The sequence below is a fragment of the Catharus ustulatus genome, chromosome 3 (genome assembly GCF_009819885.2).
Source record: "Catharus ustulatus isolate bCatUst1 chromosome 3, bCatUst1.pri.v2, whole genome shotgun sequence".
Lineage (NCBI taxonomy): Eukaryota > Metazoa > Chordata > Aves > Passeriformes > Turdidae > Catharus > Catharus ustulatus.
In genome coordinates this window covers 8,504,205-8,611,577 of record NC_046223.1, presented here as the reverse complement: position 1 = coordinate 8,611,577, position 107,373 = coordinate 8,504,205, and the positions used below count along the sequence as shown (strand labels likewise).

At 51.2% G+C, this 107,373-nt stretch overlaps 8 protein-coding genes across 8 annotated transcripts; 6 read left to right on the top strand and 2 right to left on the bottom strand.

Moving 5' to 3' along the window:
* Window positions 1-1,951: 1,951 nt before the first annotated feature.
* Window positions 1,952-16,998, top strand: SLC22A7 (solute carrier family 22 member 7). The gene is made up of 10 exons (XM_033055833.2): window positions 1,952-2,392; window positions 4,789-4,892; window positions 8,880-9,034; window positions 11,357-11,525; window positions 13,229-13,346; window positions 14,230-14,339; window positions 14,429-14,643; window positions 15,104-15,212; window positions 16,519-16,725; window positions 16,902-16,998. Exons 1-10 carry the CDS (start codon window positions 2,015-2,017, stop codon window positions 16,963-16,965), a joined length of 1,629 nt encoding a protein of 542 aa, XP_032911724.1. The 5' UTR covers window positions 1,952-2,014; the 3' UTR covers window positions 16,966-16,998.
* A 2,966-nt stretch (window positions 16,999-19,964) lies between these two features.
* TTL (tubulin tyrosine ligase) lies at window positions 19,965-35,544 on the top strand. The gene is made up of 7 exons (XM_033055688.2): window positions 19,965-20,363; window positions 23,757-23,835; window positions 25,517-25,749; window positions 28,775-28,910; window positions 29,003-29,272; window positions 30,152-30,295; window positions 32,527-35,544. Exons 1-7 carry the CDS (start codon window positions 20,207-20,209, stop codon window positions 32,642-32,644), a joined length of 1,137 nt encoding a protein of 378 aa, XP_032911579.1. The 5' UTR covers window positions 19,965-20,206; the 3' UTR covers window positions 32,645-35,544.
* Window positions 35,545-36,015: 471 nt separating this feature from the next.
* POLR1B (RNA polymerase I subunit B) lies at window positions 36,016-51,574 on the top strand. The gene is made up of 16 exons (XM_033056423.1): window positions 36,016-36,120; window positions 36,191-36,358; window positions 38,290-38,436; window positions 39,267-39,399; window positions 40,297-40,433; window positions 40,886-40,893; window positions 42,600-42,815; window positions 43,536-43,707; window positions 44,570-44,741; window positions 45,505-45,786; window positions 46,322-46,455; window positions 46,892-47,062; window positions 47,642-47,798; window positions 48,415-48,611; window positions 49,003-49,256; window positions 50,069-51,574. Exons 3-16 carry the CDS (start codon window positions 38,317-38,319, stop codon window positions 50,943-50,945), a joined length of 3,030 nt encoding a protein of 1,009 aa, XP_032912314.1. The 5' UTR covers window positions 36,016-36,120; window positions 36,191-36,358; window positions 38,290-38,316; the 3' UTR covers window positions 50,946-51,574.
* A 465-nt stretch (window positions 51,575-52,039) lies between these two features.
* On the top strand, window positions 52,040-53,194 carry PTCRA (pre T cell antigen receptor alpha). Its single transcript, XM_033056678.1, has 4 exons — window positions 52,040-52,091; window positions 52,237-52,548; window positions 52,779-52,814; window positions 53,085-53,194. Exons 1-4 carry the CDS (start codon window positions 52,040-52,042, stop codon window positions 53,192-53,194), a joined length of 510 nt encoding a protein of 169 aa, XP_032912569.1.
* A 547-nt stretch (window positions 53,195-53,741) lies between these two features.
* CNPY3 (canopy FGF signaling regulator 3) lies at window positions 53,742-57,313 on the top strand. Its single transcript, XM_033055099.1, has 6 exons — window positions 53,742-53,871; window positions 55,574-55,697; window positions 55,830-55,926; window positions 56,291-56,413; window positions 56,598-56,715; window positions 56,850-57,313. The coding sequence occupies exons 1-6, from the start codon at window positions 53,769-53,771 to the stop codon at window positions 57,053-57,055; spliced, it is 771 nt and encodes a 256-aa protein (XP_032910990.1). The 5' UTR covers window positions 53,742-53,768; the 3' UTR covers window positions 57,056-57,313.
* Window positions 57,314-57,596: 283 nt separating this feature from the next.
* On the top strand, window positions 57,597-59,863 carry GNMT (glycine N-methyltransferase). Its single transcript, XM_033055097.1, has 6 exons — window positions 57,597-57,900; window positions 58,043-58,170; window positions 58,466-58,579; window positions 59,071-59,213; window positions 59,339-59,460; window positions 59,555-59,863. The coding sequence occupies exons 1-6, from the start codon at window positions 57,695-57,697 to the stop codon at window positions 59,724-59,726; spliced, it is 885 nt and encodes a 294-aa protein (XP_032910988.1). The 5' UTR covers window positions 57,597-57,694; the 3' UTR covers window positions 59,727-59,863.
* A 1,328-nt stretch (window positions 59,864-61,191) lies between these two features.
* Window positions 61,192-76,102, bottom strand: PEX6 (peroxisomal biogenesis factor 6). The gene is made up of 17 exons (XM_033055096.1): window positions 75,245-76,102; window positions 75,008-75,168; window positions 74,160-74,243; window positions 73,387-73,489; window positions 73,097-73,233; window positions 72,908-73,019; window positions 70,102-70,310; window positions 69,755-69,947; window positions 69,321-69,397; window positions 69,100-69,232; window positions 66,755-66,960; window positions 66,594-66,655; window positions 66,044-66,152; window positions 65,210-65,326; window positions 64,554-64,631; window positions 62,146-62,285; window positions 61,192-61,824 (listed from the first exon to the last, which is right to left on the bottom strand). The coding sequence occupies exons 1-17, from the start codon at window positions 76,100-76,102 to the stop codon at window positions 61,688-61,690; spliced, it is 2,916 nt and encodes a 971-aa protein (XP_032910987.1). The 3' UTR covers window positions 61,192-61,687.
* A 2,852-nt stretch (window positions 76,103-78,954) lies between these two features.
* Window positions 78,955-83,038, bottom strand: VSX1 (visual system homeobox 1). The gene is made up of 5 exons (XM_033055540.1): window positions 82,672-83,038; window positions 82,253-82,331; window positions 81,868-81,991; window positions 80,773-80,953; window positions 78,955-80,170 (listed from the first exon to the last, which is right to left on the bottom strand). The coding sequence occupies exons 1-5, from the start codon at window positions 83,036-83,038 to the stop codon at window positions 79,905-79,907; spliced, it is 1,017 nt and encodes a 338-aa protein (XP_032911431.1). The 3' UTR covers window positions 78,955-79,904.
* Window positions 83,039-107,373: the final 24,335 nt, after the last annotated feature.

The following is a 107,373-nucleotide window of genomic DNA, read 5'->3' as shown; positions in this document are numbered from 1 at the left end:
GTAAAGGAGCACATTTGGCTTAAAGAAATAGAGCAATGTAGATTTTAAGCAATGCAGTACGAGTAGCAGAGTCCCAGGAGTTGCAGAACAGTGATCTGTAATGTCATTTTGTGATGGGGAGGCTGGATCTGTTTGCAGTTTAAATATTCAGCACCACATCAGATGGAGTTTCTCTCCCTTGCTCTTAGAAGACTGGTGATGAAAAAAATAATTTGTCCTTAAGTTCAACTTCAGCTTAAACTGTAACCCTGGAGGCAAAGCTTTGTCAGGTGTCCCTACTTCACTCCTGTGTGCTTCCTTTGTGCCTGTCCCGGGATGAGCACTGAAATGGCTCATACCAGGCACTGGGGCAGCACATTAGTGAAACATGGGTGGGCAGGTATGCTGCTGGAAAGGGAAAAGGTCTCTTAAGGTCACAGGTCATTGTTTTATTCTGCTCTGTGCCCTAGCAACACTTAAAGTCTGGGCAACACCCGGTCTGGGCCATCAGCCGCAGCAGGAGCCCTGTGAAAAGCTTTTTTGGATCTCCTCATCACTACCTGCTGCTCTACAGCTCCTTGTCACCAGCCCTTGGCTGCAGGGCAAGGCAGTGCAGACAGGCAGGTCCCAGCAGCACCTGGCAGCCAGCACCACTTCCAACATTCCCTGAGCCCAGACTCTTGCTGTGCCTGCACCCCAGCACCAAAGAACCTTGTTTTCATGGTGAATGAAACTGGAGCTGCTTTAAAGAAGAGTATGTGTCAGGGCAGCAGCTTGGAGAAAGGCTGGAGATGACTCATCAGCACCTACCAGCACTCAGGAGTGCAGGGCTGGTGGAGGAGGAAGGGCACAGATGGTGAGGAGAGAGGTAAAAATGCAGTGGGAGATAACTTAGAGCAAGCTCTCAGCAGCTCCACTGCTCTACTCCTTCAGCTGTAGCTTTGCAGGGTGCTTCCCTGCTTGATGTGATGCTCTGCCCCTTGAATTAGGACACAACCTTCTGGGATGTTTTGTCCCCAGGTGTGAGGAGGGTGTGAAGGGACTTGCAGGAGAAGGTCCTGGCAGAGCCAGCCCCTTCTCACACTGCTTTGTATTTACTGCCCCAATCTAATCACCAGCCTGTGCAGCCAAGGCACCAGCACCTGTGGCCCTGCCAGTTGTTGCACATTCACTCCTTTGGCTGTCACATCGGTCCCCAGAGCACAGCAGGGACAGGACCACACCAGGCTGGACCCAGCAGAGGATGTCATGGTCCCCAGCATGAGAGCTGCAACCTCTCTGCGTGCCAGGACTGCAGCTCCCATCAACTCCTTGCCCTTGTCCTGGGAAAACACCGTTCCAGGTGGAGAACAGGACTTTGTGGAGAAACATTTTCACTTTTTCCATTTCTTTGCAGGGCACAGGTGAGCAGGTGGCTCTCACTCACCTTTTCTCCCCAAAGCACACACTTCTCTGCTTGTATCCATCCTGAGACACATCTCCCTTCCAGGCAGCTTCTCTGCACTCCCTGCTCCAAGGGTTTGACAAAAACCACACCACAACACACTTATCTGGTGCTCAGCAGCCAAGTTTGGTGTCCTTGGATGCCCTGACACAGTGGCACCCCTGCTCTTCCAAAGGCGTCTGTCATGGTCCAGTGGGTCTGGCTGGTGACCAGCTCACAGCAGGCAGAGTTTGCTGCAGGACCTTCACATGGGAAATGAGAGTGCTCTCACAGTGCTCTCCCCACAGCCTGCCTTCCTGATGGAGGTGTCCCTCTCCAAAGCCACAGCAGGAGGGAAGGACTCCAAAAAGAGCAGATGCCCTGTGCTGGGTCTGTTTGAAAAGGGCACACAGAATAATTTCTTTGGCTATACCCTAAGTGGAGAGTTCCACTGTGACTTTTGACACCTTTCAGCAAGGTCTCAAAGTCCAAAGAGGTGGCTGTATGAAAAGCCATGGGAAGTTGAGCTCCAAGATCAGAGGCTGCTTTTCAAGCTCATGTTGCTGCTCCTTGGTACATAGCTGCTCTGAATGAGCAAACTCCACAGAAAAGATGAAATTTGAAGATCTCTTGCTGGAAATTGGGGGCTTTGGCAGATTCCAGATTTTGATTCTGGCTCTGCTCTGCCTCCCAAGAATCAACCTTCCCATGCATTTCCTGCTGCACAATTTTCTTGCTGCTACCCCCTCTCATCACTGTGCAATTCCACACCAAGAGGAATTTGTGAATCTCACCATGGAGGAAGTTCTGCTTGTCAGCATCCCTCGGAAACCTGATGGCACGTTCAGCTCCTGTGAGATGTTCTCACAACCTCAGTTTCACCTGCTGCTTAACTCCTCTCTGCAACCAGAAAACAAATCCATCATCCAGCACTGCCAGCACGGATGGGTCTATGACCACTCACAGTTCACCTCCACCATCTCCACCCAGGTAATTCCTGGCCTGTGATACAGCCAAAATTGAAATTAGCTCTGTGCTACGTGGAGAAGGTGGAGAGATGTTTGCTGAGTGCACAGAATGAGAGGGGAATCTGTGCATTGTAACCAGTGAACATGACCTGTTCAGAGAAGATGTCCTGGGAGGGGGAAGCTCTCTGAAGATCAGTATCAGGGGCTAACATTTACTAATATTATTTTTGTGAGCATCTCATCTTGCTTAGAGTGATGCTGACATTTCTCATTATAATCATCTTAATTTCTCCAGATAATTGAGAGATTTGGGAGGGGGTGAGATGGCAGAGGAAAGACACAGATATAGAATTTTCTCTGTGTGGGCCACATGGAATTTGCACCAGATTGCATCCTGTCAGGGTTTCATATGAGCTCTTGATTTCCTTTCTTGGTTTTCCAAACACTTTATAACTTCTATTCCCCTGGCCACCCCTCCTCAATGATCTTTACCTTCCTCCTCTTCTCCTCAGAGTTGTGCTGCCTCTCTTCTCTTACCACCAATATCTCTTGATGCCAAATCAAATGTTCCCTCTGAGGGTCTTCCACTGAGATGGAGCTCATAACCAGCCATAACCTTGAGCCTGCAAAATATTAACCACCTGCCTTCTGAAACACTTTTCCAGGGCTAGCAGTGGTACCTCTGGGTGTTAATGCTTTACCTTCCTTGGAAAACAGTCCGAATCACACAAGGTCTCAAGGAAGGGAAAATTTGGTCAGGCAAAAAGGACACAGCTGGGTTAGAAAGATAGTGCTGAGTGTCCCAGTGGGAGCAGGGACAAGTCTTAGCCTAGAGCTGGTGCTTCCTCCCCACCATCCAACCACTCCTGCTTCCATCAGGCACAGAAATGAGGGTCATGTGTACATGGGGTCTGCACCTCATTTCTGCAGTGGATCAGGGAGAGAGATGTGAAGCAGTCCTTAGGGAAAGGGTAGAAGAAGGGTAGTCTGCAGCGTGGAGCCTGTGATGCTGCTCCCATGGGCCAGTGGCCTCAGGACTTGTTCAAGGGACCGGGGCTTTCTCTGGAATTCTGTTTCTCTAGCAGGAAAGGTTGCTCAAGGTCTGGCTGGCCTTGTCAGAGAGTCTGCAAGTCTGGGTTGATGATTAAATTTTGTCCCATTTGCACACAGAGAAAATTAACTCTGCGGCTTTGCCACAGCGTTCTGTAGAGATTAGTGACATTTGCGCTTCCAAGAAAATAAAAATATGTTCATTAACTTAATTAGGATGAATGCCCAAACCAACTCCTTGGTAAGAAATCAATAGGTTAATATTAAGAGCAAGTATTTGACCTTACTTCCCCTTTTCCTTCCTTTTTCCCTGCACAGACAACTTCCGAGGAAACTGGTCAGGGCAAGAGAAACCAGTTATCAACACAACATTCTCCAGTGCTCGCTGAGGGGTGGGGCAGCTCATTGCAGTGGGACTCCCTGCCAATGCCCAGCTCACCAGGGTCACCTCAGGGGCACAACAGAGGGAGCTGGGGGAGACTTGCACCTGGGCAGGTCTTGCAGAGGTCAGGAGAAGGAAATGGGGAACTCTCCATGAAAGTTTTCTGATGCCCAACCATGTCCTGAGATGCATCAAGCACAGCATCACCAACCAATGAAAGGAAGGGATTGTCCCCTCTGCTCTGCTCTGTTCTGCACTGGGCCAGCCTCACCTCGAGTCCTGGGGACAGTTTTGGGTACCACAACATAAAAGAGACATTCAGCTACTGAAGAGCATTCAAAGGAGAGCCACAAGGATGTGAAGGGTCTGGAGTGGCTGAGGGTACTTGGTCTGTCCAGCCTGGAGGAGACTGAGGGGAGAACTCAGTGGGGAAGAGGAAGGGCAGACACTGATCTTTTCTCTGTGGTGACCAGTGACAGGATCCATGGGAATGGCCTGAAGTTGAGTCAGAGGTAGTTTAGGTTGGATATCAGGAAAAGGTTTTTCACCCTGAGGGTGGTTGGGCACTGCAACAGGCTCCCCAGGGCAGTGGTCACAGCACCAAGCCTGACAAAGTTCAAGAAGCATTAGGACAACACTCTCAGGCACAAGCTGTGACCCTTGGGGTGTTCTGTGCAAGGCCAGGAGCTGGACTCGATGACCCTGATGAGCCCCTTCCAACTCAGCATCTTCTATGATTCTGTCATTCTGTGAGATGTTCACAGAGAAGCTGTCACAGTGAGGGATGGATAACTGGGACTTTTGTAAGATGCAGCTTTCCATTTTCCATGACTCTGGCACTGTCTGATGTGCAGTTTAGTGCAGGATTCCACCCCTCCATCAAACAAACTTCAAGGTGCAATGGTCTGACCAGCAGATTGAAGGAATGTGAGAAGGCAGCAGAGACTGAGCTGGGCACTGAGTGTCGTTTTGGCCTTGTGTTTCAGTGGGATCTCGTGTGTGAGCAGCGTGGGCTGAACCAGGCAACAGCAACCTTCTTCTTCATCGGCGTCACGATGGGGGCCATGGTGTTCGGGTACCTCTCCGACAGGTCTGACCCTCCCAGCTGCTCCTCTGGGGCTTCAGCTGTACAAGAGAGAATTCCACAAATGTGACCTTCAGTGGGCAATCAGAGAGGCGGGGAAGGGAGAAAATTGCAAAGGGAGAATGCAGTCTCTCGCTCGGAAATGGGATTCAAGCCCTACTGGAAGCAGTGGAGGGAGGGAATGTTTCCCGGATCAGTGAGCCAGTAAATGCTTCCTGGATCAGAGGAGCAGCTCTGGCCTTGGTTAGGAGTCAGATGCACTGCTGGCTGTGGTCAGAATTGCTGCAGGAGCAATAATAAACGAACAAAAAAAAATCCAGTCCACAAGACCAGTTTCAAAAAATAAAACTCTCTGAAAACTGAGAAATCTGATTGATACAAAGCTGAACAAAAAGGCTAAAAGTGTTAACTCCTTGCAAATTATACACAGATTGGCTAATGACACCCAAGTGAGGGGCTCAAAGGAAATGCTTGCCATAGCTCGAGAGCCTCCAGCAAGCAAAATCTGTCATTCCTAGAGAATTGGGGTAAAGCAGATTCTTTACAAGTAGGAAGGTATTTATTCCTCAAGGAAGAGCTGAAGCGATGAATAAAACAGGAACAAATTTGCTCTCTCTAGTTAAATGTTGGGATGTGACAATATAAACCTGCAAAAAAAAAAATCCAAGTAATAACCTAGAAAGGGCATCAGTTAAGAAACTAAATATTTTTGCAAACAGCAAAACAGGAAACCCCATCAGAGGACAGAGAGTCCAGGCACGCAGTTGGAATGTACTATTCCTTATACACTATTCATTATTGGGGAACTGCTTCCTGATTTCCTTCCTCTGGGAGGAGAGTACTGCAAAATCACTACAGGGAGAACCTGAAGTGTGAAGGACCCAGGGACTTTAGTGCTGCAGATGGGAATTTTTACATCCGTATCTTTACCCAAGGGTGTATGGGTACACTTCCACAAGTATACTTTTACAAGGTTCCAAGACACTTGGCTGATTTTCAAACTGTGTGCCTTGGCTTTGTATCTACAATAGTTTTATAGCACAGCTGGAGGGGGAGAAAATCAGAATCAAGAAAAGGAGCAGGACAAAATACGGCAGAAAATAAGGTCTCACAAGGTAGAACAAAATGAAAAGTGATTTGTTTCACAAACTGATTGTGATGGGGAAGAGCCAGCAGAGCACCAAGGCATTAAAGGAGCACCTGGAAGTAAAAAGACTGTGGTGTGAGACATAAATGAGTGTGTGCTTACAGCAGGAGAATGTGTAGAGGCAGGTGTTGGAGCTGGAGCTTTGAATCAAGCTGACAGAAGAAGGCAGAGAGAAATACACCAGTGGAATGCCAGTTAAATGCCAGGAGCAGGGAGATGTTGTCCTGAGGATAGAAAAGCTTTAAAGTGGTCTCCAAGTAAGATCTCAGGAGTGCCGGGCAGCCTGACCTCTGTCTGCACCAGGCAAATTGGCAGAAGCTCCTCTGAAAGGTGGAACCAGACACCCAGGGGGAGGTGGAACACACAGTGAAGAATCAGCTGGGTTTTGATAAAAGCTCCAAACCATACAAATGTACAGGATTTCTTTGTGTCAATCAACAGGCATGTCAGCAGAAGAGGCACCATCTCAGTCTCCTTACCAAACTCTCCTTCACAGAATCTTAGAATTTCAAGGAGAATAACAGAATAAGCTGCCCTAGGGCAAGAAGGAAGGTCTCAGCATGACTGAATAATTAAAAACCAGGAAGAAGAGAGGAGATGCAAGTGTTCCATTATGACAAGGGAAGGGCCTGTGCTTGGATTTTTGTGCTTTTCAGCACATTTATAAATAATCTGGGAAGGGAGCAAGTGGGGACGTGATGCTGAGTCTGGCAGAGATGAGGTCTGAGTGTGGACACCTTGCAGAAGGAGATAAAGGACTCCTGACTGGATGAGAGAATCAGAAGACAAAATTTCTGGGCAGGTTAATCTAAAATAGAGAAATAACTTAAACTTCTCATTTAAAATGGAGGCTCTGAGCTGACTACAGCTGCTCAATAGGAAGATTTTGGCATTATGAGAGATAAAAACAGTTTTACTCTAGGCAAACATCCACACAGCAATGAGCAGTGGCTAGGGAAACAAGAGGAAAATGAAGAATCATTAGGTTAAACCTCAGATGTCACCCCCCCAACCCATGTTCCCTAACATCTCTTTGAAGTTGACCTCCCATTAGCAGCCTTCCTCTTCTCTGAGATGAGATCACACTTCTTTTTGCTAACAGTGAGACAGAGATTTCATCACTGGTGCCCCAGGGGGAAAATAATCTGGCCTTTTCCTACTGTTAAGGTTCAGTTTTTTCCTAAGCCATTACAGATATTTGATTTGAGAACTACTCCACTGACAAATTTTACCCAGGTATACCCTCCAAAAACCTTCACTGTGAACAAATGTATGCGAAAATACATATATATTGTTTCTGTTATTGTCTGCTCTTCTCCAAAGACTCCTTTCGTACCTTGTCCTTGTACTGAATTGGTTCAATGATGCTTTGGCAGACTTCCAGGTTGGGGTTTTTTTTATGAAAATTGCTTTTTTATTAATTTTCATGTTTGTGCAGTCTGCTCCTTTTATTGTATTTTCTACACTCTTTCAGAGGTTGTGCTTTCCTACCACTCTCTTTGAAGACAATTTAATGGTATTATTTCTAGCAGCCTCCCTGTATCCTGAAGTTCAATCCTGCCAGCTCACTCCTGATTTTCCTAGCAGGTAGTGTGCACTTGCTGGGAGTCTAGTAATGGATCCTTAAAGAGCTCCCTTGAGTCCTGCAGGGAATATTATGGTTTTATATCCTTCTTACTGTATTTTCAAGGAAAATCTTCGTTTTAAAAATGTATCTTTTTTCTTGGGCAGTTGCCCATTGGAAACAGGATCCAGTTCTGGTTGATTTCTGTGTGTTTCCTGTTCTCATCCAGGAGCATCACGATGTCTTTTGTCTCAACTTAAATTTCAAAGAAGATCCAGCAAACTCCCTGTACCAAAGCCACAAGTTGGGGGTGGGGGGGTGGTTTGCTAATAGATTCATTTATCAGCTGCTGAATTTAGTATTTTTTTATTATTTTTGGGAATGTTACTGTGGCATCATGCCACTTTTCCCCTGGAGCAATAGTTCCTGCCACCCTCCTTCTCAGGTGGCCACTGGGAGAGCCCTAATTCCAGGATCAGAGCAGGATTTTGGTCCTTGTGCACTGAACATCACCTGCTGGCAATTCAATCTACTATTGCAGCTTGAACCTAATCTTTCCTAACATGCAGTGCTGATGTTCATCAGGAGACCAACACCTTGTGCTCCATTCTGGTTTTTAGATTTTCAGAGGTTGTTTAGGAACATGTGCAGACATATTTCTCTATCTGTGAGACAGAGTGTGTGTGTTTATATACACAGTGCATTTGGGTGCATTTGATCTTGTGTATTTCTCCGCACTCTCCACACAGGACTCTGGACAATGGAATAAGGAAACCCCAGGGGAGCAACATCCTGGCAGATTCCTCAGAAACCCCTTAGGATTTCAGGGCTATTTGCACATATGGGCTGACAATTGGATTCCTGCGTTTTCCTTCCAAGGAGCAGGGTGAAAGTGTCGTGGCTCTGTCTCCTCCTTGAGAGGGGTGGCAGTGGCCAGTCCTGAACAAATCATGGAGAAGGACACTGACACTGGAGGGAGCAGGGTGTGACAGCAACATGGGATTTCAAGCTGGCATCACTGATCTTGATGGTGGTGATGGCCAGGAGAGCTGCATTAGTTGTTCTGAGCAGTGCTGGTCTTTCCACTGGAGATTCCCAATGTTTATGGGGTGGGCTCTGCATGGGATTGCACCACTGTGGCACCAGCTTGATCCAGAGCCACTTCCTCCTCTCCAGCATGCTGCATCCTTTAATTTTCCTCTAAAATCTCTGGTTTGCCCATTTCAAACCCTGCTCCTGTGACAGGTTTCCAGCCACTGTAACCCAGCCTGTGCTCACACAGGTTCGGACGGAAGACCATGCTCCAGCTGTCCCTGGTGTGCTCTGTGGTTTTTGGGATGCTGAGTGCTGCCTCCGTGTCCTACACGATGCTGGCCATCACACGGACCCTCACTGGGGTGGCCCTGAGTGGCCTGTCCCTGATTGTCCTGCCTTTGGGTGAGTGTGGGGGTCTGTAGCTGTCAGGGGGGGTCCTGGCAGGCAGTGGGTGGGAAGGGACTTGGATACCAGGCTTGGTAGGAACAGGGGTCTGGAAATCGCTGCCTGTGCAATTTCCCTCCTGCAAGGATCCCAGAATTACAGTTTGCTGTCAGCCTAATTAATATTTAACAGTCTACTCAAAATACAACAACCACTTGTTAGTACTTCCGTTGCAACAAGCCTACCAAATTCCTGTCAAGTATCATCAGTAGCCCAATAAAAGCCGTATTCCAAAGATTCTGCCCCTTTCCTCTGATACAAAGTTCTCACCTTTCTAGCACACACTGTTAGGATAATTCAGCAGCATTGCCCTGTCCTCAGCACGAGAGGATGGTGTGTCATTTACAGGGTGTTTCTACTTCCCCAGTTTCAAGTTTGCTCACAGTTTTCCTAAGCTGCCAGTCTGCATTTTACAATGAGAAGAACTACCAAAATTTTTTTTTTTTTTTTTTTTTTTAATCACACAGAGCTAGGCAAAACTGAAGCTGAATAATTTAGGTAATTATATTAAAAAAAACAAGCTCGAAATTTCAGGATATCCAGTAAACCACTGGAAGATTTTGTAGGTACAGATGGGACATACTGGGCAAAAAGTGTTGTACCCAAGAACAAATTACAGTTGCAGCAGAAATTCCCAAGATTTTTGCAGATCTAGCCAAAATCAAGCTAAAACAGTTTCAGTGCTGGAAAAGCCGACAAAAAAGCTGAAAAATCCCGAGGTCTGCTGTGTTTGTTTGTTGTTATAAAGGTTGATTCCTGCAAGCCATAGTAGAGCTGGGGAGGGACATTTCTGGTTGTTAGAGGCTGTAGAAAGATGTCCAAACCTTTGGAGGAAAACCGGCTTTTAGTTCACACACTCAAACAAGGAGACCCCGCTCTGGCTTTACATGCATTCTGCTGTCTGCTCTGGGTGGATTCCATGTGAACAACAATCCTTCTCAATATATTTCTTTACAGTAATTTCACGATTATAAGCCGCACTGACTATAAGCCGCACTTCTGGGTTTCAGCAACTTTTCATTCTTTGTCCATATATAAGCCGCACCTGATTATAAGCCGCATGTTACAATACAGAGTGTGATAAAAGGTATCTGTTCTATCACCATCTGTTGAGGTTGGGGACAGTGATCCTTATCTCAATGGCAGATAATCTGCTAATGGGTCATCCATCGAAACCAGGTAGGGCATTGTTCTTTATCTTTTCACAACCCATCCTTCCTCCAGCCAGTCATTGTCTGCTAATGGCCCATTGAGTCCCACTGTGTGACTGATAAAGTTATTGCATCCCATTGAAAGTTGCTCCAGCCAGGGGGAAGAGCCCAACATTTCTTACCAAGATAAAAACAGAGGCTTTGGGACACTAAGGTAGCCCCTTTCTCCACTGGACTCCAGTGGAAAGCCGGATTTCTCCACATCATCACTGGACCTCTAGAGGGAAACTGCACCTTGTACAGGAGCACTGCTCCAACTGAATCACATCTGTCACTGCAGGAGGATGCAACCACCATTTAATGGGACTGCTACCAACACCCTGCCTGACGGGGTGTCAGGTTGTGCTCTGACTTTGTCAGGGTTTGGAGTTTGTTTCTTTGTAGTACTGTATTTCTATTTTAATTTCCCTAGAAAAGAACTGTTATTCCTAATTCCCACATTTTTGCCTGAAAGCCCCTTGATTTCCAAATTATAATAATTTGGATGGAGAGGGTTTACATTCTCCGCTTCAAAGAGAAGTTCCTGCCTTTCTCAGCAGACACCTGTCCTCCAAACTAAAACAGCAACTTTTTGTTCTTTGTCCGTATATAAGCCGCACCTGATTATAAGCCGTACTTTGGGTTCGGATCAAAATTTTAGTCAAAATGGTGCGGCTTATAATCGTGAAATTACTGTAATCTGAAATAATGAATGGGCAGAGAAATGGGAAACTGCAGGCAAGATGGTTAGGGGAAAAGAAAATCTGGTTGATGAAGAACAACTGAATGCTATTGAATGGGATATAAAAAAATCTCCGCCACCAAGAGTGGTTTTAGCACTGTTTCTTAACACATGTCCAGCATTTCCTTTCTTAAAGTTTTATTTTAGTGTCTTACAGATTTGCAAGAGTTTAAGAGCTGCGGCTGAACACTTAAATTTTCCAAATGTTGGAAATGTTCCAAATATTTCCGACAGTGGAACTTTGTGAAGGAGAAGACCGGGCACACTGTTTTGCTTTGCCCTTGTCAAAAAGCCCTGCAGGGGCTGGAGAAGTCCTGCATGTCCCTGAATTCTGCCTCCCTCTTCCAGGGCTGGAGTGGGTGGACATCCAGCACCGCACCTTCACCGGGATCCTGAGCAGCATCTTCTGGAGCATTGGGAACATGGTGCTGGCCCTGGTGGCGTACCTGGTGCGGGAATGGCACTGGCTGCTGGTGGCTGTGACGGGACCTTGTGTCCTGAGCATCATCTGCGTGTGGTGAGTGCAGCCAAAAGAAAGGAAATGCGCTGGGATTTGCCTCCTCTGTGGATCCTAGGATTCGCTCAGCAACCTCAGGACTCATCTGTGTCCTGTACCTGGATTCCCCAAGCATGGCAGCTCTGGAAAACTGGAGTGGCTCCTGGGTTTTGTCTCACCAGCAAGGCCAGGAGCCAAGGTTAGATCACAGTGTTGGTGACAAGGATGTGGCAGGACTGGGGCTGAGGCATTTGGATGACAGGTGGAAGTGGGATTTGGTGCTGCCAGCTCTGTCAGACTCAGAGTAAAGAAAAGGGATTCCATCCAGGCTTTAATCCTTAGTAAACCCAAGATAAAAAATGTATCCATTCTCTGTCCCCACCTCACTGGGAAGGGATACTTTTGGCACCACATTTTCCATGAAAGCCACTGATGCCTTCAGGCTAGTTCAGGTTCATTTATCTCTCCACTTCCCAAGGTTTTTCTCAGGTGTGTAACCATCCTGATGGGCCAAATACACCTGCTTTCCACGGGCAATTCCCTCCCTGCAGCCTTATTTAAGAAATACCTGACATCTCCTAAGCCTTAAAATAGGAGATGGTTCATTTAATCAAAGAAACTTTAATTTTTCCTTCTTCTTTTTTTTCCCCTCCATGTAGTAATGCAAACTAGAATACAGAGTTGATTCACTGACTGTGTAAAGAGTGACTTCTGGTATTTCACTGATAAAGTCCAACACAACTAAAATACGGGTTCTGCTGACTTTTTTAGTTCAAGTTGTTTTGCTCTCTTTCTAGGACAACAGCCATAAAAAAACTGAGTCCTTGGAAGTGCTGAAATTCACAGATGCATTTAGACCCACCCTTTTCATCATAACTGTTTGATTTTTCTTCTTATGTTACCATCTTTTAAGGAGATTAATTCTCCGACAAATTACACTCTAGTGTTCAAGCACCCATAAGGTCGGAGATTGCAGAAAATTGAAAGTCTCTGAAGTATGGAATTAAAATCTAATTTAGCACTCTGTAGATATTATTGACACAATGTCAGAACTCAATGAAGACATTAGGCAACCAAAAGACATCATTTTACTCTCTAGAGACAGTGGCAATGAGTGCAAAATGCCATCTTTCCTTCTTTATGTTTGCCAAGGTTGTAAGCTTGTGGGTAGGAGATGGAAACTTTCAGCAAGACCAATTCTCCAAACATCTTTGCTCTACACATAATTTTCAATTCCTGCTTGAATAGTGACACCAGTTGTTCATTAGTTTTACTGTCATCTGATTTAGGGCACATGAATCACAAACATTGGATTGTAGGAATCTGGTCTCAGACCATTCCAGTGGAAAACTCTGGTGTGCAGAAGGCTTTGATTATTGCGAAAACCAAATCATTTTAGCAACTAACAAAGTATGTATAGACCTCACTGAATCCTTTCTATATTGTAGTTTTGATATCTGACAATTTCAAATTTTAAAGAGTCCCAGAAAGCACAAATGTATAGATAAAAGCTCCCCAGGGCCAGTGTTAATTGATAAGAGTTTGAAACTTCAACTTAGGGGTAGAAAAGCATGTACATGTCAAAAGGGTGCCTCACTACTCTTCCCATGCACCACAATTGTTATATTGAGCTGAAATCTCATGGAGAAGATGCCAGAGCCATGTATATGGGGTGGAAAACAGGCAGCTCCAACAGGAACAGTCTCCTCTCCTTGCACCTGCAGGTGGGTCCCGGAGTCTGCCCGGTGGCTCATAGCCAAGGGCAAAGTGAAGCAAGCCCACAGGCACCTGCTCAGATGTGCAAGAATAAATGGAAGGAAAGACTTTGCTGTCTCACCAGAGGTAAGGAACTGCAGATCCAGACACATGTTCTTCTTTCCCCACTTTATCTCTCTATATTTTACCTCTGTCTGATACCTGGAGCAATGTTTAGCCTGCAGTGTGGAATGTAGGGCACTGTGGGCATTTTACTCTAGAAAGCAGAAATTCACTCCTTAAGATAAAGCCCCAGCTCAGCTCTCACAAGGCCAGAAATCTCATCCATTAGGTGAAGTGTCTTTCCACTCATTTTTGCCATGGCAAGATGCCTCAGCGGACTGGATACTGGAGTAAATACACAGGGAGTAGAAGTTAACTCTGCTGGTACTTACCCCTCAATCCATTGCCAAAAGGCTTTGTGGACAAGTACTTCCTTCTTTTTCCTCTTCTTCTTCTTTCTTCTTTCTTCTTGTCCTTCTCCTTCTCCTCCTCTTTCTCCTTCTCCTCCTTCTCCTCTTTCTTCTTCTTCTTCACAGGCAGGGCTCACTTCTCAGTGCCTGACTTTTTAGGTATTCTGTATTTAAATAAGTAGATGGATAAATAATTATGCTTCAAATGAATGTAAAACATGAAGTTCACTGTTAGCTCTTCATATAACAGCAGGCAGCCACTGACTTTTCCATCTGCCGTTTCTCTACAGACCTCTCTGCTACACCGGGCATGGAGGTGAGAGGGAAGAAAATGACATGAGAAGAAAAAGAGGTCTAAAATAGCAGGCAATGTGTAAAGTTGTAGGAAAACATGCCTCTGACACTATACTCAGAGAATGGCTCTGCAAAGGGAATGTTTGGAAATTCCAAGGTGGATCTGAAGCTGAGAAGGGCAAAGTCCCCAGCCTGTCTAGGGTTTCATGTCTGTATCTTAAAGTACAGCAGCTGAGCTATTTCCTTCTTTCCATCTCTGCCAGGCCCTCACAAGGATGTCAGCAGACAAAAACATGGGAGGGAATTACTCCTACATCAGCTTGTTCAGGACCCCAGTCCTGAGGAGGATCTCTCTGTGTTCTGGCGTGGTGTGGTAAGCAGGGGGGAATTCACAGGGGGGGAATTCATCCTGCAGCTCCCAGAGGGATTTCCCTCGGTCCCATCTCCACCCGCTCCTTGCAGGTTTGGTGTTGCCTTCTCTTACTATGGCATGAGCCTGAACCTGACCGGCTTTGGGCTCAGCATCTACCTCTCCCAGTTTGTCTTTGGCATCATTGAGATCCCAGCCAAGATGGTCATGTACGTGCTGGTGAACCGAGTTGGGCGGCGGCCGAGCCAGGCATGGACACTCATCCTGACCGGAGTCTGCATAGGAGCCAACATCATCATCCCCAAGCGTGAGATGCTCTTCTGCTCTACACAGAGCTTGCTAAAGGGGCAGGGAATCCATTTCATGCAATGCTGGAGAAGGACAGCCATGGATTTGTCCACAGGCAATTCCATGTAGAGAAGTCCCCCACCTGAAGGGTGTCTGTAAGACAGGGTCACTAATCTGGGCCAACCCTAAAATCTGGCTTCCAGTCACTGTCAAGTGACTACTAAAGGGTCCAGCAATGGCAAGTGCTATCTTGATTATAGCCCTTGTCCCGTGGGAACTGTCAGGACCTTTTCTATCATCAGTTCAGCTCCCATTTGGGTGAATGCTAAACCTACAGATCCAGCCTTTGGAGACAGCAGCTCCAGGGCTATGAAGCTCCCTGTTTGGCATGTGGGAGCACTGAACCTTCTGCCTTCTTATACCTGGAAGTTTCTTCCTAGAAGCAGCTCATTGTCATGAATGCCTTTACTTTCCCACAGCCTTCACCTCCCTGCGTTCAGTAGTGGCCGTTATGGGCAAGGGTTTCTCAGAAGCTGCTTTCACCACTGTCTTCTTGTACACCTCGGAGCTCTACCCCACCATTGTGAGGTAAGACATGCCACCCACCTGAGCACATCCCCAGGGCCTGGCTGCCCTCAGGCCATGCCATGAGCACAGCAGCAAGTGCTGATGACTAGACTGCAGCACAGGAGCTAGCAGATCCTAGGGATTTCATACACTCACCAGAGAGAAGCAGAAAGCCACCCTTGTTTTCACCTGGGTTGTGGGTGGTTAGGTTGTGCTGACAGGAAGGTGAATGGGAAGGTGAGGAGTATTCTGTGTGGGAAGATCTTTGCACTCCATAAACCACGTGTGCTTCGTAGTCTTCATTCCCTGTGATAATCTGTCAGGAACTGTTAAAAGAACCTGAAAATAATAACTTGAAATAACAGGTTTTACAAGGGACACATGGTACCACATTTGAAAATGTTGATATTAAAGCAAGGATTAACCAGGAAGCCTTTCAGGAAATAAAACAGAGCTTATTTGACATATCTGAGTAATGGTAATATAGCACCAGATTTAGTATTTAGGTTGGGGTATGGCTGAGTCTGGTGGAGGGAATCACCTCACTGATTTCTTTGTGCAAGTCTGAAAAAACCCTCACAAATCACAGCAGACCTTGCGGCTTACTTCACTTCTGTCCCCTCCTGCCCAGAGTACCCTTCTCCGACATTTAGTCCTTCAGCTTTCCAAAGTCTGTTGCATATGGGGAATGATTCACATTTAAACCAAAGCGATCACAGTGATCTGCTACTTTTTATCCCAGATCTTTCATACTCAAAGACATTGACAAAGACAAAATTGTTGGTTCCTTCTGCAGTGCTTATTCTGTATATGCACAAGCAAGTGCAGGGATCCTTGTCCTTGGTGTGAAATGCCACCCATCCCCTTTAAAATTAGGTCTTATTTCTGGTCTGCTCTCCTTCCTTGAACCAAAAACTGTCACAGGTATCTCTAGTCTATGCCACATGCCTAGAAGTACCTGGGAGAAGGAGGAACCTGGATTTGTTCTAAGCAGGTTGGAAGACTCACTAGTCTTACTATGAGAAAATGCTCTCAGGGTTTTAGACATTTAAAGTGGAAACAGCTTCAGAGCAGGTATTCTTAGTGTGGAACTGCAGCTTCTTTCTCATAATAGACATAAATCTATTTTTCTCAGCAGCTACAGTTGATGTGTGGGAAATATGATGATTTTAGGAAGATACGAAGAAAGAAATGGGAAAAAATGGCAGAGGAAGAAGCCGGGGGGGAAAAAAGCCCCAGCACTTAGAGAAAATTGCGGGGGAAAGGGCAGAGGTCTGACATGACACAAGTAGCCCTCTCTTTCCCGTGGTGGTCTGCACCTTTCCAGGCAGAATGGGATGGGGTACACCTCGTTCCTGGCCCGCCTTGGAGGGGCCCTGGCCCCGCTGGTGTTCCTGCTGGACGAGGTGTGGCGGTCCCTGCCCGAGGTGACATACTGCGGGGTCGCCGTGTGCAGCGGGGCCATGGCCTTCCTGCTGCCAGAGACGCTCAACATGCGCCTTCCCGAAGGCATCGAGGACATCGAGAAGCCACAGTGAGTCACCCCCATGTCACCTCCATCCTGCCCTGCACCTGGATTCTGACCAGAAGAGGGGACATCCCTCTCTGCTCCCTGTAATTCCCCCATCAGGGAAGAAGGGACAACCCAGTGGAGTGTTGGCCTTCCCGCTTTTCTGTCCATCAGCCCAAACGTGACTTTTTTTCTTCCAGAGTAAAAGTGCCACCAGAAATCAGCGCTCCCCAGCATGTACCACTGCAGGCTCTCCTGAAGTGAGGGACCCTGTGGGACAGCCACCGTGTAGGACTGAGCCATGCTCTGATCTGCCAGGGAAAGAGCCTTTACTGCCCATGGATCTCACGCCCAAGGGAAGTGGAACAGAGGATGCTGGAGGAAGGAGGCAGATTAGGACACGTGCTGGCAGGAGCTAACCCACTCTGTAGTGTGGCCAGCAGCAATGATGCAGAGGTCTGAGAGGGTGTGGAAATAAAGGCACCTTGTGCTAAGCTCTTCCAGTCTTTGGCCTTGTTGGACTTTGACCTTCAGATCCATGCACAGCTTTCCAGAAACTACAGTGCACTGGTTCATACACCATGCAGCAAGAAAAATGAACATGCAAACCCAAATACGCGCTAATAAATCCAGCTGGGTGGTGATTTATGGTTTATTTTAAAACATAAACTGTAGCTACAACTATTTCTTGTATTTAGAAAAGGTCTGGATGGTTTTCACACAGAGGCTCAAAGCCAGCAAAAAGCACACGCAGGAGTCCCACTGAGAATGGGGTAACTGCAAACATCTTTCCTACATACACAGAGAAGAAAAAAGCTTTTGCATTTAAATCAAGTGTGTATCCAAGAATTATACTTTAAGATATAGGAGGGGAAAAAAACCGAAACAACACCAAACCAAACCCAAATCCCAAGCACAAAATCCACGTTGCTACAGGAAACTTTGTATGGAATATTGAGTAGTTCATTATTGGACTTCATTCTGCCTATTGGTCTAACACATTGATCTTAACTTTATGGAATATCTTTGCCTCTTGCACTTAATTATGCAAACAACAGAGGTGAGACACCAAACTATCTATCAGTTGGAATTACCCATATATTTGGAATCCTGATAAACAGCACGTACCCAAACTGGGAAGAGGGAATGGCTCAGATTCACCTGAGTCCCAGGTGCTCTGTGATTCCCTAGGCTGGGAGGTGTTTTAAGCTAAACCACACACAACACTGTGAAGAGAACACACACTGAGGATGCATGTGAAAATAGATGCAGAAGCACATCCAATCCCAGGTCCAAGAGCACCTCCTAGGAGAAATGAGCTGCCTAGAAAATTTGTTTTAGCTGCTATAAGACAGCAGCTATTTTGTGAATTACAGTAATTTCACGAATACAAGCCGCAGCAAGAAGACTAAAATTTTGGTGGAAACCCGGAAATGCGGCCAATATTCCGGTGCGGCTAATCTATGGACAAAAATGTGATGTCTGCCCTTACCTAGTATCATGCTGGTCCAGTCCCGAGCCAAAACAGTCTGAAATCCATGGTTTCCCGTTGTTCCGACGATGAACCAATCAGAGAACAGCTTATTGCCTGCCTGTGGATGGTGGCGTTACTGAGGGGCGGGGGTTGTTATCGGGGTGAGTTACCTCGGCAGTTCGATAAAAGCGTGTGATATTTCTCTGTACTTTTTAAAGTGTTTTCAGTCTTGTGCGGCTACGGGGCTGGCTGGGCTCGCAGGGAGAGGGCTGGGGGAGCCTCTCTCCCCGCAGGGAGAGGGTTGAAGCGGGCAATCGGCTCGCAGGGAGAGGGCTGGGGGAGCTGCTCAGCCCGCAGGGAGAGGGCTACAACGGCCGCTCCCCCCGCAGTCGCAACGGCTACAACGGGGCCGCTCCCCCCGCGGGCTGCGAGGGCCAGAGCGGCGCTCCCCCCGCGGGCCGCGAGGGCTAAAATGGGGCCGCTAGCCCCCGCGGGGCTGCGAGGGCCAGAGTGGCGCTCGCCCCGCAGGCCGCGAGTGCTAAAACGGGGCCGCTCCCCCCGCGGGCCGCAAGGGCTACAACGGCCGCTCCTGTGCCAGCACGGAGCACGGAGATGTGGCTCCGCTCGGAGCTCAGATGCCTGCCCGCGCGGTTGAGCAGCTGTTTAAAGGCAACGCGGATCCATTGGGAATGCTCGCAAAACGACCACACTATTGTTCCTGTCTTTTTCGGCTTGTAAATAAAGGGTGTGTCTTTTTTCACTTGGAAACAATGTTTCCGAGGTCGGCAGTAAGCCAGTAAGCCCCGGCGATCCCGCGATTGTGTTACTAAATGACGATTTTGTGAAAGTTCGCTGCGAACTAAAGTGCAGCTAATATTCCGGGTGTGGCTTATCTATTAACAAAGGCAACAATGTTGCCAACACACCAGCAGTGCGGCTTATATTCCGTGCGGCTTGTATTCGTGAATTTACTGTAATTTTTTCCATCCATAAATCACTCAACATCTTACCTTGTGCTGTCAAAAAAAAGGAAAGGTAATGTATGGGTCATGACCAATCTGTGTTTCGTTCAACAAAACGTTCTTTATTTCTTGGAAGTATACTGTGATTCACAGCAAGTAGCTGGAGTATGCAATGCTGAGGCCATTACTCATCCAGTGTCTGGAGGAAAAACAGGACATCAACTAACTCCAAAGCTCAGAATTTTCGTTATTGATAGGTTTGTTAAGATTATTGATAGGTTTTGTGGCGGGGAGGAAATCTGACTTTCAGGTTTTGAATTTCTGAGTTATCTTTGGTCTGCTGTAGGTTTGTGAGGAAGACAGAAGTGATGGTTACAAACAAGAATACCTTTCCATAACCAGAAAGACAAAATTAGGTAGCAAGGTAGAAGATAAGAAGTGATTTGGACCCAGAGACAGGGCAGGTGAGCATCCCCCAGGTGAGCACCAGAGGGGAGGGGGGCTTGCAGGCACCAAGCTTGTGCTGGGTGACAGGGGACACCCTGCCCGGAGGGACACCGGGAAGTGACAGGGCTTGTCACAGATCCCGGCCGGTGACAAATCCTGGCCGGTGACCAGTGGGTGACAGAGCCCAGCCGGTGTCAGATCCCGGCCACTGACAGATCCCGGCCACTGACAGATGCCAGCCCCTGACAGATCCCGGCCGGTGATAGATCCCAGCCGGTGTCAGATCCTGCTGGTGACAGATGCCGGCCCGTGTCACACCCGGGAGCGGCTGGCCCGGCCCTCAGTGAGCTCATGGCTCCGCCCCGGTGGCTGCACGGCCTAACGGGGCGGGGAGGAGCAGGAGCAGGAGCGGGATCAGTATCGGGATCAGGCTCAGGAGGGCGGTTCTGGTTCCGGGTCAGTCCCCGCCGGGGAGGCTCTCGGGCGGTGGGCGGGGGCGGCGGCCCCGGCCATGCGGAGCCGGGCCGGGCGGCGGCGGCCGCGCAGGGCCCTGCCTGGGCTGCGGCGGGGCCCCATGAGCCGCCGGGGGTAGGGCGGGGAGCCCCTTCCCCCGCCCGCCGCCATGTACACCTTCGTGGTGCGGGACGAGGGCAGCAGCGTGTACGCCGAGGTGAGCCGGCTGCTGCTGGCCAGCGGGCAGTGGCGGCGCCTCCGCAGGGACAATCCCCGCTTCAACCTGATGCTGGGCGAGAGGAACCGGCTCCCCTTCGGCAGGCTGGGTAAGGCTCCTCCCCGCCGGCAGCAGGGCCCGGCCGCTCCCTGGTCCCTTCCCCTCCCCGGTGTCTCCCGCCTCAGGGCAGCGTCCCCGCGGGTGGCCGCAGCCTCCCGGCACCGCTGCGGGCACGGGCGGGGCCCCGGCAGAGCCCCCGCGGTTCGTGAGGCGGTGCCCGCCGGCCCCGCTCCCCTCCCTGGCCCCGTCCCCGGGGCTCGGCGGCCGCCCCGAACAAAGCTCGGGCACCGCGGGGTGTCCGTGCAGTCGCCACCCGGCCCCCGGCAGGGCTCTCTGCAGGCCCTGCTGAGGCCAGCCAGGACTCGCAGGATCCCCTTCCCGAGCTCCCGGAGAGCGATTTCAGCGGTGCTCCCCGCAGACACCCCCGCGCAGCTCGAGTCCTGTGCTGTGGTGGAGCGGTGGGAAGGGCGGGGAGGACACGACACGAGGGTCACCCGGAGACCACCCTGTCACATGTGGCAGGCCTCAGGGTCCCGGCCCCTCCTCTGCTCCCCTCTGCCTGCAGCAGTGCCCTGGGCTCTCTGCACCGCTGTGGGGTCCCGGTGCTGCCCGGGCTGGGCAGGGACGCTGCGGTGCTGAGCTATGCCTTATGGGGGTGTTTCTGCTGTTTGGCACGGGAGGCAGAACAGGTGTAAGCCAGGCACGTTCAAAGCTTCACTCTGGAGCTGCGGCTGGTGGGGATGTGCTTCTGCAGAGCTTGCTGAGGGTGACGGCACTGGTCCCTGCCTGGAGCGGAGTGTGGGTGATTAATTCCAGAGGCCCTGTGTGTGTAGGGCCCCCTACACCCCCTGTCCCACTGCTGCCTGACCCCCGCTGCCACCCTGCCAACATGCAGGGCTCTGGGAGCTGCCCTGAGCAGTCTTGTGCCCTGCCTGCCATGCATGCTGCTGTCCCATGGCACAGCCACCCTGGCCCTCTGCCCTGCTGGATGGTGCAGAGCCCAGGAGCAGGGAGGGAGAGTGCCCACAAGCAGAGAGAGCCAAGCCAGGCACTGGCAGTGTTGCAGGGCGTGGCAGGGAGCAGGGATGCACTGTCATCTTGGCCCTGGTTTCTTTCTTTCTGGGGTCATTTTGCAGCACTAATTCTGGCTGCAGGAACATCAGAACAGGCAGAGCCCCCTCACTCCAGCAACTCTGGTGCAGGATGGCTTTGCAGCCTCTTTCTTGCAGCAGAGACCCATGCCTGACTGCTCTTTCCAATTTGCAAGTCACCAGCTCCAGCACCTCTCCCTTGTCTCCTCCACATTTGTGAGTGGAAAGTCCCCATCACATGGCAATGCCATCTGGTCACCTCCTGGTGTCAGGGTGTCTGCAGCTGGCAGGGAGCACCAGGAGAGGCACAGGCAGTGAGGATGTGAGGATGCTCACACATGCTGGCAGTAGGCAGACCTGTGCTTTAGCTTGTGCAGTGTGGAGGACCCGTGGGCATCAGGCCTCATTGCAGAATGAGTGCAGCTTTTTGATGAGAGTGGGCATGCACAGCACATCCAGCTATGGTGGGCTTGTGGCCATCTCTAACTAACCCCTCTCCATCCTCCAAAAGTGTCCTGGGGTGATGGAAGGGCTTCCCTGAGCCCATCAGCGTATGTTGCCATGGGATGCCCAAAAACTCAAACCATTTCTCACAGCCAAGACATGTCTATAATCCATGGAGAAGGGGCCCTGCTTTGGCACTGCCTTCTTTAAACCATCCTCCTATAGCAGGAACTGGTTGCCTGAAATCAGTAGAGTCAGACCAAAAATAACATGGTTATTTTGGTGCATTTTCCAAAAAGCTCTGTCTTCTCTGGTTCCTCTTCCTGAGCAACTGTTGCATCAAAGCTGGCTTGGTTTCCCTAAGGGCTCTACTCAGTGGAAGCAGGCATTAATTCTGGGAGCTGTAGGGATTTGCATTACTCAGGGCCTAAGCTGGATCATGGAGAGCAGTGAGGACTCTCAGCATGCACCACTGCTTCTGCCTAGCTGCAAGGACCTCTGCAGCTCTCTCTGATAACCTAATTCCTGGGGGATTGTGCCCTTAAGCTGTCTCCACATCTCGCAGGAAAGCATTTATGTTGAGAGGATGGAAAGGGGGAAGAGGCTGCAGAGGCCTTGTGTGGCAGGGGATGCTGGGCTCTATGCCCTGCTGGGCAGGAGAGGATTGCCACTTTGGTCACTGCCTTGGCAGCTTTTTAATCCCACTGGAAACAAGAAAATTGGAGGGGTTTTATTATTTTTGGTAAAAAAACCTGGCTGCACATTGAAGTGCTTGAAGTTAAAGATCTTTCCTGCAGCAGGGTTTTCAGCTGTCTTGTATTTAAAGATTTGTGAATAAAAGTGACCCAGGTCGGAGAAATTACTTTCAGGCTGAAAATAGATACTCACTCTCTGTGAACTTCCAGCTGCCTGGTGTTTAAGGTAATGTTTGCTCCAGGCCTTTTTTCCCAGGCAAACACCAAGGAGGGTAAATGAAACTCTGAATCCTTTTTCAGGGTTCTAGTCCCTCCCAGAGAGCTTCCAGCTGAGCACAAGTGTTTCTGTAGTGTGAAAAGGTGAAGGCAAGCAGGCTGTGATGTGGAGTCTGGCATTGGTAAGGAGGTACCCATCTGTTTAGCACTCTGTCACTGCTGAGGCCACAGCTGGATCCTGGGGCTAGTTTGGGACTTTCCAGTGCAAGAAAGGCTTAAACATCCTGGAGTTATTATAGAAGGGACCACCACTGTAGTCAAGGGGACCCAGGTTGGTGGCCAAGGACTTACAGAAGTAGGTATCTATCTTTAGAGATACTCAGACTTTGAACAAGAGGTTGGAGCAGAGACTCCCAGAGGTTCCTTCTCACCCCAGGTATCCAACGGGTCTGGTTGCAAAGTGCTGCAAAGAAGCAAGGCTCCAAATCTTTCAAATGTTTCCCAGTGTTTGGTGGTATCAGGCCCAAGAGGGAATCACACTGTACAAGACCAAGAAAAAAGACCCTTTGCTAAGCTGTGATCTTGGTGTCATGGTGTCCCTGCATCCTCCACCTGTATTTAAAAGTAACTGAAATCTTGATTCTTAAAAGCTTGCACCAGCAGATGGAGAACACTTTTAAGTAGTGCTGCCAGTGTGAATTAGGAAAAAAATCTTTTCCTTTGCAAAATGGATGTGTCAGATTAAAAACAAGTGGGTAACTGAATGGATATTTTGTAACCGAATGAAAGAAACCACAGTAACCAATACCGGTTTACAACCTGTTTCTGTAATAGAGGGCAAGGAAACAGCCTCTTTTTTTTTTTTTTTTTTTTTTTTTTTTTTTTTTTTTTTCTTTTCTTTTTTTTTTTTCTCCTCTACTGCACAGGTCGTTTGCACCAAGCAGTTTTGCCTTTATTCATTGAGGAGTTTGTCTGACCTCTGTTTCCCCTTCTTAGGCCATGAACCTGGACTTGTGCAGCTGGTGAATTACTACAGGGGAGCAGACAAGCTGTGCCGCAAAGCATCTCTGGTGAAGTAAGCAATTCACTGAAGTGTCAGATGGGCTTGGCAGAAGCTTCTCTTCTAGCCCTTGTTGAGTGCTGAACCTGTTTGGAGGGTATTTCACAGAACAGCTGCCCTGGGAGTGCCTTAGCATGTGCTGTCTTCAGATTCCTGGGCTGGTCTCTGGAGCTGTTTGTGTGCACAAAGGCCCCTCTGTAACCTCGGGGGAAATGCCATTTCCACTGAGTTGTATCTACTTGAAACCATAGAGTGTATTGAATCAGATTAGAGCCACATCAAAAGGAAAAAGAAACTCAAATATATCTGCTCTTTTTCCTTGTAGACATTTAATTAAAACCTTCTCCTTTTATTCTCTGTTTCATACAGAGAAGAGACACTAATGTGCCTTTAGCTAATCAGATTTGCTGGTCAAACAAATGCTTGGAGACATCTCCAGGAAGAGCTCTGGGAGTTATTTCTGCATGACCTGCCATGCCAAGGTCTCCTGGGGAAATGTGGATGAACTTTCATTGTAGATAACCCTCGTCCCTGTGCAATCTCTGCTCCCATTAGAGTATCTTTATGTCAGAGCTCTTGGTCTCCTTCAGCAATTTGATTGCCCATTACAGTCTGTGCTGCCTCTCACTGATGCAGTTCTGCAGACTGCTTGTGCTGATCCAAGACCTCTCCTTCCTCTGCAAAGAGCCTCTTCCCAGTTACTTTCCTGGCAGTGGTGATGGTGTTTGTCAGAAAGTGGCAGAGTATCTTTAAACAAGCATTTACCTCCCTCCTCAGATAGATTTCTCTCTAGCCTATTACCTAGAGTGCTAAAAGCACTTGCACACCTGTTTTTATATCCTTCAGTTTGGCTGACCTTTTTAACTGTAGGATCAACCATGCATCAAGCTACTTAGGAGCCCACAGGACAACAAATGACACTCCAGGACTCCCAAGGTGCCACTGACTCACTGCCATCTCAACAGAGAGGCACAAATGCACAGAGTCAGTACCTCATGTACTCTACTGTTGGCCTTAAGCAAAGCACAGGCATTTGGAGAGGTAGGCAGCTCCCTTGACTTTGAAAGAAAACAGGCCTGAGCTCTGCTAACAGGAATTTGCTGCTGTCTCCAGACATTACTGGTAGGAGAGATGTGCCAGAGGGATGCCAGACACCTTGGGATGTGAAACATGTAAGTGTGCCCTTGCTTTCTGTGGATTCCCAATGGTCTTCATACACAGCTGGGACACCTGGTCTGATCTCAGTGGGGATGGGATCAAGGGCTAAGCACAGAAAGCATTACTGCTCTGGCCTCCCTTTTTTCATTTGTGATCACAGCATCCTTCCTGCCCTGAGCTGTGTCAGCAAAAATACCTCCCCAGTTCCCTTGTGCAGAGATGATGCAGGGAATGCACCACAAGACTTAATTACATGGGAACTTCTCAGCTGTTAGTTTCATGATACCCATGCTGTCAGTAAAATGTTAAATGAAAGCATGCAGGTTCTGGTTCAAAGAGCAGTGCTTTGCTGTTGGCTGGGGTTGCTATGGTATCTTTAGGAAAACTCTAATTTCAAGGGTCTAAGGAACAGACTATCTGTAAGCTGACATTCATCATCAAGTAAAAAAGCCCAGTTACTGATAATTTTTCCTTATTAAATTATCTCCATGGAGAAGGGGACTCTCCAGAGATTAACAGCCTGTCTCTCTTCACCCAGGCTAATCAAGACAAGCCCTGAGCTAGCAGAGTCCTGCACGTGGTTCCCTGAGTCCTATGTGATTTACCCAACAAACCTGAAGACCCCCGTGGCTCCAGCACAGAATGGACTCCAGCATCTCATAAACAACTCGAGGACAGATGAGCGGGAAGTGTTCCTGGCAGCTTACAACCGGCGGCGGGAGGGCAAAGAAGGCAACGTGTGGATCGCCAAGTCCTCAGCTGGTGCCAAAGGTTCATTCTCCAGCTCTTTTTCATTATTCCTCACTCTTGATGTGATCTGTAGAGTCACAGGGTTTGGCTGAGCCGAGCTGATATGTGGTCTGTCCATGAAGGGCTTCACTCACCATGCCAGTCAAGGAATGTGGTGTGCACGTGGTACCCAGGGCATGCACAGCAGTGAAGGAGCCTCCACTTCTCTACACATGCACCTTAAAATGAGGGAAAGTGCTGCATGGGGAAGGCAGCAGGGACCAGCAATTGAGGAGAATATGGAGAGCAGGTTAGAGGGAACAGAACAGGATACAGGGAGGCGGTCAGCAGGCAGGACAGCAACCTTCAAGGGCAAGGAGCCCAACTCCCCATGCTGCCCCTTAATTTACCTTTTTCTGGGTGGAATCCTACTTGTCTTTCAACCAAACTCGGATACCTGGCACCAGTGGCCTGCCCATGGTCACACTGAGAAACTGGCTGAACAGTCACAAGTTCAGTGCATCACGATTGCACCCAAACCTCAGGGGAGGGTAGCAGAGCAAAGACAAGCAATGCAGTGTCTGCCTGTCCATTTAATCTGAACAGGACAATAGATACTCAAGTGATAATGTGTCCTGCCTTCTTCCAGGGTCATTCCATCACTCTGCAGAAACAGGGAGCTGTGAGATAGCTGGACACAGCTGTAAATGCAGTGCTTTGATAACTGTGTGCTCTCTGTCATGTTATGGTGTTATCATGGGCATAGTATTAGGATGGCTGTGTTTAAAAACTTACCTTGCCGTGTGTGCAGCAGAGCCCAGCCTGAGTAAGGTCTTTTCAGAGAGAACAAACCCACATGTATTACTCATATTTGCAGAGTTAATTTGGATGCAGCCTTACAAAAAGAGAATATGAAAGCCAGAGCTGGCTGCAGGGAGGCTTCATGATACAACTGTCCTTCACACTGGCTTCCCTCTCTGTTCTGCTCTCTTGGCTGTGTCACCAAGAAGCATTGGAAGAATATCCTTATTTTCATCAGGAACAAAGGGGAGACAAGTCCTTTTGTTAGGTCAGAATGTGTTTCTTTGTGGTAAACTGGCAAAAAAAATCCATCTGGGCATTTGAAAATGCAGTTGCTGTGGTTTACTGCAGGCTGAGCAGGTTCAGACTCTTGAGATACTTCATGCAAGTATGATCACGTCTTTTCTGCACTAAAGCAGAGTAGCCTTTTGTATTCATCACTGTGCTGCCACAAATTAAAGTGGAAAGCAGAGTCTCATAGTAATCTTCTAGAGGGAAGTTTTATAGGTGTGGGGATTACTTCTGATAAAGAAGAAAATTTATTCATGCTAATTACCAAGAAAGATACAGTTCAGGCACAGCCCCTGTCTTGGGACAGGTCTAACAGAAGCTTGGTCATCCATCAGTAACAGGAAAATTCAAGGTTTAGGATGCCCTGACTCAAGCATTTTAAGGGTTTGTGACTGTGGCTGGAGATTTTGGTGTTTGAGAGCAGGGATAGCTGCCCCATATAATCTGCTTTGCTGTCTCACTGGGTTGCTGCCTGGGTGCCAGTTAAACTGCCCCTCCCCTTGGTTTGCCATCTGTCCAGTGTGGAACGAGTGCCTGCTGATCTCCCCACTGCAGCAGCTTTGCTGGCTTAGGGATGTTGTTTCCCTCCTTCCCCCAGTGCACAGCCTGAAGTTGTGCCAGGGCAGGGTTCTGCCTTGCTCTGCTGTGATCAGGAGACTAAAAAATCTTGCCCCTGCATAAAGCATGGGTGAGAAAGATACTTTGATGAGAGACTTCCTTTCAGTGGAGGGTGCTGGGATGAATGGGAGGTCGGTAGGGCTGGAAAGCTGAGCAGAGGATGGAGCAGTGGGAATGCCTGCAGGTGTATGCTGACAGAAATCACAGCTAGGAGCATTTTTCATTGGATGATCCTGTCAAATCCTGCCTCTGCTCCAGATCTCTATTACCCCTTTGATGCACCCTTGAAGAGTGGGGTTTTTTGCACAGTATTTCCTCAGAAACGCTCAGCACAAAATTAAGACCAAGTCATCAGGTTTAGTCCAGAAAGTTAACTAATGCCTCAGGAACAAGCATAGCGCCAGGGGAGTGTTTGATAACTTTACCTGATCTGGCTTATCCCTCATGGCACCATGCCACTCCCTTATGAAATCCCAGAAGGAAAATGGTCTCCAGTGCTCTGCAACAGAGGTTTCCTATTTGGACTCTTGCAAGAAATGAACAGTGACAGCTTCAGCCCAAATGTGGGAGTGTTTAAATGGCACAGTTCATTTTTTTAATGAAGAGCTTCCACAGTAGGAACACTGAGTACATGGATGAACAATTCAAAATAGTGCTTTTCCTTATTGAGCAATTATTTTAATAATAACTTAAGTGAACTCAGTGAGCAGGGCAGCACTGCACAAGTGTGCATGTGTGACTGCCTCTGGCAGCCAGAGAAGCTAGACAGGGAAAGAAAGTCTTGAGTGTGAGATAAATAAACCACAAACCTCTCTCCCCAAATAAAAAAGAAAGGCCAAAATCTTTTCAGAAAATGTGCAAAACCCCCTGTTCTCTCTAAACTGCTGAAAACCAAAACAAAACCAAATTTGTCAAGTGCCAAATACAAGCACCACCACACCCTCCTGCTCTTGCCAAGCGTAGACAGGAAACAAAAACAAAGAATAAAAGAAAACAAAATGCCCCCAAGCCAAGCAGCTGCCTCCCTGCTTGCCCAGGTCCCTGTCTGCATCTCTCATACCTCAATAGCCACCCTTCCACAGATGTGCCTTGGGGAGGCCATGCTGTGTCAGATTCCCTTAGTTCCCATTTGCATTAGCCCTCGTTTCTGGGAAGCCAGAGGCCCGTGGCAGGGCAAGAAAGAGATCCCTCCAGAGATTCATTCCCCTGGAGTGACTGTGACATTGCTTGGGCACTGCCTGACCCTGGGGCCATCGGTTCTTGCATGTTGCTTTTTGGGCTAATGAGCCATGGTCCACTTGGAGCCAAAAGGTAGAAGGATCCTCTACTTAATTTGGTCTTGTACTTTCTATGCCAGGGGAAGGGATCCTGATTTCTTCAGAGGCTGCAGAGCTCCTGGACTTCATTGATGAGCAGGGACAAGTGCACGTGATTCAGAAATACCTGGAGAATCCTCTACTTTTAGAGCCAGGGCACCGCAAGTTTGACATCAGGTAACCTTTTCTGCCTTTGTAATACCAGTTTTCTTTTTCATGCTGTTTCTTTCTGAGCCACTGAGACTAGAGCTTGTTCTCCTGTCCCCCAGGAGCTGGGTTCTCGTGGATCATCAATATAATATCTACCTCTACAGAGAGGGTGTCCTGCGGACCTCTTCCGAACCATATAACAGTGCTAATTTCCAGGACAAAACCTGCCACTTGACCAATCACTGCATTCAGAAGGAATATTCCAAAAACTACGGGCGGTATGAGGAAGGGAATGAAATGTTCTTCGAGGAGTTCAACCAGTATCTGATGGATGCCCTGAACACAACGCTTGAGAATAGCATCTTACTGCAAATCAAACACATAATAAGGTAGCCAGCTGCCTGCTGCTGAGGAGAGCATAACCCTTCAGGGACAGGGAGTGTGTATGGACACAGCTGGGGAAGCAGACAGAGCAAGAAGGGAAGGGATTCAATTACGTAAATTTAAGTTAAGGCCATAAATACCCTTATGTCTCTGCTCAATGAAAAGGCACCTCCATGGGGGCTGTTGATTCAATGGTAAGTGGCCATGTCTCTGCCTTTTGCCAGCTGTGGCTGGAGAAGGATAGAGTGAAAAGGGAAGAGAGCAGCTGAAATGACAGAGCTGGAAGAGGCTGAGATTAAAAAAGGCATAAAGGTGATAGAGGAGAAGTGAAGCTGGACTCAAGTGTGCAGACTCTGGATGCTTCCCCCACCAGCACATGGCTTTCTCCTCGACCATCTTAGTCCATGAGAGAGAGCCAGTTCCTTCCTGGACATAGAAAGTGCCTGGAGAGAGATCTCAGTGCTGCAGAGAATCCAGAGCAGTCCTTCATGAAGGAATTTGCTTTGCCAGTACCCCATTGCTGTTAATTGCACTAAAAAGATGTGGCATAATCTTTGAAGGACTTGAAGGCAAATGAGCATCCAGTGGCAGTTTCCTGGGGACCTGCTGCAGCCCTGTGTGGCATTGCATATCATGTTTTTCAGCTTGCCTGACCCAGGGTGAGGGAGGATGCTGTTCTCCAGCTCTTTGTCAGTTAACTCAGAGGTGTCCCTACATGGATTTTCATGGTCACAGGATCTCACTTGCAGGTACCTGGTTACCATGGCACGTGTTGGACATAACTTGTAATTTGGGGCAGTTTCAGGGCAACCCCTCTCATTTAACTGTGTAAGGCACGTGTCCACAGAAGCCTTAACCCTGAGTTTCTGTTTTTCCCTTCACAGAAGCTGCCTTATGTGTATAGAGCCTGCAATCAGCACAAAGCATCTTCACTACCAGAGCTTCCAGCTCTTTGGCTTTGACTTCATGGTGGATGAGGAGCTGAAGGTCTGGCTAATAGAAGTCAATGGGGCCCCAGCATGTGCCCAGTGAGTAAATCAGTTTGTCATACCCTTGTGATGCCACCATTCACATGCCTCACCCAAAACATGGCTTACGTCCCAGCTCCAAGTGAAAAAGGTGAAAGGATGTGAATGTCAAGGGAGTTTTTCAGGCTAACACTGGTTACTGCTTGAAGTGCCAGTCAGTTTGGGTTCATTACTCTTGTCTCTGTGTTTTGTATCCCCCCAGCTTCTTGCCCGTGTGAGGTGAGGCACTAACTTGAGGTTTTGGAAAAATGGGTTTGAATATAACTTGGGTCATTTTTATTACTCTTGAGTCAAAGTTATGTTTGCAGATTTAACACTTTGGGAGTCAAATTGTTTCTCAGTCTCTCTTGTGCAGCCACTGGCCGCTGCTCTTTATATGAGCACATGTTAAATGAGTAGCATTAAGGGCAGCAGCTGGAAGTGAGTAAATTTGTAGGCAGCAGGACCCCAGAGCACACTGTCGATGCTGCAGATGTTACCAAATCTCTGAAAACCAGAATAAAGACTCCTTAACAAATGAGTGTTAAGAAGGGCATCGTTTATTCAGGTCACATGGGGGATAACTCCTGACTTTATGTGCCCATGTGATTTTACAGTCACTATGTGCATGTTACAATTTGCCCACTACCAGAAAACCCTCCCCAGGTTCCCAGATTAAGTCCTTGTTTTGGCTGTGCCTGCATTCCTGAGCCAGATGTGTTCTTACCTTCCAGCCATCCTTGCTGGGAAAGCAGATTTTGCATGCCTTGTTTCTCTGCTAAGAGTTCACAGGCATAGTAAAAATTGAATTAACCCTTTTGGTATCACAGAGATTGGATTATAGCTTCTTCCAGCAGCCCCAGGGAGGCTGGAACAGCCAAACAGCCCTGGCCATGAACAGCTCTGTGTAGGCACAGCAGGAGGTGCTGTATTACGTGACTGAGACAGCTGCAGGAGACCAGAAATTTTTGCTAAGAGAGCATCTGTATCATATTAAAAAACAAACAGCAGAACAGGGTGTACATCACTGCATTACAACTTGATCAGATTAGATGTTGATTAAATTAGGTTAGATCATCACTAACAGTGGACAAAAAATGTAGGTCAAACCTACCAGACAGTCTGTTCAGCAGCTTTTCCAGGGCTAGAGCTCGGGGAACTTTCTGTGTCCAAGATGCCCTGTTCACAGTGTGCATCATGGTGCAATTACTGTCTTGCACCTCCTTGTCTTGTTGTATGGGTAAAATTTGGGTGTTGCTGGGTGGATTTGGATTGCAGCAGTGCCCTGTTTGTTTTGTGCCTCTTGGAAGAGCAAGGGCTTTGTTGGGCACTTGGAAGATTGAAAGCAGCTGAGGTAGGTTTTGGCTATTTGTGATTTTTCCTGTTCAGGGTTGTTTTTATTTATAGCACTCCTATCGCACAGCTCTCATCTAAAGAGGAAAAAAAATTGGCTGCTGTAAGCAATAACGTTCCCAGGAGCTGAAAGAACATCTTACAGTCACATAGCCCCAGTGGCCTCAAATAAAATACATGAAATAAAAGACTGGAAAAAGCTTTGGTATGAAATAGGCCCCGGATGCCAGCACATTCCAGGAGGTTACATATGCATTTCCTCCAGCAGAAAATGAGGCTGTTGTTAACTCATCTCAAACACCTTGTCTCTCTTCTCCCTAATCCTGCTGTGCATGAGCTGTGCCGTGTGAAACACATCCCACAGGTCTGAGGTCCTGTGAAGCCCCTGTGCCTGGTCACAAGCTGATGTGTGCAGCTGCACCCCAGCAGAGCTTTTCATTAAACCAGGAATGCATCAGTGCAGCCCCTCTGGATCACATTCCTGTATGAACAGGGTCTGGTGCAATAAATCCCAACTCCCTGAGTTGAAAGGCTGGTAAAGGGAGCCCTGAGATGTTTTCTGCCCCTTTGCATTTTATGGAGACTCAAGACTAAAGGGACCAAAGGTCCAGAGCCTCTGCTCAGAAGCCTGACCTGACTGTAAACATAGATACTGGGGTTTGTGTTCCTTTGTGAAAGGGAGTGATACTGGCAATTACCACCATGGAAAAAGAAGATATTTGTTGGTGTGAACAGGGAGGAGGTAGAAGAGATACTGCTCTCCTCCTGTTTGCCACCCTGAAACTCCTTGTAATGGGAATAGGATCTTGTAGATCTTACTGGGAAAACACATTTCTACATAAAAATTAGGGTCTGCTGGTTTGTTCTGCCTGGGTATCTGATTCTCTCTCATCTCTTAGGAAGCTATATGCAGAGCTCTGCCAAGGAATTGTGGATGTAGCCATCTCCAGCGTTTTCCCCCTCAACGACACTGGGCAGAAGATGAACCAGTCATCATCGATCTTCATCAAGCTGTGATGACAACACAACTGCCACTGCTGTGAACAGGGAGAGACTGCACCCCTCGGGTCAGCACAGTTCGGTGGCTTATCTCAGTAACATGCCAAAAAGTCATAGAGACAGGCTTCATATTTTCTGGGAGACCACAGGGAAAAACAACAAAACAGGCATCCTCACAGAGCTGTGATGAGCCAGAGCTGCTCAGATAACTCTGCCTGCATTCACCAAAATCCACTTTAGAAACAGCTCCTGTGACTTTGATACCTGAAACAAATCTGTCTGGGAGTATAGCAAAACAACCTTAAAATGAAACCCCAGCAGGAATACTGTAATGCTGTATTAGCTCCTCCTTTTCTATAGAGATAACACTGGGGTTTTTTTTAAGGGAATTGAGTGAAGAGAACGATGGAGTTGTCCTCCTCCCGCTGTGTTTATTCTTTCCTCACCTACTGCATCATTAGTGCCTTAGCTCAGCTCCAAATAGGTGACTCCTTTCCTTTGTTCCTGCTCTGTTACATAGAAAGGTGCAAGCTCTCCTGGAGCCTAAAACCAGGAACACCGAGAAGTCAGTTTCCTTGGGTCATTTTCCAAGCTGGTTGGCTGAACACCCAGGCAATAGCTGGCAAAAGGGTGCTGAACTGCAGGCGGTGAATTAACCCAAGCAAGGAAAGCGATTTTCTTTATTTATAGCTATCCCTTTTTCTATTGAGATTTGAATCAGTGTCTGTCCCAGTCTGAGGCAGTTGGATTCTGCTTAAAAGGGGTAGAGAGACTCCCTTGGAGCTCACTGGCAGGCTGTAGGATTTCTAGCATCACTTCTGTGCTGAGTGTTTCAGGTAGCAGAAACCCGATCCCAGTTTCTTCTGAGGCATTGCAGTGAATTTAGGCTCTTCTCTCGTATTTCACCTTCATGATTTACTTGAGGCTTGAACCTAAAATCTTTCTACCCAAATTCCATTTGATCCAGCCGATTTTATTCTCCTGGAATCTTCTTCCCTGAAAACAGTCCACAATTAGATTTTAGCTAGGGGGAAACTGGGTGAGATTTTGTATACCAGGAGAGAGATTCGTTTTTGCCACACATCTGGGAAATCAGGTGCTTTGGGGGAAAGGAGAGGTTAAATTCCTTGAGGTCTCTGGAATTTCAGAGCTAACATCTGCTTCAAGTGTAACCTAAATCCTGTCATATTTCCCACCTTGTGAAGTGTACCTGAATTTGCAGTGTGAGCCCAGCACATCCCTCTGGCAAGGGAGAGATAGTCATGGAAAGAAACTGGTTCCTGTTCCCAAACAAATAAGAAGACATTGTGGAGATTACAAACTGCCTGTGTGTAATGGGAAGAGGATCAAGCAATGGAATTTCTACCTTCCTCAGAAGAACGCAGCATTTTGGTGTGCTCATCTCTGCTTGTGATGGAGATTTCAGAGTTCTTCATGCAGCAGCCAATCCTGATGGGAAGAGGCTGGGTGATAAGCAGGGAGAAGGGTGTGGGGGAAGGATTGGCTGGGTTTTCTAACCTTAGGGTCGCACAGAGGTGTCAGAATTTCACTGCAGTCCAGATGAAGTGTAATGGTAACTCACCACAGTAAAACATAGGCTGTTAAGGACTGTTACTCAACTTGTTCATTACATCTCCGTTGACATTTCCATGTCAGCTCAGCTGAGCTTAAAAACTGTCCATTTTTTTGCCCAGCAGTGGGAAGACCTCACAGCAATTCCTCTCATCCAGGATGTGCCTGAGGCAACAGCTGAGCTCTCATAAACTCTAGGGCAGACAAGAACAGAAAATTTTCCCAAAACAACGAACCAAGAAATGCTCATTTTCTGGGGTGCTAGACCCATCCTTCTCCTCAGAAGGGAAATTCAGATAATGCTTGGTGATAGAGCCACAACTACAGACGATGCAGCTATTCCTACCCTGCCTTTCCAGCTGGGCTTGGGGGAGGTAGTGTTTCAGGGACACTTGAATCCTCTCTTTGCTGAATTTTTCAGGAATAAGCAACACCTTCTAGAGGAAAACGTGTATTTTCCACCTTCTCTCAAAGTGCCCCCCGAAGTAAAGCACAGAAGGTAAATGATAAAGGACAGAGAGCACAGTGCCTAAAGTTTTGCCCAAAATACTAGCTACGAGGTGGAGTAGAGAATGTGTATGGCTGAGGCCTGGGCTTTTTAGCCATGGGTGCACCTTGCAAGTGATGCTCACAAGCCCCTGTGAGACTTTCATTTGTTTCTTTTTTTTAGGAATATACAACAATAAATGTTTTCTAGTTTATTTCAGCTAAAAGGTCAATAGAAAAGGTCTTACTCTCTTTCCTGAGCTTTCACCCAGGATACTGCTGGGTTTCCAGAAGACACCTACCATATTGCAGAATGTCTCTAGTCTTAGTTGTATCCCTTCACATCATCCATGAAGAATTTCTGGCCCAGGTGTTCTGGCTGTGTTGTCCAGCAGGGTCTGGTCCCACTGAACTCTGGGTTTCAGGTAACTCCCATGTGGCTTGTTCCATATGAGTTGGTCATGTTGTGCTTCTGCTGAAATCTGGTGGCTGCCCACAGTCCATGGAGAATGCCGGAGAAGTCCAAGAAGGGCTCAAACGCTGATTTCATCCGGGTGACTGTGACCAGTGCCCCTCAGGACTACTTGCATGTCCCTGCTCCCAGCATTTCTTGTTCTCCACACACAGCAACGCTGTGCTGTTCATAATCATGCTCCATGACAGTGTCTGCTGTGGCAGCCCTTGGGAAACCCTGGTGCTGAGAGGATGTGGGGTACACCTCAGGCTCAGGATCGTGTGCCCAGCTGCTCTCCCGCCAGCATGTGCATGTGGGGCTGGCGAATGCCTGAGCTCCCGGCTCTCCGGTGAGCTCACATCTATCCACATCTCTCCTAATCCATCATTAAAACATGCAAACCCCACAGCCTGTGGTGTTTCCTTGGGGCAGCGGCTCCCTGGGCTGTCAAGTCCCCAGGACCCCGGGAACTGGCCTCACTCCCTGGGCTGTCCCGGTAGCGGTGGGAGCTGGGGAATAGCGGGCTTGTTCGTGATTCCGGCGTGCGGAAGGGGAAGGGAGTGCTGGGGAAGCGTGGATGTGCAGGCTCGCGTTCCTGGAGCGCACGTGGCTGGGCGGGGAGAGAGACACGGATGCACTGGGCGACCGGGAAGTGAGAGTGCGCGTCGGGAGGGGCGGAGCTGCAGGGCGGGGTTTGGGGACGGGAGTGGCCGCAGGGATCCAGGACGCGCCCCGGGAAGCGGCGCGCGCGCGCGGGGCGGGGCGGGAGGCGGCGCGAGCCGCGCACGCGGCGGTCCCGGTCCTCGCGCGCCGCTTCCCGTGAGGAGGAGCGCGCGGCATGGCGGGCACCGGCGCGGAGCCGCGCCCGGACCCGCACCGCCTGCGGCCCCCACGGCGCGGCACGACCCAGCGCGACCTCACCAGCGCCCACATCGAGTCCTTCAACTACGCCGTCAGCGAGGGCGTCTATCGCGCTGTGCAGGTGTGCGGGGCGGCGGGCGCGGGGCCGGGCCCGCTCCCGCCGCCGGCGCGCTGACCCGGTGCCATTGCAGGATGTGCCCCCGGTGGAGTTCGCGCTGAAGGACAAGCGGCTGGCGCTGACCCTGGTCGGGGTGTCCATCTCCCCTCCCGCCGTGCCGGCCGGGACGGTTTGCCAGGAGAGGAGGGTGTTCCCGGCGGAGTGCCGCGGGCTGCGCAGCACCTACCGCGGCAGGATCACGGTGAGTGCCCGCCCGCTCAGCGTGTCCGTGTTCCGGCCGAGCTCCCACACGCGTGTGTTCCCATCCCGGCCGAGCTCTCCACCCGCGTGTGTCCGTGTCCCGGCCGAGCTCTCCACCCGCGTGTGTCCGTGTCCCGGCCGAGCTCTCCACCCGCGTGTGTCCGTGTCCCGGCCGAGCTCCCACCCGCGTGTGTCCGTGTCCCGGCCGAGCTCCCACACGCGTGTGTCCGTGTCCCGGCCGAGCTCCCACACGCGTGTTCCCATCCCGGCCGAGCCCCGTGCTATGGTCAAAGCCCTTTCCCGGCTCCCCGCTCTCACGGAGCTGCCCCGCAGCTCTGCGGTGTTCATCATGTGTGGCCTCGCTGTTTTTCCCCGCACGTCAACCTTGTCGTGGTCCCCGCTCCGCTCGCCTTCTTTCCTGTCTTACGTTTCTCCCTGCGAGCAGCCAGCCAGCTTGGAAGACCTTGGATGGAGCCCCGTGTCGTCCCAGAGAGCAGCAGCATCCAAATCTTGTTTCTGCAGGAATTCAGGTTTCAGATGCAGCGTTGCTCCTACACAGAAGTCCAGAGCTATAAACCTCTCCTGTTTTCATAAGTGCTTTAAAATTTGCATAGAGAGAAAGCATCCCCAGCAAATATTTATCTTCACAGTGTGAAAGGATTGCGTATTGCTGTTTTCCATTAAAATGGTGTAGTTGTGTCTGAGCTGATTGCTTATGTGAGGCACCTGGTGCAAGGGAATGCTTGCTTGGAATTTCAGGTTTTTGCTTGTTTTCTTATTTGTGGTTTTTTATTTCTCTGAAGCTGTGCACCTTATTGTGATAAGAGCCGCTCTAAGTGCAGTGCCTTATCTGAAAATGAAAGTGAGGAAGTGCAGATTGTTCACAGCTGTATTCTCAGTGGATCTTAAGATTTTCCTGAGCTAGAGCTGATTTTATTTGTTTTACCTAATTTATTTCCCATCTCTTTTTTTTCCCTCCTCCAATTGTCTGCTGTTTAATTATTTTTGGAATGTTTGGAGCAGTTAGAACAGCTTGCTGTGCCTTGTGTGAGAAGGTGGTTCTTTGAGCTGGAACAGGTTAACCTCTCCCATTCCCTGCCCATGCACAGCAGAAAACAGTCAGTAATCATTCCCTATTTCCGCCTTGCTGCTTTAGCTCCATATCCCTCCCTCAGTTCCCACGCCCCAGGGTAAGATGTGAGCCCCAGTCTACTGAGCAGCTGTAGACTGCAGCAGTCCCTGTGGATTTAAAGGGGCACAGTAACATTTCCCTTCACTTGCCCAGTAATTTCTGGGACTCAGTTTACTCATTTTGGCTGCTACCAGGTGTTGAACCCGTGTTCCTGTATTGTAGTGCCAATGTCTCTTTCCTGCAGGACAGCAGCTCTTTCAAAGCCCATCATTCTGCCTGTAAAGTTGCAATTCTTTGCTCCCACAATCTTCCTGCAGACCCATTGCCAGAACTTGATAATAAATTTTCTTTCCTGCCTGCTTTTCTTTCTTGCTTTTCAGATCACTCATGAAAATGCTAAATGAAGAAAGATTTCATCAGGCCTGTGGTGTGAATCAGTGGACTCTTGCTCTCTTCTTCTATTTGTAACTGCTACCTTCTGAGGTTTCCTTTCCTGTCCTTTTTTCGTTTAGGTTGTTCTGTTGAAGGATCTGAAAGGCAAAGGAGTCCAAACCAACCTTGTTCACTCACCCAGCAGCTTCTTTACCTGACTCTAGACTTGCATGATTTTTTTTTCTGTAAACCTATGTTGACTGTTCCCCAGAGTGTAATTTTTATGCATGTATCTACTGGTTCTTTTTTATTATTATTACTGCCATTTTACAGTGATACAAATCTGTTGGACTGCATGTGGTTAATGTAACTGGAAACACTAAAAGAACAGCTTTAACTTACTTACTGTTGGTGTTGTATCATTTTAGGCTGACATCAGCTGGTCAGTGAATGACATGCCACAAGGAACTATCAAACAGCCCTTAGGCCACATTCCAATCATGGTGAAGTCCAAACTGTGCAACCTCTGTGGTTTTTCTCCACGAGACCTTTTGCAGCACCATGAGGAGGAAGAGGTAACAGGGATTTTGAGGGTCAGGAGAGTCTGTGTTTTACCTGAGCAGTCTGTCAGCTCACCTTCTCTTTGCAGGGCTTGGATATTTATATTTTGTTTCAAGTTTGACTTCCCGTTTTCTCTTGAAAACAGATTTATGTTTATGGGGCTTGATGAGGCAGCTTGAGATGCAGCCATGGCTGCTCTTGAACAGAGGGATCTGTTTAAATTCAGTACCTACAGTTTTGGTATAGAACCTCACAGCAACTGAGAGTGCTGTGAACGGAACTCTGCAGAGAGGAAGATTTGGAGAACAACCATTGAAAGAGGCATTTCCATTCCCAGTTGTCTCGTGCAGCTTTTTCCCTGTCTCCCCAGTAGCATGTTAGCTCTCCATAATTGAATACAGAATTACTTAGCACTGCATTTTGAACTCACCAAAAAGGAGAGAGAAAACTACAAAAGAAAATCAGAAAAGTAAGCTTGTATGTGACCAGACAGAGATCTTTCGCTCTGAAAATCCCTCTAGTTTATAAACTCAAAATGAGAACTTCAGAGCACTTACTTTAAAAAGTTAATGTCAGCTCTTCAGAGATGTTCAATTGATCACAAAGGTTCTTTCTTCCTCTAAATTGTGGAACATGCAATCCTTTTCCTTGAACTCTGCTACATTTAGACTCCATAAATCCCTACTAAGAGTGCAGCCTTTTCCAAAAGGAGTACTGAATCATGTCTTGCTATTTCCCATTAAATGTTTGGTTTTCAGGTATAATAGAGGCGTTTTTCTCTTCTACTCACAGTGCTGGTTCTGAGTTTCTAAGTATATTAAAATTATTTTTCTTCTCCTGCCAGGAAATGGGAGGCTACTTTATAATCAATGGCTTAGAAAAAGTAATCAGGATGCTGATTATGCCCAGGCGAAACTTCCCTCTTGCAATGACAAGACACAAGTGGAAAAACAGAGGCCCTGGTTTCACAGAGTATGGTAAGCTCAGCAGCTTCCTGCAGCATCCTAGTAACAACTGCTTGAGGACAAACAGGAGTAGCTGAATTTTGGTAGTTTTTGTTACAGTTCTTGTGTAATGTTAATATTTTCACTGCACGTAAGAATAAAGGGTAAACGCAACCATAATGGTACAAGCAAGAAGCAGGAACTTGCCTTGTGGGAGCTGTCTGAGCTACCCATGGGGAGTGAGGAGGTTTTATTCCAGGCTTTGCAGTACTTGTCAGCTTTCATATCTATGAAGCAGAGTAAACTAGGTTCATGGCTGCACCTTCCCCTTGTCATGTTTCCCTCAGCAAAACCAGTTTAAAATTGAATTAAGCCAGAAAATGTTAAAATGCAATTTAAACTCAGGTGTTGCTAGTGGACTGTGGTGCTTGAGCACACATTGTAGTTCCACACTAGTTTATTTCAAGGCAGTGCCAGATTAGATGGTCCTTTTCTGTTTTATTTTTCTTTGTCCTGCAGTGGATACTGTGGGACAGGACTGGGAAACACTGCTGCAGCACTGCCACCCAAACACAGAGACAGGAATGCAATTAGGAACAATACTTGTGTGTTACTCTGTCCTACAACCAAAGGTTACAAACAGGATAATTGAGGCCTGGGTCTTTCTTTAAAAACTTTCTGCATCTTCCAAGCCTCTCAGCATATGTGCTGGCTGTCCTGAGACACAGCCCTCTTTAGCTAAGAGCTGAGTTGAGCTGGTGTCTTTATTTGAGGTGGCACAGTGACACTGAAGTGAGCAACCTGCCTCATGTTCCCTGCCATCAAGTACCAGAGTTTCTCTCATGAATTGTCTCACACCTCCTTGGACATGACACAGCAATGCAGCCACTTGGTTTTGTGCAGCTCATGCTGATGTTGTGATTTTTGCAGGGGTGACGATGCACTGTGTCAAAGATGAGCACACTGCAATAAATATGAACCTTCACTACTTGGAAAACGGCTGTGTCATGGTGAATTTTATTTTTCACAAAGAGTTGTTCTTCCTCCCCTTGGGATTTGCTCTGAAGGTAAGCAATGAATGCTTGTGCTTTCTATAGTGAATAAATAGAGAAGTTTTGCAAAGCATTTTTATTTTAAGTAATAAGAAGCTAATTCCACTTGGATTATTTTCAGTCAGCCTTCCTATTCTGGTTGGAGAAAGGTCATCCAAACTGTAACACTGTAATCACTCAGTCTGCAGCAGAGGAAGTGTCTGCAGGGACAAGAGATGTGGGGAGAGTCACACTCATAGTTTTTCTAGTGAATGGTCTGGGTGGAGATCATTACCTGTGTAAGAATATCCCCTGCATTACTCTCTAAGCATCTCAACCCCACAGCATTTTGCAGTTTTCATTGTGGAAGGGCATTTCTAGAGCACTGCAAACCTAAATTGTGGGGTGCCTTGGTTCTTTAGCTGTGTTTTGTAGACAGACGTTGTTATGACCTTATTTTTCTGATCTGATAAACTTCTGTCTCTCAGGCATTAGTTACAGTAATTTCACGAATACAAGCCGCACCAATTTGACCAAAATTTTGGTGGAAACCCGGAAGTGCGGCTAATATTCCGGGGCGGCTAATCTATTAACAAAATTCTAAAAGCTGCCAACACGGAAGTGAGAGCCCGCGGCAGCCCCAAGCCAAGCTGGAGCCCGGCCGGCCCCGGCAGAGGTGGGAAAGCCTGGCAGAGGCGGGGCCAGCAGTGTGGGGGCGGGCGGCAGAGCCTGAGCCAGCAGGGCGGGGCAGGGAGGGCGGCAGAGCTTGAGCCAGCATGGCGGGGGAGCCCGGGAGAACTGGGGCTAGCAGTGCAGGGGAGCATGGCAGAAGCAGGAAGGCCGGCGGGTGGGGCTGCCTGGCAGCGGGGGAAGCCCAGCAGAATCGGGGCCAGCAGCGTGGGGGAGCCCGGCGGTGCGGGGGCCTGCAGTGCCGGCCAGGGCGAGGAAACGCGGCGGCGGTGCAGACGGGAGGGGGCGGCCGGCGAGCCTGGTGGCGGCGGCGGCAGCCCTGCCGGCGGGGCGAGCGAAAGCGGCGCTCGCGAAGCGCCGCCGCCGCTCGCGGAAGCGCCGCCGCCGCGAGCGAATCGCCGCCGCCGCTCGCGAAGCGCCGCCGCCGCTCGCGGAAGCGCCGCCGCCGCTGGCGAAGCGCCGCCGCCGCGAGCGAATCGCCGCCGCCGCGAGCGGAAGCGCCGCCGCCGCGAGCGAAGCGCCGCCGCCGCTCGCGGAAGCGCCGCCGCCGCGAGCGAAGCGCCGTTGCCGCTGGCGAAGCGCCGCCGCCGCGAGCGAATCGCCGCCGCCGCGAGCGAAGCGCCGCCGCCGCTCGCGAAGCGCCGCCGCCGCGAGCGAATCGCCGCCGCCGCGAGCGGAAGCGCCGCCGCCGCGAGCGAAGCGCCGCCGCCGCTCGCGGAAGCGCCGCCGCCGCTCGCGAAAGCGCCGTTGCCGCTGGCGAAGCGCCGCCGCCGCGAGCGAATCGCCGCCGCCGCGAGCGAAGCGCCGCCGCCGCTCGCGAAGCGCCGCCGCCGCTCGCGAAGCGCCGCCGCCGCTCGCGGAAGCGCCGCCGCCGCTCGCGAAAGCGCCGCTGCCGCTCGCGAAGCGCCGCCGCCGCGAGCGAATCGCCGCCGCCGCGAGCGGAAGCGCCGCCGCCGCGAGCGAAGCGCCGTTGCCGCTGGCGAAGCGCCGCCGCCGCGAGCGAATCGCCGCCGCCGTGAGCGAAGCGCCGCCGCCGCTCGCGAAGCGCCGCCGCCGCGAGCGGAAGCGCCGCCGCCGCGAGCGAAGCGCCGCCGCCGCTCGCGGAAGCGCCGCGGGGCGGGCGCGGCGCTCGCGAGGCGCGGCGCTCGCGAGGCGCGGCGCAGGGCGAGCGAACGCGGCAGCGGTGCGGTGCTGACGGGAGAGGGGGGCCAGCGAGCCCGGCGGCGGCGGCAGCACCAGCCGGCCAGCCCCGCCGAGCCGTGGCGCTGAGCTGGGCTACCCAGCCCCGTCGGCAACCATGAGCGGGCCGAGCCTTCCTGGCCCCGCCCCGAGCCAGTAAAGCCCGCTATGCCGCGATCCTGTTACTAATTGGCCAATTTGTGAAAGCTGCGCACGAACGAAAGTGCGGCTAATATTCGGGGTGCGGCTTATCTATTGACAAAGACAGCAACATTGTCGAGGCACCGGGGGTGCGGCTTATAATCCGTGCGGCTTGTATTCGTGAAACTACTGTAATTTCCCAGACTACCAGATTTTTGAAGAGCTGGTGAAAGGAAGGGAAGATGACACCTTTTTTGGGAACTGTGTTACCGAGATGCTGAGAGCGGTGGTAGATGCTGGCTGTTTGACACAGCAAAACGTCCTGGATTACCTGGGAAAGAGCTTCAGAGTGAAACTCAACCTGCCTGAGTGGTACAGCAATGAACAGGCTGCAGATTTCATTCTGAGGTCTGTACCTGGGTGTGACCTAGTGTCACTGTGTTGAATTTATAGGAATATGTGGGAGTATTATGATATGTATTTAAATGGATAGACACAAGTATTCCCTAAATGGTTTCACAAGAGAGTGACAGTTTTTATTTAGATGGGATTTTTGTGATGTCTTTGATGTAAAACACAAAGGCTGTGGAAGAGAAGGTTAAAGCTAGCTCTATGACTGCTTGAGGATCCATTTGTTGAACAGAAATACCGCAGTTTATTCTCAGTTTCACACAATCTCTGTCAACTCTGAATAATCTTTATCTTTTAAAATGGCAGAAAAAAGATGCTTTAAAATCTTCTTTCATTATATGAGTTAGAAATCAGTAGAAGAATTGGCTTTGAGACTGTCAGTATGGCAGGCATGCAACTAAAAAATTTATTTTTCTGATAAAGTAGGTGTTTGCTCTTCCTCCAGCTTTAGGAATTAGGCGTGGTTTTCCTTTTTGTTTGTGCTAGATTGTTGCTCATCCTACAGTTTTCCATATATGGCTTGATAGCAGTGGATATTTGTAGTTTCTGCAACAGGACACTGATAGTGCTAAGAGAAATATTTTGTAGTTTACTCCTACTTGCCTTGTTAGGCTTTTTATTTTAAAAAAATGGTTTACAATTATTTAGGAGAAACCTGAAGAACATGAAACTAGCATGAAGAGATCATGGTGGTTGCTCTTCTTTTTCTTTCTTCAGCAATTGCATCTGCATTCACCTGACCAATAGAACTGAAAAGTTCTACCTGCTCTGTATGATGACCCAGAAGCTCTATGCTTTTGCCAAAGGGGAGTGCATGGAGGATAATCCAGACAGTCTCATGAATCATGAGGTGCTTACCCCAGGACAGCTTTTCCTTATGTTCTTAAAGGTAAGGTCATGGCTTCCACATCTTCAGATTTCTTTACAAATCAGAAAGTTGGTAACATGCTTCTGGCTTAGCAACGTACTACTAATCTATTTCAGTTCAATTTATAGTGATACCTCATTTTAGGATGCTGGGAGTAGAGTAGTCGTGCTCAGAAGCTTGACTGTCCCATAGAATTCACTATGGAATAGTAGTTCTCATCCCCAAATGAGATAATTCCCTGAGTTATTACATAATTCTTTAATCTTTCTTTTCCCCTTTAGCCAGAATTTTCTTTATCATTGTTTTATTGAAAGACTGTAAAAAACTGTACAGCTTGAGTGGTTTGAGAGTGAACTTGGGGAAGCATTTTAGTGCTATATAGAGCAGCTACCAGGAACCAGAAAAAGTTCTTTCCTGCCTAGCCCTTGCTGTCAGATCTGCAGGAGTGTGAGTTAGCAACCCCTGTTTTTGAATCCTAAGATCCTAAATACAGTAGACAGAGTGTCCACTGTATACAGAGTTACCCTTGTGGTCAGATTATAGGTAGAGTTTTTTTGGGGTTTTGTCTGTGCATTATCAAATTCTGTTATTGTACCTTGTTTGGCAGACTCATCACCAGTATGGGTGGAAGTGATTGCCAAGCTGTTGGGTGGGTGTTCTCCTTTTAGTTCTGTGTTGACATACACAATCGGCATCTTGATAGAATGAAGTCAGTGTTGGAAATAAGTCTGGAAAACTGTCAGTTCCTTAGAAGTTGTCCATCATGCTAGTTTCAGAGGAGTTCTGTAGCATGTGCAGCTGATGTGCTAGATTATAAATGATATTCTAATTCGAGTTTTTCCTGTCCTGTTTTAATTTTAAATCTCTCACTTTTAAACCATAGGAGAGGCTTGAAACCTGGCTGCAATCTGTTAGGTTTGTTCTGGAGAAAAAAGCACAAAAGGCAGAAATCAACCTGAATACAGACAGCCTGATGAAGGCATTCAGCCTGGCGCCAGACTTCAGCAAGCCATTTGAGTATCTGCTTGCAACTGGTAATCTGCGGTCTAAAACAGGTAAATCTGCAGCCTTAAGATCGCCTTTTTATTTTTCCTATAAAACAGAATGAGGAACAACCTAAAATAGAGCTCTTAACTGAAAACAGCTGCTCGTAGGCAGACATTGTACACTGTATTCCTAAAAGGGGTTTGAAGAAGGGGATAGCTGAGGAAAAAGGCAAGATTTACGCACAAGCATAGGCATTGTGCATGGTATAGAACAGGTTAGTTATGAAAGCAAAGCCTCTACCCAAGTGAATAGTTGAAATTAAATTTAGCATTGTCCAAAAGAGTGACCATAGTTGGATTTGCTTTCCCAAAGATTATTTCTTCTTAGAAGGTGCAGTGTAAGACAGAGAAGAGGCATTTTTTTATCAGAACTGCCCCATTTGCCATGTGAGCTAAAGTGGAGAGAAGTTGATTTGCAGATTCAGATTTATCAGTATGACAGTGTTGTAGTGGAGTGGCTACCAGAAAATGAAATCAGATTTAAAACCTGCAGAATTTTGGTAAAACATACCAACCGCAAATTCCTAGTCACTTCACTGGTAATTACTTCCACGTGTTTGTAAAAGGAATTTAATTTTAAGGAATGGCTTGAAATGAAAAGTCTCTAAGTCTCTTACAGGTCACAGTTGTTTGTGCACGTGCACCTCCCTTGTTGGGATCCAGTGTGAGCCTCTTTAGGGGCTGTCAGTGAAAAATAAGAAACTGTCTTGTAACATCAGCCTGTGTGAAAGCTGGATGAGGCCCTGACACAAATGTCACCTTTGTTCCCTAGGGCTGGGCATGTTGCAGGCCAGTGGTCTGTGTGTGGTGGGGGACAAGCTGAATTTCATCCGCTATCTCTCCCACTTCCGCTGCATACACAGAGGGGCAGCGTTTTCCCAGATGAGAACCACGACTGTCCGCAAGCTGCTGCCCGAATCCTGGGGCTTCCTGTGCCCTGTAGACACCCCGGACGGAGAGCCCTGTGGGCTGATGAACCACATGACAGCTCTGTGTGAAATTGTCACTGAGATGGTGCCTGTGATGGACATCCCACCTTTGTTATGTTCCCTGGGTACGTCTCACTGACCTGATGGTTTAATATTCTCCTTTCTTACCTCCCTGCCCTGCAGCCCTGTGCCTGGGAAAGGTTCTCCGCACAGCTCAGCTGAGAAGGTGAAATCAAGTTTGACCTGTACTCACTGGGCTGCTTCTTAGTGGTAAATAACACATTGCTTGTACATGCACATCAGTCTGCAAAATTCAGTGTCAGCATCTCAGCTGTGTGCTATAGTGTGAGGATGTTCCCTGAAGCACAAGGAATTTCTCGCAGCTCTGAGAAACTGGACTAAGCAGTAACTTTGTAACTGCAGTTCACTTGTGATTACCACAATAATGAGAATCTTCATTTCAGTCTGAAAAATGGAAAGGGGAACAACATTATAGGCTGTAAATGTTTTGGATTTTTTTTATTCTTCATTGAACCTTGGCTTTGCCAAGAAATTTTTAGGTCTCAGTTTCTTGATGTGAACTGAGAAGCGCAGAAACAACTTGTGTGTTTTGTTTGCTTTTTTTGGGCCGTTCCTTCCATCAACCCCCTCTTCCCACAGGTGTCACCCCCATTGATGCAGCTCCAAGCCAGCCTTACTCAGAGTGCTACAGAGTTGTGCTGGATGGCTCCGTGGTGGGCTGGGTAGAGCGGGAGCTGGCTCCCGAGATTGCACAAACCCTCCGCCGTTTCAAGGTTTGTTGTCTTGTTTGGAATGTTTCTTAGCTAAACAACTTCAGCTTGCAGTGGTCAAAAATAGGAATGTTTGGAACTTCTTAGGCTTCTAGTTTTTTATTTGCTTTTTTTTTTTTTTTAAATCTGGCCCAGTAAGTTATCTTTGGCTGTATATTAGTATTGGAGTGTGCTTTTGTGTTACCTTTTTTAATCCATATATTTAATCTGTTGGTTTATGAAGTTACAGTTTTTGTTACATTTTCTTGTAAAAGGCAGCATAAGACATATTCTGTCTTTTTTGGTGGAGGTTTTTCTAAAAGTATTTCTAAGAACTCTTCTCTGTAGCTTTTTATTAGTGGCTACACCTGTGGTTGACATTTTCATTGCGTGACCAGGTGGATGCAGTTTAATTAAACTTGGTTTGTGTTTCTAGACTGTTATTTCTTTGCACCAACAGATAACACAAGAGAAGAGGTTTCCTGCACGGGCAGAAGTGGTTCTTATCCCAATGACAGGAAAACCCAGCCTGTACCCTGGGCTGTTTATTTTCACTAACCCTTGCCGGATGGTGCGGCCTGTCAGGAACCTGTCCTATGGAAGGAATGAATGGATTGGGACTCTGGAACAGGTGGGGTTTGCATATTCCCATGTTACAGAGGTACCTGGCATCAAAAATTAGTTTTGAAAATACAGAAGGAGCTGAGGATGAGGCTTTTGTTGAAGAGCTAGAATAGGTGACAAAAGGGGGTTTTCACTCCTGGGAGCTGATTTCTGGTAAATGTCGTCGCTGGACTGTAGAGATCTTTCTGAGATCTTCAAGTTTGCTGTTAGTATTAACTTTGTGAGGATTTGAGGTGAAGGATTGCTGTGCTGTGTGTACCATGTCATCTTGTGTTACATCATGTTCACCAAATGGCTCCTGGGCAGCCAAGCAGTGCATTGCTGGGGAGCTCATCCACTTGGAACTACTAAAGTGGGAGACAGAAAGGAGGACATATTGCTACAGTTTTGTATTTCAGGCTTTCTTCCCTTGCAGCTAATCTGTGGTTTACCAGCTGTCTGATTTGTCTTGCTAATACACTACAGTGCAGACAACAACCACAGCTAAAACTGAAATGGATAGAAAACCATTGGACGCAGCTTTGCTTTGTTTCCTTCCCTTTAAAAGAAAGAAGTGAACAAGCATTATCCAATTTGATGTTTGCAGATCTTCATGAATGTGGCCACAATGGAGTCAGAGGTGGTGCCTGGAGTGACCACTCACCAGGAACTCTTCCCTCACAGCATTTTGAGCGTGGTGGCCAATCTCATTCCCTTCTCCGACCACAACCAAAGTCCACGGAACATGTACCAGTGCCAGATGGGTGAGTGCTGTAGTTCCCAACACTGCAGACCCTGGGCAAGGGGATTAACACCTCCAGTATATTAAATTTCTGGCAGTATTATCAGAAAGGTGTCCCTGAAACAGTACCTCTTTCTCATACTTTTCTGCAAGTGGAAATATGTTCAAAACTCGACTCCCTTGCCAGGATGTTGAGCTGGAAAAATAAGAAGAAGAAGCAAATGCTCTTTGGCCTAGAAATGCATAACATGCGCCTCACTCTGGGAAACACTGGGGAGAATACACACATACATCCCCTCCCAGAACCACAAAACAAAACAACACACAAAAAAAAATCTCAAAGTAAGCAAAACAAGAAACACCACACCAGCCTTAGTGGGGATTTTTAAATTGCAGGAAAGAAAACAAATCTGCAGAAAAGAAACCAAAATTGGATGTAGCTCTTATGAAATGCTGTGAAAGGAATTGAGTGTTCTGGTTCATAGAAAAATTATAGCTGGGCTTAAGGCAATTACTGAATTCCAAGGGGTTGGATAATTATAATAATTGATAATCCTTCTAAATTTGTAAGTATTTCCAGCTTTTTTCTTAATAAAGTACACGGAGAAATAAATCCAAGCTTCCCTCTTTCCCTCCAGGAAAGCAGACCATGGGGTTTCCTGTTTACAACTACAAGGATCGCTCTGATAACAAGCTATACCACCTGCACACCCCACAGAGCCCTCTGGTGAGGCCCAGCATGTATGACTATTATGGGATGGACAGCTATCCTGTTGGCACCAATGCCATTGTGGCTGTCATCTCCTACAGCGGCTATGACATGGAAGATGCAATGGTAAGCCAGCATAAGGAAAAAATCCTGCTGTGCTGTGGAGGAATTTGATGTGGGGCACTGGGAGTAGGGGTGATACTCAGCTGAAAAGACCCCGCTTGTCTCTGCTGGTTCTCACACTTTTGGGCAGATTCAGCAGCACGGTGGTTGTGTTGTTACAGCAGGCAGTGCTGGAGGTGCTGGGAGTGGAGCAGAGCTTGCTTTGTCTGAGGCAGGGGCCTTCCAGCTTTGAAAAATACTGGGGTTAAGCAAGGCTTGAGCTTTTTGGAATAGTGACTTACTGGAAGGCTTTAAAAGGACAATTCCCATTTTGACCTGATGCTTACCTTTGTAAATGTTTTCTTTTTCAAAGTTATCAGCAAGTCTTTAACAGGCTTTTGTTTCTCCTTTTTAGATCGTAAATAAATCTTCCTGGCAGAGAGGATTTGCTTATGGAAGTGTTATCAAGGTGGAGAGCATTGACCTTTCCCTTAAAGCCAGCAGGGCAGGTGACAATTTAGTATTTGGTATCAGGCCTGGTGATCCCAACGTTGGGGAGAAGCTGGATGCTGATGGACTGCCTTTTGTTGGGTCTATCCTGCAGCCTGGGGACCCCTTCTACAGCTTCATGAACCTCAGCACAGGGGAGACCTTCACTGTGTACTACCCGTAAGTACAGCTTGTCACTCCGGGCTCTACTCGCCTGTGGGGAGAGCAGTTGGCCCTTTCCCTACAGGTGTTCCCTTTTCTCCTCACATGGCAGTGTCCATGGTGTGACAGCATGAAGTTCATGCTGTAGGTGACTCCTAGGCATGTCACACATGTTTTCTCTAAGCCAGCGTGTGCTGCAGAGCTGGCTTATCCCAGGATACTTTTGTTGGTGATTTGCCTGTGCTGGTTGTATGTGAACATGACAGCAGTTAAGCCTACAGCAGATCCCTGGCACATGGAATATCAGGCTGAGGGGTTATTTGGAGAAGGAGCACATCCCTGAACAAGGCACTTGTAAAAGTTCACACTTTGCCTTCCCTTTCTGCTCTGAACTTCCCTCTCTAATGAAGAGCTGAATCAGGTTCTTTATTTTGGGATCCCATCATTCACACCCATATGGTGTGAATTTATCAGTGGTAGGGAGAGGGGCTGCTGCCTTAACACAATGGAAATGGCAGTGGGATGCAATTTATCAAAGTGTGATACAGATGAACCAGGTTGAAATCCTTATTTAAAGTCGTGTGGCACATTACCTGATCACCTGAAAGTGATACCTGAATGGCACTTGGAAGATGCCATTGCATTGCTTCCTTGCCCTAATAGTCTGAGTTCCCTCACTATTGAGTAGTACCTTGAAGAATGGTGGTGTTTCTCAGCTGTCCCAAGGCGTTTTGTAGGTGGTTTAGGTTTATTGCTTCATTTTCCTTTTGAAACTAAAAATTACTAGCAAACCTGACACCTTGGTTATGATTGTTCATCCACCTACACAGGAGTAAGGAAGTGGGCATTGTGGACAACGTCAGGTTGTGCAGCAACGACCGTGGCACTGGGAAGTTCAAGAAGGCTTGCATCACTGTGAGGGTTCCCCGAAATCCCACTATTGGAGACAAATTTGCCAGCCGTCATGGACAGAAAGGTATCCTGAGCCAGCTCTGGCCTGTGGAGGACATGCCCTTCACGGAGAACGGGATGGTTCCAGACATCCTCTTCAACCCTCATGGCTTCCCCTCCCGCATGACCATTGGGATGTTAATTGAGAGCATGGCAGGGAAGTCAGCAGCCCTGCACGGCGTCTCCTATGACGCCACTCCCTTCACCTTCACTGAGAAGAAGTCTGCTCTGAAATACTTTGGTGAGACTTTAGCGAGTGCGGGTTACAACTTCTTTGGGACGGAGAAAATGTACAGTGGCATCAGTGGGGTGGAGCTGGAGGCAGACATCTTCGTGGGGGTGGTGTACTACCAGCGCCTGCGCCACATGGTCTCCGACAAGTTCCAGGTGAGGACCACGGGGCCCCGGGACGCTGTCACCAACCAGCCTGTCAAGGGGAGGAATGTGGAAGGCGGGATCCGCTTTGGCGAGATGGAGCGGGATGCTCTGCTGGCCCATGGCACATCCTTCCTGCTGCAGGACCGCCTGTTCAACTGCTCCGACGGCTCCGTGGCCTACGTGTGCACCAGCTGCGGCAGCATGACATCCCCTGTGCTGGAGAAACTGTCCCACTCTGTCACCAGCAGCAGGAGGTATTCCTGCTCCGTCTGCAGCAAGGTGGATGCCATCGAGGTGGTCCCTGTGCCACATGTCTTCCACTACTTTGTGGCCGAGCTGGCAGCCATGAACATAAAAACAAAGCTCAATGTGGAGTAGCTTGGTCCTTGGCGTGGTGATAGTTGGAGGGAGGAAGCACCTGTCAAGTCTTGTCCCTGAGTTTCAGGTGTTAAGTCAGTTCTCAGGTTCTTCAAAAGAATTCAAGATTAATTTGAGGTTTGTATTGCGACATGGTGGTTGCCCAGCTGTAGAGCAAGGAACGATGGCTCTATTGGTTTGTTTGGACTTACTAAGGAATCACCAGTTACTGAGATGTGTATGAAAATCAGGCAGTATTGCTGCTCTGCCCAAGCTCCTGGGTTGAGAGTGATGGCTGAGTGTGGGCTGAAACTGCGGGTATGAAGAGGTCATAAAACAGCATGAAGTGAATGATGGAAATCACAAAAAAAAATTTTTGTTCTCTTTTTCAAGAAAAAATATTTGAAACACATATGCCTTAATGATGGATTTGTGTTAAAGTTTTTGTACGACTTTTGTTTTTCTGTATTTCAATACATGTGCCTTGAGTCATAAAGAGTCACAAAGTTCTGCTGCGTGAAGCCACAGCCTTGACTGCAAGTAACCAAGGTTGCCCTGCCAGCTGTGTCCTGGAAGTGTTCAGTGTCACCAAGCCGAGCTGTGCTGGGCTTTGGGGTTTGTTTTGGTGCATTTGGCTGAAGAAGAATAAAGCAGAGGTATTTCCAGCCTGGCTCGTGCATGGATATTGTAGGACTGGGTTTGGGTTAGGGTTTGGTGCCCCTGGGTGCACAGCAGCTGCCACCCCGCCCTGTTCCAGGCGTCCTCCGTTCCCCTCTGCCCGCCCCGGGACCGCGCGCTCAGAGTTCTTGTGTGGTTTCTTCTTGTGCAGTTTCTTCTTCACCTGCGGGCAGCGCGGTGCTGGATCGGGGATGCTCGCGGGGTTTGGCGGGCGGGGGGCAATGGGAGTGTCCCGGGGCCGGGGCGCGGAGGTGCCGCACCCCCAGCAGCCCCCCCGGGACCGGGCAGGAGCAGCGGCCCCAGCGGGGCGGAGCGGGGCCGTACCAGCGGCGGGGGAGCGCCGCGCCAGCCCCGGCCCCGCAGCCCCGGCGGTGGGCGGTGCAGCTGGAGCTGCGGTGGGGGCTGAGCCCTCGGCAGCCCCGTGCGCTGCAGCTGCCATGGAGCCGCTCCGGGTGCTGCTGGCTGCCGCTCTGCTCCCGCTCCTGCCCCGTGAGTACCCCCGGGAGGGGCTCAGGAGGCGGAAAGGCCGGCTGCCGTCCAGGCTGGATGCGAAGGCTGAGCTCTGCCCAGCTGGCAGCCGTGCTGGGTGGGATTGTGAGGGAAGCAGTGCCCCTAAATCTTGTCTCTCCCTCAGTTGGCAGGGCAGCTGTGCCACTGCCTACACTGACCCAGCCACTGAGCATGGTGCTGGCCGGGCAGCGCCGGCAGCTGGTGGTGTGCGTGGTGAGCGACCTGACCCCCAGCTCTGGCCATGCTGTCTGGATCTCCGGTGGGAGTGGTAGCATCCTGCAGTCCTTTGCCTACGGGGCTTCCCAGGAAGATGGTGGCACCGTCTGCTCCGTCTCCCTCCTTTCCAGTGACCCCCCGCGCGAGAGGGAACTTGCCTGCCATGTGGGGGCCAACAGGACCTCCCCGTCCCACAGCTCCAGCCCCATCCGCCTCACCGGTATGACCCTGCTGCCACCCCCTCTGCCTGCCTCGGCCATGCTGCCCAGCCTGCACTGGTGGCCCCCGAGGAGGGAGGCCGGCAGTGCCTCTGGGGCCAGCAGGGCACAGGTGTGAGGTCCTAGGGGCAAACGTGTCTGTCGCGATCACAGGAAGGGGTTTGTGGCCAGCCCTGCCCTGCACCTGGTGCTGGGCTGCCAGCACCTCCCCAGCTGCTCTTTCATCCCACAGGAAACGAGGAGGTGGCGGAGCTGTGTAGCACAGCTGGTGAGTCTCTGTCCCTGCCGGGGAGAAAGCCCTGGCAGTGGCTTGGCTGGGGCTAGGTGGTGATTGGGATGGGTTTTCCTACAGTGTTGTGGGAATGAGGAATAGGGAGGAAAGCTTCACCTTGGTGGGAAGAATGGGGAAACTGGGTCAGGGACAGCATGAGGGTGACATGAGGTGTCTGTGATCCCAAGTCTGCCCATGGCCGGCCTGGAGAGGACGTGGGGGCAGTGGGGTGTCTGTGGCAGGCATCACCTCACCCTTCCATTGCAGTGTCACCAGCCCCTGCCTTGGCAGCCCTGCTTATGGCTGTCCGTGTGGTGTTGCTGAAGGTCTTGCTCTCCGATGCTGTCCTCACCTCCATCCTCCTCGCCCAGAGCTGAGGCACGGGCAATTGCCTGTGCCCGAAGGGTAAGTCCCCCCAGTTTGGTGTAGGGGTGTGGAAAACGCTGGAAATATTCTGGAGACTGGAGAGAGGATCCCCAAATGGAGGCCGGAGGAGACCCTGTTGGTTGGGGAAGGTACAGGATGGGAATCTTGGATTGGGTGGACAAGAGAGAGGGGCTGACTGATTACTGTGGGTGGCCAGGCCCCACATCCCTCCAGGAATTACCTGAGGATGGGAAGGGACCCCAAATTACCCAGAGGTAGGGAAAGGGCCCCAGGGTACCTCGGGGGGGGGAAGTCTCCAGAATTCCAGAGGCAGGGAGGGGCCCCGGAGGTTCTCTGGGTACCTGAGGGGCGGCCGCGGCCACGTGCGCGCCCCTTCCCACGTGGGCGCCCGGCGGGACCGCCTGGGGGCGGTGCCACGGGGGCCGCGCTGCGCTGCGATTGGCTGGCGGCGGCCGGCGGGGATTGGTCACGCGGGTCACGCGCGCTCCCGCCATTGGCCGGCGCGGCGGGGCCGCCATGGTAACCGGGCGTGGCGGGGCGGGAGCGCGCCCCGGAAACGGAGTCATGGCGGCGGCGGCGGGGGCAGCCTTGCTGATGCTGCTGATGGCGGCGGCGCTGGCGGAGGGCGACGACTCGGACTGGGTGCGACTGCCCAGCAAGTGCGAGGGTAAGTGGAACCTCGGGGGACCTGGGCGATCGGCCGCTGCCGGCTGTCGGCTCGGGCCGCGGGGCTGGTGTGGGGCTGCGCCCCCGCGGGCTGCCCCTGTGCCCGCCTCCTGCCCGCGGGCACCGCCGTTCCCGGCAGTCACTCGATCGCCTGCCGGCTCGTAGCTGGGACCGGCCGTGTGTGCTGCTTACAGTTCGGTCTCCGTGATGCTTCCTGTCTGAGTATCCCTTTGGTTCACAGGCAGTCCAGGGTAGGTCATGACGGACATTTGCTGTCTGGTGCAGTTTCCTCTGTGTTTGCTGTGCAGGCGTATGTGGAGCTGGACAGCAAAGAGAAAATAAAAAAAAAAATAAAAATAAAAAAAAGGAGTTCTTTACAAAGCTTTCCCTGCCGGGGAAGCAGCTCTGGAGATGCTGATGTCCGAGTTCTGCTGTGGCACCGGCGTAACCTCAGAGAAGCATCAGAGCAAGCACTGACCACACTCTGCTCCTCTTCCTGCCCAGGCGTGGAACCTGTGTCAGTGCCCAGCAAAAGCTGCAGGAAGCATCTGGATAAGTGGACTCAGGAATGAGCACTCCTGGCACGTGTGGGGACACTGCAGCAGGTGTGGGGGACATCCTTGAGGCCTGAGCTCCAAGGGTCTGCAGGAAGGAACGATCATCCCAGCTGAGAAAGGGCCAGAGTCACCTCCAGCCCCTGTGCCAGCAGAGAAAGGATTGTGCAGGAGGTGGGCACAGGGCTTCTCAGCGCGTGCGTGGGAGCTCTGGAGAAGCCACCTCGCTCTCATCCTGCCTGGGGCATCTCTCAACTCGCATAATTGCCTGGGAGAAGACAGTCGCTCATTGCTGACAGACCATTTCTGCTGGAGCTTGGCACTTCTCCTAAAGTGGAGCTCGAAGAAGAGGTGGCTTCTGACAAACAGGACCCCACAGCACTGGACAAAGCTTTCTCCACCTTCCTGAAACCCTGGCTTAGCGGGTTGTGCCTGGCTTCCATCCTTCCGTATTCCCACTTGTAAACCCCTGAGATATTTCTCCTGCTGTCTCTTTCTACAGCTCTGTTGAGCTCTTTTTACAGAAGCAATAAAGCTTTTTTTTTAGTTTTATAAAAATACTCATGCACTGTTGTTCTAAATCTGTTGATATGCTGCAGGCAGAGCCCCAGGTTGTGTTGCTGGAGCTCACGGCCAGCATCTTGTCAGGTCAGCCAGCCCACCAACCCCTGCCAGCTGCTCAGTCCCCAGCACAGCCCCAGTGTCCCCAGAGCACCGAGAGCACAGAACCAGTACCAGGTGGGAGGTGCTGTCATCATGAGGAGAAGCTCTGAGCCACACTGGGACTTGCATTGTGAAGACCCCACGTTCTTCTAAAAGGAAGAGAGCAGCTTGTGGCAGGGAGGCAGAGGCTTTTTTGGGGGGATAAAGCTGCAGACATAACTGAGCCTGTGTGACTTCCCAGCTGTGCCACAGCATCTGGTTTACACTGAAGCATTGTTTTGGGTGCTCCTGCTTCAAGTGTTCTCCAGTGGAAGCAGCTGAGCCATTCCTGGTTATTTCTTGAGATGGCCAAGGTGTCATTTGTGTTCTCAGCAGCTTTGGTGTGCCCAGTTCCTGGGGCTGGTTCTTGCTGCTGTCCCAGGTGCTGTCACACTGCCTGTGAGAAGTGACACTCCCTAAACCCTTTGTGCTCTCTCCTTCCCACAGTGTGCAAGTACGTGGCCGTGGAGCTGAAATCTGCCTTCGAGGAGACTGGCAAGACCAAGGAGGTGATCGACACCAAGTACGGCTTCCTGGATGGGAAGGGCTCTGCTGTCAAGTACACACAGTCGTAAGTGGGAGCGGGGCAGGAGTCTCCTGCTGCTGTCGCTGCCCCTCCAGAGCCAGAGGCTTTGGGAGGCTCACCCTGTGCCCTGGCTGTTGCTGGGGGCCCACGCCTGAGCCCTTCCTCCTCTCCATGCAGGGACATCCGGTTAATTGAGGTGACAGAGAACATCTGCAAGCGGCTGTTGGATTACAACCTGCACAAGGAGAGGAGCGGCAGTAACAGATTTGCAAAGGTGAGAGCCATTCCTTCAGTTCCCAAATGTGCCTCATCCATCCCTTCACTGCCAGAGTGACAAACCAGGTTCATTCTTCCCATCCTCTGTATCCCCTGCTAGTTCCCCATGGCACGCGAGGCCATGCTGTCCCCAGAATCACGTGTGGGGTGCAGGGGCTGTGTTCCTCTCGGGTTTGGGACCAGGTTTGCAGAGGGGGACTCACTGCCAGCTGAACTCCCCGGTAACGCTGAGGCCTCAGGGATCTGGCTTCCGTGTTCCTGCACAGCTGGGCAGAGTTGTGTGGCTGACACTGGGAGGAGAGGGTGGGAGTCCTCCAGGAGGAGCTCAGCCTCACCCAGCAGTGCTGCTCCCTCTCTCACAGGGCATGTCAGAGACGTTCGAGACCCTGCACAACCTGGTGCACAAGGGTGTCAAGGTGGTGATGGACATCCCCTACGAGCTGTGGAACGAGACCTCCGCCGAGGTGGCTGACCTCAAAAAGCAGGTACCCCGCCCTGTGGGATTGGTCCTCAGTGGCTGCTCTGACCTTGTAGGCTGGAGTGGAGCGGGGAGAGTATCCAAGGGTGCGCTGCTGGGAGCAGGACAGGAACAGGACCTGTGGCAGAAGCCTGGCCCTGGTCCTGCCACACCAGCATCTGTCTGGAGCTGGGCTCTCCTCTCTGCCCTAGTGCGATGTGCTGGTAGAGGAGTATGAAGATGTCATCGAAGATTGGTACAGGCACCACCAGACAGAAGATCTCTCCCAATTTCTCTGTGCTAACCACGTGCTAAAAGGAAAGGACACAAGTAAGTCCTGGCTGCTGCCAGGGGCTGAAATAATCATGGAATGCTCAGGAGGGCAGGGAAGCCTTGCTAAAACATGGGGAGCCCTGCCTCTCCATCAGGGACCCCTCTGCCCTCTCTTCTCCTCTTTACCCTAGGCTGCCTGGCAGAGAAATGGACTGGCAAGAAGGGTGATTTGGCAAGCGTGGGGGAGAAGCAGAGCAAAAAAAAGAGCGGGAAGAAGAAGAAAAAGGGCCCTAAGGATGAGCACGAGGAAGCTGCCAGGCTTCCGGACACAGGGGAGGCCCTGGAGGGGGTCCAGGAGCAGGCTCCGCTCACCCACAGCCCAGCTGATGAGCTGTAGGCACGCAGCCCTGCCCGGGGCTTCACCCCGCTGTGCCTATGGCTACCAAAGGAAAAGGGACTTGTGACTGGGGGAGACCGGAGCTCCTGGCCCGCCTCGCCAGCCCAGGTGCCAGCCCGTGATTAGGTGTCACGGAGCCGCGGACCCGGCCCTTCCGCATCCCTGCCGGGGGCTCCAGCTCCGGGAGGCCGCGAGTGCTGCCCCGCCGCCGACTCCTCGCACGCCGCCGGGACTGTAAATAAAGACGTTTTCCCCAGAGTCGCCACCGCCACTGCCGGCCCTGCCTCTGCTGCTGCTGCTGCTGGGTGCGGGATCAGCGGCTCTGAGGCCCCTGAGGGCGCTGAGGGGCGGGCGGGTGCCGCGGCCGGGCCGGGCCCTGACCCCGCCGAGGCAAAGGTCGAGGCCGTGAGGGGGTGCGGCGCGAGCGCCGCCGGCCGGCGCTGATTGGCGGGGCCGCGGCCAGGGGGGCGGGGACGAGAGGGGCGCGGCGCGAGCGGCGATTGGCGGGGCGGCGGGGGCGGACGCGGCGGCGATTGGCTGGGGCGCGGGGGCGGGGCGCGGCGGGGGCGCGGCGCAGCGAGGCTGAGGGACCGCGGCGGTGCCGGGCTGCGGGGCCGTGTCCGTGTCGGTGGCGGCGGGATGGTGGACAGCGTGTACCGGACGCGGTCGCTGGGAATCGGGGCGGAGGGGCTGCCGGACCAGTATGCGGACGGGCGGGCGGCCCGCGTGTGGCAGCTGTACATCGGCGACACGCGTGGCCGCACGGACGAGTACCGCAGCTGGCTCCTGGCGCTGCTCCGCCAGCACCGCTGCCGCTCCGTCCTCGACGTGGCCTGCGGCACCGGGTGAGGCCCCGCTCCCGCCCGCCCCCAAGGTGTCCCTCCCCCCTGCCCGGGGCTACCCGGGGCCTCGCTGCCCCCGGCCGTCCCCAGTGCCCCCCCCCGGCCCCCTCGGCTGCCCCGACCCCGCTGACAGCCGTGTCCCCAGGGTGGACTCCATCATGCTGCTCGAGGAGGGCTTCCAGGTGACCAGCGTCGATGCCAGCGACAAGATGCTCAAGTACGCGCTGAAGGAGCGCTGGGAGCGGCGCAAGGAGGAGCCCTTCGATCGATGGGGTGCGGGGGCTGTGGGGGCCGGGAGGGGCCTGCAGACACTGACACTGTCCCCCAGCGCACTGCCCATGGCCCCTCGCAGTGCCCAGGCCACTCTGGCCGGGTGGCCTTGCTGCGGGGACCTGCCAAGGCCAGCTGCTTGGCAAAGACAAGCCATGGTCCTTGCCTGTCTGGCTGCTGGTCAGAGGCCAGAGCCGGCACCCACAAGGGCCTGGGAAGGGCTGGGTGATGCTGGGATGGGAGCTTGCAGGGGAGGCTGTTGGGTGTCCCTGTCCTCATCCATGTCCGTGTGCTGCAGTCATCGAGGAGGCCAACTGGCTCACACTGGAGAAGGACCTGGAGAAGCCAGGGGATGGGTTTGATGCAGTCATCTGCCTCGGGAACTCCTTTGCACACCTGCCTGACTTCAAAGGTGAGTTGGGGCAGGGGAGAGGAGGGGGGAGCACCTATGCATGTGTGTGCATAGTGTCTTCCACCAAGCTGAGAACATGTCCTAACTCATGTCATTAGTGGGATTAGATGGGATTGGACATGGTGCAGCTACTGTTTCATGGTGCTTCTCCAGGGAGGGCATAGCTGAGGCCCCATGCCTCAGTCTGTGACATGAGTGGGCCCACTGGGTTCCATGGTCATGGTGGTTTGTGCATCAGTGTCACAACTCTGGCAAGGCTGGAGGCACACCCAGACTTGTGGTGGGTTTCCTACATGGCATGCTCTGCTCCAGTGAGGCTGAGAACGTGCCTGAGCTCATGCCGTGGGTGGGGCTGTGGGTTCTCCAAGCTGAGATCTGGGGGTAGATGATAGGGGCGGGTATCTGTGTGTGCATGTGTGTGTGTGTGTATGGGTAAGATGAGGGCATATGGGCTGTGCCAATGCTTTGGAGACACCATAGTTTCCTCCCAGGGGACCAGAGTGACCACAAGCTGGCCTTGAGGAACATTGCCAGCATGGTGCGGCCCGGGGGTGTCCTGGTCATTGACCACCGCAACTACGATCACATCCTGGCCACGGGCTGTGCACCACCCGGCAAGAACATCTACTACCAGGTCGGTGGCTGGCAGGCCCTGCCCCATCCCAGTCCCCTTTAACCCAGCCCCATAGGCCCAAGAGGGCCAGGCAGCAGGACTGTGCCCAGGCTGGGGGCCACTGATGTCCTCCTGTGGTCTCCCAGAGTGACTTGACCAAGGACATCACCACCTCAGTGCTGCTGGTGAACAACAAGGCTCACATGGTGACCCTGGACTACACCGTGCAGGTCCCCCCCACTGAGGCAGGGGCAGACCCGGAGCTGAGGTGAGAAGAGCTGCAGAGGTGGCTCCTGGCGTGGGGGGATGGCTGGCACTGTGCCCCACTGTCCCCCTGCCTCACCAGCACTGCCTCCTTGCAGCAAGTTTCGGCTCTCGTACTACCCGCACCGGCTGGAGGCCTTCACTGCGCTGCTGAAAGGGGCATTCCAGGGAAAGTGCCAGCACACTGTCCTGGGCGACTTCCAGCCCTACACACCAGGACAGGCTCACGTGCCCTGCTACTTCATCCACGTCGTGAAGAAGACAGGCTGAGGGGCCTACAGAGATGGGACTGTGGTGACTGAGAGCTCCAAGCAGCTGTGGGTCCAAGCAGGGGGGTGGGGACATGGCTGAGAGCCACCTGGGAGACCTCTCCCCTTAATTAAGAACATTTCTGAGAGCTACCTGTGATCATGGTCCGTGTGTCCCTGTATGGGCAGGGTATGGGGCAAGGGGGATGGCGACAGCCTCCTCAGGACTCTGTGGAAGGAGGTGCTCAGCCTGGGGGCGGTACAGGATGGGTGCAGGCACAGCTTCCCCGCCCAGTACCCAGCTGCAGGTGCCAGCATGCCAGCAGTGTGGGGCTTGGGGGCCTCCTTGAAGCGGAAGGAAGGGTGAACTGGCTCCCAGGTGGTTGCACATCCCAGCTGAGTCCCTGCAGCACCGCTCACAGGAGTGTGCTGGAACCTGTTTTTTCATGTGCACTTCCCAAACAGGTGCTGACTCTTTTTCTTGACACTCCTCAGCCCCATATAGGGGTACCCACCATCCCACTGGAGCTCCCAGAGTGGGAGTTGTGTTCCAGTGCTTCTACTGTGGCTGCAGCTCCCTCCTTTCCACCCTGGGGAAGATGTGGTGCCCAGATCCAGCAGCACAGAGCAGTGCGGTCAGGGATAGCTGTGCCTGAACACGCTCAGGCACCAGAGCCAGAGCCACAGGGCTCCAGGCATGCAGCAGCTGGGGACTCACACATGGAATGCCAGAAGCTGCTGTGGAACCAGCCCTTAGCAGAGGAGCTCCAGGGGGGAGCAGGCCCTCACAGCCACACTTGGCCCAGGGATCCAGCTGTCAGCAGGCTCAGTGCCTAGAGCAGGTGGGGCAAAACCTGGCACTAGCAACCCCTTGGGCTGCACAAAGGCTGAGGGCAGCTGCAGGCACCCAGCCACAGCAGCTGCCAAACACAGCTCAGGTGCCATTTGTCTGGCACCCTTGGAAAAGGCTGGGAAGCAGGGGATATGTGATGCTGCCAGCAGCTGCTGCGAGGCTGCAGAGGGAGGTGAGACAGGACCTCAGGAGGTCTGGGCCAAGTGGTGCTCAGCACAAATCAGTGCAGACCATGCAGCTCCAGACAAGGTTTGAGTATTTCCAAGACTGAAGCTCCCCATCTTCCCATGACAAGTTTTCCCTCTTATCCAGTGGGAATTTCTTTGCTGTCACTTGCTCCCATTGCCTCTTGTGCTGTCACCCAGTGCCTCCAGCAAGAACTGGACTCCTTCTGCAGAGGGAGCTCAGCTCAAAGCCAAACAAGCACCTCTCCCTCAGGCTTTCCTCATCCACCACAGGCTCCAGCCATTCTGGCAGGATGAGAGTGGCCTCAGTTTAGTCCACAGGCGTGCTCCCCTCTTTACCTGCAGGACAATGATTTCTCTGCACCACCCATCCCACCCAAAAATTTGCAGGGACCTTCCTGAGTCTACAGACACCATCAGCAACAACTTGAGATCAGGCAGTGAACACCTAGAGCTAAAAAAACCCTGTATTTATTCAGAGACTATGTCAAGTCCAGGCCAGCTGGAGCAGCAGTGCCCTGAGCCCTCTGGCCAGCACCTCTCACTGAGAGGTTGGGCTGACAGCCCAACAAGCAGCCTCCTCCAGCCGTGCACTTGCTGCCAAACCGGGTGCAGTTTGAACCTTGCTCCCCCATCACTGACTGTCCTGGCACCCATGGAGACAGTGCTACACTGCCCATGGCTTTGTCCCCCACAAGGAAGTCACCCTGCTATGTTCCTGGCAGCCACAACGTCCCACTGGCATGTGAGGGACCTTTACAGAATCCACCACCCTCCTGGGTGAGCAGAGTAGCACTTCCACCACCTCTTGCCTTGGCTTGGGAAGCTGCACAGACTCTATTTCCACCCAAGCTCAAAAGAAGAGGAGCCCAGGAGGCATCAGGGAAGAGCAGGCAGGTGCCTGTTTGTGCCTGTTCTCCAACCCCAGCTCTGCTGAGCTGAGCATTAGGAGGCCGCAAACTTCTGCTGGATGAGTTTGTACCTGAGCAGCTCCTGCTCAGAAACTGATGGCTGCAACCTGGCAGCAGCCTGCAGAAAGTCTTCCATGGTCAGGATCAGAGCAGACTTCTCAGTATCCAGCCCTGCATGACAGAAACAACATGAAAAAGCTGAGAAAGGGGCAGCTGGCAAGATCCAAAAACCCACGCTCCAGCCATCAACAACTGCAAGGAAAAGCTGTGTCCCTCTCCTTCTCCCCTGGGGCCAAGCACTGGAGGTGGAGAAGACCAAATGTGCAGAAACTGCCTGCCTGGCAATAACCCAGAGCCCAGCACTGTGGTCCCAAAGCTGCTGAGGATCTTCTCACATAGCCCACCCACCAGAGAGTAACTCTGACAACTCTCCTCTCTGCCCCTGTGCTGGGCTGCTCCAACAACTGGGACAGGTAAGGGCAGGGCTCCTACCTTCCTCAATCCACTCCACCTTGCGTTTGACAGCACACATCATGGCATCTGAACACAGGGCATAGATATCCGCTCCTGTCAGCTGAGCTGGGCATTTTTCTAGGATGGTGGTGAGATTCACAGAAGGATCCAGTTTAAACCTGCCAAGAGAGAAAAACACAGGTGTAAAAGCCAAGAAAAAAAAAAAAGAACAGGAGAGCTTTGGTAGCCAGTGTGACTGGGCAGGAACAAGCAGAGTACCCATGTTTAGCCACTTCCAGAATGTGCTCTGCATGCTCAAAATAAAAAATTAAAAAATTAATGAGTCTGCTTTACTGCTTTTCCAACAGCCACCTCTCTTTGAAACATCCCTGCACCAAGATCCTCTCTCTAAGCAGGATTAAAGGAAACTGAATCACAGCACCACAACATGGCCTGGGTTGGAAGGGTTCTTAAAGATTATGCAGTTCCAATTCCCTGCCATAGGCAGGGACACCTTCCACTGGACAAGGATGCTCTAAGCCCCATCTGGCCTGGCCTTGAACACGTCCAGGGATGGGGCATCCACAACATCTCTGGTTCCAGGCTGAGAAGCACAAAGGATGCAGAGAGTGTTCTTGGAGCCATGGTGCAGGATTACAGTAAATTCACGAATACAAGCCGCACTGAGTATAAGCCGCATCTCTGGGTGTTGGCAAATATTTCGTTTTTTGTCCATAAATAAGCCGCACCCGAATATAAGCCGCTCTGTCATTCGCAGCGAGGACCCGCGTGCAATTAGTAACAGAACCGCGGGAGGGCGGGGTTTACTGGCTGAGCTAAGGTTGTGCAGGCTCGGCCCGCTAGGGGCCGCTGACGGGGCCAGGTGGCCCAGCCCGGCGCTGCCACTGGGCTCGGTCACCCCGGGTCGGTGCTGCCCCGCGGTGGCAGGCAGGGACGGAGTTTCCCCCGCTCCTACGGCAGCGGCGGCGGGCGGGGACGGAGCTTTCCCGCGCCCGTGGCGCTGGCGGCGGGCAGGGACGGAGCTTTCCCGCGCCCATGGCGCCGGCGGCGGGCGCGGACAAAGCACCCCGCCTCCTCCCTGAGACGCAGCAATGGCTGCGCAGGGCTCCCGTCGGCTCCCGGAGCCGCGGCAATGGCGGCACCCCCCCCCCCCTCGTCCTCCCCGGGCTGCGGCAATGGCGGCGCGCCCCCCCTACCCGTCCTCCCCTGGGCTGCGGCAGAGGAGGGAAGAGAGCTCTCCTGCCTCTCTCCCCACCCCCTGTGCTGCCTGCAGGGAGCCAGGGCAACACAGTAACACCGTAACAATTGCGAAATGCCGGCTTTTACTGGCAGGTGCTTGGCTCGGCGCCCTGGCTGGCACGTCTGGGGTTGTAAATGTCAGAAAATTATTCACATATTAGCCTCCCCCGACTATTAGCCGCACTTCCGGGTTTCCACCAAAATTTTGGTCAAATTGCTGCGGCTTGTATTCGTGAAATTACTGTACCTCTCTAGAACACAATCTGTTTACCCCATTGGTGTTTGACTTCTCACCTAGATAAATTAAGTGCTCCACATGCCTGGGAACAACCTACAGCCAGGACTGGATAAGAACATGTTTAATGACAGAGTACAAAACCACTGCAACACCAAATCATCCCATCAGAGCCATGCTGCAGACAGTGAGCCTCCTTCAGCATGACCAGCAGCTGCTGGAGGGCATGGTGGCCAAGACACAGGCTGTGACAAGCTGCCTGCAGCCAGCCCACGCTCTCACCTCTCCTACTAACACGCAGTGGTGATCACAGCTATCCGGGTCAGAGTGCCTGCAGAGACAGTCACAGCAACTCACCCAGCTGTGATGGGTGGTACCTCTGCAACTGAGGGCTTGCTTTTCTCCCTTCAGAGATGCTCCCAGGAGCTCAGAGCAGCTGGAAGAACATCCAAACTCTGCTGTTCAGTGATCTCACACAGTCAGTGATTGGGAAGAACACACAGATCACAGCCTGAACACCCCTGAGCACCAAAGGAGAGACAGTGAGCTGAACGGAGCTGCCTTCACACTTGGCTTGGCAAACAGCAGGAGAACTCTTGCAGGAATCAAATGGGAGCTTCCTGTCCTGCAGCTGCACTGCAGTCTCCCTACACCACTAGGATCTGGCTGAGCTCCTTACAAAGAGCATAGTGGCACAGTGGCTGGAAAACTCTACCAACCCCTCCACCTGGACAGACAAGCTGAGCTTTGCCCATCTTGTAGAAAAACCAGTCCCAGCTCAGCTTCTGGAAATTGCTCCTGCCCTACACGCTGGCTGTGGCTCAGTGACCTCAGCTGCTCCCCAGGGCTCAGACATGAAGCCAAGATGGAGCACGCTAAGCATTAGCCCCAGGAAGGCAGTAACCTCCTGGGAGGTGGTGGGAGGGTGCTTCAAGAGCACGCTGTCACTCACTTCCTGGTGACGGCGCTCAGCACCTGCAGCTGCGACTCTCGGTCCTCGCTGATGCCCACGTAGACCAGCTTGTCAAACCTGTCAGCACAGAGAGAAGACAGCTGGGAACAGGCCAAAGCAAACCTGCCACAAGTGCTCAGCCCTGTGCACCAGGAGCTGAAGGGTAGCCCTAGGACAGCTCCTTTTGCTGTCCAGTTTGTGGATGATACAGAGCCTGAAGCAGTTGATGTGCCAGAGGGCAGGGCTGCTCTTCAGAGGGACAGTGGCAGGCTGGGGAAATGGACTGACAGGAACCACACAGGGTTCAACAGCAGCAGATACAAAGTGCTCCCACAGGACAAGCTTGAGGAGTCGGGCTTGAAGACTGGCTGGGGGACAGCTGTGCAGAAATGGCCCTGGGCACCAATTCCTGCCATTGTTTGGTGCAACAGCAGGTCCCTCATTGCCCTGCTGTGCTGCTGGGGCAGTAACCAGAGTGATGGGGGCAACAAGGTGTGGTGTCTTATGCTGCTGCTACAGGCACCAGCCTCCTCTTGGCTCACTGTGAGCCACGGCCAGGGGCCTTCACAAACAATGTGGGGACACAGTCCTGCTCACCAGTGCCTGAGGAGCTCTGGGGAACCCCCTGGAGTGAGGCAGGGTAGGATGTGACATACCTGCCTGGCCGTAGCAGAGCTGGGTCCAAGAGGTCAGGCCTGTTTGTGGCTCCAATGACAAACACCTCTCTGCTGGAATGAAGGCCATCAAGTTCTGCAAGGAGCTGTGAGACAACTCTGCAGGGAGCAAGACAGGATACTCTGAACTAGGCCTTGGCAAGTCACCCAGTGTCTCTCTCAGCCACCAACCAAAAAAGGAAGAAGTGAGGCCAGTGGCAGGTCCATTTCTCTGACTTCAGCTCCTATTTCTCTTCCCTGAAGAGCCCTTACACGGCCACCCAGACTTCTCCATTAGCACAGACAGTGAGCACATGGGCTCACTGCATAGTAATCCAAACCCTAGACAGTCCTGCAGAGCAGGAAGACTGGGTGGGGACTGCCAGCTCAGCAGAAGAGCAGAGGAGGCCTAGGGAAAATAACCCTGTTTCTGGCTATCTCTAAGCTGTACATACCTTGCTTCTACCAGAAGCAGCTGAAAGGTTTCTCACCACAGGGAAACAGCAGCTAATAGGAGGACAGCACAGCAGGGGTGTGAAGGATGACCTTGGAGAGGCCAAAGGGAGCACTTGGCAGCCACAGAAGCAGATGGAGGAGACTGTCTTAACCAAATGTTTGCACAACTAGCTTGGGCAATCGGGAACCAGAGGCAATGCAAACAGCAGTACTAATGCTCAGAGAGAAGAGACAGGCCATGCTGAGAGCTTAAGGTAGCAGAGAGGGGAAAAAACAGAGAAAGAGGGGTGGAATGGACTCTGCCTTTCAGGGCAATCTCATGCACTGCCTGCAGCTGAGGCAGGAATCCTGCTCTCCCAAGGACACCTGATGCTCACTCACCTGTCCATGACACCCCCTGAATCTCCACTTCGCCCACGACTGGGGGCCAGGGAATCCAGTTCATCAAAGAAGATAATGCAGGGAGCAGCTGCTCTGGCTCTGGCAAACACTGTGAGAAGACAGCACAAAAAGTGAAAAAGATGTGGAGGAGCAGTCAACAGCAATAGAACCCGATACATTCCCAGCAGGGAAGAGCTGTGGATGGAAACCAGATGCCCACTGTATCACCACTGCCAACTGCTCCTTCCTGACTAGCTCAATAGACTGGGGACAGGCAGCACCTAGCAGGATGGGCCCTGAGGCTCAGCTGTGTCTCTGAGGGGCTGCTGTCCCATCAGGAACACCAGGGACAGGAGCAACAGAGCAGAGAGAGTGGGAGGGGGAAGCTGCAGGGAGCAGGGAACGGTCTGTAGGAGATAGCTGGGTTCCAGTCCTTGCTGAGAACTGTGGGTGGGAGTTGGGAAGGGGGGTTTAAGCACTACCTCCTTCCCTGCAGCTCTCCAGAAAAGCCCCATCTCCCCAGGTGCAGGAGCAGGATGCACATCCTCACCATTGCGCACGTTCTCCTCACTTTGCCCAACATACATGTTGATGAGCTCCGGCCCTTTCACGCTGTGGGGCAGGGAGAAGAGGAAGTCAATTTGAGCACACCCATCCCCTGCTGGGAGGAAGTCAGACCCATTGTGTGAACCAGCCCCCCACATTTCTTACCTGAGGAATGTCATGGTGCACGTTGTTGCCACGGCTTTTGCCAGCAAGGTCTTCCCTGTCCCTGGAGGCCCGTACAGCAGCAGACCAGAGCGGCACAGACCCAGTGACAGCAGCTCGGGGTGCTCCAGAGGTAACTGGATAGTGTCCAGGATCTCCTTCTTCACCTCCTGCAGCCCACCAACATCCTGCCAGGACACTGAGGGGATCTGCCAAGAGAGGGAGAATCCCTGTCAGCACTTATTCCTGAGCACGCTTGGGCAGCTCCAGTATCCAGTATCCACATTTCCCCTTTTCTGAGCTTTGCAATGGAGAAAACAAACTGTACAATCATGTCCCCAAGCATCAACTCACCCTCATATCATCTGTCAGCAAAAATACCCCAGGGAAAGTATCTGCCAGGGTTGCCTGCAGCTTTGAGGGGAGAGTCTTGCTGCAGACAGCCTTTGGGATGCATGAGGAAAGGTAAAAACAAGATATTTTTTTAAAAAAGAAATCTGGATCTTGCACCTATGAGTGACTTGTGTGCAGGGCACTTTGTCCCCCAAAGAGGTGCGACCGTGCAAGGGCTTCACACCTTGCTGAGGGACAGAACCTGGGCTGCCAGGACCTCTGTGATGGCAAGGAGGGTGTAAGGACAGACATCCTGCAGGACAGTGTATGGAACACTCACTGCTCTTGAAAGAGGGGATGCAAGAACAAAGTCCATGTATGCTCATGAGAAACAGGGATGGGGTCAGCTGCAGACATGTGAGGGGTCACAGAGAACAGACACCAACCCTCAGATGGGTGAGCCAATGCCTCTTGGGTTATTTTGAGCAGAACTATCCCAGAGCATGCTGCTGCTCTGCTCACAGCTTTAGAAATAGCTGGAATGCCACAATCTGCATGATAACCTCCTGAGCCAGAGCAGCTCTCCTGTGAGCTGCAGAGAAAGCAGAGCCCCACACTTTCCCCCACCTGCTGGCTGCTGGTGTCAGCACAAGTGGGGAGTTTAAAAATAGCTTAGGGCAAAATTCTTTCCCTCTCAGCCAATCTGCATCTCCTTCCTTCACTACTGGAGATGATGTTATCTTCTTTCATTTCTTTAGCTGTCCACCAGGAACATTAGGTCAAACAAAATAAGTATTTTCAGAAAAAAACCTCAACTTGTAAAGCAAAAGGTCACAGGTCCTTCTGCAGTGACAATGAATGGAAGAGCTGCCCTCTTCTCTGCACTTTTGCTCATCCTGACTTGCTAGAAAGAGCTCTACAGACACGAGCACAGGAGCTGGAGAACTGCAGCAATGTTGTTTTCAGGGAAGGACACGGTAAGTCTAAGACACGGTGCAGACACTGTTAACAAGTGGAGTTTTGGAATCAGTTCTCTCCAGAAGGCTCAGGCTGTTAAATGCAGACAAATGTGTGACTAACCAGAAAGTGCAAGCAGGGAACTGAAAGCCATGTACATTGAGAGTATCCAGGTCTGCTAATGGGCTTCCTCACCACAACCAATTACTAAGAAATCAATAAAGGAATGTAAAATACAAACAAAATTAACTCCCATTCACACAGGTCACTGCTGAGCATGCTCTGTGGTTATTTGTCTTACAGCAAACTCGGTGAACACCATAAAACACGAGCTCACTTCATGAATTAAGTGGGCAGCTGGGGAAGGTGCCAGAGGAACTGCTCCAATGCCAAGGCTTCCTGTCCTGTGCTGAACTCAGTTGTTTGCACTCACAGCCATGGAAAAGAGGTTCTGATGACTTTGCTTGGTCCTAACACCACATTATGCAGCCAAACCAGTCACCCCAAATGCTGCTTTCCTGGGTGCTGAGCTGCCAAAAGCACACCACAGCCTTTCTGAGAAGCTCACTGCTGGTTTTCTCAGACCCTCCATGTCACTTTCCCTGAAGAAACCCCAAGTTCTTCAAACTTCATGTCTATCAAAAAAGCCCATGCCAGCTCAAGCAGCATCCAAGGCCAGGGATCAAGTCTAAGACTTCCACATGAGTGGAAAAACTCCCTCACCAGCCTGAGCCCAGGCCAGGTGGATGAGGAGATCTCAGTGAGGCAGGGCAGCCTTTGCCCCCAAAGAGGCTGGGCAGCACAGGTGGCATCCCTCCAGCACCAGCCAATTAACTGGTCAGCAATTAGCACTCCAAGAGCTTCCCTGACAAATTCCAAGCCAAGTGGGTGAAAATCAACGGAGAAAAGTCCAGAGGACTGTTTCGAACTGAAAGCTGGGGGAAGGAATGGAAGGAGAGAGCAGGAAGCAATGTGTCAGAGCATAGCCCTGAAAGATCTGCAATCTTGAGCCAAGAGCTCTGCAGAACCCACCCCCTCCTTGTGCCCCAGCATCCCACCTTTGGGGCTCCCACTGCCTGTGAGTGGGCATCATGCAGCTGGTCCAGTGCAGCAGTAAAATCCTCCTCAAGCACCGGGAACCCAGCAGTGCAAAAATCCCTCTCCACTTCTTCGCTCAGTCCACCTGGAAAACTGACGAGGAAAGAAAGGGAGTCAGGCTCTGCCCCACTACTGCTGCAGCCCCTGCCCTCCCCACCCCCTGCCCTGTTGCCTGTGCTACCTCAATGCCTGGATGCGGGTGCAAGCAGCCCGGCTGCTGTGGGACAACAAGGCACAGAAATCTCCCAGCACAAATCCCTGTGAATGTGGAAACAACAAGCATCAGTTCAGTCCCTGACCACAGCTACACCTAGACCATAAAAAGTACAGGGAAAAATTCCTTGCAGAGCTGTTCCTTGAGCCTCTGGTTAAAGGCTCTAGCTTCATTCTTTTCATTATTAGTAGAGCTGAACATCAGCCAAAACCTCTGCAAAGGTGTGGAGTTCATAGGCACTAGAAAGCTGTATTTAAAAGCTGATGTCTGAGCATCAGGATTAACCACTGAAGAAGTTGTCTGGGCTGTGGGAATCACCCCTTTCTCCAAGGCCAGCCAGGGAAGACTGACCCAGCACTCCCAGCCTGCCCCTCTCCACACACTGCTGTGGTTTTACTCACGGCAGTCCTCCGGGCCAGCTTGGACAGGCTCACTTCTTTGCCCAGAGGCAGGCTGGCAGTCAGCATGCTCAGCATCAACCTTCTCTGCTCCTCTGAAGGGGCTGTGATCTTCACCTCGTGAAGGAAAGCAGTCTGCACATCTGTGGGAACGTTCTGGGGCTTGCAGGTTGTGCCAATCACTAGGACAGGGTAGCTGTGGAGAGAAAGGGACAGTGCATGGTTTCAGCTCTGTGGAAGTGCCCTCTTACATTGCCATCACTTATTTCAACTCGCTCTCCCATGGCTAGGCCATTGGCAGAAGCAAACAATTACCTCAGATACCCACAGCAAACATGCAGGGTCCATACCTCAGTGCTGGGTCTCTGTCCAGGAGCAGCTGCCTCAGAGTAGCAATGACCCTGGCATCCTCTCCAAGCCCATCTCTGTCTCTGCCAAGCACCTCGATGTCTTTTAGCAGCAGCACACAGGGCTGGTACTGCTGGGCCTGGCTGAAGGCCACCTGTACTTTCTCCTCTGTGGCCGCGCTGGTGTCACTGCACAAACTGACGCAATCCACCTGCCAGACACACCACACAACACAGTTGCAACACGGACAGCTGGGGGGGCCTAGGACAACATTCCACAAAGCTTTCCACAGGCAATTCACGGCTCAGAGGAGATCAAGCTCAGTACTTCCCAGAAACACACTGAGGTCGTACTCAAAACAGCCACATTCAGAATGCCTTGGCACGGATAAATGGCTGTTTCTCACTTCTCTGCAAGAGGTGAGGTAGGCAGGAGGGTCTTATCTGAAAAAGGTGAGGCAAAGGGACCAGAGAAATCCATACAGTGGATATCACAGCTCAGCAACAACCTAAGCTGGAAGGGAGGTGAGAGCTGTGAAAGACAGCAAAAACAAAGTATCTTGCAGAACAGTGCAGTAAGTAGAGGAGGAGGCCCAGGAAAGCGCTCAACCAGTGCCAGACAGGCTCAAAGTGCAGGAGGAAGGTAAAGGTGACCAGTGTTTGGGGGAAGCTGTGGGTGGCGAGGGGCCCAGACACTGTTTACAAAGCAAACACTTGATGAAGTCATCCAAGGGGAGAGGTGACCAGTGAGCCTTCAACAGCAGCCTGGGAACAGGCAGTGCTGCCTCCTGGCGCTGCAAGGCTGCCCAGGGAGACCCAAACCATCTCTGGGATTCCCTGAGTTTCATCCTCAGAAAAGGCAGCCTGAGGCAGGGAGAAGAGCTCCCTAAAGGGTAAGGACAGGGACACAGAGCAGAGGAACTCCTGTGCTCCATGTACTACACAAAAAACCCAGGAGTTAGGATTGTGGCAGACCTAATGGCAGCAGTATGCAAGTAGTGAAAGGCAGAGAGAAAGGACAAAAAATTGTTTATCATCAAGTGGTGGAGATTAGAGTGAGGAAGAATCACTGTGTCCTGCTGGGACGGCAGACACAACAGTTAGAGAAAGGGAAGAGAAGGTGGAATGGCTGTGTAAGCACTGCAGTCAGTGAGAAAGGGAGAGGAGAGAGTAAAAGCTGGGGTAGGAGAATAAGATAGACAGAAAGTATCTCTGTCTTCAACAGTAATTGTGTTAGTCTTTAAAAGTAGCACACAAGGCTGAAACCAGAGCTGTAGCCTCGCACACACACCCCACTAGAACTGGAAGCCACCTGACAGGCCATGACAGTGACAGAGCGCTCCTAAACACATCCTGAACACGGATCTGAAGGTCCATGGTCTGAAGCAAAATCCCTGCAATCTTTCACTGAATACCAAGAGGTGTGGTAGAAAAGTCAGAGCTCAGCACCACAAATTATCATCCCCAGCTGAGCTGCACAGCAGCAGGCCACAGCATTACCCACCTGCTCCACTGACCCAATGCTACAGCTTTACTTGGAGAGAAAAGAACAGGAAAACAGTTTACTCTAAAAATATCCACCAAAAGGAAGAGCAAGCCCAGGATTGCCTTCCACAAAAAGAGGAACCTTCCTGCTCTATTATTTCAATTTTTCCTCTTCTTCCATGTCCTTTCAGAATTTCAAAAAGTCTCCTAGGAAAGTCACCACACAACTTCCTCTGGCTTTTGCAAATATATCTCTACAGATTCAAGGAAATGAAAGCATTTGTGGGATAATCCTGGACTGTCAGAGTGAATAAAAGAGGTATGCTGAAGGAAAAGAGCAATTTTAATAAGTCAATGAAAACTGTGTTGGTTCCCAGAACCTTTTTGGGTTCTTGACCTCATTTTGGCCATACAGGCAGCTACCATTCCCATCAAAAGGGCTTTTCCCAGTCAGATGTGGTTTTGTAACAGTAGATTTCTCATCCAAATACTCTCACCTACACAGAGGAACATCTCCGTTAGCTTGCCTGCTCCCACTAGCTTCGCCTGACAGCCACAGGCCTCATGCTGGCACAGAGAAAAGTAAACACTTTCCATGCTCTGCTGACCACTCAAGCTCTTGTGAAAAATCTCATTCAAAAAGATCTTGTAAAAACTTGTATCAAACTCTCCCTAAATTCTTTGTTTTTCAAGCTGAAGAACTTACTCAGTTTTTCCCCGCACAGAAACTGGTCTAGACCCCTGATCTTACCAAGTGTCCTTCTCTGAATTTTTCCAACTTTGTGATGGGGAGCCCACGATATTCAATCTGTGTCAAGTCAAGGATTTGCATAGCAACAGCACCCACTCTCAAATTTGTTTCATAAAATGTGGTCTGATTTTTTACACATATGGAGAGCAGAGTACAAGTTTTCATGGAGCCGTTGACATAAAACCAAATTCTTAGTAACAACAGCTTGAACTATATCATATTCCACATAAAACCAACTGCAGTGAATTTCACCTGCCACTTCCCTGCTTTTGGCAGGGGGGTGGTAGTGAATGTGAACACAGTCACAGGGCAGCTGTACATGCTAAGAAATTTTGAGCCAGGTCTGGTACATGTGCTAGCATGAAACCAAGGGCTGATTTTCTTTTCCCACTCAGCTAAAGAAGATCTCAGTATCATTTGTGCCTCACTTGTCTGCATGTGCACATGGAAGCAGCTCCTGGATGGGCTCATGTGATGGCTGCAGCAAGGCTGTTGGCAGGGCTGATTTAAAAACCATTTCCACAATTCTGTCTGTTGTAAATCCACCAATCCACTGGCCAGAGGAGGAACTACCTTGAAGAGGTGGAGGTTGAGGCAGCTGCACACAGCTCTGACGGCCATCAGCTTCCCGCTGCCACTCGGCCCCGAGAGGAGAACACTGCCCACGCCGCTCAGTGCATTGACCCTGAAACAGACAGGGAGGTCTCCCTGTGGCCTTGGCCCCACCTCTTCCAGGGCTCACTCCAAGGAATCCTAACTCACTGGCAGTTCAAGTGAGGCCGAAGAGCATCGCAGAGCTGTTTCACAACGTCAGAAAGTCCCGCGGGAGACAAACTGCTCCAGAACTCGCTGCTGTTATAGGCTGGGGCAGATGGGACAGTGCTGTTTGTTGAGCCCACCTGTGAGAAAGGAAAAACACCATCCAAGTAAAGACAGGTGCCAAGTGACAAAATCTGCCCTGAAACGTCATTTTCCAATGGCAGGGAGGCATTTGTTATGCCCAGTCCAAGCTCAGCCTCAGGTCTCCTCCCTGCTCTCCAGGGACATCTCACCAGATAGAGAGATGTGTTCTGGGTGTCCACCAGGTACCCCTCGGACTGCTCGCCTTCCACCATACCCACAATCTTCTTCACCTTGAAATAAAGCTCTGGCCACCTAAGAGAAACAAAACAATCACTCTAAACTGCTGAGCTGAGATCCTGAAGGAAGAAACAATATAAATGCCGACAAGAAGACAGCGGAAAAGCACAGGTAAGCAGGGATATTCTTGTCCCCTTGTAGTATGCACAAGGATCAGCCAATGTGAATGCTGAGAATGCCACTGGGAACACCATTATCCTGATACAAAGGGGACCTTCCATCTTCCATTTAGCGCAACTCTTCCAAAGCCAAAAAAGGCAGAATTGGTGGCCAAACAGAAAGTTTTTCTAACATGAACTCCTAGGGCTTATATTCACATTTTGTTGTTTGTCACAAGCTGAGAAGCCCAGTTCCCACTTTGCTTTCTTTACACGGCTCTGACTGACCCCAGGCCATCCCTTCCTCTTCACACTTTATCCCCATCAGTTCCTCTACCTCTTTTTTTCCTTTCTTCCCTTCCTGGCTATTTGAATGAGCTAATGGAGGCCTTCCTCTTAGCTGCAGCCGTCCACAATCCAACAAAAACATTTCCCTCTTCCCAGTATATTAAAAGACAGATAAAACACTAAAATCCAGGGACAGATCAGAAGGGAATAAACTATCTGATTTCAAGAGAGTCAATCATGGAAAGGTATCTCTGCTCTTCTGGTACAAAGCAATAGAGCCACAGTTTGTTTGCACCTACCTTAGAAACTTGTCTGCATTTAGTTCTATAAATTCAGCACTTCCAAATGTTGGAACACACAGGATATCTCCCTCCTGGACCAGCCTACAAAAAACCCAAAGAGTTTCACCAGTGAAAGAGTGTAAATCCTTCTGGTTGTGTGCCCTCCCTGCCCTGTACCACAAATGTTTTTACAGAAAAGGACATAGTTATTCATACTGTCTCACTCTTTGCCTGTCAATAGAACTATCAACAGTCACTGAAAAATTTGGCATGCACTGGATGGAACCAGACGTATCCAGACTACTGATGGGAGCCTTTTGGAAATGGTATAGATGAATGTCATTAGAGCGTCTCATTTAGACAAAATCTCCACCTTATCTATGGAATAGCTGGGAATAATCCCAACAAATAGTCTTGGAAGCCATATGAAGGGTGCTCGGGCACAGGCATCAGAGGAGATAACAACACATCCAGTTTCCAGACTCACTTAGCTGAAAACTGGGATTACAAACACGGAGATTCACAGAGATTTAAAAAAACTGTGATTCCACAACGGAAGTTTGTGGGCAGCATTTGTGAGCCCTCAGCAATGGATGATGGATCATGACACAGGAGGATAACTTCTGAAGGACAGGACAAGAAGTGCTCTGTCCAAGCAGAGCACACTCGTGACAGGACACTGCAAGGGGATATTCTAAAACCACACAGCCCCTGCACTGGGGGTGTCAATGTGCACATCCCCAGTGTGTGGCACAAACACACAGTGTATACTACAAACACACAGTGTATCTCACAGCCCCTTAACTGGGGGCGTCAATGTGCACATCCCCAGCATGTGGTACACAGAGTCCGCCCGCACAGCTCACCTCGGCGTTTCGAAGTGCCTGTAGAGCACGCTGTCGTAGCTTCCCCGGGTGCTGTAGGCCGGCGAGCAGACGATCTCCAGGCGCACCTCCTTGGCGAACGGGGGCACAGACAGCACGGACCGGCTGCCCTTCCCATCCGCGGCGCCGGTCCTTTCGTACCTCTGCAGGGCGGGCGGGCCGCACCGTGAGCCGCGGCTGCCGCCGGCCCGCTCCCCGCCGTGCCCGGCCCCGGCTCACCTGCAGGCGGAGGTGCGCGGCGGCGGCGGGGTCGCAGCCCAGGTTGAAGGCCAGGGCCGGGGCCAGCAGCGCGGTGCCGTCGGCCAGGCCGCGGCGGGCGGCCCGCGGGTACTCCCAGGGCGGCGGCCGCGCCAGCAGCGCCGCCAAGTGCTCGCGGGCCGCCCCCTCCGCGCCCACTCGCACCCACTCGCCCTGGAACAGCCCCAGCGCCAGCAGGCCCCGCCGGCTCACCCACACCTCCGCCCCGCCGCCGCCCGCCCCGCCGCGCACCGCCCTCAGCCGCGGGCCGGCGGCGGCGGCGGCGAAGCGGGAGACGAGGGGCGGCGCGGCGGCTGAGGGGGGGCGGCCGCGGGCGGGGCCCGGCGGGGCGGGCGGCGGGGGCGCCAGGGCGGTGCGCGTCCCGCTGCCCAGCAACCCCTGGAGCGCCGGGCGCGCCTCCAGCACCAGCGGGCCCGGCCCGGGGCCCGGCCCCGGCAGCGCCTCGCCCCGCCGCGCCAGCACCGCGCCTCCCGCCAGCCGCCCCGCCCGCCCCGCCGCCCCCAGCAGCACCCAGGCGAGCGCCGGCGGGCGCCGCACGGGCCACACGGCCACCCTCCGGCCGGCCGCCAGCCCCAGCCGCCGCAGCAGCGCCCCGCGCAGCCACAGCTCCGCGCCGCGCCGCCCGCCCGCCTCCAGCACCACGGCGCTCAGCAGCACCGGCTGCGCCCCGCCGCGCCCCGCCGGCCGCACCGCCAGCACCAGCGCTCCGCCCCGCCCGCGCAGCGCCGCGCACAGCCCCGCCGGCGCCAGCAGCAGCGCCGTGGCCGGGGACAGCTCGGCCGGCGCCGCGTCCAGCGGCCGCAGCACGGCCACCGCCATCGCGGCCCGGGGAGCGGGGCGGGCCGGGGCGGAGCGCGGTGGCCGCCCCGCCCGCCGAGGCGCAGAGCGGCGGCGCAGAGCGGCCCCGGAGAGGCTGGGCTGGGCAGGGCCGGCCGTCCTCCGGCGCTTGTTCCGAGCCGGGCTGGCGGCAGCGGCACCCTCTGAGGCCGCCGCGTCCTCCCCAGCGGTGTGCAGCCGGAGCCTGCAGGAGCTGGGACAGAGGGGAATGTCCCAAAAAGGCGGGCGGGGCTTTCGCTGTCCGCTCGCCCCAGGGCAGCGCGGTGTGCAGGGGAAGGACGCCAGCGGCAGCCCGAGGAGATTTTGTGGGCTGAGAGGGTGCACCTGGTTGAAAAAAAATGGACTTGTATTGGTGTTAGTGCTGAACTAACTTAGGAAATCATAGAATAGTTTGAGTTGGAAGAACTATCAGAGCCGAACTTCTGTCCCTGTAATCACAGAGAAGGCCCGAGAGTGTTGTCCAAACACCTGTTGAACTCTGCGGGACTTGATTTCCCTGGGGGGCCTGTTCCAGTGCCCAGCCAGCCTCTGGGTGAAGAAACTTAGTCCTAATATCCAACCTAAACCTCCCCTGATACAGCTTTAGAGCCATCCTCTCAGTCCTGTCACCAGTCACCACAGACAAAAGATCGCGTCTGCCCCTCTGCTTTAATCGCGAGGAAGCTGCAGATGAGGATGGGGTCTCTCCTCAGTCTCTTCCAAACTCAATAGACCAAGCGACCTCAGCTGCTCCTCACAAGGCTTCCCCCCCTCCGGACCCTTCACCATCCTCATTGCACTTCTTTGGAAACTCTCTAACAATTTTAATGTCTGTTTGACATTGCAGTGCCCAAAACTGGCCCCAGCACTCGGGGTGAGGCCGCTCCAGTGCAGAGCAGAGCAGGACAATCCCTTTCCTCAACCAGCAGGCGATTCTGGGCCCGATGCTCAGGACAGGGTCACCTGAAGCACACCCCTGAAGCAGTCTGGAGAAAGTCAGAGGCTCTGATCAGCGCCTGTGCCCTCTGCCAGGGACCGCTCGTTGTACAAAGTGCCTGCTGGGGATGCGAGACGGGAGTAATGAAACAAACCCCGCAGGATTCTGAAATTCTGCATCCACAGCAGATATCCATAATAAGGGGAAGGAGTGAGGCTTCCAGCCGCCTCTAGGGCTCCAGTCAGCCTCCTCCTCCTTTCCTGGACTGCTCGCCGTGTCCCATCGCCCCACTCCACACGAGGGAGCGCTTACAAAGCGCTCGGACCCGCTCCCAGCCTGAAAACCCAGGCTGCTGCTGGGGAGGATTGGCCAAAACAAAGTGGCACAGTTAGATATTAACGTTGCTAAGGCTGTGTGGAAATGGCACCGTGAAGATGCTTCTGCAAATGCAGCCCTGCAGCCTTCTCTGCTCTGGGTGCATCACTGGGACACCCCCACTGCTCCCTTGCACCCCCGGGCGCCTGACAGTCTATGAAGAGATCTGCGTGTGTGAACACTGGCTTTGAATTCACTGACTTCTCTTGCCCGGGCCACATGGAAGGGACCTCCTGCTTGAGCAAGCCCAACCCTTAAAGCTGAGGGACCCCCAGGGCTCCTTACAAAGGGAAGCTCATGGCACCTGGCCCTGCTGAGGTCACCACGGGCAGATGCACGCAAGTGGCAGCCAGTGCCTTACATCAGGATTTTGCTGTCACACTCTTGTCACTGCCCCAGGCTTGAACCAGCACTGGCAGGAGCCATGGCTGGGTCTGGATGCATCAAACCTGAAGCAACAAGAATGTGTGCTGCCCTGCTCCTATTGCTGCTCCAAGCAGCAATGTTGGAGGATAGTGGACACTTCCCTGCCAGGCTTAGCACAGGCAGCTAAGGGCTAAGTGACTCCAAGGAGGGCACCAGACCCTATTACCAGGAGCTGAGCCTGGCCAGTCACTGCCATCCACCAGCACCTGTATCCCACAGTCACTTCCCAGCACATGGAAAGTGCCTCGGGCCAGTAGCCCTCCTCTTGGCTCCTCCTTCCCAGCATGTGATGCAAGCTGGGAGCCCACCAGGCACTGCCAGGAGCGAGAGTGGTCTTCAGCCTGTGGATGCTGGAGCGACAGTCTCCCCTTGTAGCAGCCGTGGTGGTGACGTGCTTGCTCTCACAGCGCTGCAGCCAGCACAAGGCAAAGAGCCAGGCCATCTGCACGCAGGCAGACCAAAGGGGAAAAAAATAAAAGGATTGCGAGCATCCAGTGCCAGCGTGGCACAGCCCAAATAAAAGGTTTGCAGATGCTGCTCAGGCAGGATTAGGCCTCCAATGTGCTAAGTCTCGGCTCTCAGTGAGCCTAATTGCTGCTGCAATAAGCCCTGGCTGGTCCTTTCCTGAACCGTGCTCCCCACAGCCCCCCCAGCAAACTTTTTTTTTTTTTTTGCTGCAAAGCTTGTATTTGCCATGCATATATTACCCTTCCCCCAAGTTGCCTGGTGGGGTCTGGTCGAGCAAAGGAGGGGAAAGGCAGGAAATCTCCTTGTGCCACTTATTGCTCTGCTCTTCCCAGGAGCTGTTCCCCCACTCTCCCCCTATCCTGTCCTGCACAGCCTGTGACAGCAGCCAGGGCCAGCAGCAGAGGCAAGAGGAGGTGACAGCATCAATACCTGGCCACACAGCCTCTGAGCTGTATAAGACACTTTCCAAACTGGAATTTCTCAGATTTTAATGAAACCTTTTGATAATTTTCCATTATGTTTTGGCTGGTAGATGAAACTGGAGGTGTTCCAGGAGAGCTGTCGAGGCATGTGCATGGGCCAGTCCAGCAACTGCCTTGAGATGTGTCAAAGGAAGGTATAAATTGCATTACAGAGCATGAAAACCAAAGATACACCACAATTTTATTTATGGATGTGTAATAAATAAATGGTGGACAATACAGGAAGAGCCACATTCAAAAATCCAGATTACTAAAGTGCTTTTAGACATAAATATAGGGCAACCAAGGAACAGCTCTGACATTAACACTTTTTACAGACAATTACAAAATATCTTCTTATCAATTCACAAAAATTGTTCAATTGCTCCAGGGTATTATGGCTTGCTTTTCAAAAAGGTCTGTTCTATCATGCATAGTGTGGCTAGTGACATTCAATAGTGTACAAAATCATTGCATAAACAAAAAGGTCCTTACCCCCTTCTCCCAAATATGAGTTAAGGAAGATGCACAGTGTAAATCCAGTGATAAGGCTGCATTGGCAGGCTAGATCCTCAGGGAGCATAAACCTGCCTGTCTGTCAGGTTACACCAGCTTGAGGATGAACCCTGTCATGTTTAAAAACCCTGCTGCTCCTCGAGGTGAAGAACTGTGTGCTGCAGAACTGTGGAAGGACTTGCAGGCCGGCGCTGCGCCGGGGTGGAACTTGGAGAAGGTGTCTGTAAACTCGTGCACTGTCCTTGCACCTGCATGTTGGAGGACGGAGCAATTCCCAGTGTGTTGCTCCTCTTTGTGCTTCTGGCTAGCTGGGGAAGTGGTCCCAGCACGGAGGGGAAGGGGGGTCCTCCCCAGCTGCAGTCAGCGCTGACCAAAATGGGCTCCCATCCTCGCACTGCTCTTGGCCCCGCCGGGCCCCCTTTGCCACCCTCCACCCTGGCTCTGCTGAGAAACGAACAGCTTGAGGGGACAAGGGGATGTGTGTGCCCAGTTTTAAAATGCCCTGAATTCAGATAAAAATTCTGTTATTTAAGAAAAAAAAAAATATATATCAATAAATCAATAAATATTATGGTCTGGCCAGGACGCTGCAAGGTCTGGCCTCCTCCGGGGCAGCCCAAGCTCAGTGTTCCCTGTCGTTCTCCTCTGTGGGGGGGTCCCCGTTGATGTACTGCCTCAGCACACCCCTCTTCTCGTGCTTGGCCGTCCTGGAGAGGTCGATGGCTGTGTCCTCCGAGTCTTTTGCAGGCCCAAGCTTGTCGGAGCCCCTCTGGGAACTGGCCTGCATCCCTTTGAGTTCCTCCTCCTCCTGCTCCATTCGCCATCCATCTGCCAGCTTCTCTTGGCTCTCTGCCTTCCTGCTTACCTCCATGGACTTTTTGTGCATACCTTGCAGAAGGGAGACAGCAAAGCCAAGGGCACTGGTTGCTTATTTCTGCCTGGAACTGCTCAGAATCACCTCCTGCATTACTGCTCAGTTCTTGCCTGCATCCCAGGGAAAGCCCTCTCTAGCAACCAGCCTTTCCCAACCCAGAGCCCTGCCACTTGCTCTCTGCAGCCCAAGGGGATGGCTTGTGGCAAAATTAGTCTGTACCTCCGCTGTAGCAGGGAAGGCTTACAGGGAGATTTGTGCTATAATGACCCATTCCAACCTGGATTTTGATTGTGCACGAGCAGAGGGTAGCTCTGAGGATCTTCAGTTTAGGCGTGGGTGACAGTGACTTCTTTGATGCCTTGCAACTCCCATGCTGCCTGCTAGCACTGCAGATACCCACCCACGTGCAGACACCTGTCTGACACAGCAGTAACAGGTTTTCCTTTTCCTAGCTGCTCTTTGCAAGGAGGAAGTGGAAAACCCAGGGTACCTGGCAGCCTGCATACAGCTCAGGGCTGGGGAGGCCTCATTCCTTTCCGTACAAAGCCAAAGGCAGCCATATGAAAGAGGAAGCTGAGCCCTGATCCCCCCAGCAGCACCCCAAGTTCCCACTCACCAAGCAGCCACGGGGCGCAGGATCCCACCAGCCCGCTCTTGGCGGAGTTGATGATGGACTCGGGCAGAGGGATGGAATGCCTCACCATGGCCCCATAGAGGCCGTACTCGGCCATCACGCTGCTCCGGCCCCAGCACTTCTCCCGCTTCCGCCACTTGGCTCTTCGGTTCTGAAACCAAACCTTCAGGGGTAACAGCCAGGAGAGCACGGAGGGGTGGGGTTGGGGAGGAGACAGCCCCCATGGTGGCCGGGTGTCCAGGGCCCATCGGGAATGAGGGAATGTCCATCCAGGGCAAAAGGTGAGCCGTGGGGGTACGTGGAGGGGTGGGGTGTGCAGACACAGGGTGCGGACACGCAGGCGGCACCAGAGGGCAGCCAGGGCGGCATGTGGGGAGGGGTGTGAGGGAGGGCACACACGTGGGTGTCAGAGAGGGGAGGAAGGGAGGGAGAGGGAGCACATGTTAACACGAGGCTGATCGTGGCACAGGAAGGTGATACCAGCCAAAGTCACCCTACGTTGCTCCGCCTGCCCGCAGGGCCTCCCTGATGCACAAAGCACCAACCTCTCCAGAAAAAGGGCTCCATAATGCAGTGACCAACAATGACAGAAGGTGCTCAGGTCCCTCTTCCCACCCCACTCCTGAATTTGAAGGTTTGAGGGGTGTAAATGTAACCAGGCTGCTGCCCAGACCGCCACCTCATTCTTAAGCCACTGAACTGTTCCACAGGGGAGCAGGATCAGGCCCTAAAATGCCACGTGTCCCTCAAAAGGGCAAGCCAGTGAGCAAGCTCCTGTGTCACAGCTTGGCCCAGCAGCTCCAAATTGCTCCCAGCTCCTGCCTGAGTGGGAGAACAGAGACAAGCTGCCAGCAGTGAGCAACTGCTGGGGCCAGCTCAGTCCCCGGGCTCTGTATGTCCATTTGGAGGCTGTTTGGTGCCAGCAGGCAGAGGCTGAGCCTCCCCTAGGCGCCCTGCAGCGTTTCAGTGTCACCACGTTCCCACCACCTGCATTCACTGCCACAGAGCAGAGGAGAGGGCCGGATGCTGGCAGCCCACAGACTCTACGGAAGAGAGAGGACCGCTGCAGCGACCTACCTGTATCCTGTCCTCCGGCAGCTCCGTCTTCACAGCCAGCATCTCCCGGGCATAGACGTCGGGGTAGTGCGCTTCATTGAAAGCCTTCTCCAGCTCCTCCAGCTGGTGAGCTGTGAATACCGTCCTGCCGAGAGGAGAGAGCATTCTGTCACACCGTCCGGACCCTTGGGCAAACAGCGAGGCTGGCAGAGCCCCCCAGGCTGAGGTTTTCCTCCGGAAAAATCCTCCCCCGACCCCAGCTGCAGCCCTCCTCTTTCCTCCTTTTCCTCCCTTTATCCCCCTCGGGGATACCGACCGCCCCAGCCCGAGGATCAGAGGAACAGCGGGAGGATGGTGGCAGCAGCGAGGAGATGAGAACGGGGACAGCCTGGCTCCCGGGCGCTACCTGTGCCGGCGTTTCTTCCTCTTGATCTGGGAGCTGGACATCTTCAGGTCGCTGGCGTCCCCAGACAGGCTGTCCTCATCTGGCAGCAGCATGCGGGAGGGGAAGAGTCACGTTCCCGTCGAGAGCGGGACAACCGATCCCAGCTCCCCAAACTCGGTTCTGGCCGCCCGCGGGCAGCGGGCCCGGGGCGGGGTCCCCTCCCACGGCCGAGCACCGGTGATACCATCCCGGGGCAGGGGGTGGGAGCCCGCACTTGCCGGAGGGTCGAAGGCTCGGCATCCCGGCGGGACGGGGCAGCACGGGAGCCGATCGGGAGGATGCTGTCCGCGGCCGCAGGTGCGAGGCGGCCCCGGCAGCGGCTCCGGACCGGGGTCCCCGTGCGCGCCTGAGAGGCCACCCCCGACCCCGACCCCGCTCACCGGAGATGTTCTCCTTGTGGCGGCGGGCGGCGGGAGGCAGCCCGGGAGGCGGGCGGGGGCCGCGGGCGGGCAGGAGCGGCAGCGGGGCGGGCAGCAGGCACGGAGCGCCCGGCCCCCCCAAGCTGCACAGCAGCCCCAGCCCCAGCCCCAGCGCCCCGCCGCCCTCGTAGCCACCGGCGGTGGCGGCCGGGGGGGGCCCGGGGGGCGGCTGCAGCTCGGCTTCCAGCCCCAGCAGGTCGGTGATGGCGAAGCCCTTGGCCCGCAGCCCAGCGCCTCCCGGCCGCGCCGCCGCCCCGGGTGTCACCGGCACGGGCACCGCCACCGGCGCCGCCGCGCGTCCCCCCGACGGCTCCGCCCGGCCCGGCATCGCCACCGCCTGGCCCGGCCACCACCGCCCGCCGCCCTTTTTATCGTCCCGCCGCCGGTGCCGGCTCCAATCACACTCCAGACCGGCGGGGGGGCGCTCCCAATCCCCGGATTAGCGGCCCTTGTCCCCCCCTCCCGCTGCACCGGCCCCGCGTCCCTCCCCCGGCCCTCCCAGGTCACCGCCCGGCCCCACCGCCCCCTCTCGCCGTCCCTCCCTCCCTCAGTTCCCCTCGGCCCCCGCCCCTCGGTCCTCATCCTCCCTTCCCCCCGGGTCCCCTGCGGTTTCGCTCAGATCCTCTCCGGGACCCCCTCTCAGTGCTTGTCCCGCCCCGACCCGGTCACCCTCTTCCCCCCATCCCCCTTACACCCCTCTCACATCCCCTCGGGTTCCCTCTCCGGGTTACCTCCCAGGAACCTCCTGCTATGTCCCTGTATCCCTGTTTCCAGTGCCCGGCAGTGCACTCCGCAGTACCCCCATTCCAGCCCAAGACCCTTCAGCCCCACATCGCAGGTGGGACATCCCACTGGGCTCAGCATCCTAGAGACAGGTGTGGGAACAGGCAGGGGCTGTTGGGCAGGACCCTCCCTGATCCCAGGTGTCTTGTCACCGGGGCCAGAGCCACCTCGAGGTGCCTGGCCTCTGTGCTCCCTTTTGCTCCCAGATTCTTGCACCTGGGCTGCAATTTTTTTCCCCCTTCCCTTCATCTGTTGATGGAAATGATTTACAACCGGCTTACACGGGCCGCCTGATCCAGGCCTTCATTGGACGGTCAGATTAACCGAGGGTCCTTCTGATAAAGATAATTACAAGGGGACTCCGCATTAACTTTGCATTATTAAAGAAAGACCCAAATCTCCCATCGCAAGCTGTTCCCGGGATTAGCAGAACAATAACTTTCATTTAGGATAATTGCCGTGGCCGGCGCTGGGGGCTGGCGGGGGGATCCTCTGGACCATCGTGCTCCTCACCAAGAAAGGCAAATGGGTGTGAGGGGAATGGGGGGTGTGGGAGGGTGGTCACACTTCCCAAGCCACCAATTCAGGATACTCAGGATGTGCTCAGGATGAAGGGATGCTTAGGGCATCCCCACCCAGGCTCAGAGCACCCCGGCATCCCCTTGAGCATTTTCGCTTCTCCAGGGTGGTTTTGCTGCAGTTTTGCTGAAATAGGAGACTTTCACTGCTAGGCAGGGAGGATCTGCCACAGTAATTAGAAGTCATAATCCGGCCACCACCCACAACAAATTTCCTGTTCGAGCAGATATTAGTGGTTAAAACCCTAATTTTTGATGTTGTCCCAGAATCAGCTTGATTTCAGCAGTTTACATTGAGGCTGAGCTGTTGGGAGAGATGATGAAGCCTTAAATATGCATATGGCCTAGGCATTTGGAAAGTTTGGGGATAAAGCATGTATAATTGCTCCTAATCAGTTTATGAAACATAAAAGCTCAAACCCAAGAGAAAGCCGATAGATGCAGAAATGGAAATAGCGATTAAATCTCCCCATGCTGGCAAGGTGGCCTGGATATGGCGCTGCTGCCCAGGGTGAGGGTGACCGAGGCTGTGCCCTGGGGGATGGGGACACACCCGCTCCCGGGACAGGACACTGGGATGGGGTGTGGGGACACTCCTGCTGCCACCCCCAGCTCCCATAGCCGTTTTGAAGACGGGCATCTCCACTGGTCCTTTGGACAATAAATCAGTTAAAGGATATCTTGATATATGCTCATCAGATAGGATTAGCTGGGATTAGACTAATCAGTAAATGTTTCTCTGCTCATTATTTTCTAAGGAAGATTTTCAGCTGATTCTCCGACGCCGAAAGATTATTAATCGCTTAAAGAGCAGAACATCAAACATCGCCCCTTGCTCTAATTTCCCTGGGGTTTGCCCCCCTTCTCCATGGGCAGGGTGCCTGTGCCAGCCGGCCCAGCAGCCTCAAGGTGCCCCAGCAGCCAGAATCTCCATGGGGCTCCACCAGAGCAGCCCGAGGCCACAGGATCCTGGCCATGTCCCAGGGGGTGAGCGCTGCCTGCAGCTGCTGCTGGAGCACTCCCATTCCTGCTGCTCTTTGCAGGACTGGGGAAACAGCAAGGTGGGACGGTCCCCAAGCTGTCCCCTGCTCCCCACGGCTGCTCCACCTCAGTGTCAGACACCTGCCATGACCTATAGGATGGAGGGCACGCATGATGGGATGGATGCCTGGAGCTGTCCTGCTCAGACCCCAGAAACAAGCCTTCCAAGTCCATAGGGGGATTACAGGTATGTGCAGAATTTTGGTAAATCCCCCTCAGCTGATGATAACTCCAGAGCCAGCATTTGGTGGTTTTTTGGAGTCCCTGTCTTTACCACGGGGCTCAGGGAAAGCCCCAGAAGGATGTGCACTCACCCTACAACCACCTGCTGTAGCAATGAGGAGGGGGCAGCAAGGAGAAGGTATTGAAGGGCCTGGTTTAGGGGATTAGTAATGGGATAAGACAGCTTTCACCTCCCTGGTTTAGATATGAATCAGGTCAATAATAAAGGACCATCTGACAGTTTCAGGCAGCGCTGGGTGGAAGAGGCTCCCGTGCCCCAGGGTGGATGGAGAGCCCATCTCCAAAAGCCCAGCTCTCAGCACACACCCATCATTGTACCTGCACCAGCGGTCACAGCCTGGTGTGACCCCAGCTCCACACCCCACTCCTGCATCAGCTCCTGACACGCCAGCACAGGAGCAGGTTGGAGCCTGCTCCCCAGGGAAGATGATGGTGCCACAGCCCTTGGGTGCCTGCTGTGCAGGGCAAGCTCAGCCAGCTGTTGGTGGCCATGGTGGGCCTTGCACAGGTGCAGGGTGACCCAGAAGTGGAGTTCAGCAGGGCAAGCAGCCAGCTGATGGCAGCACAGGCAATTTGGCGAGGGTGGGAACTCCAAATAAATGTGGACAGAAGAAAAAGGGCTTTTCTTCTGCCTCCTCCACATCCCGCTGGGAACATGGGGAAGTGCTGGCTGTTGCAAAAGCATTGCCTCCGGCACATGGGTGAAAAGGAGCTTAGAAACAGGCCACAGCTAGGGGAGGAGGCAGCAAAGAGAGGGGTGTTGCAGGCAGTCACACCTGTGTTTTGCAAGGCTAAATCCCCACCTCTAAGTTACAGATGAGGCTCCTCCTTGAATTGCAGGCAATGAGACTTTCCTCAGGCTGCAGCAGGGCTCAGTGGTGGATTGTGTGTGCACTCCTGGCCAGTTAGGAATAGGTGAGTGTAGTGGCCAAGTACATCCATTTTGGGGTGACGGATTTGCAGCGGCAGGCAGTGTGAACAGGCTAAATGAATCAGGGAACCTGTGCTCCTGACGCTGCCAGGCTGTGGGAAGTGCTTCGTTTGCAGCTCTGGATGTGGGTGAAGCAGAGGGTTTGCAGGGTAAGCGCAGCCACAGCTGGCCACGCACCACCTGCTCAACGCTGTAGCACTGCCAGCCCAGCTTACTGCAAGCGTTCTCAGCCCTAATTTGGCACAGGGGATCCCTTTCCATGTCCCACTCCACACGCCCCAGAGACATCCCTACTAATTCCTCTGCACAGATTTCTGTCTTAAGGCATTTGCCTTTGATTAAAACCAGAAGAGCAGTCACGGTTTAAGTGGAGTTTAAGAGCAAACCATGTGCCGCTGCACAGGGCGCTCACATCTGGAGTGTCACAGATTTAATCAAACTGCTGGGAAGTGCCGCACGCAGACAGCTGTCACAGCAGCCTGGAGCCCATCTCCTAATTAATTCCTAGCCAGCACAGGGCAAACAAATGGCCATCAAGGTGCTGCACCTACAGTATCAACTGCAAGCATGGCCAGCAGTCGGTGAGCAAGCAGAACTCAACCTGTGTATGTCCCAGGAGCTATAGGTGATGTAGCCCATGGAAAGTGCTGTTCCTGCTCCTAGGGAGGAGACTGGGGCTTGTTCCAGAGGTGTATATGTGGGAACAGGAGGGACAGAGTGTTCAGGAAGAAACCCAGATGGAGTAGGCACAATAGCACTAGCTCTGATTTCTGGTTGCTCCTTCAGCTGCTGCTTTTTGCTTCCCCTCCTCCTTGCTTCTGCCAAACTTGTTGCTTTCTGGTACCATTCATCTGCCCATCTCACATCCCTCTGGTCCTGTACAGGATGTGTGAGCTGGGACACAGCTCTCCCTGGGGATGCTCTGCCTGGTGCTACCCAGGGTCTGGCACCTGACAAAGGTTCTGGACAAGATCTGCTGCCACAGCCTTAAGCAAAATCTGGGCAATGGCAAAACAGGTCAGGCCCAGACTCGGTTCTCCTTGGTGCTCATTCACAGCTCATTAGAGCTAATTGAAATGACTACCAAAGCTGGGTCTATGTGGGTGTTTGGAAGCTCTGGGCACAAGGCACAACTAGTCTGGGAATATCCAACTGTGAGGAGCCCCAAACTAGCCGATGGACTGTCCATTCCAATTAGCCCCACAAAGGAGCTATTATTCCTTTGCACTATGCTTGTCTGATTACTTTATCTTATTATTTTTTGATCATTCCTCCAAAATGTGCTAATTAAACAGAAATCATCAAGTCAATTAGAGAAACCTCATTAAAGCCGAAAAGAAAAGAAAGTATCGGCAGAAGAAAAACGGCTGTGAGGGTCCCAAACACACACAATAGCTGCCACAATCATTACATCAGCAACTCCCAAAAGAGGGGTACACATTGTCCCACTCTGGTCTGCACCCTGGAAATTAAACTTCCCAAGCAATGGAGTCAGAGTCTCCTCTCCTCTCCTCTCCTCTCCTCTCCTCTCCTCTCCTCTCCTCTCCTCTCCTCTCCTCTCCTCTCCTCTCCTCTCCTCTCCTCTCCTCTCCTCTCCTCTCCTCTCCTCTCCTCTCCTCTCCTCTCCTCTCCTCTCCTCTCCTCTCCTCTCCTCTCCTCTCCTCTCCTCTCCTCTCCTCTCCTCTCCTCTCCTCTCCTCTCCTCTCCTCTCCTCTCCTCTCCTCTCCTCTCCTCTCCTCTCCTCTCCTCTCCTCTCCTCTCCTCTCCTCTCCTCTCCTCTCCTCTCCTCTCCTCTCCTCTCCTCTCCTCTCCTCTCCTCTCCTCTCCTCTCCTCTCCTCTCCTCTCCTCTTCACAGGAACATCCAGGAAAATATGCTAACCAGTGATTTCAGTGAATAAAGAAAGGGAGATCACAGTTTGTTCTGTCCAGCTCAGCTCTAGTGCTGCCCAGCCTTTGCATTTCCAAACCAGTTCAGCCATGCCTAATCACAGGCGCTGTGCTCTGAGACCTAACAGAAGCACTTCTCCTTTAATTAATCTCCAAGTTTGCTATCTGAGTGCTGTGCCATATGGTATTGATTTTTCAGCTTGGTATGACAGCACTTGCCATGAAAGAAACTAACCTAATTAAAGCAGGGGACACCAGCACACAGGCAGCTACTCTCACTCTTCCCCACAATGCGGCTTCCTAGCTCGGCTCTCCTGAATGCTGGCAGGTGCTGAAATGGGGCACCTCTACTTGCAGGAGAATTCAGAGGGTCTGGCTGTGCAAAGAGGTCCAGATCCCTTTCTCAGCACTGGCCTGGGCTCGCTGTGACAAATGGCACCCGGGCTTCCCCAGCTATCTCCACTCTGCAGCTGAGCAGCAGGTTTTGAAGGATGGCTTCCCAACACACACCACTTCTTTTCAGACAGTCCAGATAAGTCATTAATGAGTTTCACAGTGTCCTCCCTCTCCCCCATTAACAACTGAACTCCAAAGAGACCTAAAATGGGGTCTTTTAGCTGAAGAATGATGTGGCAGTCTCACAAATCCCATCAGACATTACACAAGCAAATGTGTACCCGAAGGTAAAGGACCTGTAGAAATAAGAGAAAAATAACATAAATATATTCATATGCATGGATTCTCCTTCTCAAAAGAGTGAAGCCACATGTGCTTACCTGTCTCATCTTTGTAGTCAACCACATTATTTGGTCTGAGAAACACAGATAGCTTTCCTGTAGCTCACTTCACCCATTTTACTCGACCCTGCAGGAAAGATGTTCCTGCCCACCTTTCTTCCACACACCCAGGGATGTGTTTTCTGTGCTCTGACACTGCATTCTGAAATTTTCTTTTTGGATGCAGAAAGGGACTTCCCCTTCCTGGTTGTCCTTTTGTAGCTCAGCCTTGCTCCCACCAATAGCACTCCTACACCATCTTCTCTTCTATTCTCTTACACTGGCAGCACTGAGTCGTAAAACTTGTAAAATTTTCTTTTAGGACCAATTTTTTCTACAATAAAGGACAGATTTTAGCACAGAGGACTTTCCAGCTTTTCTACCAGCTCCTAGGTCTTGCTTTCACAGGATTCCTCTAACATAGTCAAGGTGGGCCTTGATGCCAAAAGGGAACATACTGTATAAAATGAACAGTTTGAATGTTGCTGACAATGAATAATTATTTAATCATCTCAAACAGGACTTATATTATTGGTATAGTCACACTCTGGGAAAAAGAGGAGGAAGAGAAGTAATAAGAGGGAGAAATAAATGTCTCCTTTGTGGGATTGTTGTCTGCAGTCCTCTCTTTTGGCTTGAGGTTACAATGGATTTTGAAGGTCGAACAAAGATATTTTCTTCCTATTTGGAAATTGCAGTGAAGGCTCTTATTTCCTGTTGTTTGATACCTAGAAAGTTTCCAGTTTCTACAGGAGAAGATGCCTAGTCACCAATTTCCTTCCACATCCCCCATCTCAAGCTCAGCCTCCTCTGCAGCTCCTGCAGAGCTTTTCCAGCCAAGCTCTTCCTCCCGGACTCCTGAGAGGCGAACACGGAGCAGTGACAGCAGGAACCCTGAGCAATACCTTTCCCTCTGCTCTTGCCTGCCCAGGGCAGGAAATCTGTGCCATTTTGGGCCCATTCTGGGGGCCATCCTGTGCAGGATGCACAGACAAGCAGGTTAGCTGCATCTCCCCTCCTGGCTGGGAGCCCGTGATCCATCCTTCCCTCTCTTTTTAAGTGACCCCCCTCTTTGTTTCTTTAGCTCACAGGAGGAGATGTAACAAAGAGCCCCGTGCTTCTGCACAGTGCCTGAGTGTTCATTTGTTTGGCAAAGCAGCCCCTCTGGCTGGGGGAAGCCCTGGGAGTGCAGCTGAGCTGTGTGGCAGGCTGTGGGGCAGCCATCCCCAGGGGCAACCTGAGAAAAGAGGCAATTAGCCAGCCCCTCACCAGCACAGCAGGGGCGGTTCAAGGGGAAAGAAAAGCCGAGCCCTGGTGGTAATGACATTTTTCCACATGGGTAAATGCATTGATCTGTGACAAACAATACCAGGCTGTGCCTCTGGCTGTGGTGCAGAGCAGGAAAGGATGGGAGAGCTTCCCCATGCCAGATGTTCAAGACAGAAGTTTCCTAGATTCCCTGCATGAAGCTGAACATCTGTGGAGGATGAAAGGAGGAGTACCTGCTGAAACCACAGCAGCCCAGGTCTTGCCCAGGGCCACACTTCCCAGCAGGTGCCAGCAGCTCTTCCTTAAAGGCGAGTGTGGTGCTTTAAAGGCAAGGTGAGCCTCATCCACAGTCCTATCCCACATCCTCAGAAAGTCCTGCAGAGCAGACAAGCAGGGTACAGAGCCCTCAGGTAAAGCTGTCCTGGGTAAACCACCTGTTGATGGAGGCTGAAACAGTGACAAATCCACTCCTGTCCCTGACACCCCAACTCACCACGTTAGTTTCCTTTCACCCACTCCCTCAGAGCAGTGACAGCAGGCTGATCCCATGCTTGTAGAGCACCTGAGGTAACACAGCATTTCTGTAACACCCAGGCATGGGTTGGGGCATCTCTCCCAGGGCAATTCCTCTAGGAAAAGCCCAATCCATAAAGGATGAACCCTGGCAAACGTGAACCTCTGCTTTGCTTGGAGCAGTTCCTTCTACCTCCCTGCTTTCAAAATAGCCAGGTGACCACACACAAACTGGTGGGATGTCCCAGGCACATCCCACACCCCCTGGACTGGGCATCATGAGTGCCTGAGAAGAAACAGAGAGGAGTGTGTTATTAGTGTCTTGTCATGGAATGGACAAAGTGGTTTAGGAGAGCACAGGGCAAGGCACACATCCTGTCCGAAGAGCTTAACTTCTAAGCTTTAATCAGAAGAATTAGGGCTTTACTTTGGCTCGAATTTAATCAGAATGAATAGCAGAGATGGCCGTGCCATTTCGTAGGCAGGGTGCTATCTGCTCAGGACATTCCCTCCTGCCTCACATCAGCCACGCTGCACCCCTGGGTGATCAGGGTCTGCTGTGGTGACAGGCACTGTCCCAATGGCCACAGCTAACCCTGGAGTGCCTTGGATAGCAGGAAAGCCCTGTTGGCTCTGGGTGCTTCCCAGGCTGGCTTTGCCCTCCTGTTGGAGGTTTAACCCTTGCTGGGCCCCCCTGGGGCTATCCGAGGTGTCCTGGATACACCTGCACACATCCAAAGGCAGCTCCAGCAGCTCTCCTACATCTCTGCTTGCTCAACACTCTCCTTTGGGCCGGAGCCATCAGGGAACAGCCCTGGATGTGGCTGGATTGCCAGCTGGACTGGAGCCTGGGACCTGCTTTAGCCCAGCTTCCATCGCGCGTGCAGTCGCACGGCCGGGCCGTGGGTGGAGCGGGGCTGAACCAGATTTCCCAGCAGCAAGAGCGAGCATAAAGGAAGGAGATTTGTTCTGTTCCTGGCAGGCCTCTCCACTCATCACACAGAGCTTGCAGATGCAGGATGTGCACAGGGAAAGGACCTGGGGCTAAATGCAGGGTGGGCACTGCTCTTTCCCCCAACTCAGCACCTGCCTCACCCACCACACCACCATGGGATCACTCCTCCTTCATTTTTAGCTGCAAAATTGCACTTCTGATTGGCATTTCACCTGGCAAGCTCAAAGTCAAGGCAAAGAGTGCCAAACTGCAGCTACTTAAAGCAAATCACACCATCCTCTGCGAAGAACTGCGATGGTCAGAGGACTTTTATCGCTTAGCTTTTTCCACCCTGCTTTTTTTTGACACTCTCTTCTGTTCTCTTTTGCAGGCACATCGCTCAGTGCAAAGCCAAACCCCAGCTGCCCTGGGCACCGTGCCACCCTGCCACTTTCTTCCCTGGCTGAAGCAAATTCCTGACCACGGCAGCAGGCAAGTATCAGGCACACATACTGGATGTAACCCTCATCCTAGCTCCTCTCACTCTTTGCTGCATTTCCAGCTCACAGAAGTGGCTTGGATCTTCCTGCGCAAAATCTAATCAGGTCTGTGTAAAAACAGAACAGAGTGGGAAAGAAAAGCCCTGACCATATTTTTAAATAATACCAAAAAGCTGTAAGTATGTGCCCAGCCTGTTTGTTCTTACTGCATGGGATCAGCCTGATTATTCAGGGATTCATTTTTATTTCTGAGTTTTATTTTTTTCTCATTCAACAGCTGCACATTAATAAAAACTCCATTTATTGGAGGATTTGGCTGGGATTGCTATAATAAAATAGAAGGATTTGTGCTGGGCACTAAAAGAACTCTCTGCAAAAAAAGTAGTGTTTTTCCTGTGATTAGGAGCACCAGAACATATTGTTTTGCTGTGTAGCACCATCACTGCCAAGGGTAGTGACAGATGTCTTGTGTTAATGTTGAATGATTAAATGCCATTTCTGAAGCCACTCCCTATCTATGTAGCACGGTGCTGCTTCACCCTCACAATCTGCCTTCAATCTGTTCCCTTTGCTGGGAGCATCCCGCCCTGCTGGCTGCCATGAAACCCCCATCACCACCCCTCTGCACACCGTGCCCCAGAGCCAGCTGTGTCCAGCCAGTGTCAGGACATCAGCCTTGCTGTTGCCCTCAGAAAAGGAGGATGCATCCAGTGGAAACAGAGAGATAAGTACAGCTCTTGGGCTTCTCATCCTGCCATGGTGCTCCACACCCACATCAAGCGCGAGGGCAAGTTTGGTGGGAAACGTGAGGCCAGCCCAAGAGGTCACTATTTCCAGCTCTAACTCTGCTAAAAGAGGTGATATATTCCTGCACACTTGTCTGTTTTCTCTACAAAGGCCACTTTTGTGACCAGTGCCTTTGAGCAAGGCAGAGAGCAGAGCATCCCACCTGTGGGTACTTACAGAGCCACGTCCAGCTGCACCAGAGCTTCCTCAAGCCCTCTAGCTCTGCCTTTTTTTTTGCTTTCCACTGTCCTCAATCCACCTCTTTTACTCTCTTACTCTCATAAACCACTATAGCCCGTGGACTGCATCCCACTCTGCCCAAAACCAGGCAGGTAACTCAGCTCTGGGAAGAAAGAGCCTCTGCCCAGAAGAAGATGGGCAGACCAGCAGCCATGTAGAGTTGGCTCACTGCTGTCCACCTGAAATTTTGCAATATTCCTCTTCTAAAAGCCTGCTCTGGCCTCAGCAAACACACACAGAGACACTCTGAGAGAGTCATGTACACGTGCACACACACAGATGCTTGATCAGGACACCTATATCCTCTGGAAGAATGATGTCTTCACAAAACCATCATCTGTTTGGCATCTGTTGCAAGGACCTGGTGCAGAGACAAGTTGTACACACCACTTCCAACCCACACACACACACAGGTGGCATCTGAGTCCCAGCACCACACAGATACAAATAAGGTTGTTTCCCCAAACAGAGCTAAGGGGAAAGGAGAAAAATCTGGTTGAGGAAAATCTGGCTGCTCACATGCATTCCCACATGTTGCTTGCTACAAGTGCTGTGAATCAAGAAAGGAAGCATGGTAGGGAGAACTTTGGCAAGCTGGGAGTTGCATGAAGATGTTAAAGAAGGGGATGCCCCTGTAGGAAGCACAGCCAAGGTGATGCTGCTGCACCTGCTCACCCCACCTGCAAACAGCCCCTTCTCCCCTACTCTGCTCACCTCTCTCCATGCATCCTGTGGATTTGGGGGGGGATGTCCTCCTGCTCTGTCCCAGGACCAAGTGCCACTGAAAATGTCATCCCCCAGCTGCAGTGACCTGGCTGCACAAGGCAGCTCTTCTGCAGAGCTTGAGGAGGGAGGAGGGGAAGGTGGTGCCAAACAGCAAGAGGCCCAAATTGACTTATTTCTACCACCTCTCTTCTAAAAAAATATGAAGCCCTGCTGTCACTTGTTAATCCATCAGCCTGACAGGTCAAGTAAAAGCAGGTTGCCCACTTGCTTTCACTTCTCCCCCAACATAATCTCTGTGCTAAATTACAAGTTGATAATGGGTTACCATTAATTATTGATTTTCCAGATAATACTTGTTAAAGTAGAATTAACGCTATTGTTTCTGAACAAATACTGCCCAAATACTGTGTTTAGTGGGCTTGTAATCAGCTTTACCCACTTCTCCTCTAATCTGATTGAAACAGATTTCCTACCAAATCTTTTTTATCATTTCGTTGATATTAAAAGGTCACATATTTATGCCTGCCCAAAAGTTTAATTTAAGTTACTTCAATTGATTATCATGACATATTCATGCTCAAACAGCAGAGTGCTGATGGAGGTGCTTTAATTTGAGTGGGAATGAAGAAGCAGAGAGAAACTGCGAGGAAGAACACTTTCTGTGGCATTCAGTGAGTGATGTTAGGCATTGTACATTTTAGCTTATTTTCCCAAGCCCTATATTATGATTCTGTTCATCATAATGCCTTTTGACCTGCTGCATTTACTCCATCATAATTATCCTTTAATACTCTTATAAATGAACTTTTAGCTTATCTTCTGTTAATTCTCAGAACAAGCAAAGCACACACGTAACAAACAAAGCCATCTAAATAAAGTGTTTAACCCTTGTGGTGGCTTTCATGGTTATTCAAAAGTGTGTGTTTAAGAGATAGGTGGCTTAATTACACTTTCATAAGGTGCAGAACATGTGATGGCATTTCAACCCCTCTTCAAGCCAAGCCCCACTGAACAAGTCTCTGAAAAGAAAAAGTAACTAATTTAAAGCAAAACAAATCTAGCTGGCAGGAGTAACATGGCTCAGTCTGGGATTTTTCCAGTGTTTGGGCAGCCCCCTAAGCTGAAAGGCACAAAGGACCTGAGAGGAGCTAGTCAGGAAGAGGAGGTGGAGGCGACTTGTCTCAAGCATGTGAGAGGCTTCAATTTGATTTCCAGCTTAGCCATGAGCTCTGGGTGATCTCTTGGACAACCAGCTCTCTAGGACATGGAGGACATGGAGACCCCTGCCAGGTCTGTCCTGTGTTCCTGGACACTGGAGCAGAGAGGCTTTATTCACAATACAGCCACAGTACTAAACACTGTAGCATCTCCCACCTTGCTTTTCCTCCATGCTGAAGCCATAGTGGGAATTGGGAATGCACCAGCTTGTTCCATTTCTGTGTTGCAGCATTTGGCACATGATCACATCTCATCAATGGTCTCCACAAAGGTTTCTGTACACACAAACATTTCAGCAGTACAAAATCTGGGCAGCACAAGACCAACACTGGCTTGCAGCTGCAGCTGGGCGCAGGTGAAACCTGACTGGAAACATCACTTGCCAGCAAAGCTCTCCTTGCTTTTCATAACCCAGTAGGGACAAAACTCTCCAACATTCCCAGTGGCTTGGACACCTGCCACTGACCCAGCATGTCAAACTCCCACAAACTCTTCTGCAGATGGCAGAACTGCAACCCCTCTCTGCTGTGACCCGATTTCCCTGCTCCACCGTGCGAGGAGTGTGAGAGCTGGCAGTGGTCAGTGCCTGCCTCCCAAGGCAGAGGGCAGGCCCTGGACACTCACCTCCAGTACAGCCCAGCCCCTCTGCCCGTGCATTCCCGGATATCCCAGATGAGGACAAGACCAGTGAAGCATCTGTGGCACAAGGAGGGGTGACACAGCGATGCCATGGCAGCTCCTCTTGCTGCGGTCACTCCAGTCTCCAGTCTGTGGTTGTTTATTATTAGCATGACAAGCAAAGTCCCTTTGTTGGGGAGTTTGCTAAACCTGAACATACAGGGCAGAGAAATGAAGCATTATTTTCCCCACAGGAGCTGAGATCCAATATAGGCTGTGGCTGCCTGGGGCTCAGACTTTAGGCGTCTACATGTAACGCTGGAAACCTTGAACACCTTTTAAGCAGCTGCAGTGTCAGTGGCAAGCCCAAGCAGCTACACATTTTCCCAGGACACATGGCAATGAGGTCTTGCAGGCAGAAGAAGGAACAGAAATGGATGGATGCTTCAACCACCAGGCTGTTGTCCTGAAATGACTCCACATACAGCAGGGATTCATCTGCTTGCAGCATTTCCTTCCCCACGCACATCCTGTATCTGCCTTTTCCAAAGACAAACTGCTTTCACTTTCTAGAACTCCATCAGAGAGTACCTCACCTGACTAATTCAGAGGTAGGGAGAGGACAGATCAGTAGAAAATTCTGAAGATCCTTTTTTATAGACTAGGTAAACTGCAACCTGCCAGAGAAACTCAGATTTTCATGGAAATTGAGTGATATTCAGTGAAAAGCTACTGGTATGCATAATGAGAAAATACCTAATTCTCCCAAAGAAGGTTTTATGCCCGTAAGTGCATCAACAATAACCTGGAAGGGTTAGATTACAGCTAGTAATGTCACGCAGACCTCTAGAGGAGATTAACTCAGGAGTTTTGTTATTAAAGGTGTACCATTCATGAGCCTAACTCCTCTACAATGGTAGACACTAAACACTACTAAAAAAGGTTAACAGCCATTAGTAGCTCCAGGAGACAACTTCTCCCTATTGGTGCACATTCCAATTTTAAAAAAATAAAAATCTTGAGAAATGACAAATGAAACCGCCATCCTATTTGGTCCCCAGCCCATCTTATTTGCTCTGTAATATTATTTGTCCTCACAAAATCCTGTTAGTCTTTTCCCTTGTTTTACCAGCAAGATGAGGATTCTTTCAGTCACGGGGCTGGATCCTGAGCTGCTGTGGACTGACCCAGCTTTCTCAGCTAAAGGGACTATGTTGACTTATATCAGCTGGGAATCTGCTCTGCTGCTTCACATGGAATGGACTCACAAAGATTATCAGTTAGCTTTAAGACTATCATGTTTTTGTTGTAAAGAAATCACTCTAAAAGCATTTTTCTCTATCCAGTTTTTAAGAATCCAATCCTCTGCCATAGCTTAAGGACAAACAATTTCATGATTACCACCAGCAGAGCCAAGGCCAACTTGAGAAAAATTTATTTATTTCCTGATAACATAATCCATATCCCACTGAATTGCCATGTGAAATATACTCCTGTGTAATACCAAAGTGTTAATGGCACAGAGAAAAACCGCAAGCTGGTTTGAAATGCAGAGATTTTGAAGGAAAAGATATGAAATCACATAATGCAGCTCCATAATCGTTTGACAATAAATGATCCTTTTATCCGATTATTATTTCGGTTGCATGTCTTTAATAAAATGCAGCAGTCACCCATTCCCCAAAGCATTTGGAGCACAGATAGGATCGAAGAGCAGTGGCCTGTAGCAGGAAAGCTGCATCCTGGTCCTTTTTTACCCCATGCACAGCGCGAGCTCCTCAGCTCCCAGGACCATCAGTGGGGTGAGACTTAGGATCACAGGCACAATTGCTTTATACTGCAGCAGCTCCAGGGAAATCATCACACCAATGGTTACCAGCTAGAAGGCAGCAACTGGCAAGGACAGACACTGAAATAAAAAGACAGCACTGAAATAGACCGTGACTAATAGAATCAAAGAAAGTAAGAAGGAAGTTCCTAGTTTTACCAAGAGCAAACATATCTCCTGTTTGTTAGCTGGCCTTCCTACAAGATGCTGGTTGTTGAGCTGCCATTCACAGTTCAGAACAATTTTTCTTTAAGCCAATAAACCTCTGCAGTTTCAAACAAGGAAAGAAGCAGTGGTCACATCCTTTGGAGAAAGCTGCAGGTGAATACCTGCTCCTTACCTTTACAAGGAGGAAAAGTAGCTAACTCAATATGTAAAGAATTTGGGAGAGCTAACACAGCACGTCCTGCTTTTTGTGGTTTCAGAACAGACAAATTACCCTTTTCCACGAGATTATAAATTGGCTCAAAGATTGCAAACATGCTGATAAAATACTACTACAGCTTCTCAAAGGAATTTTATTTCATTCTGGTTTAAATAGAAATTAGTGTAATACAAAATTGGCTGGGTCCATATTGGCAAGTTTTCAATCTATTTGACTGCTAAATCCTCAAATCAGCATCAGCCTTTTCTCAGCCCAACAGGGTTTGGTTAACCACTAAGCTGAGAAGAAACATTAAATGCTACTGAGTTTCCATCACATTTGCAAAGGTCATAAATCAACACTAAATAGCACAGGATCTGGTCAGATGCAAGCACATAGAGCCATTTGCAGAAACAGACTTTTGCTTTCAAAAAACACACCTACTACCTCTCTATGGAAAAGATGGAGACAGTCCTTTGGGATGGTACCTAAAATAGCTAGGAAAATGTTGAATAAAATGCCTTGGTTAGAAAATATTGTCTCCCAGAAGCAAGATGAATTTGGGTAAAAAAAGAAGGGGCATGTTTTTCACCATGAATTCCCTAATGTTATTTACAGCAGCCAAAATAAATGTGCTGTTCTTAACTGTGCCAGCTATGAACCTGGCTGCTCACACACAGTGTCATGTGCACATGGGGTAGAGTGACACTGTTCACCCTCAGAAAAGACATTATCAGAAACTACAGCATAAAGATATGAGACAGAGATGGATTATCTCTTTCTTTTTTTTTTTTTAATATATATATTTTGGGGGGGAGGGCTGCTGTTACGTGGCCTCTGCTGACTTGAAGTTAAAAACGTAAATGCCACAGAGCATCTACCACATCATCTTCAGAGATTTCCCAGAAGAAAAGCAGATGTCCATGTAAGACATTCACATCACCTGATCACAAATCACTTTTCTATAACTTTTGTCAGCCTTGGTAGTAGCCCCTGGACTACCAAGGCTCTGGACATCTGGCAGGAATGCAGTGCCCCAAAAAGTGATCATACAGCAGCACCTGAATACTTGTACTAAGGCCTGCAAGGTGAGCAGCTGAGCTAAAACCCAGCTCAGGACAATGAGAGGATGGTGGAGAAACATCAACATGTTCAAAGCTGGGCAGCAGAACCCTTAGACACGTGTACAAATGAACAAAGCTGGTGAGAGCATAACCTCTTCAGCAGGCACAGATTAATTGGAGTGCCTGACCAAAATGCCCAGGTATGACAGGTATCACCTCACTTACACTGTCCTTCTGCTGATTAGGCTGCAGTGATGTGCACTTTGGGTTTTTGAACTGGAGAACTGAATGTGATGTGAACACTGGGAAGAAATGTCCATTGGTAGCTCTGGTGTTTCTTTGGCTGCTAAAATCCCAATGTGGAATTTCTACAGAAATGAAGAAGCAGTTCAGTTACAGGACTGGGGCCACATCTCCACAGAGGATGTGCACCAGGAATGGCAGTACAAGCTGATAGCTGTCATGTGCTTTCTTTCACAAAAAAAAAAAAAAAGGCTAAGAAATGAGCAAAACGCTTTGCTCAACTCGTGCCACCACTAGCATCAACCCAGAGAATTAGAAGCACGAAGAGGCAACATCTTGCGGAATGATTCTTTCCCTGCTTAGAGACTCCACCCTCTGCTTGCTCCCGCTGAGGAAGAGGCTCCAACTTCTCGCTGGTGCGGAGAAAGGCGTTCATCCAAATCACCTTTTTTTTTTTATTTTTTTTTTTTATTCATGGGCCTTCCTTAACAGCGACGACAAGAATAACAAATCCTGTGGGAGCAATGTAACTAATTCATTCGCGGATGTGCAAATGGGCAATTTGCAAACTAATTGCTGCTGCACAATGCTCTGTGCAGACAGGTTGTCCAAACACTGGCTCTGCGCACTCTTTTAGCTGCCTGGTAAGAGGCGGTTGAAATATTTTCTGGGCAGACAATGGGCTTGCTCAAGTGTGCAACTATTTCGGAGGGAAGCTATCCCGCCCACCCTGGGTGGCGAAGGTTTGTTCTGCCTTCGTCCAGCTGCCGTGCTGTGCCAGGAAAAATACAGGGGCCATGTGCAGGACAAAACAGTTTTTTGCCTTATTGCCTCTGCCAGCTTGGGAGGACGCAGGGAGTATCAGCAGCATATGGGCCCCGGGGGATTTCAGCCATTTAACAAACATTATATGCTCCATAACAAAACAACAATATTTTGGTACTTAGATCGACCAAATAGCTAAATTAGATTCCCTAGACGGTGAGGACTGGTATGCTAATTGGCTTGCCTTGTGGATTTTCTATGTGGCTCTCCAAGAAACAGATTGGCCCATTTTTCAGGCAGCTGATTGTTAATTGGAGTAATGAATAGCAGGTTGGAGGGACGATCACTTCACTTGGTAAATTCAAACCCCTGTTATTCATGAGGGTAAGCGAGAGGTTTTCTTGGGTGGTGGGCAAATGGCTGGCCCCAGGTCAACTCCAATGTGTTTTTCTTTCTCTTTACTCCAGGAACACCAGGGGAAATTGAGCCCTTGATTCCACCATCCCTCTGGGATGCTGTGCTCTTCAAGCAGCTGAATTGTCCCCAGGAAGGGCTTGCCCTGCAGAAGGCCAGCCAGTACAGTTCCTGAGTAGATTCCTGCTGTTCTCCTCTGGCACTGGTTCCTAACACAAGCAACCTCTGCAGCTTCTGGGAAAGCCCTCAGTTTTGCTGTGCTCTGCTTCCCTGGTAGCTCTGATGTGACCCAGCCCTCTGGCAGGGATGAAGGCCTTGCTTCCCACCCCACTCTCTCCAGTGCCTGGCTTTGATTACAAACAGAGTGTGGACATGATGAGCTCGCTCTGTTGTCACAAACTTTGCTGTCAGCCAACCTCTCCCATCTCCCTGGGGCTGAGCAGTCCTCTCCAGACCAGCTCTGGTAGCCCACAGGACGCCTGCCTGCTCTGCTGGGCCATCTTCCCTTCGTGTTGCTTTCTGCACCACAACTCAGACTGCCTGGAAACCATGGCCCAGCTATTCACCAAAGACGATACTATGGAAATTTCAGAAATGGGTCCCTCTAGGGCACTTCAACTACTGTTCCACAACTGATGAGATTTTTGGTTTGCTAGTTAAACCAAAAATAGCTTTTACAAATTCACATGGCTTTTCCAGACAACTGTGGTTATATACACTGCTAAAAAGCAGAGATTGTTTCAGTTATTAATTTTCAAAAAAATGCACAGTTTCTGCTTCATGTTGACCATAAAGGCGGCTGAAACCAGCACACAGGAGCCTAACATCAAAGTCTTTTCCTTCTGGAAAGAAACAAAAACCTCACAGCATCATTTTTCTGCATCACAGTATCAAAGTAACTGAGCTCATCAGAGAGATTAAGAGAACATTTTGCAAGAAGAGACTTATTTTTATAAGTCATGTTAGAAGACAGATAGGTGAACCTATTTACTGAGAAAACTAATGTAGCACAACAGACTACACTTTATATTCAAAAACAATGATTGGATTTTGGTGTCTGCATTTCTGCATGCACAGGGTAGGTGCTCCTAAAGGTGCAGTTCTTAAAGAGCAGAGACCCTGGTGTTGGAAAAAAGTTTTAAAACGCCTCAAGTTGAAGGTTAAACATTTCCAAAGTTTACTTCTCTGATCTGATCATAGATATTCAACCAGGCACTTGTGCATTCACTCTGGTATGTGAGTGCTTTATAAGCAACAGTAAATTTATCACTGGAGCACTAGAAAATACATTCATTTATAGGAACTGAACTACTGAAAATTACTTTGCTTCTTCAAAGAAGCTTAGAAATACTGGAGAACAGTCCTGCAGCCCCTGAAGAATAGATGATTGAAGATTAACAAGCAGTTACCACTAATATTTATTTGTCGCTGGTGCAAGACATGGAAAAACTAACAGAGAATATTTCTTTTCTCTCCAAGGTGTACAATGATTATTTCACACACAAAACCTTAGAAAGCTCCCAACAAATTAGTGGTACATATATTTTCAACACAAAAAGTAATTTTAGGATTGTCCCTTATGAGACTCTAAGCATCCATTGTTAATATACACTGCAATTCCACATGGAGGACTGAGACCAGTGAGCTCGTCCTCAAGGGGCAGTGGGACATCAGAGCACCTCCAAAAATGGCTCTCAAGGCAGGAGACTCACATTCAAAATTATTTCTCAGGACACAAGAAGCAACATCCAACAAAGAAAATGGGTTTTATACATACAGGAGAATTGGCAGCCAATTGTGTTTCCCTATTTCCATTTCTACATGTATCAAGCAAAATAATATTATGAATATTAAGGAAAGACAGACACTTTCAGTTTTCTGTTTGTCAAAGTAACTTAAAATTGCTTCTGATATGCTTTACATAATAGTCATTGAAATTATCACAAGACTCACACAGAAAATTCATCATGAAACTAAACAGTGTAAAAACAAGTACAGTAATTTCACGACTATAAGGCGCACCTTTTTGACTAAATTTTTTCCCTGAACCCGGAAGTGCGCCTTATAGTCCGGTGCGCCTTATCTGAGGGACAAAGTTGCGAAATTTGCCAAACCGGAAGTGCGAGCCGCAATGAGGGGGCGGTGCCGCGGGAGCACCGTGTCGCAAGCGGGGGCGGGAGCGGGCAGCCACAGCCGGCAGGAGCCAAGAGGGGAGGGAGGCAGCCAACGCCAGTCCTGGCCTGGGCGGAACAAGGAGCTGGGTGGTGCCACCACGGGCGCTGGGGGAACGAGAAGCCGGGCGGCACCGGCCCTGGCCCGGGCGAGGGGGAAACGAGAACCCGGGTGGCCCTGGCCCGGGCGCGGAGGGAACAAGAAGTGCGAGCCCGCAACAGCCCTGAGCAGAGCCCGCCCGGCGGCAGCATCGGAGCAGCGGCAGTGAAGCCCCTGCGGCCGCCAAAAGGCGACGCCGGCCGAGCCGCTGCGGCCGCCATAAAGCGGCGGTGGCGAAGCCCCAGCGGTTGGTGGATCGCGGCATCGGGGAAGCCCCCGCGGTCGCCAAATCGCGGCGCCGCCGGAGCCCCCGTGGCCGCCGAATCGCGGCGCCGCCGGAGCCCCCGCGGCCGCCGAGAAGCGGCGGCGGGGAAGCCCCTTGCGGCTGCCGAATCGCGGCGCAGGCCGAGCCCCCGCGGCGGCCAAGAAGCGGCGCCGCCGGAGCCCCCGCGGCCGCCGAGAAGCGGCGCCGCTGGAGCCCCCGCGGCCGCCGAGAAGACAGACGCCATGGCGCCCACGCCACCGTACCCCGAGAGGACGGGCGCTGGGGCGGCTGCACCACCGAGCCGAGCGGGGACGGGCGCTGGGGCGGTTGCACCGCCAAGCCGAGCGGGGAAGGGCGAAAGGGCGGACGCGCCGCCTTGCCGAGCGGGGACAGGCGCCGGGGCAGCTGCACCGCCGTGCTGAGCAGGGACAGGCGCTGGGGCGGCCGCACTGCCGTGCCCGGAGAGGACAGACGCGCGCCACGCCACCATGCCCCGAGAGGACGGGCTCCAGGGAGGCTGTGCCGCCGAGCCGAGCGGGGACGGGCACTGGGGCGGCTGTGATACCTTGCTGAACGGGGACAGGCGCCGGGGTGGTCGCGCAGCTGTGCCGAACGGGGACAGGCACCGAGACAGCTGCGCCGCCTTGCCGAGCAGGGACAGGCGGCCGGGCGGCTGCACCGCCGTGCCGAGTGGGGACAGGCGCCAGGACGGCTGCACCGCCGAGCCGAGCGGGGAAGGGCGAAAGGGCGGACACGCTGCCTTGCCGAGCGGGGACAGGCGCCGGGACGGTCGCGCAGCTGTGCCCAGAGAGGACAGACGCCATGGCGCCCACGCCACCGTGCCCCGAGAGGACGGGCGCCAGGGAGGCTGTGCCGCCGAGCCGAGCGGGGACGGGCGCTGGGGCGGCTGCGCTGCCTTGCTGAGCGGGGACGGGCGCGGGGGTGGCTCCGCGGAGCCTCGTGGGGGAACAGCACGGCAGGAGCGTCAAGCCGAGCGAAGGAACGGCACGGCAGGAGCACCGAGCCGAGCGAGGGAACGGCACAGTGGCTCCGCAGAGCCGCGACGGGAAACAGCATCGCGGCAGCACAGAGCCGTGAGGAAGAGGCGGCCCCGCGGCTGCGCCAAGCCACGCCTGCCGGCACCAGGGGCAGGCGGGAGTGCCAGGGCCCACTGCACGAGGAGGGCGCCTGGGGCTGCCTTTGAAAGCCTACACTCTGTGAAAAATGTTTCTAAATTGTGCTCCTTCCAGTAAACTCCACGATCTCCGGTTTCCGTTACTAATTCGTTACTTTGTTGCGCATGGCTCGTATCTTTGCGGCAAAAAAAAGTGCGCCTTATAGTCCGGTGCGCCTTATCTGATCTACAAAGTTGCAAATTTTGCCGACTCCCGGGGGGTGCGCCTTATAGTCCGGTGCGCCTTATGGTCGTGAAATTACTGTAATCATCTGAAGATGCAAATCATTTCTGAAATCCCAGAACTACTGTCTGTAGTCATATTCCAGCTGGCAGCTGAATACTAAGGGAGGCTTTTCTTTGAGATCTTTAGCGACAGCACAAGAAGGAAAGGACACAAACTGGAACACGGCAAGTTCCTGTTAGGTATCACACAATGGTATTTCGCCTTATGGGTGTTTTAGTCCTAAGACAGGGCCCCAAGAGTCTCCATCCTTGGAGACACTGAACACTGAGCTGGACAAGGCTTTGAGCAATCCAATCAAACTTCAAATTTGGCCCTGTTTGGAGCATGGGAACCTCAAGAGGCCAACTCAAAGCCAAATTATGCTGGGTTTCAAGTATCGTGTTAAAAAAAAATTTAATCAGAACATTTTTATCAAAAACTGAACCTTAACATCATACATAAGCCAGTAACAGCTTTTAAAAGCTCTATAGAAGAGGTTAGGCTCAAATCTTCTGCAGAAGAAGCAGAATGATAAGGCAAGGAATTACTTCCTTCTCCCTCAGAATATTCACAATTGACTCCAGATTATGACAATGTCATAAAAAATCTTTCTTAACAAAAGCTTGTTAAAGGCATGGGCTGTCTATCCCAACAGACAAACCTGTGCCACTCAACAACCAGCCTACCAAATGAGTAATATGTATATTTGAAAAAATTCTTTGCCCACCAACCCAGTGGTAATATATATATTTTTGACAGCCTGGAAATTCATCCCTAACACAAAACACAAGGGACAATTTCTGAAATTGCAAACAGTAAAAAAATAGCAGCAATTTGTTTTCTTTTTTTTTTTCATTCTCCCCACCTTTTTTTTTCTCCAAAACCAGTTACTTGGATCCAGTGCTGTATGACAGCCCGCATTTATAATGAATTTAGAGAACTTAAAAACACAATGATAGCAGACACAAAACAAAAATCTGGGGAATACTCCTTAATTAGATTACACTCAGCACACCCCGTCTATCTGAATGAGGACACGGCGGTGGAACCCTCCTGACGGCGTCACTGATACAGCTGAGGGGGTCTGTGGCAGCAGACATCTGTTTTAAAGCCCTGATCCAAATCTGCCCCTAGAGGCAAATCAGCCAGGCTTTGGATGCCGGTCTGAAACGTTAAAAGCAAAATTCATACTTGCTGGGAGCAGGTGCAGTTCCACTAAACCCACCACATCTCAACGGCACCCTGGATTTCAAACAGCTCCAGCAGTCTGCAAGTGCAGCACAAGCACAAGGGGAAATAAACCCATTCATTACAAAACACTCAGCTATCAGCAAGGTGTAGCAATGCTGTTTCCCAGCAAAGAAAGGTCTCCAAAAAGTGACCAAAGTGCAAAGTACGCTCAGCTGCCCTACAAATCAAGGGCTTGAAAATTTTGCTGTGTTGTGTTTTCTCTGTCATACTTAATTTTCTTGCATACAGACCTGCTGGAGGATCTTGCATACATCCCCTTGTTTAGAAAAGCAATAAAACCAATTTTCCTTTTTTTTTTTTTTTCCTCTCTGAAAACAGAATCTATTCATGTTTTATTACAACAGTCCATGGTACATGTCAAATATGGAGGGGCCAAGGAGGAAAATCTGGCAACGATCCTCCTGTACATCATTTCAGACAGCAGGCACACACCTCAGAATAAATAAATAACTGCTAAGCCATCCCCATTCATGTTTATAATTAGTGCAATCTATTTAACAAACAGACACATAATATAGGTCAATTATGTAGGTCATGATAAATTTATGAAGAACTTCAGCCTGTAGGGCACCGAAAGGACCACATTGAGGCAGCATTTCCAAAGTTACAGTTCATTTCTGCACATGGTTTGTGAGCAGCAGTGAGGAACAGCAGAGACCTCCTCATTTTTTCTGGTTTCTGGTACTGTAGCCACAACCATCAAGGAAAACATCAGCAGCATCCCCTGGGAGATACCCCCTACAATACAATCACAGAACTGCCCCTCCAAAATATTGGACCAGTTACTACTTTCAGCCAAAATTGCCAGAAGCATGAATGTCTCAAAGGTGTTTAATTTCTATGACTTTGTCAAAAACTGATGGGTATCCAGAGGGGAGATAGATAAATATGTTATTTTTGCTTCCTTCATAGGAAAGGAAATGGTAACTGAGCATTTATCTGGTATGTTTGATCATGGCCCTCTCGACCAGGTACTGATGCAGCTGCAGAGAAGTTGCAATAAATGCCAAGTCCTGCCTTGCTAGGAATTTTGGGAAGGAATGATGAAAAACTGTGGTGGAGGGCATCAGAGAGCAGCAGGTACCATGTGGGGTTTCAGGTAAGTGACAGGACCTCAGAATCTATCCTGCTCAGGGGTATGGGGAGGATGCAGTGATAGACTGCCACAGAAAAAGCAACACATTAATGGTTTTGCAGCAAGGAGACAAATTTAATGCTCAGGGTTCAATGAACATCACGCTTTTTTGATACAGGTCAGAACAGGTATAATTATTCCTTTGAGATGAAGGAAGAAAATGGAACCTGAATGGAAATTTGAGCTATAGATTTAGTTGCTGTTCCTTTTCCTTAGTATTCCAAGTATTGCAGCAGACCAGCTCTCTCGCTGGTTGAACACCCATGGGTCTCTCTGAGGATGTAGGGACATGGATCATTCAGTGGGACTTGGTACATGTTTCTCATTCTGGCAATCCAAACCAATTATTCTTATAATATGGGAGTGATAGAGACAATTTCCCAAATGGTTCCCAAACCAGTTCCCAATAATCTGCATTCTACCTCAGGTTTGATATATATAACACACCAAGCTATGAAACTAAATGTACAAGTGTAAGTAATATGTACAATACGTAGATATCATACTTGAAAATTTGTTACAAATCTCTGACTGTGTGGCTTAATTCTGAGAATGACCACAGTACTGCAAGTGACACAGTTTTAGGAATGGATCCAAAACTCCTTAAACCACCTACACT

What these genes read in the sequence shown, in the direction of transcription:
- SLC22A7 (XM_033055833.2), top strand. Translation starts at nt 2,015, where the DNA reads ATGAAATTTGAAGATCTCTTGCTGGAAATTGGGGGCTTTGGCAGATTC. An exon ending in CTGAGCATCATCTGCGTGTG is followed by an intron (nt 11,526 to 13,228) that starts GTGAGTGCAGCC and finishes TTGCACCTGCAG; the next exon opens with GTGGGTCCCGGAGTCTGCCC. An exon ending in GAGGACATCGAGAAGCCACA is followed by an intron (nt 16,726 to 16,901) that starts GTGAGTCACCCC and finishes TTTTTCTTCCAG; the next exon opens with AGTAAAAGTGCCACCAGAAA.
- TTL (XM_033055688.2), top strand. Translation starts at nt 20,207, where the DNA reads ATGTACACCTTCGTGGTGCGGGACGAGGGCAGCAGCGTGTACGCCGAG. An exon ending in GCTCCCCTTCGGCAGGCTGG is followed by an intron (nt 20,364 to 23,756) that starts GTAAGGCTCCTC and finishes TCCCCTTCTTAG; the next exon opens with GCCATGAACCTGGACTTGTG. An exon ending in GTCCTCAGCTGGTGCCAAAG is followed by an intron (nt 25,750 to 28,774) that starts GTTCATTCTCCA and finishes TTTCTATGCCAG; the next exon opens with GGGAAGGGATCCTGATTTCT.
- POLR1B (XM_033056423.1), top strand. Translation starts at nt 38,317, where the DNA reads ATGCCACAAGGAACTATCAAACAGCCCTTAGGCCACATTCCAATCATG. An exon ending in CCCTGGTTTCACAGAGTATG is followed by an intron (nt 39,400 to 40,296) that starts GTAAGCTCAGCA and finishes TGATTTTTGCAG; the next exon opens with GGGTGACGATGCACTGTGTC. An exon ending in ACCTTCACTGTGTACTACCC is followed by an intron (nt 49,257 to 50,068) that starts GTAAGTACAGCT and finishes CCACCTACACAG; the next exon opens with GAGTAAGGAAGTGGGCATTG.
- PTCRA (XM_033056678.1), top strand. Translation starts at nt 52,040, where the DNA reads ATGGAGCCGCTCCGGGTGCTGCTGGCTGCCGCTCTGCTCCCGCTCCTG. An exon ending in CAGCCCCATCCGCCTCACCG is followed by an intron (nt 52,549 to 52,778) that starts GTATGACCCTGC and finishes TTCATCCCACAG; the next exon opens with GAAACGAGGAGGTGGCGGAG. An exon ending in GGAGCTGTGTAGCACAGCTG is followed by an intron (nt 52,815 to 53,084) that starts GTGAGTCTCTGT and finishes CTTCCATTGCAG; the next exon opens with TGTCACCAGCCCCTGCCTTG.
- CNPY3 (XM_033055099.1), top strand. Translation starts at nt 53,769, where the DNA reads ATGGCGGCGGCGGCGGGGGCAGCCTTGCTGATGCTGCTGATGGCGGCG. An exon ending in TGGCTGACCTCAAAAAGCAG is followed by an intron (nt 56,414 to 56,597) that starts GTACCCCGCCCT and finishes TCTCTGCCCTAG; the next exon opens with TGCGATGTGCTGGTAGAGGA. An exon ending in GCTAAAAGGAAAGGACACAA is followed by an intron (nt 56,716 to 56,849) that starts GTAAGTCCTGGC and finishes TCTTTACCCTAG; the next exon opens with GCTGCCTGGCAGAGAAATGG.
- GNMT (XM_033055097.1), top strand. Translation starts at nt 57,695, where the DNA reads ATGGTGGACAGCGTGTACCGGACGCGGTCGCTGGGAATCGGGGCGGAG. An exon ending in GCAAGAACATCTACTACCAG is followed by an intron (nt 59,214 to 59,338) that starts GTCGGTGGCTGG and finishes GTGGTCTCCCAG; the next exon opens with AGTGACTTGACCAAGGACAT. An exon ending in GGGGCAGACCCGGAGCTGAG is followed by an intron (nt 59,461 to 59,554) that starts GTGAGAAGAGCT and finishes GCCTCCTTGCAG; the next exon opens with CAAGTTTCGGCTCTCGTACT.
- PEX6 (XM_033055096.1), bottom strand. Translation starts at nt 76,102, where the DNA reads ATGGCGGTGGCCGTGCTGCGGCCGCTGGACGCGGCGCCGGCCGAGCTG. An exon ending in GACAGAGACCCAGCACTGAG is followed by an intron (nt 69,948 to 70,101) that starts GTATGGACCCTG and finishes TTCTCTCCACAG; the next exon opens with CTACCCTGTCCTAGTGATTG. An exon ending in GGTGGAGTGGATTGAGGAAG is followed by an intron (nt 61,825 to 62,145) that starts GTAGGAGCCCTG and finishes TCTGTCATGCAG; the next exon opens with GGCTGGATACTGAGAAGTCT.
- VSX1 (XM_033055540.1), bottom strand. Translation starts at nt 83,038, where the DNA reads ATGCCGGGCCGGGCGGAGCCGTCGGGGGGACGCGCGGCGGCGCCGGTG. An exon ending in CCACAAGGAGAACATCTCCG is followed by an intron (nt 82,332 to 82,671) that starts GTGAGCGGGGTC and finishes TGCTGCTGCCAG; the next exon opens with ATGAGGACAGCCTGTCTGGG. An exon ending in TGCCGGAGGACAGGATACAG is followed by an intron (nt 80,954 to 81,867) that starts GTAGGTCGCTGC and finishes TTACCCCTGAAG; the next exon opens with GTTTGGTTTCAGAACCGAAG.